Here is a 144,179-nt window from a genome sequence, read left to right on the forward strand (position 1 = left end):
TCATCTGTGCTGTTGTGCATAACAATATTCTGTTCATTTTCATTGCTAGATGATATTCAACCATTTGAATATATACTATGAATTTTTTTTTCTTTTTGTTTTATTATTTTTATTCATACAAATGGTGATGGAAACTTGTGGTAAAGAGTGCTGCTCGATTTGCCAATATTTTATTTAAGATTTTTACATTTTTGTTTGTGAGAAAGATTGGGCCTTATATTTCCTTTCTTGAGATGTTTTTGCCAGCTTTTGGTATCAAGGTTGTAGTAACCTCATAAAATTGTTAGAAATGTTGTGTGGAAGAGTTTGTGGAATATTGGTGTCTTTCCTGTTAGAAAGTGTTCGAAAGAACTCACCATAGAAGCCATCTGTGCCTGCCATTTTCTTTGAGAGTGGACTGTGGGTTCAATGTTTGTTTATAGCTATAGAAGTATTCAGCTTTCTATTTCCCTTTTTCCCACTCTGGTAAAGAGTTCATCCATTTCATTGGCATGTGGTTGTTTATAATTTCCTCTTACTAAATCTATACCAATGTATCCTCATTTCCTTTTTGATAGTGGGTATTTACATTTTCTTTGTTTTTTTTCTTGATAAGTAGTGACAGAAATTTATCAATTTTATTAGTTCTTTAAAAGTATCAATGTTTGCTTGTTGATGTTGTCTATTGTCTATTTTTTGTTCCACTAATTTCTAGCCTTCATTTCCTTATTTCTGCTTTGTATGGGCTTAATTTTGTTTTTTCTGCTTTAGACATAACTTTTCAGATGGATATGTGGATCACTGGTTTTCAGAATTTCTTCTTATAGACTTTTAATATATGAATTAAGTATTATATAATTTCCTTTAAGTTGGGCTTTTACTCCACACATTTTATTTATTTATTTATTTATTTTCTTTTATTATTCATATGTGCATACAAGGCTTGGGTCATTTCTCCCCCCTGCCCCCACCACCTCCCTTACCACCCACTCCGCCCCCTCCCTCTCCCCCCCACCCCCTCAATACCCAGCAGAAACTATTTTGCCCTTATTTCTAATTTTGTTGCAGAGAGAGTATAAGCAATAATAGGAAGGAACAAGGGTTTTTGCTGGTTGAGATAAAGATAGCTATACAGGGCATTGACTCACATTGATTTCCTGTGCGTGGGTGTTACCTTCTAGGTTAATTCTTTTTGATCTAACCTTTTCTCTAGTTCCTGGTCCCCTTTTCCTATTGGCCTCAGTTGCTTTTAAGGTATCTGCTTTAGTTTCTCTGCGTTAAGGGCAACAAATGCTAGCTAGTTTTTTAGGTGTCTTACCTATCCTCACCCCTCCCTTGTGTGCTCTCGTTTTTATCATGTGCTCAAGTCCAATCCCCTTGTTGTGTTTGCCCTTGATCTAATGTCCACATATGAGGGAGAACATACAATTTTTGTTCTTTTGGGCCAGGCTAACCTCACTCAGAATGATGTTCTCCAATTCCATCCATTTACCAGCGAATGATAACATTTCATTCTTCTTCATGGCTGCACAAAATTCCATTGTGTATAGATACCACATTTTCTTTTTTTTTTTTAAGTGACAATTTATTTATTTTTTTTTTTTCATTTTTCTTTTATTATTCATATGTGCATACAAGGCTTGGTTCATTTCTCCCCCCCTGCCCCCACCCCCTCCCAGATACCACATTTTCTTAATCCATTCATCAGTGGTGGGGCATCTTGGCTGTTTCCATAATTTGGCTATTGTATGCCACACATTTTAATATGTAGCATTTTCATTATCATTTTGTTAATAATATGCTTTAATTTCTATTGAGGTATCTTCCTTGAATGGGTTATTTAGAAGTATGTTTTTCATTCCAAACACTATAGAATTTCTATTTATCTTTTTGTAAGTTATTTCTACCTTACTTCTATTATGGCTATAGAGCATATTCTGAAGTACTTCACTACTTTGATATTTGTTGAAACTTGCTAATTGCCCAGGAAATGCTCAATTTTGATAAATGTTTACTTGAAAAGTAAGTGTTTTCTTCAGTTGCTAGCTGTTATTTCTATGTATTATTAATAATGTTATTCAAAACTTCTATATTCTGATTGTCTGCTTGTTCTACCAGTCACAGGGATATGTTAGAATTTTCCATTCTAATTGTGAATTTGTCCCTTCCTATTTTTAGTTCTGCCAGTTTTCTTCATATTTCAAAGCTATCTTCTTAAAAACTTTAGAAACTTGGAATTGTTATACCTCCCTGGTAAGTTGACATTTTTATTATTATGAAATGTCTTGCTTTTATTTCTAGATTAATGCTCTAAAGTAAGTTGTTTTAGCTCTCTTATTGTAAATATTTAATAATAGTATATGTTTTTCCATCTTTTTTACTTTCAAGCTCTTCACATTCTTATTACATGTTTTGTATAAAGCATGTAGTAATTTTTCAATTATTCTAACCTTTGTCTTTTAATTGGCTGTTGTAGTCCATTCACATTTTTAATACTTACTGAAATATTTAGGTTTAAATCTATCATCTTACTAGTAATTTCCTATTTGTCCCATTTTTTTCTGTCTCTACCGGTCTCCTTGTTTTCTTTTAAATTTATTTTTAGATATTTTATTGTTGTTAACTATATATTATTATTTTTGCAGTTTCTCTAGAGATAAAATGTGTCTTTTAATCAAACACAAATTATTGTTTTACTACTGTTAGGGCTGTAGAATGCACCATTTGACCGTGTTCTGTCTTTAGTGTTAATGTTGTCACATATCTCAATTCTGTGAATTAAAATCGAAATACTACACCATGTTGTTATTATCATTTTAGGTAATGGATATTATATAGCTAATATCCATTAACATGTATTTATTGTTCTTTAATCCTTCCTTCATTTCTATGCCTCTCTCTGGAATCACATTCCTTTTCCTTTTAGTCTGAATTCATTAGCAACAGACCCACTCAGTTTTATTTCTTTATTTTGCTTAATTTTTTAAGGATATTTCACTGGGTCTGAAATTCTAGGTTGGCAGGTATTTCACTTATTTAAAGATAATACCTTATTGCCTCAGCTTCATTACTTCTGATAACAAAGTTTACTCTGTCTTATTCTTATTGTACTGAAGGTAATATGTCTTTCTCTGCCTACTTTGAAGATTTTACTTCAAGTTTGGTTTTCAGTGTCTGATTATGACATATATACATGTAAGTTTTAAGTTTTTTAAATGCAAATCTCTTGAAGTACCTAGCACTTCTTGTGTTTTGATGAATTTGGATTTTGGAGAAAATCTTGGCTATTATCTATCCAAAGACTGTTCTCTCTATTTCTGGAACTCCAGTTACATTTAAAATTGAACATTTTTGCTGTATTGCATATGTCTCAAGCTTTAAGAATATATTTTCTGTTTGTTCTTCTCTCCATGCTTTGGTCTATGAATGTATTTAGAAGTACAATTGGTGCTTATTTGGCAGAGTATGTTTGTTAAGAACAAATCATGTCACTCTAACCTCACTTTTCTGCTTCATCAGAATTAGCATTTTGATGGGTCCAGGCACATCAGTCACAGAGCCTGTCGTACCCAGCATTTCTTTCCAGATGAAAATGCCTCACTCACAGCCCTCTACTCAAGAAACTAGAGTTGAGCTATTCTTTGCACAGGGATGGCCAGGCAGACTAGCTCTCTGTGTGATTTAGAGTAGGGCAATGTAGGAGAGAGGTCAGTCAGTAAAAGGAGAGCGAGCAAATCCCAAAGCAGAAGCAGGTACCAAGTAGACTTCTCCAGAAGTGCTCCTAGGAGCTAGGCTAGGTACAGGGTATATATATAAAATCTTACAAGAAACTGCATTTCTTAAGGTGACTTCAATGGGGCTCTATTTCATTAAAATATGTAATACTTTGTGGGCATGATTGAGAAACTTGCACTCAATGTGTCTATAAATTGTGAGTTAGACATTTATTAAGTGAAGATACCCAAAGAATACTAATTCATGAATTACTTCAAGCTTGGAGGGACTTTTTGGTTATTGTTGTTGTTTTCTAAATAAAATTTGTCCCTCTGACCTTGTTCTAGTCAACATTTTTATCATCACTTTTGTTGAGGCATACTTATCAAATTTACTGAGGAAAAACATTTTGTTTAACCAGATTCTACAAGCTGTAAAAATGGCTAAATCCAGAGAGATAACATTTAAAAGATAACTTTGATTACAAAAATATCTCATTTTAAGATATTTAGAAAATTATTGTGAAAGTTAGTGTCTTAGTAGTATATTGTTTGTGAAAATATAATTATGATCATAATTTAATACTATTTTCTAAATTATAAATACCATTTTATAATACTGATTTTGTTTTTTTGTTTTTTTTTTAACTTTTATAAGATTGATATTTATTTGGGAACAAAAACCATAAACATTTTTTTGCAAAATACTGTTACTTTAATATACTGTAATTTATTTGACTAATATCCTCTCAGGATCATATTGCAATCACTTTCTAAATTTTTTGCTGAAAAATCAAAAACATTTTTTCAAATCATTAAACATTATTCTTGCAATTGTATGATTATATAATATTATTTATGAAATAATACATTCTACATAGGCAATTAGAATGTATTGCCTTTAAGATTACTGTAGGGGGGCTGGTAGAGTGGCTCAAGTGGTGCAGTACCTGACTAGCAAATGTGAGGCCCTGAGTTCAAACTCCAGTACCACCAAAAAAAAAAAATTACTGTAAACATTTTTATGGTAAAATTTCATTCTTTTTAAAAGATAAACTCTTGGAATTCCAAGATGGCAGCTAGAGGGAGGAAGCAGAAAGTGTGCCTCCTATAGTGAAATCTTGGAGAGATGCTGGAGACACACCTTGCAGGCAAAAACACCAAGAAGAAGCAAAACTTTGACCCTTCCATACCTCCAGCCTGCGCAGAGCTTCTCACTTCAGGTTAAACGGAGAAACCAGGAGGGACCCCAGACCTCCAGTCGCCGGCACCCAGACAGCTTGGGAAGACGCGGACAAGGTGAGCTAAGCGGTATGCGGTACTCCCACAGACAACCCTGGGCCAGATCAGCATAGCCCCCTGGACAGACCGACCTCCACCTGGGGAAAAAAGAGAAACTGAGTAATAAGCAATAAGAACAATAAAGACACATAGCAAAGAGGGCGGGGTGCCCTGAGCACCAAAGTTGGGGGAAGGGAATGCTTCCTAGAACTGTAAATAAACAAGCCGGGCCTGGCCAAAGAAGCTCCAGTGGGAGTAGGGGCATGCGCCCAGCAACCAGGAGCAGGAAAGCTTGAGTGGTGGAGGGAGGAAAACTCCACAGGAGATGGGGGAAGACCCACTTCCCACATGAGCTGTAAACAAACATGCAGGCCAGAGAAAGTGGGTGCAGTGTCACCTCCCCCAGTGTGCTTGGAAAGGGGAAAGCTTATAGCAGTGGCTTGCACACATGAGAACTCTGAGTAAACAAAGCCTGCAGGTCCAGGTGAGTGCTGAGATCACCCCAGAGATCTGCATAAATAACACCTCCAGCAACAGCAGGCTGACAGCAGCGGGCAGGTGAACCACAGCAACAGATAGTCATTCACAGACCTGTCTCCAGACTTTTTTTTTCTCTCTCTCTCTACCTTTGATGAGAAAACAACTGAACTACACCTGCATGCTGAAAAACTTACTGAAACTGTATTGCATTTGAACTTGGGACTCTTTGTTGGTTTTTTTGTTTGTTTGTTTGTTTTTGGGTTTTTTTTGTGTGCAGTTTTGTTCCACTTTATGTGTCCCCTTTGATGAGACAACTACAGAACAACATCTGAGGCACCATCTCCAGGATTGGAGGCTGAGATGGACACCAAAATTATTAAGACTGAAACTTCATTGCATTTGAACTTGGAGGTTTTTTTTTTCTTCTATTTTTCATTTTGTTTTATTTTATTTTATATATATATTTTCTTTCATTTACTTATTTTTTAATTTTTATTCTTATCGTTATTCTTTTTATTTTTTATTTTCAATCCTCTCTCTGTCTCTCTAATGCCTTTTCAGCTTACGGTTGATTAGTACACTGTCTCTCCCTGTTTATATCTTTGAAACTTCTTTTGTTTGTTTCTTTGTTTTTTTTTTTTTTCTTTCTACCTGATTATTTGTTTTTCCCTTTTCCTTTAACCTCTTTGCTTTCCATCCCCTCTCACCCTTCCATTCTAAATATCACTAGTGCTATTATTATAAGACAGAAAGTACTTAATTGCACACAGTACAGGGACAAAAGATAAACTCTTAGCAAAGTATAGCATCTTGGTGCATTTCCCTGTTGCTTTACCACTGAATATTATGATTTTCAAAATTTCTGTCAGTTTCATAGAGACAAGTTAGGATCTTGCTTTATCTTGATTCTTCTCTCTCTCCCTCCCTCCCTCCCTTCCCTCTTTTTATCCTTTTCCTTCTTCCTTCCTTTCTTTCTTTCTGACAGGGTGTAGCTCTAATAGCTGGGATGGCCTCAAACTTGCAGTCCTCCTGCTTTAGCCTCCCAAATGCTGGGATTACAGACATGTGCCATTACTTCTAGATGGACCATTTTGATTTCTTGTTTTGGATAATCTATATTCATATCTTTTGTGCATTTTTTATCTAGGGTGTTTGTGTCTTCATGTTTCTTAAAAACTTTTGTATATCAAACACCTTAATCATTTCCTGAAATATACCTTGCAATTATTTCTTTCAAGTTTGTCATCTGCCTTTTGTTTACAGACTTTATTGTTTCAATATAAAGAAGATTTTCATTTTTTAAGATGTTAAATCTATGGATCACTTTATTGTTTTTGCCTTTCATGTCATACCTAAAGATTTCCTCAAATTATATAAGTATTTACTTATGCCTTTTACTATAGCTAATTAATGCTTAGTATAAATAGACCAAAGACCAGCTCATATGTTTAGAATACTAATTAGATAGCCTCTGGAAGAAGGAGTTTTGATGTCAGCATTAGTGGAGCTTGGCTGCTGAAAAACTAGTGGGATCCTGGTTGCATTAATGAAGTTTAGGGGCCAGAACCAGGGAGGCTACAGTCCTACACTGCTGACAGAAGGATCGAGCTTCACAGTGTGTTTGGTTTAGATATGCTTGACATTGTTTATTTTATTTGCTAATATTTGAACAACTGCTAAATTTTCTTGGAGTTTGTATAATAAAGACAGTCCCTCATCCTCAAGATAAAGCAGACACATTTTCAGTGAAACAAGATACATAAATAGCACAGCTTCAACAGTGTGTTTTTATGTAGATTCCCAAGGTAGCTTGAGATTGTCTGGAACAAATGTCACAGGCATTAAAGTTGGACATTTCTCCAAAAATTGCTGTGCTTCTCATAACCACTCCTCTATTTCCAATAAGAGTGGTGAAAGTTTAGCTAAGTTGGAATGGAGCAGGGATGGCAAATGCAAAATTGAGCACTGGAGCGTTACTTTATAAAATGAAGACAAGGATATTTGCACTGGGCCTCCCTTTTATTCAGCACTAAACCAAGCAAGAAAAGAAAAAATAAATAAATAAATAAAAGGCATAAAGATAGAAAAGAAGAAATAAAGGCATCATTATTCAAAGTCATAATTTCATATGCTTTTAACTTCTTAATATTCACCTGGGCCATTTCATTAGCTGTGTATATGGCATTTTAAGAATATTGTGTGGAAACACACTGAAAGAGTTTTATGGGGAAATAACCATGATAATGGTGAGGAGACTTTTAAAACATGACACATGAGGAAAAGACTTGAGAATATTTGGCCAGAGAAAAGAAGATTCACAGAAGAAAAAAAAACAAAAAAACAAAATGAGCTTGTCTGAAATTATTCCAGGGGAACAGGGATTATCTCCACCCACCTCATCCCCAAGGGCCAGAAAAGTATAATCAAGGTCAACAGAAGCAGGTAAGACAAAGAGAGAGATAAACTTTGGCAGAACTTTTAAGAGTGTGATTTAAAATTGTGATAGAGACTCTTAAGAAGTAGAAAGTTCATTGTCCCTTGAAGTTTTCAACCAAAGGCTGAGTGACCATATGGTGGAAATGCTGTGGAAGTTAAGAACTATTTCTTGAGCACCTGCTACATGTACATGTACTGAGCCACCATCTCTTTTAATCATGGCAACTCAGTGAGGAGTATTCTATTTCATCTCTATTTAGCAAACCAAGCAGATTCGAGATACAAAGAGGTTTTTCTGTTATCACATATTTGGTAAGGATGAAAATCTGAGTTTAGGCCCATGCTGTCCCTGTCCAGAGCGCTGCTTCTTAACCGGTAGACTAAATTGTCTGGAAAGGGTAGCTGGCTTTAGTAACCTTTAAGATTTCTTCAAAGCCTGAGATTGTATGATCATATGGAAGAAAAAACATCCCTCAAGGGGTTTATATTAAAGGTAAATTTTGTCAATAATGTTAGGTGGCTCTTAATTCAGCATTTAATCTTTAAGTTATGAATAAAAGTTATTGAAGATCTACCCATTGTTTCTAAATTAGAAAACTTTTGGATATTCACACATATACTAAGGTACAAATAAGTTGATAGGCAATGGCTGAGATTCCAGACAGATGCTCTTGGGGCTTCAGCAATAAGACTAAGCCTATAAATACCAGATGCAGGATGTCTTACAAAACCAAATATCAGCAGCTTCAGTGCATCATGGATTGGTTTTTTTTTTCCTCTAAGCAGAACCAGCAGTTGATCTTGGGCTACTTTTATATCATATCTTAGTGAAATTGTTTTATTTAGCACTTTTGAATGCTATATCATTGAATTATAAATTATTTCATAGTAGTCACAGAATGTGCTTAAAAATTGCAACTAGATGTATTTCCTTCAAATATAAAAACAAGATTAAATACACATAGAAGTAATGTGTGTGCAAGAGATAAGTATAGAGATTGGCTATCTGCCATTTTTATTAAGAAAGGCACGCACACTGAGAATTTTAACAAATTACAAATGCCAGGAAGAAAATAATATGGCTGTGTTTGAAAAGATCATGCTATTTACTTGACAGGCTCTGCCAGGGCAAAGTTACAGCTGTGGCCCTGCTTTCAGATCATTTAAGCAAGCTTTTCTTTATGTCACTGGCACTTTGGTCACATCCACAGAGCTTTGCCATCAGTAAATAATAATTATCATGTGCGAGAAGATAGCCGACAAGCTTCTCCAGTGTTAGCACAACTACAAATGAGTCAACACAAACACATACTAGTTTAGATGTTTCTTATTTTGTTTTTTCAATCTAGCAACACCATCAAACTTGTTAGAAGAAAAACTAAAGCTTATAACTTAAAAATTTAAACAATGCTATATGCATACACATCTTTATATTTTTGTGAGTGTGTTGTATATATATCTTAAATCAGGACTGTCTTTTTAATGTGTTGTTTTAATCTTTTTAATTTTTTTCTTTTCTTTTTTGGGGGCAGTACTGGGGTTTGAACTCAGGGCCTCACTTTTGGTAGGCAGGCTCTCTACCACTTGAATCATGGTCTCAAGAACTGTTTGCCTGGGCTGGCTTCCAATAATGCTCCTCCTGATCTCTGCTTTCTCAGTAGCTAGGATTACAGGCATGAGCCATGGTGCCCAGGTTTATATTTGAACTTTTCTCTTTTTCTTTGTTTTTTTTTTTTTGTGTGTTAGTGGGATTTGAACTCGGGACCTTATGCTTGCTAGGCAGGTGCTTTACCACTTGAGCTACTTCACTAGCCTTGAACATTTCTTATAATAACATTCTTTAGAGTCTATTTTGTCTGCAGTCATCTACTTCAGGAAAAATGGAATGGCAAAAAGTCAGATCCTGGTTATAATCATCCTTACGTCCTAGCTATGTTGCTTGACTGAGACTCAGTTTCTTCAATAGTACCTCCTCAACGGTTGCTATTACAGATGGAAGGCAGTCACAAACATAAAGATGTTGATATGAAGAACCACACCAAAATCAGGTCCAAAGGCCTATTCTAGTTTGTTCTTTGATGGAAACTCAAAAGATAGATAAGCTATCATTCCAACTGTTAGCCCTCCTATCTATGGGTTCCATATCCATGGATTCACTCAACTGTGGATTGAAAATATCTAGAAAAATTTGCATTTGAACCAAATATATGCAAACTTTTTTTTTCCTTTTTATTATTTCCTAAATAGAGTACAACTATTTACATAGCATTTCCATTGTATTAGGTGTAACCACCTAGATGATTTAAAGCATGCAGGAGGATTTGTGTAGGTCTTACACATCTATTATGCCATTTTATATAAGGCACTTGTACTCCTTTGGAGTTTGGTATCCACTGCAAAGGGAGGATGTCCTTGCACCAATCTGTGGATATCGACAGACTCTAATTACACTGGAAATAAGTATGGAAATGAATTGTGCTGGGGATCAAGGACAACATTTCATTTAACTCTTCTATTTTTTTCTTTATTTTAGTTTTCCTGGTGAATTATAAGGGTCATTAGTTAATCAGTTGATCATTAAGTTAATCAACTATTCATTGCTGTGACCAAAATACCTGAAAGAACAACTTAAAGGAAGGAATTACCTATTTTGTCTTATGGTTTCAGAAGTCTCCATCCATCATTGCAGGGGGAGCATGGTAGAACAGAGCAGCTCACATAATGTCAGTCTGGAAGCAGAGAGAAAATTCCTGTGCTCCCTGATTTCTCCCTTTTCCATTTTTATTCCATCTGGACCCCAGCCTATGGAATGGTACTGTCCATATTCAGGACAGGTCTTTTTCCATTTAGTTAAACCTCACTGGAAACACTCCCACAGACACACCTAGAGGTGTGCCTTCCTAATGTCCTAGGTGTTTCTTGGTCCAATCAAGTTAAAAATCAAGATTAACCATCACAATTATGTTTATTTTAGTGAACCATCCCTGTGGTTGTTACTGTAGTTGTTCTAGCAATATAAGAAACACTAAAAGCAATTGTTGGCAGTGTAGAAGAAAGGGGGTAGTGATCACTTTCCTGCCCATGATAAAGGGTCATGCTGATACCTCTATAACAAAAGACAAAGAAGAAAAGCATAACAAATTTACTTGATCATAATTTTACAAAACACAGGAGTGTTCTGATTAAAGACCCAGTGACACAGAGAAATCTGTTTTTGTGCTTAGATTTGATGAAATGTGGACATCTGTGTAGAAATATGGTCAGCTGTGTAGAAACATGGTTGGACAAAGAGTATGACCTATTGCTAATAGACTGAGGGGAGAAATCCAGCAATGCCTGTCTGTGCAGCATTCCTTCCTCCTGGGTATGGGGCAAGGTCCCTTCAGAAATGACAGTCTTATGATTTGCTATGAGACAAGAAGATCAGAGAATTTTTTTTGGCCATCTCCAAGACAGAAAGGTGGGGAAGATTAGAGTCACATTTTTAGGCATTATGGCTTGCTTTGGGAAAAAAGAGGTTCTAGTTTATATGACCTGTTTTGGAGAAGAGAAATTCTAGTTTCTATGGTTTGCCCTGGGAGGGAGAAAGGGGAATAGGAGTCAGAAGGACAGGAGTCAGACAGACTTTGCTTTCTGAAGGTTATTTCTAAGGCCTTCACTTTGGGACATTCATTTTTGAGCTCCAACAACAGCTAAGAGAAGGGGACTGCATGTTATTGTGATTGTGATTTAATGCTTAGTTAACATTTAATTAAATCATTAAGCCTAATGAACATGCAAATGTGTCCCCATCTTATGTAAATCTTTGTAAATTTAAGTGAGTAAGTGGCAATTATTTTGGGGCTCCCTTTCTCAGAGCCTATTTAACACTTTGGTCCTATAGGAGCAGGTGGGGCAGCGGAAACCCAGATGGAATTTCTGAAGCATTTTATTGCCTGGAGCTTTTCTGAAAGTCACTCAAGGCATTGGTAGGTAGGTCCTGTGAAAAAGTGATCTCTTGACTTTTTTCAGATTGTGTCTAGAATTTCATATTGCTTTGTTTATAAAAAGTTATGTGGGTTTCCTTTTTTTCTTTGATTCTTAAATAAAAGGAACACTACCCTTTAAAAGCTTTAAGGAGGAACAGACTTTTTATTTAACAGTCTGTCACTGAGGTGGAAGATTGGTTCAGATCTGAATGGTACAGTGCAGTTCTATGCTTTCATAGATGTCCGTCAGAATTTTTAAAGCCTGAAAAGTTGAAATATGTCATTCCTCAAGTGACAGACAGTGATCTCTGAAAAATGCCAGAGAGGCAGACAGTGGGCAATGCATAGGGATGGAGGGGGGCCAAGGAGGAAGCAGGGGAAGAAGGGCTGCTTTCTTAGTCACTGGGTGGACTGTTCACATTGTGTTACTCTTCTATAATGAACAAAATGCCTCTTAACTCAGCCTGGGATATTTAGGGAAAAGAAAAGCTTTAAATTCTAATCAGACAGACCTGTATGAGTAAAGCACTAGCACTATTGGGTTTATATGTCTTTGTATATACTTTACAGGTTTGGATTATAATAATTCCTCCCATTTGTATAAGGTTTTACCATTTTTAAAGCACCTCACGCTTTAATCCTCTCAGTAAACACTGATAGGAGGGTACAGATGGTTCCTCACTCAAAGTCCCTTCCCTTGACATTCCAGCTTTTATGACCTTTATTATTACAAATATGACTCTCCCAGTATTGGCCAAATCTCACCCTGCTGACTAACCCTAATCATAGATGCTAGAAAAAAGAGAACTGCTTTATGTGGGTGCTAGGAGTAAAGAGGGAAGACTTGAGGTTCCACACATGCAGGTGTAGATGAAACAAATCCATACATACTTGAACTAGGCAACACTCTTGGAAAGTCATTGCAGAAGAACTGCCCCTAGACTTCAAAGGAAGTCTTCATTTCAAGCAAAGGCTGGTTACTATATCACTTTAAAAAGATAGTTAGCAAAACATTAGCTGTTCAGGGAAGAAGCCAGAAGAACCAATAGAATTGCACCAAGTAATTTGATCTCCAAGTCTGCTAAAAAGGAAGAGTACTGTGTGCTCTGAGTATTTAATCACAATAAAATCAGGAGTAGAGATGAGAAAAGGATGAGGAGGAGCTGGAGATGGAGAAAAGGAAGCAAACACTGAACATGGAAAACTTTTAACATTTAAGGAAATTTCTAGCCACTGAATCTGCAATGGTAGTTTTTAGACAGCTGGCCCTAATTTTGGTTTGAAAGTCCTTAGAGCACGGAAGCACTTACATGCTTCAAGGAGATTTACCAGAAAAATAAAATATCTTTGAACTGGGGCATGGCTCAAGTGGTAGAGTGCCTGCACAGCAAGTACAAGGCCCTGAGTTCAAACCGCAGTACTGTCAAAAAAAAAAAAACAAAAAACAACTTTAATTAGAGCTTGTTTGGATTGGTATTTTTAAAAGCCTCAGCTAGTTGATAAAGAATCCTCCAAAAGAACCATTTAGAGTATTGCTTTTTCTTTACAAACAGAAAATCTCTGTGAAAGTATGTGTTTGTTTTTTTTATGATCGATTTTTATATATGGAAGTATAAAATGGGTCTCCAGAAACACTATCTTCATTCATAACTTTGTAGATAATAAAGGCTTAACTTACTGAAGCTCAACTTGTAACCAATATCTAGGAATAAATTAAACCATAAATACCTATCATGTTAGTCCCAGCTTGCAAACGAGGAATAGATCACAAAGCAGTAAAATGATTTGCTATCTTCCTAAAAAAAGACAGACAAGGTCACATGATGCTAGATCGTTGGCTAAAATCAAGCAAATACTCTGGTAATGTCTGAAGGACTCTAATTATAGTTTCATGGCAGCATCATGTACAGTTGTTGATGAACATATTATATATATTATCAAGTTTTATCAATGTTTAAATACAATTACAATCTATCAGATAAAGACAGTTTCATGCAAGAGAAATATACAGTTATGCTTTGGAATTCTCCACCTATACATTCTTTGAAAATAAGGCAAGTAGTCATTTTACCATTTCCGTGGAAGACAAATCCTGACATCAGATTGGATCTAATCCACCTGCCTAGAATCCAAGCTTTCCTTCTTCTCCAGGGACTGACTCATTATCTTCATTGTTCCTCAAGCTCAAGTGTCTCCCTTTCTCTCTCTCTCTCTCTCTCTCTCTCTCTCTCTCTCTCTCTCTCTCTTTCTCTCTCTCTCTCTCTGAAAAAACAATTTCTAAGACTCTTCAATTTTTTTTTTTTTCGTGGTACTGGGTTTTAACTCAGGGCCTCACACTTGCTAGGCCCCTACTACACTCTACCACTTGAGTCATTCCACCAGTCCAGAATCGTTCATCTTTTACTGAGTGAAAAATAATTTCTTTCTCTCTTTTCAAGAAGAAAAACCTAGACAGAAATATTCACAGGGGATGCTGTAAGGGTCAGCAATATGAAAGCCATTCTGCTTTCCATCTTTGGATGCTTCTGCAGAACTCTTCCTGTGGAAGTCACCCACCCCCATCTGAGTTCCTTAGTATTCCAACAAATTTCCTGCCACTCCCTGATCTTTGGAAAAGGACACAGGTCATCCAGATTACAGGGAGAGCTTGCCCTCGAGTCTGACTAGAAAGAATGCACTGCCATTGACTTTTAAATCTGCTTTGTAAAAGGCCTGTGACAGCAAACCACACTTTTCCTTTTCATTGAAGTTTCTGACTGGGCTGTAGGTGACATTGGAAAAACTCACTAGAAGTCTAAGAAGGCATTAGAAGCTCAGGAGAGCAACCTGGGAGAAAGGGGAGTCCACTTCCCCCCAGGGGATCTTAATGGGGGACTCTGTGGTCAAACCTGGGGGCCAAACTGGGAGCAGGGAGGGGATTTGAATGGGGGACTTTGTGGCCAAACCTGGGACTGGGCTCTGATGGAGCCAGGGATGGCTGGAGAGGCTTTCAGAGTGATGCATGAGTGACTCACTCTCTCTCTAGATTACTAATGATACCTAATACAGTGTAAACACTGTGTAAATAGTTACTGTACTGTGCAAGAAATAGTGACAAGAAAGGAGAAGTTCATACATGATCAGCATCAATGCATTGAAAAAAATGTTTTCCATCGGTGGTCAGTTGAATCTGTGGATGTGGAACCCACTAGATAACGTGACTACGTTTGCTTATCGTCCAATGAACACAAATGAAGATTCTTCGTGTTCTTTATTGAAGGGACTGTTCCTGGTTCATTTCATATCTCCCACAGAAGAAAAAAGTAGCAACGCTGTTATGATTCACGATGCCATAGCTCTTTGAACCTGTTTCTCTTTAAACACTGTAGTGTTTAAACCTCTATAGCTCCCCAGTGCCAATTTCTGTACAAGACACTGGCTGTACCCGTACTCATGCCGCTGCGTTGTCCACCAGGCCTCCTGTGAACTCTCTCTCACAGGTTGTTCTGGGCTTCACTGATCAGACCACAGATGGGATCCTTGCCCAGAGCATGCAGGAGTGTACAAACTGGAATTTATTTTCTGGTCACATTAAATTTACTGATAGAGGTTTTATAGACAAAAAAAAAGCATAGGAAAATAGTTTTTGACTTTTGTATTTTGCTTAATCTCATAATTGCTGCATTCCTGAATATGATCTCTTTCAATGTCCACTGTACCTCTCTGACTTCCACCACTGCTATCAACAGGGAGGGGAACTTTTCTTGTGCATATACTTCTGAGATTTTGCATGTAAATGATAGTATGTCACCTGTGAATAATGAGTGTTTCAGAAAAACCTAGTCCCCCTGTATGACCAGCTGCAAAGTGCCATGAGATTTAAAAAAAAAAAAAAAAAAGATTGGTACAGATCCAGAATTGCACAGAGTGCAAAGGACAGAAGTGAATCGCAGGCAGTGGCAAGACAAGTGGACCCCTGCACCCCAAGTGAGGAGGAAAGGCTTTACAAGCTAAGCTAGATAAAGATGGGCCACAGCCTATCGGAATGTACCTGGCCTTTCTCAAAAACTGCTAACATGTTCAAATATCAGTTAAGAATCAGTCAGGTGTCTGGCTGGCACATCGTGATGCTTAGCTGACTATCTCAACAACTTTGTCCTTTAGGACTTGGGATGCGTGCCAAGGTCACCCAGTAGGCAAAATGATGATTACAGTGAAGGTGGCTGTAGTCATGTCAAGCTGGAGCCCTACAGTTTTGTGCCTTTCCATATATGCATAAATGTTCACTTCTTTTATTCTTGTTTACTTGAGCTGGAACCAAGACTTCCAGTACAATGCTGAACAGAAGCAGTAATCACAGACCCTCTTGTCTTTTTTCTCATTCAAAAGTAAATGTTTCCAGTGCTTCACCACTAAGTATGATGTTTGCTCTATGTTGTGGTAGATACCCTTTAGAAGGTTAAGAAAATGTCTTTCTATTCTTAGTTTCAAAGTTGTTACCAAGAATGGATGCTGAATCAAATAAAAATGCTTCTGCACTTCAAAGGAAATAATTAGCAGAATGAAGAGGCAACCCACAGAATGGGAGAAACTCTTTGCCAGCTTTCATCAGATAAAGGATTAATATCCAAAAAATACAAGGAACTCAAAAAATTAAACATCAAAGGAATAATCCAATTAATAAATAGGCAAATGAATTAAACAGTTCTCAAAAGAAGTACAAATAGCTAATAAACACATGAAGAAATGTTCAACAGCCTTAGCCATAAAAGAAATGTAAATCAAAACTACACTGAGATTCTATCTCATCCTAGACGGACTGCCCATCATCAAGAAATGCTGGTGAGGATGTGGGGAAAAAGAACCCTCATATACTGCTTGTAGGAATGTAAACCTGTACCACCACTATGGAAATCAGAATGGAGGCCCCCCAAAAGCTAAAACCAGATCTACCTTATAATCCTGCCATATCACTCTTAGGTCTAAATCTAAAGAAGTGTGAATCAATATACAAGAGGGATACCTGAGCACTCATGTTTACCACAGCGCTACTGCCAAATGGTGGAATCAGCCTAGGTATCTAACAACTGATAAAGGAATAAAGCAAATGTGGTATAGATACACAAGGGAGTATTATTCAGCCATGAAGAAGAATGAAATTATTCTGCTGTCAGGAAAATGGATGGAACTGGACATCATCATACTGAGTGAAATAAGCAAACCTCAAAAAGTCAAGGTCACATATTTTCACTCATGTGGAATGTAGGTCTAAAACAATAAACAACAATAATAATGGTACTTGAGTGCAAAAAGGTCACTGTGGGAGGGGTGTTCGACAGGATGGGGAGGAGAAATGGAGAGGTGGAATGTAGGTGTTGAAGAGGATTGTAGCATGCTATGTGTATGTGTGGAGATAGCATAAAGCCACCAAAGATTGTTTTGCAAAAGAAAGGAAGAAAGAAGGGGGTTAAGGGAATATAACAGCAGGGGGTGAACTTGCTCAGAATATACTGTAGGCATATATGGAATTTTCACATGAAACTCCCTTGTATAATTAATGAATTCTAATTTAAAATATTTATATATAAAGAATGCATGCTGAATCTTTTGTTTGCATCTATTGAGATGATTTTATGATTTTCCTCCTTTAATATATTAGTTTATTTCACTAGTAAGGTTTCAAATATTAATCCAACTTTGCATTCCTGGAATAAACCCACTGTGGTCATGACTTAACTTTCCCATACACTGGAGCTTTTGGCTTGCTAATATTTTCTTAAATTTTTTTTTCATTCATGTTCTTCAGTGAGAGCGTAAATGAAACTTGTGTTTCATTCACACAAGTATCGAACTTGTGCTAACTTCATAATATGACTGTTCCCTCTGTTAGAAATATTGTTTCAACTCACCAGTAATACTATCTTGTCTTGAGGAACTGTCACAGATTGAAAGAGACTAAAGAGAACTAAGACTCCTGATTAGATCCTGGACAAGAAAAACGACATTGGCAGGTATGTTTGTTTTTGTCACTGTGACAAGAATCTGAGAAAACAAGAGGAAAGACTAATGTTGCCTCACTGTTTCAGAGGCTTTGTCCGTGGTCACTTGGCTCCATTACTTCTGAGTCGTGTGTGGTGAGGCAGAATGCTCTGGAGGGGATTACATGGTAGAGCAAAGTGGTTCACCTCATGGCAGAGAGAGCAAGAGAAGAAGGGGCCAGACAAGCTATAGTCCCAAGGACACCCCCAAGTGACCTCCTTCCTCCAACCAGGCCTCACCTCCTAGTTTCTACCTTTCCCCATAATGCCATCATTATGAATCCATCAGTGGATTAATCTATTGATGAAGTCAGAGCCCTCATGATTCAATCACTTCCCAAAAGCCTATCAGCTGACAGCCAAGCCTTTAACACTTGAGCTTTTGGAAGATGTTTCATATCCAAACCACAATGGGGAAAACCCAGGTCATTCGAATACAGCCTGACAGGTAGAGCTAGTCCTATTGTACTAGAGTTGATTTCTTAGTTTTGATAAGTTGTGCTATAGTTATGTAACATGTTAACAATAAGGGAAGTTGCAAGAAAGGTCTATGAGAGCTCTTGCTACTATTTCTGGAACTTTTCTCTGCATCTAAAATACTTTCAATATAAAAAGTTTTTTAAAACTTAAGGGAGAAGGTTGAATGAAAAAGAAAGGCAAAATGCTGACAATCACTGAAGCTGAGTGGTGGGGTTATAGGAGTTCATTTTACAATTTTTCACTATGTTTGTACATGCTTAGACTTTTTTTAATACTTTTTTCTGGTGGGGGAATGGTACTGGAGCTTGAACTCAAGGCCTTGGCTTATGAGGCAGGCACTCTTCCACTTGAGCCCCAGCCCATATTAATCATTTTTACAATTAAAAAAAATTTTAGAGGAAAAAACCACAACCAAAAACTATCTGGTGTTGGTATTTACTTTGTGGAACAATTTAAAACTGATTTGTTTTCTTTGATGTATTTTGGACCTTACTTTCTATTTCCTCCTGCGGAATTTTTTTTTTTTTTTCCGGAACTGGGATTTAAACTCACGGCCTACACCTTGAGCCACTCCACCAGCCCCTTTTGTGATGGGTTTTTTGAGATAGGGTGTCGCCAACTATTTGCCCACGCTGGCTTTACCACGATCCTCCTGATCTCTGCCTCCTGAGTAGCGAGGAATACAGATGTGAGCACTAGTACTTTAGTACTTCGCACCTCTTAAAGAAATTTTTGTAAATTTTTTTTTCTAGGAATTCATCCATTTTTCCAAGTTGTTCATAATCCTCTTTACTAACCATTTAATATCTGCATCGTGGTAGTTATGACTTCTTTTTTGTTCTAATACTTACCTATAAAAGAATTTTCAAAGAAAGAAATGCTGGCTTTTTTTCTCTTTTTTCTGTAACTGGGGTTTGAACTCAGGGCCTTGCTGGGCAGGTGCTCTACTACTTGACTCTGCCTCAGTTCTCCCGATCTCTACCTCCCGAATAGCTGGGATAAAAGGCTTGAGCCACCCTGCCTGGCCAAAATGTAGTCCTTGTTAATTCTCTCTACTATGTTTTTGTTTTCTATTTCATTAATTTCTGTCTTTATTGTTTTCACTCTTGTATTTATTTCTATTTCATTACTGTTTTAATTTAGCTCATTAATTGTTATCCTTTTATCTTTTATAACAAAAGCATTTAGGTTATATCCTAATAAGTCTTACTTTATCTGCATGAAAAACATTTTTACTTATAGTATTTTTGTTGTTACACATTGTATTTTCTAATTTCCATCATAATTGCTTCGTTGGTCCACGGGTTATTTAGAAGAGGATATCTCTATTTCTCACATATGGCCTTTTAAAGTTATCCTTTTGCTATTGATTTCTAACTTAATTGCCTTGTGATCAGAACTGTGGTCTGATGATATCTACCTTTTTAAAATTGCTGAGATTAGCTTTATAACCCAGCATGTGGTCAATTTTCAAAAATATTCCATATTGGTTGAAAAGAATGTGTGTTCTCTAGTCAGTAGTTGCAATGCTCTGTGCTTTATTCAATTACAGCCAGCTTGTTAATTGTGTTTTTTAAATCTCTTTCCTTACTGATTTTGTCAACTTGATGTCTATACTTGCAAGTTTAGGGAGCTCTTACATGTTTCTGCAGACTTGAACCTTTTATCTTTATGAGATGATTCTCTTTATCTCTCAGGAAGCAGTTTGCCTAAAACACTATTTTGTCTGATACTTACATAATGACACTAATTGCTTTTGGTAGTGTCTTCAGAGTATAGTTTTTTTCAAGTTCTTATTATCATTTCTTCTGAATTCTTTAAGTGCAACATAAGTAAAGAGAATAAACCTGAATTCTTTAAGACAGATATCCTGCCTTTAATATTTGTCTTATAAGTTAAGCATTTAGTCTACTATTTCTGTTTACTTTAATTCCAGATATATTTAAATTTATTTCCACCATCTTATTTTGTGCTGTTTATGGGTCTTGCACCTTCAATATTTCATTTTTCTCCATTCTCTTCTACTTTTATGTTGATTCTTTTTCTCTTTTTACTTTTCAGTTAAGAATCTATACACTCTTTTAGTGGTTATGCTAGAAATTTTAATTTGCACACTTAATACCTCTAACATTTTCCACATGATAAACATTTTAAGTCTGACAGCCCCTCCTAATTTATATGCTATTAACATGTGTGTATTTGTGTATTCAAGTATTTGTGTATTTGATTTAATTTTTTTTAACCTCTGATGAGATCACTATTGCTCTTTATAGCCAATATTTATTTATACCTAGCCAGACATGGAGCACTCTCCTTACCCCTCATTCCTTTGTTCGTCTCTGACCTTCCCTGTCCTTTTCTTACTGACTAAAGAGCAGCATTTAGAATTTCCTTTAGAGGGGCTATTAGTGGCAATAGGTTTTGTTTCTCAGTTGTTGTTTGAAAATGTCTGATTTTGCCATAGTTCTTGAAAGATAATATACAATTTAGGTTGAGATTATTTTTCTTTCAACACATTAAAGGTTTTTAACATTTTCTGGCTTGAGTGGTTAGAGGTCTTAACTGTCCTGTTGAATCTGGTGTTTTTACTTCCCTGTCTGCTTTCCCACATTTTCCCCTTCATATGGCATCTTGTAGTTCTGCAGTAATGTGATGAGGTATGAATTTCCTGGTATTTATTCTTATTGGGATTGTTATGTAACTGAATGCAACAGATTCACATCTTGGTGAGTGCAAAATAAAAACAATCTGAGAAATAAAGAGTGGAGAAAGGTTTATTACTTGCAGTGGGTAAGGAAAGCACAGGAGTTATTTCCCAAACAATGTCCTCCCGAACAATGAAAGCATGGAGATTTTATTTGGAAGGTCATTTAGTCATATAGGAAGGCACTTTAGGGGTGGGCACATTCCTGAACATGCTGTTTAAGGACACAGCTCAAGAAGGAAACGTGGTGGATACATTTTTTGTGCATGCTCTGCTCAAGGTCAGGGAACACGTTTGAAAGGTTTAAATGGCGGACAGGAAGACTTTGGGGCATGCTCAGTTTGCATGCAAAGATGGCAGACAGGAACACCACTGGGCACGCTCATCTTTCATCATAAAATTTCAGCAGAAAAGGAAAGGATGCTATGAAAGTGTGTTGATATAGGTGGGTTGATATAGTGTGTTGTTATGGGCACCTTTAAAAGGTGCCCACCTTGTTTAGTGGCTAACAGTTGGGCTTTTGAAATCTGTGTTTTGCCATTTCTGGAAAATTCTCAGTAGTTATCACTTCAGTTACTGCTTTTTCCCTTCCTTCTCTTCCTGCCTGTGTGGAACTCCAATTAAATGATTCTTACAATATCTGTATGTTTTATAACCTCTCTTTCATGTTTTCCATCTCTTTGGACTACATTCTGAAAAATCTCTTGGACTTATCCTTCCTGATCTATTCTCCAGTTGTGGTTATTCTGCTGTTAAACACTCCTTTGTGGTTTAATTTCAAATGTTATATCTTCAACTTCTGGTAGTTCTTTGGAGTCTTTTTCAAATCTTCTGGTCATGTTTTCTGTATATTTTTAGTGATTTACCTCATTTCTTTCAATATATTTAACATACTTATTTATATTGTTTACCAGTCAATTCCAATAGATAAAGTTTCACAGTCTGATTCTGTTCGTTTTTGTTGGTCCTTTCACATGGTACATTATTTTCTTTTGGATTTTGTGATTTTGACCATGTGCTCTTGTTTTTTTAGAATTTATCAATGGTAAGTCATCAGTCCTGTGTTGAAGTTGGGTATCTGCAGAATAGATTCACATTTGTTCCTGCCAGTTGCTTGGAAATTACAAATTAAGGTTTATTTTTCATAGGTTTTTTTTTTTTTTGTGGACCTGGGCTTTGAACTCAGGACCTCATACTTGCAAAGCAGGTACTCTACTGCTTGATCCACACCTCCAGCTGCAGCTCATTTTGCTCTGGTTATTTCAGAGATGGGGTCTCACAAACTATTTGTCTGGGCTAGACTTGAATCATGATCCTCTCAATCTCAGCCTTCCAAGTAGCAAGGATTACAGGCATGAGCCACTGGTACATGGTGACTTTTTGTAGTTCCTGAGTATTTTGGACTCCCAAATATAGAGCAAATTTGGGTTGCAAAACTGTGAGAGCTGACTATTGAAGATTGTTTTTCTTCTTCCCTTTAGAATCAAGTCTCAATTTTCCTTACAATTTAAATTCTCTAGGAGAGAGAAAATGGTTTATTTGTAGCTCATCCTTACATAAAGATTGCAGTGTTTTGTGGACCCAGCTTTAGGCAGATGTGGAGGGTCTACAATTGTTCCTCAGTGTTCAATCTGACTAACACATTCACTCATAAGGCAGATGCTCTCCAGTCAAAAGCTTCCAAAGGTTTCTGCCCACTCCTGAGTTCCCACTTGAATTTAACGTTTGATTCTAAAGATTCCTTACTTCATTCTGCATAGAACACATTTCAAAAGATTAAACAAAATTTTGTTGATCACTTGTAGCTATATTCAGAGAGCAGGATCTTTCAAGATACTTAGTTTGTCGTATTCTAGAAATGGAAGTCCCTCCGCCTCTGCCTGAGTTAATCTCCAGGGTTCCTTCCTGGGTCCTCTTCTTCCTTATTCTACATGTCCTCTCTTCCTAGACAATTTTATTCATCCCCACCGTATGCCTCTGAGTTAGTTTCCTGTGGTTACTAAAACAACTTTACCATGCATCTGGTCATTTAAAACAATACACATCACATCTGAAGGATGGAAGTCTGCAATCAGTTCCCTAGGGCTAAAGGTGAGACAGCAGGGTTGAAACAAAGCCCTGGAACCTGTAGGAAAGAGTCCCTTCTTTACCTCTTCCAGCTCCTGGAGGCTTCCTGGATCCCTTGGATTGAGGTCCCTTCCTCATGGCACTCCCACCTCCTGCTCCCATTGTTACATCCACTACCCCTCTTCTATAGTTAAAGCCATGGCCCCTTCATAAAGACGCTGTGATTACAGTTGGAGCCCACCCAGGTACTCCAGGACAATCACTCTATTTCCAGATCCCTCACTTAATCATGTCTGCAAAGTTCCTTTTGCCATATAAGGTAACATTCACAAATTCAGAGATTAGAATCTGGTTATCTTTGGGGAGGTCATTATTCAGCTACCATAACCTCTCATCTTCGTCCCCAGACTCAAAATTCCTGTTTCTTTCTCAACATTGTCCATTAGCGATCATCTAGGCACTTCCAACTCATCTGTTCTACAAGTGAACTGCAGTTGTCCCTTCACATTTGTGGGTCCCATGTGGAATCTGCATCTATGGTGTGCTAGTCAGCTTTCTGTCACTGTAATAGAATACATAAGGAAATCAACTTAAAGGAGGAAAGATTCATTTTTGCTTATGGTTTCCGAAGTTTCAATCTGTAGTTACTTGACTGCATTGTTCTTGGGCCTGTGGTGAGGCAGAGCATCAGTGGTGGGGGCATGTGGCAGAGCAAAGCTGCTCACCTCATTGCAGCCAGGAAGCAGAAAGGAAAAGGAATGCACCAGGGACAAAATATACCCTTTGAGGGCACATGCTCAGTGACCTACTTCTTCCAAATAGGCCCCACCTCCTAAAATTTCCACCACATCCCATAAGCTATGAATTTATCAGAGTATTAACCCACTGATGGGGTTGGAGCCCTTAATCCAATCACCTTGAACACTGCTGCATTGGCATCCAAGCCTTCAACACGTGAGCTTTGGAAGGACATTTTAGATCTAAACCATTACATGCAGATTCAACAAATAACAGATGGGAAATTGTTTTTTTTTTTTAAATAAAAAGTTATGTCTATACTGAATGTGTACTTATTTCCTTGCCATTATTCCCTAAACAGTACAATGTAATAAATATTTATATAGCATTTACATTGTACTAGTTATTCTGAATAATCTAGAGATTATTTAAAATATACATGAAATAACTTTAATTTATATGCCAATACTACAATATTTCACAAAAGGGACTTCATCTGCAGATTTTGAAATCTGAAGGGGTCTTAAACCCAAGCCCCAGCAGATCCCAAGGGACAGTTATATGTCTTTTCTATCAGTTATTTTAATTCTTCACTGGCAAGCCATAATTTTTCACATTGGCTCATAAATTTTGTATTGCAATTTCTCAGTGAAATTTTTCACATGGACAGAGACCTCACAAAGAACATCTGCTGTGGCTCCACACATCCTAGGGCTGCCACCCTGGATACTTGGGTGTTTTGAATTACTCTTCAATTATTACCTTTTAGAAATTGTGTTTAATATGTGCTCCATATTTGATTTTAAAAACTTGATAAACAACAAATACACAAGTACAAAAAGTGGAACTAGAATAGAACATGCAAGTGAGCAGAGAGGTTAGAAGGGCACATAACATACATTTCTAAGTTAAATATGGATGAACAGCCAGAGAAAGTTGGAAAAGATTTGGGCAGGAGTTTTTCAAATCATGTCATGTTGGTTACATGCAAAAGGAAATCTGAATTAATTTAGAAAACACTGCTCCCTTGAACCCAGAGCATTTAACACCATCTACAATACCTACCTAAGGTGTTAGATTCCAAACTATAGCAATTCCATAATTCCTTTGAAAGCAAATTTTCTATGAAAAATAGCTTATTACACTTAGGTTAATGCGGTCCATGGGTATTTTGTTCTATAACATCTCCATCATTTAGGAATTCATTTTCATTTACTTTAATGGTTTTCCTTTGAAAATTTTGTCTTACTTGAAGTGAGGTCAAAAAGACCAAAAAAAATTGATGTGTGTATAATCTTGTATACTTTACTTAGCTAATTCACTTTTATGTTTGGTTATTAGTCTACATATAGACATACTCAATGAATAATTAGAATAACTTTCCTATACTAGTTTGTCTTTTCAGTAGGTTACCAAACCCACTTTTTTTAAAATGCTAAGTAAAAATGGACTCTTTCCATTGTTCTTCCTTATTAATAGCTAAGATTTGTTTTTGAGCTTTGCCAAGGGTTGTTTTCACTACAGAGTAATGGTCTTGCCTATATCAGGGAAACTCAATACCAGTATAATCTTTTTGAGCGTTTGTTAATCCCCCCAATCATCTTCAGTGGCTATTCCAGAATTCAAGCTCTTTTCCCATCCTTAGCCATTCCTTTCCCCCTTTACTTGCAGTAAATGAGTTTTCTTTCTTCTATTCCTCTTCCTTTTGTGCGTACACACAAGCACACACACACACACACACACACACACACACACACACATCTCAACTTCCTGATAAATACCAGTCTTTACCATCATTAAATTTATCTTTCCTCTTTCCTCTGATTTCACTGTAAGTAGAATTCTTCATTCTATTCATGATAGATTATAAAACACACTCCAGTGCATTCTGATTTAATCTCCTCTTATTCAGAAACCTCATGTTACCTACCATCCTTTCCTTTTTTCCTCTCCATTTCTGTGTCCCTTACACATACACACACACACACACCCCTTAAAACTTCCTTCTCTCTGATGTCTTTCCCATCAACATGTAAGTAATTGCATATTAAGTCTATATATTAATTATATATAAAATCTATACATATTAATTATATATAGACAATTGAGTCTTTCTAAGGGGTACAAAAATGGATAAACAACTCTTCTTTAATCCAGTGTCCCTTTCAAAACCAGGCTACCACTTCCTGCAGTGAATTGCTTGTCCCTGGCAGACACCATTTCCAGAATCATTATGGAAAATAAAGTCTCCTAAGGTTGACTATTATGCAACCTGAACAGCTCCATGTAGTGGCCTCCTCAAATTACTCACTTTGTCTCCTTCCCTTTATAGTCACTGAGGAAAAAGAAAAAGCTACACTTTTTTCTTCTTCATTATCTTCTACTTACTTCTTATCTGACTACAATCTGGCTTCTGCACCCACCACCTCACTGGTGGTGTCCATCAGTTTCTTATGGCCAAATTTAATGGATATCTTTCTACCGTTATTTTACCCAACTGTTATTTGAAGTTACAGACCATTACTTCCAAGACATTCTTCCTGTAACTTCCATCCTCTGATGTTCCTTTATCTTACTTCATTGGCTAGGTCTCAGGTTCCTTCAAGGACTTAGGTCCTGTGGCCCTCCTTGGACATGAGAGTTCTCTGAGTCATCCTAGAATCTCTATCCTCTCCACTTTTTCCAGTTTACTTGGTAACACTGTTGACATACTTGGCATTACCTATAGTGAAGTCACATTTTGAGACAGGGAGTTTTGTGCATAGGAGTAGAGAGAGAGGTTCAAAACTCAGAGGTAAGGTATAATATAATTTACCCTTCGAAACCTTTTAGCCCGTAAACACAGTCAGCACAATTTTCCTAGCATGTTTTTACAGTTAGTTTTTCTTCCAATATTAAGAGATTATTGGGTTTCTGCTGAACACCAGATAATAAATACGTGACTATGAAATGTTAAAAAAAAAGACACAGTATTTTTTTTAAACATGAGACCAACACTGAGCCTGGGGAGATCCTCAGCCCAAGGAACATGAAGCCTGTGACAGGACTAGAAGAGTGCTGCCTCTCTTTTCATACTCATTTGGGGGACAGATGCTGCTTGAGAAGAATGGTAGGGAAATCAGCATATCATTTTGATCATTGATTTTTCTCTCTCCCTATTGTTTTTCCTTATTTGTTAAAGACAAAGGTGTGTCATTGGATTTGCTTAAATGAAATGTCCGTGTGCATGGTACTATCTCTGTGCAATTAACCATATGTCCAGTCTGGTCTCACTAGAGAGTCTTTAAAAAAATAACTGATTATATCTTCAAATTAACATGTTGTAGTCCTAAGGTGCTATATCTCCCCTACCTTTATTCCAGAAACCACTCCACTTCTCTTCTTGCCTGAAAAAAAATACTGTTTTTCAGAAATGCAAGCCAAATGCCTGAGTATTATCCCTGTGTCTTCTTTTCACCAGTGTTCACAGTTCAGCAATAACTAAGTCATTGTCATCCCACGATCCTAAAACTGTTCAAATCCATCCCCTTTCTATTTCTCCATTCTTCTGCTATTGCTTTACTTAGCACTCTTACCATCTGCCATCCTTGCTAGAATTAGTACAATGGCTTTAAACTGATCTTCCTGCTCTTTTATCCACACTTCATTCCACTTTCAAGAAAATGCATATAGTGTTTGGAAATAAGACCAAGATGGTACAGTAGTTTCTTCCAATGTGATGATGAAGCATTGTTCAACAGGTCTGCCAAATAATTATTTAATCGGGGAATGTACCACCATTGGACTTCATCATTATTATTAGAACTTAGAAAGTAAGGGCTCACACTCTGTGCAGTTACATGTGAGCTTGTCGATTTTAGCCCTGTACAGATGCAAATGGTTTTGTCTGGTAGAATACGTAATCCTAATGTTTTAATATTTTAATGTTAAGCAGATTTGTCACTGACTTTAAAAAAAAGTAGTAAGCTCATTTTGCTTTCTCTCCTGATATCCTATATAAAACCCCATTTCTCAAGTCTCTTGGAACCAGCTTATCCAACTTACAAGTTCCTGCATTGGACCAGTGTCCATTTTTAAAAAGATATTTTAGTACTTTAATGTTCTTCACATATTCAATATACAATACTGGCAACAGAAAAACAATAGGGAAAGACTCTTTCGCAAAGATCTTCCAGAACTTACAGACTCTCTGGTCAAACACTATAAAGAGAAGAGTCAAGGGAATAAAGGACAAAGATGTGATTTTTAATTTAACAGTGTAATTAAATAACAAACCAACTAGCTTCTCTTTTACAAATTGAAAGGAAAGGAAAAATGAATAATGGAACTTGAGAATCTTTCTTGTGAAGCAGCTGAAAAAGTAGGAGGATGGGAAAAGGGGTGTAATGTTGTGAATGTAATGCTATTAACATTATAATGCACAAAGTCAATGATTCCTACAGATTCTAAAAGTCTCTATATACACGTGTATCATTGAAAACCATACAGTTAGAAATACAAACACATTGAGATGGGAAGTGTATGGTATTAAAAGTCTACTTTCTAAATAAACATACAGTTTGTCACTTTCACTTCTTTTTGAGAGAGTAACAGTACAAAGAAAGAACTCCTAAACATTGACCAAATGGTCAATGTTGACCTTAGTCACCTGCCCACTAGATGCAGAGGCTCCACTGCTATCTGAAATCTAGGATCTAGATTCAGCACCTACCGGACCTCCTCTACCCTCTATGCTGTGTGTTCTCCAAGAATAATTAATTCTAAAATGCATAATTAACTTGACAAGCAAGTTTGAATACAGAACTAAGATCTAGTAGGAAAAAAATAGAAACTATAAAATATGTGGAAACGCACTGGAAAAGCAACAGGAGGATTTGAAAAATGCTTTTACTTTAACCCAGACTTAAGGTAGCTGTCAATTACCACTAGTTTAGCAGAGCTGTAGATGTTTAGCTGTTTTTTTTTTTTTTAAAAAGGAGAATCTATAATAAGCATGTTCATTTGAGAAAAATACTGTATTTGTTACATTTTTGCAGCCATTCCCAAATTATTTTACATTTTGTACTTTGTTCAGGGGCAAAGTATACATTGGTTAGGATGAGTTCATAGCTGATGCATCTTCCTAAAGGTTTTCACGAGGGCTCCCAGCTTCGCCCTTTGTGATGGCAGGATACAGGGGATGTTTCCTACAAACCTGTGCCCTCCCAAGCAGATAATACTGAGTTCAAAAACCTTATCAAGAAGTCTTTTCCCCTGAAATAGTGCCTCTTTTGGCACTGCCAATGTGGAAAGGAATATTCATCTTGCTTTGATTTAGAATCCTTGAGGATTATCAATAATATCATAAATCATGTTTTGAGATTAACAGAGCTAACCTTCTTCATGTTTGCTGCTATTGTTTTTAATCCGTTCCAGGACCCAGCCCACAGCACTGAAGCTAAAACACAGGGTGTGAGCTATGAAGAGCTGTTTCTGGCTTGCACTTTCTATTCCAGGAACAAGGGCCACTCTGAGCAAACTAAGGTGATGATCACCACTGTGACTCTACTAGGACCAACCTGTGTACTAGAAAATCACACCAAGTTTGGAAACATTCACTGGCGTGGAAAAAAAGTTTGAGGACATGTGGCAAACCAACACTTCTTGACATCAGCTATAAAGTCAAACTCTCCAGTTTGTGCCTGGTTTCTTTAGCACAGCATTACACACAGGAGGCATCCAGTTGCGTTTCAGATGCATGGATCTGGAATTTTCACATTACTCCCAAATTTGGAGCTGATAATATTCACAGTTCCAAACTTCTTGGCTTGTTCTGAGGCTTTAGCTGACCAAGCTGCTGTCACCACATAGCTGGCACACCTTCTTGCTTTGAGGTTAGTCAGGTTTAATGGGACAGCCCTAAACTGGCTGTATCTACCTCCTTATACAAAATCACCTTGTAGTTGTCTGGAAAGACAAACAATTCCCACATAGATTCTTTGTGTTACTAATAATCTTAGTGAATTTTTTTTTGAGGCAGAAGAGGGGCTATCTGGAAAGAGGAAGGGGACCAGTGGGAGGGAGGAAAGGGGAAGAGGGACACGGGGTGAATATGCCCAAAGTATGTTTTATATATACATCAAAATGTCATAATGAAGCCCTTTATTTTGTATAATTAATACATACTATTAAAAAATGAATGGAAAATAATATTAGATCTGATAACTTGTAGCTCATTTCAAGAATACTAATGCCAACTGCTGTCTAGTCTTATAATTAGTCTAACAAAACTGAGCTTGGCTGCTTGGCCAGCCCAGGCCTGAAGCTTACCACCTCCATGGAGTCCACTGAGCAGTGGAGGTTGGCACGTTAGCCAGGGAAGGCCCCTCGGGTGGGCAGGGAATATCTCACAGCCACAGCCATGTAAGTCTGCCAACCAGCATCCATTCTATATTAATATGAGATGCATGATTTAACTCTTTGAAAATTATACTTTGACACCATACTGCTATTAATAAATTATTTTAAACTTGCTTATCTGACCGTGTTCTTTCTCTGCTTAAATCCCGTAATGGCTCTGTAACATTAATGACTGACGTTCACACTCCTTAACTTGACACTCCTGTCCTTTGTGGCCTTGGACTTGCCTACTTTTCTAGCAAGTCTCCTGATGCCCCCCCCCAAGCACTTTATATTCCAACCACATGGCTCTATAAATAAGCAATGCTTTATTCTCCTTGAAGCTGCTTCTTTCTTCATCCAGAACTCCTCCTCATTCCCTGTTCCTTTCTTCCCTCCTTTCTATCTTATTTATCCTAAAGCCTCAGGTGTCACCTCCTCCAGAAGCCTCCCCTGAGAGCCTGTCTGGGTTAAGGAGTCCCTCTCCTGTGCTGACTGCTACAATAACATGCATTGTACTCTCTGCAGGTCTCCATTTTCTTGCTGTTTTTTTTGAGACTAATAGCTAGATTATAAGCTTTTGGGTTAGGAACTGAATTGACAATATCTTGATTACTTATATCCTGACTGTACTAACTATTAAGAAAATGGTAAGGTATTTGCTTCATCTGTCTCCACAAAGAATCAATTTTTATAGTAAAATTATTTTGCTTATTGTCTATCAATGATGAGCTAGGTATAAGGCAAAGTTAGACCTACCTCCAATATTTAACCATTATTACATTGGTTCTTTTCTTCAGTTCCCTTTTATTTTTTTTTCCCAAGTGGTACTGGGGTTTGAACACAGGGACTTACACTTGCTAACTGGGTACTCTACCACTTGAGCCATGCCTCCAGCTGTTTTTGCTTTAGATTACTTTTTCAAATAGGGTCTCATGCCTTTTGCCTGGGCCAGCCTCCTACCTATCCCTCCTGACTACCTGGGATTACAGATGTGTACCACTGTGCCTGGCTCATTTGTTGAGATTTCCATCTCACTAACTTTTTGCCTGGACTGGCCTCAAACTTCAATCCTCTTGATCTCTGCCTCCCAAGTAGTCTTGGTTCCTTCTTAATGTTACATAGTCAGTGAAAGGAAATAAAACTTTAATCATACTAGTGTCTAATAGAGGTTGTTCCATGCTTCCCCATCCCATTAACATACTCAGATTGTATTTACACTTTGTTTATGGTCAAAACAAACTATTTATAAGCATGAAAGTGTTCCCACTTTCCCCAAGAAATCTAGAGGAAATGATCATTTGCTAGATGTAAGGCTGGCTCTTCCACTTGTATTCATGGCCTTCTGACAATAGTGCCTGTGGCAGCCTTGCCCAGTGTATTGTGTGAGGCCTCAATTTTACTTCCCTCCCAACCACTTCAAAGTTTTGCTTGTCTGTCCAAAAGAGATTTTGTTGTATGATTTCCCATTGACAATTGTCTTTCTTGTGCTTTTCTAAATGCTGTTCTGTCTGGAGCAAGTCATTTCCTCTTTGGCAGAAAACACTATTCATGAGAAAAACTTCCCAATGAGAAGAGTCCTAGAGCTCAGTGCTGAAGCATAAGGAAAAGCACAACTGCATGCAGATGAGAACTTTGCATGCTTCGCTGGAAATGTAGCTCAGTGGTAGAGGGCTTGCCTAGTATGCTCTGAGGTCCTGGGTTTAATTTCCAGCACCACAAAAAAAACCCTTTTGTAAGTGTGATTAACTTCGAACATACAAAACATCGTAGCTCCAAACAAAGCTACAATGACACCAGAGTATATCCCCTTATGCTTTCACCTGTTCTGAAACATCCTTCAGGTGTCAAGGTTCCTGGTAAAAATGTATTCAATCTATGCCCCAACACACTACGAGTCTCTAAATCTTTGAGAAAGTGTTTTATTCTCTCCTTCAACATTAGCAGAACATTATCAGGGCTGGGTGTGAAGGCACATGTTTATAATCCCAGCTACATGGGAAGCAGAGGTAGGAGGATTGCCATCTGAAGACAGACCTAGGCAAAATCACAAGACCCTAGCTGAAAAGTAAACTAAACCAAAAAGGACTAGGGGCATGGCTCAAGTGGTAGAGTGCTTGCCTCCTAAGTGCAAGATCCTGAGTTCAAACCCCAGTAACACTAAGAGGAAAGCTAAACTAGAGTTCCTTGATGATCTCATTTAGACTCCTTATTTCTTTAGCTAAGCAAATCCTACTATTAGTGGCCTCTGGTCAATAGATTTCAAAACCAGAAGTCTCAGGTGGTATGACTGTCTGCGGAGTTGTGGTAGGATTGGCTGGATCAGTGGTTTTGAAACAAACTTCTAAGTGTTCTAATGGTTCCTTAGAAATTCCTCAGAATCAAGAGGGGTGAGTAGAAGGGGCTCCTCAGCCCGGTTTCTACATGAGCAGCTTGATTTTGGGCCACTTTATGTAAATTGGTCCCTAACACAGATTTCAATTGGGAAAAAGGGTTCCATTGCTTAAAGATAAGTTTAAAAAGAGAAAACTGAAATAGAATACTTTTTTTTTTGCTTCAACAGTGAGCTTACATTGCATACAAATAAAGGAGGCTTAGGATATCCATATTGCTGTTGTTCAAAGCAGCAATATATTTAAAAAATATTCATTTAGTCTGCAAATATATATCGAATTTCTCCTATGAGCTAGACACTGTGCTAGGTGCAAGGTGCTGTTTTACACTGTAAAACAGGCCTGGTACAGTGTCAGGGACTCTGGAGTCTAGTGGAAAGACAAGTAGTTAAGTAAGTAATTACCATGTACTGTGATAACCAAATGCTAGTCCTGGAGAAGGGAGTTAAGATTACTTCTGGGTCTTAGTGAAGTCAAAGTGGAGAAGTAGGAGTGTTCGGGAAACAGTAACTGTAAGCAACCTCAAGGAACATGGATTTTATCTTAAAATGATCACATTTCTGTTTTAAAACACTCACTTGAGCAATAGGGTAAAGAAGAGAAAGAAGTGGAGCTGGGTGAGGAAGCAGAATGGGGAAGCTGACTTCTCTGGTGTTCTGATTGACAGGATACCCTGAGCTGAGGGACCAGAATTGCACATGAAGAGATATAGCCAGACTCCATAGACAGTGTAGGGTCAACCATATCCTGAAGGTATGGGTGCTGGGTTTGGAAGAGGGGGCACCAAAGATGCTAATCAGCTTTTTGTCTTAGGCAACTGATGAGTATATAGTGGTGTCATCCATGGGGACGGGGAGCAAGGATTTGCAGGGAAGGTAATAAGATCTATTTGGGACACACTTAGTGGGAGCTCCCCTCCACTCCAGGGTGCATCCACATGTAGGTGCTGAATAGGCAGGCAAATAGGTGAGTTAGAAGGCGTTCTATACTAAAGATACAGATGTGAGATTTCTGGGGTAGAGATGGTGATCACTTTTTTTTTTTTTTTTTTTTGAGGGTTTATTACATGTGTTTTTTTTTAAATTTTTTTATTATTCATATGTGCATACAATGCTTGGGTCATTTCTCCCCCCTGCCCCCACCCCCTCCATTACCAACCACCCTGCCCCCTCCCTCTCCCCCTACCTCCTCTATACCTGGCAGAAACTATTTTGCCCTTATCTCTAATTTTGTTGAAGAGAGAGTATAAGCCATAATAGGAAGGAACAAGGGTTTTTCTAGTTGAGATAAAGATAGCTATACAGGGAATTGACTCACATTAATTTTCTGTGCATGTGTGTTACCTTCTAGGTTAATTCTTCTTGATTTAACCTTTTCTCTAGTTCCTAGTCCCGTTTTCCTATTGGTCTCAGTTGCTTTTAATGCATCTGCTTTAGTTTCTCTGCACTGAGGGCAACAAATGCTAACTAATTTTTTAGGTGTCTTACCTATCCTCACCCCTCCCTTGTGTGCTCATGCTTTTATCATGTGCTCAAAGTCCAGTCCCCTTGTTGTGCTTGCCCTTGATCTAATGTCCACATATGAGGGAGAACATATGATTTTGGTCTTTTGGGTCTGGCTAGCCTCACTCAGAATGATGTTCTCCAATTCCATCCATTTACCAGCGAATGATAGCATTTCGTTCTTCTTCATGGCTGCATAAAATTTCATTGTGTATAGATACCACATTTTCTTAATCCATTCATCGGTGGTGGGGCACCTTGGCTGTTTCCATAACTTGGCTATTGTGAATAGTGCCACAATAACATGGGTGTGCAGGTGCCTCTGGAGTAACCTGTGTCACAGTCTTTTCGGTATGTCCCCAAGAGTGGTATTGCTGGATCAAATGGTAGATCAATGTTTAGCTTTTTAAGTAGCCTCCAAATTTTTTTCCAGAGTGGTTGTACTAGTTTACATTCCCACCAACAGTGTAAGAGGGTTCCTTTTTCCCCGAATCCTCACCAACACCTGTTGTTGGTGGTGTTGCTAATGATGGCTATTGTAACAGGGATGAGGTAGAATCTTAGTGTGCTTTTAATTTGCATTTCCTTTATTGCTAGAGATGGTGAGCATTTTTTCATGTGTTTTTTGGCCATTTGAATTTCTTCTTTTGAGAAAGTTCTGTTTAGTTCACATGCCCATTTCTTTATTGGTTCATTAGTTTTGGAGAATTTAGTTTTTTAAGTTCCCTATATATTCTGGATATCAGTCCTTTGTCTGATGTGTAGCTGGCAAATATTTTCTCCCACTCTGTGGGTATTCTCTTCAGTTTAGAGACCATTTCTTTTGATGAACAGAAGCATTTTAGCTTTATGAGGTCCCATTTACCTATGCTATCTCTTAGTTGCTGTGCTGCTGGGGTTTTGTTGAGAAAGTTCTTACCTATACCTACTAAATCCAGAGTATTTCCTACTCTTTCTTCTATCAACTTAAGATGTTGGGGTCTGATATTAAGATCCTTGATCCATTTTGAGTTAATCTTGGTATAGGGTGATATACATGGATCTAGTTTCAGTTTTTTGCAGACTGCTAACCAGTTTTCCCAGCAGTTTTTGTTGAAGAGGCTGCTATTTCTCCATCATATATTTTTAGCTCCTTTGTCAAAGATAAGTTGCTTATAGTTGTGTGGCTTCATATCTGGGTCCTCTATTCTGTTCCACTGGTCTTCATGTCTGTTTTTGTGCCAGTACCATGCTGTTTTTATTGTTATTGCTTTGTAATATAGTTTGAAGTCAGGTATTGTGATACCTCCAGCATTGTTCTTTTGACTGAGTATTGCCTTGGCTATTCGTGGCCTCTTGTGTTTCCATATAAATTTCACAGTAGATTTTTCAATCTCTTTAATGAATGTCATTGGAATTTTGATGGGAATTGCAGTAAACATGTAGATTACTTTTGGGAGTATAGACATTTTTACTATGTTGATTCTACCAATCCATGAGCATGGGAGATCTCTCCACTTTCTATAGTCTTCCTCAATCTCTTTCTTCAGAAGTGTATAGTTTTCCTTGTAGAGGTCTTTCACATCTTTTGTTAGGTTTACACCTAGGTATTTGATTTTTTTTGAGGCTATTGTAAATGGAATTGTTTTCATACATTCTTTTTCCGTTTGTTCATTGTTAGTGTATAGAAATGCTAATGATTTTTCTATGTTGATTTTATATCCTGCTACTTTGCTATAGCTATTGATGATGTCTAGAAGCTTCTGAGTAGAGTTTTTTGGGTCTTTAAGGTATAGGATCATGTCGTCTGCAAATAGGGATATTTTGACAGTTTCTTTACCTATTTGTATTCCTTTTATTCCTTCTTCTTGCCTAATTGCTCTGGCTAGGAATTCCAGTACTATGTTGAATAGGAGTGAGGATAGTGGGCATCCTTGTCTGGTTCCTGATTTTAGAGGGAATGGTTTTATTTTTTTTTTCTTTTTTTTTTCATTTTTCTTTTATTATTCATATGTGCATACAAGGCTTGGTTTATTTCTCCCCCCTGCCCCCACCCCCTCCCTTACCACCCACTCCACCCCCTGCCGCTCCCCCCCTCAATACCCAGCAGAAACTATTTTGCCCTTATCTCTAATTTTGTTGTAGAGAGAGTATAAGCAATAATAGGAAGGAACAAGGGGTTTTGCTGGTTGAGATAAAGATAGCTATACAGGGCATTGACTCACATTGATTTCCTGTGCGTGGGTGTTACCTTCTAGGTTAATTCTTTTTGATCTAACCTTTTCTCTAGTACCTGGTCCCCTTTTCCTATTGGCCTCAGTTGCTTTAAGGTATCTGCTTTAGTTTCTCTGCGTTAAGGGCAACAAATGCTAGCTAGTTTTTTAGGTGTCTTACCTATCCTCACCCCTCCCTTGTGTGCTCTCGCTTTTATCATGTGCTCATAGTCCAATCCCATTGTTGTGTTTGCCCTTGATCTAATGTCCACATATGAGGGAGAACATACGATTTTTGGTCTTTTGAGCCAGGCTAACCTCACTCAGAATGATGTTCTCCAATTCCATCCATTTACCAGCGAATGATAACATTTCGTTCTTCTTCATGGCTGCATAAAATTCCATTGTGTATAGATACCACATTTTCTTAATCCATTCGTCAGTGGTGGGGCATCTTGGCTGTTTCCATAACTTGGCTATTGTGAATAGTGCCGCAATAAACATGGATGTGCAGGTGCCTCTGGAGTAACAGTCTTTTGGGTATATCCCCAAGAGTGGTATTGCTGGATCAAATGGTAAATCGATGTCCAGCTTTTTAAGTAGCCTCCAAATTTTTTTCCAGAGTGGTTGTACTAGTCTACATTCCCACCAACAGTGTAAGAGGGTTCCTTTTTCCCCGCATCCTCGCCAACACCTGTTGTTGGTGGTGTTGCTGATGATGGCTGTTCTAACAGGGGTGAGGTGGAATCTTAGTGTGGTTTTAATTTGCATTTCCTTTATTGCTAGAGATGGTGAGCATTTTTTCATGTGTTTTTTGGCCATTTGAATTTCTTCTTTTGAGAAAGTTCTGTTTAGTTCACATGCCCATTTCTTTATTGGTTCATTAGTTTTGGGAGAATTTAGTTTTTTAAGTTCCCTGTATATTCTGGTTATCAGTCCTTTGTCTGATATATAATTGGCAAATATTTTCTCCCACTCTGTGGGTGTTCTCTTCAGTTTAGAGACCATTTCTTTTGATGAACAGAAGCTTTTTAGTTTTATGAGGTCCCATTTATCTATGCTATCTCTTAGTTGCTGTGCTGCTGGGGTTTCATTGAGAAAGTTCTTACCTATACCTACTAACTCCAGAGTATTTCCTACTCTTTCTTGTATCAACTTAAGAGTTTGGGGTCTGATATTAAGATCCTTGATCCATTTTGAGTTAATCTTGGTATAGGGTGATATACATGGATCTAGTTTCAGTTTTTTGCAGACTGCTAACCAGTTTTCCCAGCAGTTTTTGTTGAAGAGGCTGCTATTTCTCCATCGTATATTTTTAGCTCCTTTGTCAAAGATAAGTTGCTCATAGTTGTGTGGCTTCATATCTGGATCCTCTATTCTGTTCCACTGGTCTTCATGTCTGTTTTTGTGCCAGTACCATGCTGTTTTTATTGTTATTGCTTTGTAATATAGTTTGAAGTCAGGTATTGTAATACCTCCTGCATTGTTCTTTTGACTGAGTATTGCCTTGGCTATTCGTGGCCTCTTGTGTTTCCATATAAATTTCACAGTAGATTTTTCAATCTCTTTGATGAATGTCATTGGAATTTTGATGGGAATTGCATTAAACATGTAGATTACTTTTGGGAGTATAGACATTTTTACTATGTTGATTCTACCAATCCATGAGCATGGGAGATCTCTCCACTTTCTATAGTCTTCCTCAATCTCTTTCTTCAGAAGTGTATAGTTTTCCTTGTAGAGGTCTTTCACATCTTTTGTTAGGTTTACACCTAGGTATTTGATTTTTTTTGAGGCTATTGTAAATGGAATTGTTTTCATACATTCTTTTTCCGTTTGCTCATTGTTAGTGTATAGAAATGCTAATGATTTTTCTATGTTGATTTTATATCCTGCTACTTTGCTATAGCTATTGATGATGTCTAGAAGCTTCTGAGTAGAGTTTTTTGGGTCTTTAAGGTATAGGATCATGTCGTCTGCAAATAGGGATATTTTGACAGTTTCTTTACCTATTTGTATTCCTTTTATTCCTTCTTCTTGCCTAATTGCTCTGGCTAGGAATTCCAGTACTATGTTGAATAGGAGTGGAGATAGTGGGCATCCTTGTCTGGTTCCTGATTTTAGAGGGAATGGTTTTAATTTTTCTCCGTTAAGTATAATGCTGGCTGTAGGTTTGTCATATATAGCTTTTATAATGTTGAGGAACTTTCCTTCTATTCCTAGTTTTCTTAGAGCTTTTATCATGAAATGATGTTGGATCTTATCAAAGGCTTTTTCTGCATCTATTGAGATGATCAAGTGGTTTTTGTCTTTGCTTCTGTTAATGTGGTTTATTACGTTTATTGATTTTCGTATGTTGAACCACCCCTGCATCCCTGGGATGAAGCCTACTTGGTCGTGGTGAGTAATCTTTTTGATGTGTTGCTGAATTCGGTTTGCCATTATTTTGTTGAGGATTTTTGCATCAATGTTCATTAAGGAGATTGGCCTATAGTTCTCCTTTTTGGAGGTGTCTTTGCCTGGTTTTGGGATAAGTGTAATACTGGCTTCATAAAATGTGTTTGGCAGTTTTCCTTCCCTTTCTATTTCTTGGAACAGTTTAAGGAGGGTTGGTGTCAGTTCTTCTTTAAAGGTCTGATAGAATTCAGCAGAGAATCTATCAGGTCCTGGACTTTTCTTTTTGGGGAGACTCTTGATTGCTGCTTCAATTTCATTTTGTGTTATAGGTCTATTCAGGTGATTAATTTCCTCTTGGTTCAGTTTTGGATGATCATATGTATCTAGAAATCTGTCCATTTCTTTTAGATTTTCAAATTTATTTGAATATAGGTTCTCAAAGTAGTCTCTGATGATTTCCTGGACTTCCATGGTGTTTGTTGTTATCTCCCCTTTTGCATTCCTAATTCTACTAATTTGGGTTTTTTCTGTCCTCATTTTAGTCAGGTTTGCCAGGGGTCTGTGGATCTTGTTTATTTTCTCAAAGAACCAACTTTTTGTTTCATTAATTCTTTGTATGGTTTTTTGGTTTCTATTTTGTTGACTTCAGCTCTTATTTTTATTATTTCTCTCCTTCTATTTGTTTTGGGATTTGCTTGTTCTTGTTTTTCTAGGAGTTTGAGATTATCATTAGGTCATTGATTTAGGATCTTTCAGTCTTTTTAATGTATGCACTCATGGCTATAGACTTTCCTCTCAGGACTGCCTTTGCTGTGTCCCATAGGTTCTGGTAGGTTGTGGTTCCATTTTCATTGACTCCCACGAACTTTTTAATTTCCTCTTTTATTTCATCAGTGTCACATTGTTCATTAAATAATGAGTTATTCAGTTTCCAGCTGTTTGCATGTTTTTTGTCTTTACTTTTGTTTTTGAGTTCTAGTTTTATTGCATTGTGATCAGATAGTATGCACGATATAATTTCTATTTTCTTATATTTGCTGAGGCTTGCTTTGTGCCCTAGGATACGATCTATTTTGAAGAAGGTTCCATGGGCTGCTGAGACGAATGTATATTGTGTAGAAGTTGGATGAAATGTTCTGTAGACATCAAGTAGGTACATTTGATCTATTGTATATTTTAGATCTTGACTTTCTTTATTGATTTTTTGTTTGGATGACCTATCTATTGATGATAATGGGGTGTTAAACTCTCCCACAACCACTGTGTTGGTGTTAATATTTGCTTTTAGGTCTTTCAGGGTATGTTTGATGAAATTGGGTGTGTTGACATTGGGTGCATATAGGTTGATAATTATTATTTCCTTTTGGTCTATTTCCCCTTTTATTAGTATGGAATGTCCTTCTTTATCTCATTTGATCAATGTAGGTTTAAAGTCTACTTTGTCAGAGGTAAGTATTACTACTCTTGCCTGTTTTCGGGGGCCATTGGCTTGGTAAATCTTCTTCCAGCCTTTCATCCTAAGCCTATGCTTATTTCTGTCGGTGAGATGGGTCTCTTGTAAGCAACAAATTGTTGGATCTTCCTTTTTAATCCATTTCATTAAGTGGTGCCTTTTGATGGGTGAATTAAGTCCGTTAACATTAAGCGTTAGTACTGATAGGTATGTGGTGATTCCTGTCATTTAGTTGTCTTAGTTGTTTGAAGGTTTGATTGTGTGTACCTAGGTTGAGGTTACTCTCTACTTTCTTGCTTTTTCTTTTCCTGTAGTTTAGTGCTGCCTGTCCTTTCATGGTTAAGTTGGGTTTCACTTTCTGTGTGCAGAATCCCTAGAAGAATCCTTTGTAGTGGTGGCTTTGTGGTCACATATTGTTTTAGTTTCTGCTTATCATGGAAGACTTTCATTGCTCCATCTATTTTGAATGATAGTTTTGCTGGGTAAAGTATCCTGGGGTTGAAGTTATTTTCATTTAGTGCCTGGAAGATCTCACCCCATGCTCTTCTTGCTTTTAATGTTTCTGTTGGGAAGTCTGCTGTGATTTTGATGGGTTTGCCTTTGTATGTTATTTGTGATTTGTGTTTTCTCTCTTACAGCCTTCAATATTCTTTCCCTGGTTTCTGAACTTGTTGTTTTAATGATGATATGTCGTGGGGTAGTTCTATTTTGATCTGGTCTGTTTGGTGTTCTGGAGGCCTCTTGCATCTGTATGGGAATATCTTTCTCTAGATTTGGGAAATTCTCTATTATTATTTTGTTGAATATATTACACATTCCCTTCGCTTGCACCTCTTCTCCTTCTTTGATGCCCATGATTCTCAAGTTTGGTCTTTTGATGGAGTCGGTGAGTTCTTGCACTTTCTTTTCACAGGTCTTGTGTTGTTTAATTAATAGTTCTTCAGTTTTTCCTTTAATTACCATTTCATCTTTGAGTTTTGAGATTCTGTCTTCTGTTTGTTCTATTCTGCTGGATTGGCCTTCCGTTTTGTTTTGCAACTCTGTTTCATTCTTTTTTTCTGAGGTTTTCCATATCCTGGGTGGTTTCCTCTTTAATGTTGTCTATTTTTGTCCTGAGTTCACTTATCTCTTTATTAATCATGTTCTTTGTTTCACTTTGGTGTTTATACAATGCTTCTATGGATTCCTTTACTTCTTCTTTTGCTTTTTCAAATTCTCTATTTTTGTTGTCTTGGAATTTCTTGAGTGTCTCCTGTACATTTTGGTTGACCATATCCAGTATCATCTCTTTAAAATTCTCATTGAGTACCTGTAGTATTTCTTCTTTTAGATTATTCTTGTGGGCATCATTGGGTTCTTTGGCATAGTTTATCTTCATTTTCTTGAAGTCTGGATCTGAGCATCTATTTTCTTCATTTCCCTCTGGTTCCTATACTAATTTTTTGCCATGGGGAAGCTGGTTTCCCTGTTTTTTTCTGTCTTCCCAACATTGCCCTTGGTGTTGTTATTGTCCCTGTACTGTGTGCAATTAAGTATTTTCTGGCTTGTAATATTAGCACTAGTGATATTTCGAATGGAAGGGTGAGAGGAGATGGAAAGCAAAGAAGTTAAAGGAAAAGGGAAAAACAAATAAACAAGTAGAAAAAAAACTCAAGGAAACAAACAAAAAAAGTTTCAAAGATATAAACAGGGAGAGACAGTGTACTATTCAACCTTAAGCTGAAAAGGCATTAGAGAGACAGAGAGAGAATTGAAAATAAAAAATAAAAAAAAGGAAAATAAAAATAAAAATAAATAAATGAAGAAAATATATAAAAATAATAAAGTTAGAAATAAAAAAAATCTCCAAGTTCAAATGCAATTTTGGTGTTCATCCCTCAACCTCCAATCCTGGAGATGGTGCCTCAGATGTTGTTCTGTAGTTGTCTCATCAAAGGGGAAAAATAAAATAAACCAAAACCACACAAAACAACAACAACAACAAAAAACCCACAAAGTGTCCCAAGTTCAAATGCAATACAGTTTCAGTAAGTTTTTCAGCATGCAGTCATAGTTTGGTTGTTGTCTCATGAAAGGTGGGGAGAGAGAAAAGGAAAAAAAAAAAAAGAGTGTGGAGACGGTTCTGTGAATGGCTATTTGAGGCTGTGGCTTGCCTGCCCACTGCTGTCAACCTGCTGTTGTTGGAGGCTTTATTTATGCAGATCTCTGGGGTGAGCTTAACACTCACCTGGCCCCGCAGGCTTTGTTTACTAGAGTTCTCCTTGTGCAAGCTGCTGCTACAAGCTCACTGGGGGAGGTGACACTGCACCAGCTTTCTCAGGCTGGCGTGTTTATTTACAGCTCACATGGGAAGTGGGTCTTCCCCCATCTCCTGTAGAGTTTTCCTCCTACTGCCACTTTTACAAGCTTTCCAGCTCCTGATTGCTGGGTGTGTGCTGCTGCTCCTTGTGGTCAGCCCTGGGGCCTTCCTGGTTTCTCCATTTAACATGAAGTGGAGATGCTGTGCACAGGCTAGAGGTGTGGAGGGGTCAAAGTTTTGCCTCTTCTCGGTGGTTTTGTCTGTAAGGTGTATATCTAGCATCTCTCCAAGATTTTACTTCAGGAGGCATGCTTTCTGCTTCCTCCCTCTTGCCGCCATCTTGGAATTGGTGATCACTTCTTGAGATGGAGTGAATGGCTGCTCCTGAAGAGAGTCAGGTGGTTATGAAAAGAAGGATGGCTTAGGAAGGAGGCCAAGAAGTTGATGACAAAGAGGGAAAATAAAAGAACATGGTGTCATAGAAACCAAGAGAAGGGTGTTGGTCAAGGATAGATGAGTGAGAAATAAGCTAACTGTTGTAGGAGTCATAATCTGAAAAGGATCTTTAAGGGCTGGGGTATGACTGAAGTGGTAGAGTGATTGCTTAGCAAGCATAAGTCCCTGAGTTCAGATCCCAGTTCTACCAAAAAAAGAAAGAAAGAAAAAAAACTATTCAGCTAATTTGAAGAGTATCTTCAAAAGGAAGGCATACATTCTGTCAGAGGCAATATTCACAAGCTCTTTGAATATCTTTGGTGTAGTCAAAAAGTTTTCTACACTAGTTCAAGATCAAACCTCATGTATAACTGTACAAAACAAAAAACAAACCTAGTAGGCAGGACACCTTTTATTCTCAGGGGACTGCTCCATCAATATGTCATTGCTGTAAATATCAGAAAAAGTTTAAAAGTCAAATAGCTAATGATTGACATATCCTTACTCACTCCTAAAAACCCCAAGTCCAAAAATCAACTTTTTAATTGAGTATAATGTTTGTATTCCACAGGATAAAATAAACAAAACTTGAAAATAAACAGTCAGAATCACTGGAATGCACACATCCTAAAAAAGTTTGCAAACTTTTTTGAATCATGTTAACTCATAATTACATTTCCCCCAGACTTTCTTTCACCTTTAACCTACCTCCCCTTACCTGCTGTTCTTTATTCTCCTTCCCACCTGCATTTTTTGGACTCATCTTAAGACAGCTATGGTTGTTGGTAGATATGCTGAGTTTGGGATTCTTCCCAAAATGATGAGGTAGTGTTTCTCACAAGATAAGTGGCTCTCACAGATGTTTACCAATCTATAAACCACAAGGCTGGAAGGAAACCTAAGGAATATGTAGCCCACTGATTTCTTTCTATAGTTGAAGAAATTTAGGGTAGAAAGAAATTAAGTAACTCAAGTAATGATATGGTAGGCACTGAGTGGGCAGGTGAAGTAGGTTCATATGCAGCTTGCCCTGTATGTATACAAATGATGTATCTTGGAGATGACAGAGAAAATTAAACTATGTTCTGTCCTAGTTTATACTACAAGACTAAATTTGTTCATGCCAAGTTGGTAAACCATTCAGATATAAAATAAAGAAAAATTAGTTTTATATGTTTGGGAGATATTGTGAGAACCAGCCCACAATTAGAATTCCTTTTTATTTCCTATTTCACTACATTTTGTGCAAAATTTTATGTCCAAAAAGATCAAAGATGGAGAAATTTATTTTGTGAGGCTTATTGAAGTCTGCACTGACTGAGGTACTGGATCCTTTCCACTTTAGCACTCAAGATCATCTACAAGCTAGTGCTAATGATTTGAACTTCCTATGAGATGTCAAGAATTCATGTGTCTGCTTGGATAGAACTGGCAATGGAACAGGGGAAGGCTGAGCCAGGCAAGGCTGTTAAATCCAGCTGTCCCTGGCTAGGTTAGTGTAAGAGAGGAATTGGCTTTCTGTGGACAGATGCAACTCTGAACTGCTGAGAAGTTTGATGGGATGGCATAGGAGGCTGGAAATCCCAAACCCATGGAGGATAATAGAGTGTAAGGAAAGACATAGAACTCTGGAGTCAATGGGCTTGACTTAGAATCCTAGCTGTGTCTCCTACTAGCAATAAGACATCATAGATTAGTTTTTAACTTCTCTAAAATGTCCTCAGTTTTCTCATCTGTAAAATGCACTTGGTAAAGATGCAGTGGAATAATGTATATAAAGAAGCCGGAAGAATGCTTGATAAATTTTACTTTCTCTTTTCTTCACCTTAAATTCTTCAGTTTCTTTTCATCTCAAGCTTTTTCCCCACATCCCTATGAAACAGCCTTACTAAAGAAAGACTCAAGCTTTGCTGAACTGTCCTTGAAGAAAACCTCCTTGGAATTTGAACTTAGAGTTTCAGAAGGAGTTGGTGTGCTAAGCCAACAGTACTGTGACAAGTGAAAAAATTATTTGTGACAGAAAAATTCCTTGGAATTTACAATACCCAGCTGACTTGAAAGGAAGTTCTTTGCTGAACAGAGCGATGGGTGTGAGAATGCAAAGTTAAGAGGGTTCGTTAAATTGTTCTGCATTAGAAAAAAATCTGATTAATTGATTGATTGATTTTAGAGGATTTGGGGGAGGACAAGGTCAAAGGGGAATGAGTGAGATCCAGAAGAAGCACAGAAAACTTGAGACCATGGTGGGCAGGATTGAAGGCTGAGAAATTGGCTGAGGGCAACTTTGTGGTGAGGCTATAGATGCTTAGTAAGAATGTCTACTAAACTTTTCCATGTGGTGCTTGATACAAGCCTTGAATGCATCTCTCCACAAGACCCTCAGTAAAAATCTATGTTTCTTGGTAATATATTGGGGAAGACAAATTTGCTGGGTTCTACTTCAAGGTGTCTATAAACCCAGGTCAGGGCTGCCGGAGGCCCAGGTACATCTGGTTCACATTACTTAGATATCAGTTGCCTCTCCTTTGGCTGAAGATATTCATTATTTTTAAAAAGCAGAAAGGAAACTATTATCACTGTACTCAGGACACCACAGCTCAGATCTGAAGGTTGAAGGTAGAATTTTATCTGTTAATTGTACACAAAGTCCAAAATATTAGGCTTAATCCAGAACTTTTCTGTGTACCTTGAAAAAAATGACCGTAGACCTGGGGATGTGGCTCAGTGGTAGAGCACATGCATAGAGTGCAAGGCCCTGGGGTTGATCCCTAGCACTGCAAAAGAAAAAAGAAAAAGCCATAAAGCCTCTACTCCAAATCTTCTATCCTGCAGAATGTTGCTTATTCTGAATATTCACCTGATGCTGCAAAATTATTTGAAAAGTCAAAGAACAAAAGTGTTGAGTAAATCCCAAGGCAGAAACTGTCAATAGACTGAGAACTCGTTCCATGCCCAGAAAATCAACAGCAGTCATTTTGCATTCTAAGCTCAACAGTGACGAGATGGGGTGATGGCTTGACTTTTCAGAGCTTCCAGCAAAGCTTGTGCTCCAATTTAGCTCCACAGCTCCATTTCCCCACAAGTCTCTTTGCTTTTTCATGGTGGAACAAGGCCTTTTAGCCAGCAAAAAGGAGCTTTTAAGAAAAAGGTCAGAGAAAAACACACACCTCAAAAAACTGATAGGAGTAAAAATTGGATACGGAGAAAGATGACAGCATCCAGGAGAGAATCCAAGAGGCTTTTAAGTTTGAGAGCAGTGTGTGTGGTATACTGCTTGGAAATAATGGCTACTCAGATGAATAGAGCTGCAGGAATTTGTTGCTAGAGCTTAATCACTTCAAGCCTTTGGTGCCATGTCCAGAATAGCTACCATTATAATCAGAAAGCAGGTTTTTACAGAATGACTTAACAGGTACAAATGAGTGGACAACAATCTACCACAGGGTAATATAAACACAGTGCTACGATGAGCTGTCACATAGCCAGTTCTAAGAACTAAGCATCATAATGCAGAAGAGAGAGCATGAGGGTCACAGTCAGGTGGCCTCAAAGAAAACCCAAGTTCAACTACTTGCTGCCTGCCAAGCCATAGGTCACTCAGTTCTTCTGAACATCAATAGCATCTTCTAGAAAGTGAGGGGTTGTAGCTCAAATGGTTGTTATGAGGTTCACTGGAAAAAATGCAGATGAAAGCAGTTTTAATTTTTTTCTAATTACAAGGGCAATAGATGTTTAATGCAAGAAACATGGGAAGCAAAAAGTCAAAAGAAGACAATAATACAGAAGGATCCATAATTTTACCAACCAATGAGAATGGATAGTATTTCAATGTCTTTTCAACCTCTTTTACATGTATGCACACACACACCACACACCACACACACACCACACCACACCACACACACACACACACACACACACACACACTTCCTTTTAAGCAAAAATAGCACTTCTATAGACTGCATTTCCACTAAGCGATATACTGTAAAATATTTCCCGTGTTAGTAATCGTTTACTATCAGTTCGGGAAAGCACTTTTAAAACTGTGAGGGGCCGTTCAATATCAGTAGTTACCAAAACATGAATGAATAAATACACTCATCTCTCCGAGGTTAATGCATACAAATTTCTAAGCCTAAGCACCCAAGAAGTCATCCTGCATTATTCTCTTAGCAATTCTATAAATAAAATGTATGGTGAACAGGATCATTTTTGTCTACTTTTTATTTCTTTTCTAATCTTTTCTTTCTGATGACTGGGAGACCAAAATGAAATTTTGTGCCAGCATCTTTTGCTTTATATCCCTTTGATTTGTCTTCTTCAAAATTTGCTTTGGCAGTGATGCAGGGATTCTGTTGGGAGATTGTACGTGGGCACCATAGTGCTTCCCAATAATATAATTTAAAAATAATTACTCCAAAGTCTGGACCCACTGCCTGTCTGTTTTCCATGTTCAAGGTCTTTTGCTCTCATGAAGTATATATTTAAAACCAGAAAATAAATTGCAACTCTGGTTGGAAAATGGTATGAAAATGACAAGTGGATAAGTTAATTTGGTATTAGGATGTTTTGCACATTTTCCCTATCTCATCTCACCATAAATCATGACAGCGTTAGAATCTTGAGCATTTTATAATCTTGACCAAGTTACTCTCTTTTCCTTAACCTTGATTTTCTCATCTATAAAATTTCAGGAGTAGAACAGATAATATCTAAACTTCTAAGGGTTTTTTTTTAACCAGTGGAAAAGAATGCTTTATTTTTTTATTCATTTATTCCTATGTGCATACATTGTTTGAGCCATTTCTCCCCCCTTACCCCCAACCTCCTCCTTCTCTCCCTGCCCCACCCCCCTCACTTCCAGGCAGAATCTGTTCTGCCTTTATTCTAATTTTGTTGAAGAGAGAGTATAAACAATAATAAGAAAGACAAAGCATTTTTGCTAATTGAGATAAAGATAGCTATACAGAGAGATTCCTAGCATTACTTCCATGTACAAATGTGTTACATTCAAAGTTGATTCATTTCTAACTGTCCTTTTGTCTAGTTCCTGATCCCCTTCTCATATTGACTTCTGTCACTATAAAGTTTCTATATTAGTTCCTCTGCAGTGAGGACATCAAATACTATCATGTTTTGTGTTTCTTACCTATCCCCGTACCTCCCGTGTGTGCTCTCCCCTTATCACGTGCCCCAAGTCCAACCACATTGCTGCATTTGCCCTAGATCTAAAGTCCGCATATGAAGGAGAACATACAATTTTTGGTCTTCTGAGCCTGGCTAACCTCGCTCAGAATGATGTTCTCCAGTTCCGTGCATTTACTTGCGAATGAAAAGATTTCATTCTTCTTCATGGCTAAGTAGAATTCCATTGTGTATAAATACCACATTTTCTTAATCCATTCGTCAGTAGTGGGGCATCTTGGAACTTCTAAGGGTTTAAGGTCACACTGGAAAGTCAAATTTCTAAGGGTTTAGGGTCACACTGGAAAGTCAAATTTCTAAGGGTTTAGGACCACACTGGAAAGCCAGGTATGGGGGATGAAGTGGCCAGATATGTCCGGGAATAACTTTAACCACTTGCTAACATTGAAATCTTCTATGCCACTTACTAACCCCTGTGGAGCTTCCCCAGTGCCCCCATTCCCTAATCCTTCCTCTTTCAACTCCCTTCCCCCTCACCCATCTCTTCCAAGTTCCAGCAATTAAGGCTCCTCTTGCTGGTATCCATTCTGATTGGTTAGTATTCAACTATGCATCAGTTTTAAACATCACTCTTTATACAAGGAGCCCTTCTGCATCCCTGATGCACAACAAGTATCTGATCACCACAAAAGCTAAATCATTACCCCTTGATACTCAATCCTCTGGGGTTTATGAAATTGGAAATTATGTTTGAAATTGGCCACTTTTACATGCAATGTGAAAATAAAGTAAAAAATCTTAATTGAACTTTGTGAGTTTTGTCAACTTAAGTATAAAGTAAGTTAAGTACTCTTATTTCTCTGTGTACAATTGTCTTATTGCTTTTAAAAACAAACTAAACATTAAAAGTTTAGTTCTAGACTTTAAAACAACAGGACATATGAATGTATCTTTTTTTAAAGCATTTTATTGAGGTATAAGTCACATGTGATAAAATTTTCTCAATTAAATTTACATTTCAGTGGTTTTTAGTGTATTCCCAGAGCCTTGCAACCAATCTAATTTTATTTGTTTACTTATTTGGCTGTACTGCAGTTTGAATTCATGGCCTCCTAGGCAGGCACTCTACCAGTTGAGCCACTCTGCCAGCCCTTTTTTGTGTTGGGTATTTTCAAGATAGGAGCTCATGAACTATTTCCCCGGGCTGGCTTTGAACCATGATCCTCCTAATCTCTGCCTCCTGAGTAGCTAGGATGATAGGCATAAGCCACGGGTGCCTAGCTCCAATCTAATTTTAAAACATTTCTATCACTCCAAAAAGCCAATACTCCTTAGCAGCCTCTCCCCCTTCATTGCCTCAGCCTTGGGAAATTTCTACTCTACTTTGTGTCTCCATGGATTCGTCTGTTCTGTACCCTGACTTCCTAGAAATAGAATCACACAATATGTGGCCTTTTAAGACTGACTTCTTTCATTTCACATACTGTTACAAGTATATTTCTGATGTTTGAATCAAGTTGAAAACAAGCAATCCTGGGCAAATGTTCAAATCTTGCAAGTCTGATGTCCTCTGACCTCTTCTAGATCCAGATCTTCCCACCCTAGTCTTTCACTCCCCAGGGAGTTTCCCAGCTCTGGTCTTATCTCCTCTTCCAACTCCCAAAGGAATTTCTTGTAAAATAACTTAATTTATGGAGATTTGTTTTACTTAAAGTCTCACAAACTTCATGGAAGTAAAGAATCATGAGCAACAGGGATGTAATACATTAATGCACCCCCAATGATAATTGCTTTTGGAGGATAATTCCTTAATAACAGAATAATTTCCATTTTGGAACCCTAACTAGTGGCTGGGCTGTATAGTAAGTACTTTTAAATACATCATTTCAGGTCATTCTTGCTAACCAGGAAGGTGCATATTAATATTTTCATTCACAAAGGAGAAGTCAGGGGTTCAGAGAAGACAGGTAATGTCCCCAAGGCAACCCATCTACCAGATGGCAGCAATGCCGACTTTGATTTCAAAGTCCGTGCTCTTAATTATTTTATAGAGTATAAGACACACATTTTTCATATTTTATTTCTCTATAATTGGGATGCCCCTTACAATTGCTGTTTTCTTATAATTGGTATTTTTTTCTTTCTTTGTGCATCTTACAATTGATTATATCTTTGTTTATGATAAAAGCTATACTGAACAGTATTGCCATTCTAAAGGAATTAACCTTAAGTAAGGGACTTTAGGGTATTAGTGACAAAAGTAGAAGGAAGGAAGGAGAAATGTTTTGAGGGGAAATTCCTTGCTTCACATAGCACTTGTAACACATATCCAGATGCTTGCATATTTCTTCTGTGGATAAAAGCGACCTGGTAAATGGTAATCTCATAATGCATAAATTACAAACACGGCTATCTTGAAGCCTCTGTTTTTGCATTTCAGTGTGCAGCAGTGGTGGTCTTACAATGTCAGTTAATGAGGTGTCAAACAAATTGATTTTAATTGAATTCGATTTAAAAATGAAATTCTTAAGTAATAATGCTTCTGCTCTGAAACACTTAAGAAATCACTGACCTATGGCAAAATGACATTAGAATATTGGATGCATATTTGCAATGCTTCATGTATTTCTGTGTTTTCTTCTCACACTTTCTGCACACAACATTTTAAGAAAATGATTATAAATGCTTGCACTGCAGTAATCCCTCTCACAGCACTTTGCTTTGTTTTATAGTGGAAGCATTCTCCCTGGAGGGCTTTGTCCTTGTCAGAGCAGAAGGAAAATTAACGGAAGAAAAGAGGCAAGAGGAAGCTGTATAAGGATTTATGGTAGGGTAGTCAGGTTGCCACTCACCTGTTCCCTCTTTTCCTTCTGGTCTGAACCAAGGACACAGGACTGTAGATTTTCCTATCCTACATGAACCTTCACACAGTTGAACCAGAGTCAGGACTTTCTTTTTCTGGATCAAGCTCAAATAGAAACTTTAAAAAAGAGACAGATGGGTAGGAGGAATGGAGGGAGAGAAGGGGAGGAGCAGGAGAGTAAGAAAAAAGAACCATCATCCACTTGTAATTATTTTTCTCATCCTCTTTCACTGTCTCTAGCAGCACCCACCAGTCATTCAGCAGGTGTATTTTTAGTGTCTACCAAGTGTTAGGAATTATACTAACAGCAGACAATAGGAGACAGATAGACTCTCTTGGTACTTTCAGTTTAGTAGAGAGGTCAGACTGCACTACTATTTAAACTAATAATGCACATATGAATAATAAAATAATAAAATAAAAAAAAATAATAAAACGATTACATAGATATATTACTATAAAATGTGCCAAGTGCTGTGAATAAAAGACCAGGATACATGAGCATAAGACAGGGACCCAAACTAGACTGGAATTTGGGCAAGTCTTCCCTGAGAAAGTGATGTGTAGAGTTGAAACTGAAGGGTGCAAAAAGACCATGGAAGAGAGGAATTGATGTGGATCCTAGAGAAGGAGGGGTGGTCATGCTGAATGACCCAGAACATAGCAGTGTCTTGGAAGAGTGAGGATCCTCTGAGAAGAGTTGGAGAACTAGGTCTGTCCTACAGGCTTACATTAAGGATTTCTCTCTTTATCCTGGAGTGGTGGAAAGCTAAGGAGTGTTACTGTAAATGGAGATATGGAGATGGGGAGATGGGGAGGAGGGTAACAAGCAGACGGTAACTTTCATAGCTTTCTCTGGTTGCTGGAGGATTGCTCATGAAAGGAAGGACCAAACATGGATTCTTGCCCCACTTTCCCAGATGCTGGATGACTAAGGCAATGCACTGATGTATCTAGTTCTTGGCTTCCTAATGAGGTTAATTAATCTGTCATATGCAGCTTACATAGTTGTGAGATTCAAACAACATGATGAATACAAAAGTGTTTTGAAGAACTTCAAAGGGAGATACAAACACAAAATTTGATTTTGGATGGCAAAGCACTACATAGCAAAGCTTCTGTGATACCAGTTTCAACAGAACAACCATCACTTGTTAACACATACTTGGCAGTTAGTCTCACAGAAACAATGTAAGAAAGATGTTCATGACACCCGTGTACATCTGAGCAAATTTAAGAGGTTAGGTAATTTTCCCAAAGTCACCAGGTATGGCTGACTCCTAAATCATCTTCTTACATGTTTTATCTTTTTTTTCCATTTGTCACATTTATTATGAGAACTGCAGAAAACTAAGTGCTTAAAATAAAACACTACGTCATTTCACACTGTTTATGAACATTCCTTCATTGGAAAGATAGCAGACAACCAACAAGTAAGCAGGCCAAGCCTTCTAACTACACTTGGGAGATACTGGATCATAGTTTGACAGTGAAACAACAGGTTATGATTGCTCTCTGTGTTATTTTCATGGCACCAAATAAGTTTCATTAATTAGAAATTTTTTCACTCAAATATTTCAGCAAAAATGCAGGCCAGCTGACTAGTTCAGATATATACATATATATTTTTTCTCAATGGAACTGGGCCTGATATATTTGTGGGTGTGTATATATATGTGTGTGTATATATATATGTATATATGGTAGATGGATATACATATCCACAATTAGACCCAGTTTCTGAGCTTTGAGCTTCATGAGCTTAAATTTATAGGAAAGGGTCAAATATCAGACAATCTAAGTTATCATATTTTCCTACTTCCTCACAATCAAACTAAGCCATTTTTGATGAAAAAAAATTGTTATAATGTAGAGTGTAGATAGAACAAACAGACTTCTTTTAATAATATGAGATTTAGGAATTAAACATAGTAGGCAGAAGATCCTGTAGGAATTTCAAGTGATATTTTACAATGGTTCACTAAAGGATGTTTTAAGTCTTGGTTTACATAGTATGCTACTTTATATAGTATTCTTTATTCTTGGGATCTCTACAAGAGAAGATATGGGATTGATATAGATAATCATCTCTACTTCCTTCCTAGTCTGCTAAAGTGGGAAGGGAATAAACAAAAATAATATCTAGCTCAGAAGAAGTGGGAAAGAAGTTTGAAAAGAATAAAGGCCAACATTAAAAAAAGAGAGAGAAGTAGTGAATATTTGGGCTATCCTAAAAGACAAACACAATCAAAATGTATCTGAATGTTTTAATTTTCTAAGAATTAATAATTTTATGGTCTCTTAAAGGAGAATCTACCACATTTTATAAAGTATTCAAGGATCTTAAGTTTATTTCTCATTTACTCTCCTTTTAGTCATATAGCTAGTGCTTGCTTTATTCATTACACATTTTTAATTTGCCAGAGACTTTGGGCATTTAAAAACTATGAAAGACAAGAGTTCTTGCCCTTGGATTACTTAACATTTGGTCGGAGAAATCACACTTATCTAAAATGCCTAGAGGACAAAAGCAATACAGTAACTATGTCTTATTGAGGAAGAAATGCCAGAAATACAGAAGAAAAAGTAACATTTCTGCTGCTATTTTAAAGAAAATTTCCTTCTAAAGAGGTAGAGCACTGTGAAGAGATTGGTCATGTAACTTTAGGGCCAAAAGCAGGGAATTGCTGAATTGCAAGTCTAACGGAGGAAAGTGATTTGAGATTCTTGGTTCAGCTCATGAAAAAGTACGTAAAGACAGAGACCAGAGGAGCTAGTGAGATGAGGCAAGGCTGGTTTTAGACCATGAAAGGCCATAATGATGCTCACCAGACCATTTTGAAATTTCTTGCATCCTTTGAACCCAAATCCTCTTCCTCCAACCCTTCCCAACACATTAAGACAATTTCTACTATTTTCAAGATGCTTTGGGATGCATAATTGTTGTTGTTGTTGTGTGACAGGCAAAAAAAGGAAGTGAGCTTCACATGATAGCTCTTGAAAGCACCTGGGGAAGCAGGAGGCAAAGGAGACCATGAGAACTTAAGGCTTAGAGGAGCTCCCAGAAATCTCAAAGGATCGTGAGCCATGGGATTTTATCCAGGTCTCAGGGGAAAAGAGGCCTGACTAACATCCAGTTTATACAAATAAAAGAATATGACCTACATGAGATAGGGGAGATGTTTTATGAGGAAGAGAGCTAGTTAGAGAAGGGGCAATTAATCTAAATCTTAGAAGAAATCATGTTTTAAGATTGGTTGCAAGATAGCAACAGGAAGAGGACTGGCATGAACATCAGTGTGCATGCACACACACACACACACACACACACACACACCCTCAAAGATAAATGAGAATATTTTGGTTACAGCTAAGGAGGCACTGTTTTAAGATCTTTTTTCTTTGCCTTGAAGGAATACATTTTCATTTCTTCTTCAAGTTGCTAATAGTTGAATAAGAAACAAGGCCCCAACACCAATGATTTCCAACTTGTTTTTTAAAATAGAGTTTATCTGATTAAAGATAAAACAGAAAAAAATAAATAAAAACCAAAACTCAGTTGTCCTGGTTACAAGGGTGAAGGTCTTGTCCTTTTGTGCTCCCTCACATCCATTCTCAGTATGCCTGGGGCCCCACAGAAGCAAAACCTGAAAAACAACATCCTAAAAACTAAGCTGAATCATTGGTCTCTTTTCTTCATTAAAATACATTGACCTTGCTAGGAGAAATTCCATTTAAAAAATTGTGCCATAAAGCAAGAAAGGTTGATAATATCTAGTGTTGACAAGGGAATGAGGAAATGGGAGACAATAAATTAAGGTAGCCTGTTTGAAGGTAATCCATCACAATTTCAAATGTGCGAACCATGAGATCTTGTCCTTTGACTGCTAGAAATCTGTTTTATAGAAATATCACATACCTGCTCAAAAGTATATATACAAGCAAGCTCATTATTTATGACTATAAAATTAGAAACAACTTAAATGTTGTTTGGCTAAAGAAATTATACTACCTCCATATAATGAAACATTATGGAGGCATTAAAATGAAAATATAGAAGGATGTCCTTATACAGCAAACATTATGGAGGCATTAAAATGAAAATATAGAAGGATGTCCTTATACAGCATAAAGTGAAAAATGCAAGTTACAAAAGAACACAGTTTGATATTTTTAAGTAAGCAAAGAAATAAATCCAAATTCTACAGAAGCTGTGTAAGTACTTAAAATTGCACAGAAAAATAAAATGAAATAAAACCCTGGCAGGGAGAAATGAACAAAGCCTTGTATGCACATATGAATAATAAAAGAAAAATGGAAAAAAAAAAAAACCTGGCATAATGGCACACACTTAGAGGTGTGTGCACTTAGGAGAATCACAACTTTGAGGCCAGCCTGGGCTACATAGCGATAGCCTGTCTCAAAACAACAAAACCCTAGAAATAAATAGTATTAGGGATTCTGTCTTCTGGAGAAGAGGAATGCATAGATAAAGGGGACATACATAATTTACTCATAGATATTTACTAATTAAATTTTTAAATAAAAGATGTAGTAACTTTATGGTTAGAAAAACAATGAAGAGAAAGGCAAAATAGCACCATAAAATATTTAGAGTGTTTTTCAAGACATGGTAAGTTTTCTCTTTTCTATTAACAAAATCTAGTTAATATACCCTATTTTGCTTTCTGCCCTGGTTACCAGGAAATTGAGTCAACTTTGACACATGAAATCTAACAGTGACAGTGACCTTTAGATCTAGAATATTTACATTTCCCTTTTCTTTTGGTCCTGTTTTTTTTTCTATTCCCAACTAACTTTTTTAAAAAAGCTTCCCAGGCTTATTTTTAAATAGAGATAGGTTATAAAGAAACAAACATGGAACACTTTGAGAAGTCTACATTTCTGTGTTGGTACCAATTTCTTTTACTATCTTTCTTTTTAATCTTTTCTTTTTTTGGTGCTAGGGATCTAACCGAGGACCTTGGCATGCTAGGCAAATGCTCTACCACTGAGTTATATCCCAGCCCTCCAAATTCTTTAGGGTCACTTGTGAGGTGAGGAGCGAAGCATTTACTACTAATACTTTTATTCTGGTTATGCTCATATATAATTTGAGGTGCCTGAGGGCGGAATCTGTACTCTTGCAACAGTATCAAATCACAGGACTGTCCTCTGGGGTTTCACTTGGCCTCTTCTCCAAGTTTAAGAGCTACATGGACAGGCAGAGGCCTTGTGTGACAAGTCTTGTCTTCTCCTGTAGATGGTGGGAAAACACTGAGGGCTTTCAAATAAGGGAGCTGAGTCATGTTTGAAAAAAAAAAATTGGCAGAAGAGAAAATAGATTGGTGCTTGGAAAGGCAGAGATACTTATTAAATACCTGTAGAGTGGTTGGATAATTGATGGTTAAATATCAAGACAATTTAAAAGACTGTGTTTACTGAAAGGGCCTGCACACCATTTGTCAATGTGTGGTTGGGTCACTTGGTCTGACGTTTAGCTAGTTAGATCCGTACCATTGGTCTAGTTAGAGTCAATAAATAAAATAATTGAGCTCCACAGATAACAATTATAAGTCTAGCAAACTGTTTTAAAAGGCAGAGAGTGTAAACAGCTCAGAGCAAAGACATCATGGTGTTCGGAAACTCTTTACAAGTGAAAGCAAGTTTCGTCAAGTACCTCCACAAATGGTACTCCTTTTTTATATTTATTTAAAAGTACCTCTTTATTTATAGAGAGGGGCCCTGGTTGTCTTTGTTAAGGGGTGGAGAAGCAAACCAGCCTTAGCTCTGAGAAGGGAATACAGCACCAACAAAGAACACCAGCTTAAGGTCAGACCTGGTTCAGGCCTTGATCTTGTCACTTAGTAACTGTGAAACCCGAACAACCCCTCAGAGCCCATGTCCTCATTAGTAAATAGCGAGGTAAAAACACCCACTTCCATGGGTAGGAGGGTAAAATGAGGGAAGGCATGTTAATCCAAAGGACCAAGTGTGACTTTTATATTTTATTTTATTTTTAATACTCCCCCCCAAAAAAAAGAACAAGATTTAAGAAAGTGGATGTTATTTATTAACCCAAGCAGCATAGCCAGTGGTGTCTGCTTTAGGTCTTTTGTACCCTAAACAACTTGCAGAATTCATAGCTTGTCTATGTTCTTCCTTTAAGTCGGGATGGGGGTTTGCATGGAGGGATGATAAACCACCTGCTCCCACTTCTACCCTTCCTCTCTCCTTGCAAAGCAAGGGGAGGGGGAGAGGCTTCACGGCCCAGCCTGGCGACACTAGAGAGACCCCAGAATCTACCTTCTAAGACTTCAAAGTTGTAGGCTTGACCCCTCCCCCAACTCTGAGGTGCATGACTCCTGGGAGATCTTTATGGTAATAATTCCTATACCCTTGGCAGCTCCAAGCCCAGTGACACAGGGGAGCAGGTGTTGCAGGAAAAAATGCTGCCAAATTAATATTGGTAGTATGTGTGGCTTATATTTCAAATGCATTGATATCGGGAACTTCCTGGTTAAAACAGAGTCTATATTAAACCTCCTTCATCATGCTTGACAAACCTGAGGATTCTCAGCTACTTTCTGTCCTTCCCCAGCCCTAGAGGCCCCTTGGGGGGTTGTGTTGGAATGTTTCTCACACAGGAGGGAGAAAAAATTTTCTAGAGAAAATCTTGTGCCATGTCCTGGACATAAAATTGTTATCAACAGCAATTTTCCTTAAAGGTGTGTGTGTGGCAACTATAACCAACTCGTCTTTGACAAAGGAGCTAAAAATATACAATGGAGAAATAGCAGCCTCTTCAACAAAAACTGCTGGGAAAACTGGTTAGCAGTCTGCAAAAAACTGAAACTAGATCCAGGTATATCACCCTATACCAATATTAACTCAAAATGGATCAAGGATCTTAATATCAGACCACAAACTCTAAAGTTGGTACAGGAAAGAGTAGGAAATACTCTGGAGTTAGTAGGTATAGGTAAGAACTTTCTCAACGAAACCCCAGCAGCACAGCAACTAAGAGATAGCATAGATAAATGGGACCTCATAAAACTAAAAAGCTTCTGTTCATCAAAAGAAATGGTCTCTAAACTGAAGAGAACACCCACAGAGTGGGAGAAAATATTTGCCAACTATACATCAGACAAAGGACTGATAACCAGAATATAGGGAACTTAAAAAACTAAATTCTCCCAAAACTAATGAACCAATAAAGAAATGGGCAAGTGAACTAAACAGAACTTTCTCAAAAGAAGAAATTCAAATGGCCAAAAAACACATGAAAAAATGCTCACCATCTCTAGCAATAAAGGAAATGCAAATTAAAACCACACTAAGATTCCACCTCATCCCTGTTACAATAGCCATCATTAGCAACACCACCAACAACAGGTGTTGGTGAGGATGTGGGGGAAAAAGGAACCCTCTTACACTGTTGGTGGGAATGTAAACTAGTACAACCACTCTGGAAAAAAATTTGGAGGCTACTTAAAAAGCTAAACATTGATCTACCATTTGATCCAGCAATACCACTCTTGGGGACATACCGAAAAGACTGTGACACAGGTTACTCCAGAGGCACCTGCACATCCATGTTTATTGCGGCACTATTCACAATAGCCAAGTTATGGAAACAGCCAAGATGCCCCACCACTGACAAATGGATTAAGAAAATGTGGTATCTATACACAATGGAATTTTATGCAGCCATGAAGAAGAACGAAATGTTATCATTCGCTGGTAAATGGATGGAATTGGAGAACATCATTCTGAGTGAGGTTAGCCTGGCTCAAAAGACCAAAAATCGTATGTTCTCCCTCATATGTGGACATTAGATCAAGGGCAAACACAACAATGGGATTGGACTATGAGCACATGATAAAAGCGAGAGCACACAAGGGAGGGGTGAGGATAGGTAAGACACCTAAAAAATTAGCTAGCATTTGTTGCCCTTAACGCAGAGAAACTAAAGCAGATACCTTAAAAGCAACTGAGGCCAATAGGAGAAGGGGACCAGGAATTAGAGAAAAGGTTAGATCAAAAAGAATTAACCTAGAAGGTAACACCCACGCACAGGAAATCAATGTGAGTCAATGCCCTGTATAGCTATCCTTATCTCAACCAGCAAAAACCCTTGTTCCTTCCTATTATTGCTTATACTCTCTCTACAACAAAATTAGAGATAAGGGCAAAATAGTTTCTGCTGGGTATTGAGGGGGTGGGGGGAGAGGGAGGGGGCGGAGTGGGTGGTAAGGGAGGGGGTGGGGGCAGGGGGGAGAAATGACCCAAGCCTTGTGTGCACATATGAATAATAAAAGAAAAAAGAAAAAAAAAAGAAACACTTTTATGAAAATAGAATCTTACTATAACACATTTTTTAAATTGAAAGCAATATGTTTAGATTGATTTGAATTTAATGGATGAAAAAATTAAGATGAAACTTCCAAAAAAATTTATAAAAGGGATAAAATAATACCTCATGGTGTGCTTATCTGGTATAGCACAATGATTTTGACACAGTAAAAAGTAATGTTCAAATCACAAAAAAAAAAAAATGGTGTGTGTGGGGGGTGGTGTTCTCCTTTGGGCTCATCTTGCTGCTTCAGTCCTTTCCACCACATCCTCTAGGAAGGCAAAAGGTGAAAGCCACCATGCTCCAGGACTGTTTCCTATTCCAGGTCACACTGTCCCCAAGCACACATGTCATGTAGTGAGCTAGTGACTCACTGTCACTATACTAGGAGAACACCTTGCCCTGACACTTAGTCCCTATCCTTACTTCCAACATCATCCAGACACCCAGCCCAAGCCCCTCCCCAGGGTCCTAAAGCCTTCCTGGAGCCCAGTGGCACTTGCTGGCCGGTGGGATAGGGTGCAGAGGGAAGGTAAAGGCAGGGGGAGTGCAGTGAAGTCAAAGTACTCTCACAGGTCAGAGTTTATTAATGGGGTGTCCTTGGTTTCCTAGGCTGGACAAGGTCCTGCGAAGTGTACAAATACACACATGCATTTTTTTTGGAGAGGGTGTCAAAGGGATCAGCAACTCAAAAAATGTTACCATGCTAATATCAATACTATCTGTGGATTGTACTTCAAATGCATTGAGATCAGGAACTTGATGGTTAGAAGAAACATGTTTTTAAAAAAAAAGAAAAGTCTATGTTAAACCTCACTTTACCATGTTGACAACATGGGAAGGACCCAGCTACTTTTCCCTTTTCAAAAAGAAATCTGTAAGGATCAGCCTTCTCAGAGATCACCCAGGCCTCTGGTCATTTTTGCCTTTGCCTGTGTACCCCCTTTGCTCTATAGAATAAGCTCTGTTATCTTAATGATTTTGCTAGCAGACGAGAAAAATGAGGAAGAATGTACATTTAGGGTTCAACCACATCCAGGCACCTTTTAAAATGTAACTTTTTCTCATCTATGTATCTTCAATATTTATTTCACATATGAAGAAACTGAGGTAAGAAAGGTCAAATAACTTGCCTAAAGTCACAGCATTTGAACCTGGACCTCAAAACTCTTTGGATTCACAATTAATACTCTTCCTACTCTGCCAAGAGTTCCCTGAGGGAAAAATGTTAGCTACTGGTGAAATGTGCATTTTAATACTACCACACTTTTAAGCCCCTCCCTTTTAAAAGGGTTATGTACTATCTCCTAAATCTTGGGTATTTTAAAGGTTTTTGTTTTGGAGGGGTAGTACTCGGTGTGAGCTTAAGGCTTCATGCTTGCTAGGTAGGCACTAGATCACTTGAGCCACTCTGCCAGCTCGGTCTTGGGTATTTTATTTTATTTATTTTTTTATTTTATTTTTTTCAGGGGAGAGCACGAACGCAATCCCCCACTACCACAAATTATGCAGTCGAGTTTCCCACATTTGGGGAAATTGCAGGAGTCAGCACATCTGGAGTGCAATGGATAAGCCTCGCCCTGGGAAAACCACCTTCATGATCATGGTATCTCCCCTGCCAGGTGAGTATGGTCTTGGGTATTTTAGATGAGAGCTCTTTATCCTCACTCCATACTGTCACACAGGATCCTGCACATAGGAAGATCCCATACACGGTGTAATGCTCTGCTATCGCCATCTTAAAATACTTAATTTTTAAACAAGGAACCCTGTCCTTTCAGTTTTCACTGAGCCCCACAAATTAAAGAATGTGGTCCTGGATACTGGACCAACACTGGAGAGAGGCAAAGGGAACCCTCACGAGGGAGATTCCAGGAAAGCTACCAACAAAGAGGGGCATGATCCCAGAAAGGAGCATGAGACTACAGAGACAGACGTATTGGTGGCTGTCACAGTCAAGTTTCTTTTTTTCTCTTTTACCCTCTTTTCTGATCTGAGGACAGAATGCTTGAATGAGCCCATCCAGATTCTAATCCGTGTCATGATCATTTGCTGATAAAGTTCCTGTTCTCTAGTCCATGCCCTGCTGCTTAGGTCAGTGTGCACACTCATGTCATCTCATCAAACTTTCTGTTTAAATCTGTGTCTAAGAGCTGGGAGAAAATTTGAAAATAAGGAACAGTCCCTGCCCTCTGCCCCTGTTTTTATCTGACTCCAACATCTGGCAACCTTGCTAGGTGTTCTGACTGCAGAGCCCTGTGTTTCCCAGGGCTGGTTATGACCTGACCCACTGAATTCCCCTGTCCCCCACCAAAAAAAGCTCTTATAAACTCTAGAGAAACCAATGCCAAGAGATTCTGTCATGTTCATCCCCGTGGTTTCAAATAATGTGTACCTTTCATCTTTCTTTAGGCAGCTACTAAATTTTTCAAAACTAAAAAACATATATCATTTAGGTATTTAAACATAGGTGATAAATCCATAAAGAAGGCAGAGAATGGTTAATACAAAAGTGTGAATTACTGTTAACCTCGGGTGGTCATTAGGGGAGAGTAGGCAGAGGAGAATGCAGCTGGGCAGGAGCATGGGCCTTACAAGGTACTGGTAATATTTTAAAACTAGGTTAGATGGTGAGTACATGGACATTGGGGTTTTATTCATCTTTAAACTGTGCTTATATTTTAACAAACTCTTCTGGATGCAACAAAAAGTAAAATAGCAAATGTCAATGTCATCATCACAGGATAAATTTAGTCAATGACCATATTTGGTTCATGAGTGATATGGGTCCATATAGTCATTTCATCATGGAAAGCTGTCAGGTCGTCCAGGCCAGCCTCCTTTTTATTTGTAACCAGCTTTTGGTATACCCTCTTGTAAATTGTAATATGTTTAAACTCACATTATTTTAGATGCTTGGTGAATTTTTGGACTTACTTTTTTTCTACTTTTTCATTCATATGGGTCCTTTATCTTTTGGAAGGGTGTGCTCAAATTTTTCTTTACTGGCTTTGATCATTTCATTCTTTTTAGATACATGGGTGGGGTAGTAGATGGAGAAACAGAAGGAGAAAACTTTATCTTTCACTATCAAACTCCTCCTGCCTTTGCTTCTCCCCCTGAGACTGGGGATCTTTTTTCCAACTTTAATATAAGCTGACTCACTGACATATTTCTCAAGTGATCCATTGGTTCAATGAGTAATATTCTGGATGAAACATGAGTTATGTTAATCATAATTATTCCTTCACCTTTCCTGGAATGCCTTTGAAGGCACCAGGCATCAGCAATATCTGTCATCAAAAGCTCTTTTGTCTGCAGTTTTTGTGATTGCATTCTGCTTATTCACAGCAGAAAGTTTTTCTGCCCAAGATGATGGCTTCCCTTCTATAAAAGGTATCCACTATTTAGCCCACCTGCAGAAAGGAAGTTGGCATAGGTTCTGAAGAGCCAATCAATTTCTTAGCCATTCTTCTTGAACAGGGACCCTTTCTTGATAGCTCTAAAATTTTACTACAATTGCAAAAGTTGAGTAACTTGTCAGCTGCTCATTTGTAACCAATAAACTTAAAAAAGATTATCCACCTGTACTCAAATTTTGAATACATATACAAGATCTGTAATTCTGGAATTGTGTCTTAAGAGTTGGCTATATTATGTAATCACATCTGGATGAGATTTTGCTATAGTTCTTAGCATTTCTGAACATAATAAAAGCATGAAGGAACTAGAAATCTAAGGCAGAACAAGACCTATTGACTTGTTAGTTGTCTTCATGGTATACGTACAGCATTAGCTGAAGCTCTAAGGTATAAGGGGTATTTGCTGTAACTATCCTGGGTTGCAAAGGACAGAAAATTTTGCAATTAGCTAAATAAAAACAAGAAATTTACTACAAGAGTATAAAGAAGCCATAGAAGCCAATAATAACAACAACAACAAAACATGGTTTTCTCTCAAAAAGGGGTTGGAATCAGAATTTAGAAGGGCCCAGGGACTCTATTTCTCAACTGTGTTCCTCTCTGTGCATATACATCATTTTTCTCCTCTAGAAACTGGATTTTCTTGCTTCTTGGTAAATCAAAGCTACTTCTGTTTTTGTTTTGTATTAGTCAGGGTAGTCTAGGCTATGCTGAAGTAAGAAAGGAACCCAAGCCCTTAAGATTTTTTTCCCCCACTCATGTTACAATATTCTATGGGCTCAACAGCCCTCTCCTCTGTCCTATAATTATGCTGGCTAAAATATGTGAGTTCCAACGTCACTGTGGTGGAGAAACAGATGGGGGAATGATATGAGGAATATTTCCAGCAGCCAAGCCTAGAAGTGGCTTGCATCACATTTATATATTTCCCACTGGCCAGAACTAGTCATACATCTCCAAGCTAAAAGAGCATGCAGAAGTTAATGAGCACTAACAAGCTCAGTTACATCCCAATCAACAGAAACCTGAGACCAGTTAGTCCAAACTCCTCATTCCTTGGTGTTTCTCTTAGTCTAAACTCTAATTCCTAGAAAACAGACCCTGCCCCAGCTCTGGTCAGAAGTCAACTCTGATCCAGTCTGTTCTGTCTTGCAAAGACGGTCGTGTTGAGCAGAATGGCTGCCAGCTTTCCATCACTTTTAATATACGACTTAAATGTGGAAATGAATGGCAGTACTCCAAAATAGAAGGCTCTTAGACAATTTGTGTCCACTACCTAGAGGCAAGTTTTAACTTCTGAGATTCAACCTCTGCCTTATGCTATTTCTCAGGAATGGTTTCTGTGTTTTAGGGAATACCCACTTTTGAAGATGAATATCCAGTGAACCTGCTTGGAAGAGTTAGGACCTACTGCTTTTCTCTCTAGGTAATGGTCCACAAGACCTACCTCTGGAAATGAGGTACCTAAGTTGTGAGGATGGCTACCAAGCATATTAAATGTGAAAGTTGTTTCTCATAATTTCAGTTGAGAGCTATTAGTCTACACAGAAGTGATGCTGGAGTGAACCCCGAGTGGTGATCATTAGGGTTGTTCCAAATATTCCCATTCTCTCCTCCTTCTGAACATGTGGTGAGATTTCACTTCTTTGCCTCCTTGGTATTAGGTGTGGGCATATGACTTGCTTTGGCCAGTGAAATGGAAATGCAGGTGATACGTGTCATTTGTAAGCAGAGACTTTAAGAGCTAGATTGTGATTGATCATATTTACTCCACCTTGCTGAGGTAATTCTAGAAGTACCTATTGAGATAGAATAGTTCAACCTGGATCCCACTGCCTAACTCATGCTGGATATTTGGTATGAGAAAACAATGAACTTTTGCTGTGTTGAGCCACTGAGACTGGATCCATTTGGAGATAACCTAATCCATTCTGACTACTCTACCCTTATGTGCAGTCATCCATACCACCAGAGACCCCAAAAATACGCACAATCACATGTGGCAAATCCTGCTCAAAGCAGGGTGCCCCTCCTTTTCCATGCCATCCTTTGAAGGACCCATGATATGGTTTATACCAGCTTGGCAGTAGTTGTGACATTTATATTCATTTGTTGTCCACTTATTGCAAAAGCCATGGGAATAATAGGATCACTGATACTTTACTGGAAAATCTTTGGATGTGAGGACTCCAGGATAGATTGTATGTGATATCAATATTTAGATACTCTTCATTGCTGTCACCTTCCAGAATGATACTCTGATTCACTATGCTTGCCTGCCACAGACTCCGCCTTGTTAGACATTAGATAAAGATGAAGTGCTAAATAGAGAGCAAGAAGAACATGAGACACTGCTGTGGTTCAGTGCAAACAAAGCCTGCTTGTCCAGCTGCAGCAGCTGTAACATCCTTCACAGGCTCCCGACTAATGGACCACACTCAAGTCACTTTCTTACAAGCTTTGCTCAACGATGTTCTCAAGTCAAATGAAGAATCAGGGAAATCTGATTACTTGCTAATGGAGAAAATTTTATACAGTGGAATATATTATATATTCGTGTATGAAAATGGAAAAAAATGAGACCTGTTGAAACTATTCCAGGACTAGGGGAAGGAGGGATAAAAGAGAATGATGGAGGGGGTGAATTCAACTGTGATATATTGCTCTATATATTGCTCCAGGGAGCAAAAGACATAGGCTCAAAAATGCAGTGGAAGGAGGAGAGGGAAGAGGAAGAGAAGGCAGGATGTCAACAGCTTCGTGTTGAAATTAGTGATGCTTGCTTTGAACATTTTCTTACCTCCTTTGTATACTCCTTTTAGAGTACCCTGTGTCCTCATTTACTTTTGTAAATGTCACAATATACCCCTAGTACAACAATAAGAAGGTTTTACAAAAAGGGAGAAAATTTTTTCCTTAGTCACTAAAGATTAAAAAAAAAAATAAAAGAGAAGGAGATAAAGAGGAAAATATAGGTAGGAGCCCGCATATGATTAAACTGAACTTCTAAAAAATCTTAGGTAAAGTGTTAATAGCACAAGCTAAGTAAGATTCCTGAGGTGAGGATTTGCAGTAAAAACTTCCAGAAGGCAATCAGAAAGGAGCCCCTCAACCAATCCTAAGCCTAAACTCTTGATTGTGAGTCTCCTTAACACTCCACCAAACGTTTGTTCCCTAACGTAGCTTTAACACTCCCAAATTATGGGTTTGGAACTCCTCCAAAACAGCTTAGCATCTCCTTGTACACATTATTTCTGACTCTGGGATCAACAATGGGCCTGTTTTAGGCACAGGGCCATCGACTATGTGAAAATGAGAAAAGATGTCCCATCTTCTTTGACAATGCAGCCATGAGCCAAGACGTTTAACCGGGAGAGTGGAGCATGGATCAGAGTTCAGATTCTACTCACTTGCTTAGCCTGATCTTGAGAAATGGGAACCAGCCTGCAACCCTGCACCCCAAAGCCCTGACTACCTGCCTGCTACCCTTCGACTTGTGCAGTGTCTAGCCTAGCAGCCACAGCAGACCACAGTTTGGAAGTTGACACATAATTCCCCAAGGAAGTTTTGATGATGAGGAAGGTAGATGAGTAATGATAATAATTCTTATAACTATTAATTGTTAACCATTAGTAATATTATTGTGATTATTAATTACTATGGCAATTAGGTTTCTAGCATACTCCCAGAAAAGCCTATTTAATGACTAATGTTGCTGAATCCTCATACTAATAATACAGGTTTAAATTCTTGCTCTAGGGAGCAAAAGTGGAAGGAAGAGGGGGAAGAGGAAGAGAAGGCAGGATGTCAACAGCTTCGTATTGAAATTAGTGATGCTTGCTTTGAACATTTTCTTACCTCCTTTGTATACTTCTTTTAGAGTACCCTGTGTCCTCATTCTGTACACACACACACACACACACACACACACACACATGCTCACACACACCACGTGCACACACCAGGCTCTAGGATTTATTTACTTTTCTTTCCTTAGCAAGCAAGATTCCATCTTCTTGGTGCAGCTGGTTTGCAAGAAGGAAAGCAATTTGGCTGAACCTAACCAGATTAAGATGCAAATGGCTGACAATTATAGTGCTTTGGAATATCCTAGAGGATCCTCTTTCCCATTTGCCTGTTTCCTTTCAAGAAGGTCCTTCCCAGGAACTAGAGAAAAGGTTAGATCAAGAAGAATTAACCTAGAAGGTAACACACATGCACAGGAAATCAATGCAAGTCAACTCCCTGTATAGCTATCCTTATCTCAACCAGCAAAAACCCTTGTTCCTTTCTATTATGGCTTATACTCTCTCTACAACAAAATTAGAAATAAGGGCAAAATAGTTTCTGCTGGGTATCGAGGGGGTTGGGGGGAGAGGGAGGGGGTGGAGTGGGTGGTAAGGGAGGGGGTGGGGGCAGGGGGGAGAAATGACCCAAGCCTTGTATGCACATATGAATAATAAAAAAAAAAAGGTCCTTCTCTGGCTGGATGTTTGCCCCTGAATACAGCTCACCAGAGCTGTTCCTACTTTCTGTAATTTCTTCCCTGTCTTCCCTATGAACCTCTACTTTTCTAGAGGCTCTCATTTTTGTCTATAGTGATTTCCTTGTAGAAGAAATAGGAACCCTGGTGTAGAGGTCATTTTATGGGAGGAGAAATGGAATAGAGGTTGTGGCCATTTTTTAGTTGGGAACTACATGACTGGTTCTGAGGACCGCTAGGGGATCATATGTGGATCTCAGTCATCCACACCTGACAGAAGTACACACTTCAGCTACTAAAAATCTTTGCAAGAGAAGAGTGTTTTCTGTAGTGAGATATGACTGATTAGATCCAAGTCAAACATGAATCAATGCAGAATATAACAGTAATACGGAGTGCATATTACTGTCAGTGTATTGCTCAATTGATGTTGAATTTCCTGAAATTTACATTATGGGAGATTAGCTTTTTAATTAAATGACTGTGGTGGACAGCATTGTTCTAAAGTGCACACCAAGTGAGCTAATAATAATAATGCCCCACTTTAAAACAAAGGATGATGTGGGAAGAGGAAGTTGTCTTTTAATGGATCCTCAAGTACGCCTGAGTCACTATTCCTGGAGGGTGGTAAAGGCACACTCATTCTTAGAATATTGATCCCACGTCTGTAGGAGGTACCAAAAATATGATCTTGCAATCTGAGACAAAAGTAACTATAGTCGACTCTCTGTGCCTGTGGTTTCCACATCTTTGGTTTCAACCAATCATGGATCAAAAATATTCAGAAAAAAGTTGCTTCTATACTAAACACGTACAGATATTTTTCTTGATAATCTTCCCTAAACAATACAGCATTACTGTTGGTTATATAACACTGTATTAAGTATTGTAAGTAATCCAGAGATGATTTAAAGTATGCAGGAGGATGTGCATAGGTTATTTGTAAATGCTACGCCACCTTACATGAGGACTTGAGTATCTTTTGATTTTGGTATCCATAGGGGGGTCGGAGGTGTCCTGGAACCAACCCCTCACCCCTGGATACTTAGGGAAACTATATATTATTTTCGTTCACATTTCAAGACTTCAGTAGGAAATCAGTTGAGTTACATATCAAAAGGCTTTTTGCTAGAGTTTCCCCCACCTTCTGGTTTTCATTTCATTTGCACAAACATAAAAGGAATGTGCTGGCTTTTTTATTTTAAAAACAGAAATTGGAAGCACTTGTTGAGAATATTTGATATGACAGAACTTAAGAACAGTCAAAGGAATTGTCCCCTTGGAAGCAAATTTGGGCTGGGGAAGGGCTTACTCAGCAGCCTCCTGCCACTCTGTGCACTCAGCACTCTCCAGAGAGACCAATGTGTGGCTGTTCAGTGGGAGGGGTGAGCAACCTCATTGGTCCCCAGTCTAAACAAAGGGGACATACAATGGTTATTTTGTTTTCTTCTTTGCCAAAGAACAAGGCTAAAGAATATGCTATTCATGATTAATTCTGGAGAAAAAAATTCCACGCAACGCAAATTTTTCCCAAGATTTAAAACAAAACAAACTATGTTCAACCCATATGCAAAAACTTTTCAGGACAACTATTACTGTGCAGTGTGGAGGGTGCTATTTGTTCTCATCCTTTTCCAGGCCTACTGATCATGGCAAATTTCAAGGCCAACAAAGGACAAAGGCAGAGGCAAGGCTGCCTGTGAACCAAAGGTGAGTGGGCAAGCTGGCCTAGAATAAGAGAGAGACAAGAAGTAAAGGGAAGGACTGCTTGTAAGCTGCGGAACTCTGCACAGTAGCTTTTATCTCATGGATCTAGTTTCTTCCTCTGGATTAGATGAAGCTACCCAACCTTCCCAGAAAGCCTTCCCTGATTAGCCAGGTCTTAGTTCTACTTCCTCTTTTTTTTTTTTTCTCTTTCTCCTTTTATTTTATTGTTTTTACATTAACTTACATGTGTATACACTTTTTGTGCCACCTCCTCTCCCACACCACCCCACTTCCTTTTCAACATACCACTTTAAACTTCTAACTATGATGTTCTCTTCGGCATAACTCCTAGTCAATACATATAGGTTTACATTTATCAGCAATTATAGACTTTCGGTCTTGTTATATATAAATTGACTGTCACTCCTTCTGTGGATAGTTGTGAAAAGAAATAGAAGTAGAAAATAGAAAAGAAACTGAAACAGACAAAGCAGAGATTTTTGAAAAGAGGACTTGGGCAGAACCAAGAGAGAAGAACAGTAACAGTCCTGGAGTTTCAGTGCATCAGTGGGCAGGAAAGTGGAGAAAAGCATGTGCCTGGCAGTTCCAAAATGTAAAACATAGGTGTCAGGGAGGTCAATTCTTAAAGGTTTTTCCTCCTCCAAGTCCCTAATATTTCTCTGGGATCCAGATATTGAGGTAACAGAGTTCAAGAGATTGGAGTTCAACTTTATCTTAGGTTGGGTTTCCCCCATAAGAAAAGAAGGACTTTTAGCACAAGTAGTTTATTTGGATTTGATCCAAAGAAGTCAATGCACAGTATTGGTGAAAACACATTACTGCTGTAGTCAACTAGAGTTCAGAAACTTCTAGAACACCTGCCAGCCAAGTTGTCCTATCTTAGGAATAAAAGCTGATGCATGTATTTACCAACTCTCTTTTGGTCCTGGGGATGACAGGTCCCCATCTCTCCCAGCCTGTCTTTAACTAAGTCTGCCCTTTAGGCAGAGTCACTGATATTTGCAGCAAGAAGCCTTTGGCATATGAGGGATATGAGCAGTAAAAAAGTGGGTCTGATAGAGGCCACTGCATCATAAAATAAAAAAGACTTTGACAGTTCAGAGCAGGACAATGCTAGAAAAAATTCTTATCACTGTGGATATTCTTAGCAATGCTGCAAAATCATCTGTAAACATCTTACTGAAACCATGGACTATCTGTGTAATAAATGATGAAGTGTTGAATATCCAGGTGGTAGTCATAATTAACTAACTAAAGGTATATAAAAGTATTTATTTTAGCATAAGAAAACATAATTCTAATGGCTTTAGGAAATTTACTCCAAACATCATTTCCCTTAACCTGATTTTCATCATACAGATTTAAGTTCTTGAACCACAGTCGGTCTGCCTCAGAGTCCTTAAGAATGTGGTCTCCACAGTGGAACAGAATAGAGGACCCAGATATGAAGCCACACAACTATAACCAACTTGTCTTTGACAAAGGTGCTAAAAATATACGATGGAGAAAAGACAGACTCTTCAACAAAAACTGCTGGGAAAACTGGTTAGCAGTCTGCAAAAAACTGAAACTAGATCCAGGTATATCACCCTATACCAACATTAACTCAAAATGGATCAAGGATCTTAATATCAGACCCCAAACTCTAAAGTTGGTACAGAAAAGAGTAGGAAATACTCTGGAATTAATAGGTATAGGTAAGAACTTTCTCAACAAAACCCCAGCAGCACAGCAACTAAGAGACAGCATAGATAAATGGAACTTCATAAAACTAAAAAGCTTCGCTCAACAAAGGAAATGGTCTCTAAACTGAAGAGAACACCCACAGAGTGGGAGAAAATATTTGCCAGCTACACATCAGACAAAGGATTGATAACCAGAATATATAGGGAACTTAAAAAACTAAATTCTCCCAAAATTAACGAACCAATAAAGAAATGGGCAAGTGAACTAAACAGAACTTTCTCAAAAGAAGAAATTCAAATGGCCAAAAATACACATGAAAAAATGCTCACCATCTCTAGCAATAAAGGAAATGCAAATTAAAAGCACACTAAGATTCTACCTCACCCCTGTTAGAATAGCCATCATTAGCAACACCACCAACAACAGGTGTTGGCAAGGATGCGGGGGAAAAAGGAACCCTCTTACACTATTGGTGGGAATGTAAACTAGTACAACCACTCTGGAAAAAAATTTGGAGGCTACTTAAAAATCTAAACATATGATCCAGCAATACCACTCTTGGGGATATACCCAAAAGACTGTGACACAGGTTACTCCGGAGGCACCTGCACACCCATGTTTATTGCAGCACTATTCACAACAACCAAGTTAAGGAAACAGCCAAGATGCCCCACCACCAACGAATGGATTAAGAAAATGTGATATTTATACACAAAGGCTTTTATGTAGCTATGAAGAAGAACGAAATGTTATCATTCGCTGGTAAATGGATGGAATTGGAGAACATCATTCTGAGTGAGGTTAGCCTGGCCCAAAAGACCAAAAAATCATATGTTCTCCCTCATATGCAGACATTAGATCAAGGGCAAACACAACAAAGGGACTGAACTTTGATCACATGATAAAGCGAGAGCACACAAGGGAGGTATGAAGATAGGTAAGACACCTAAAAAACTAAGTAGCATTTGTTGCCCTCGACGCAGAGAAACTAAAGCAGATACTTTAAAGCAACTGAGGCCAATAGGAGAAGGGGACCAGGAACTAGAGAAAAGGTTAGTTCAAGACGAATTAACCTAGAAGGTAACACACATGCACAGGAAATCAATGTGAGTCAACTCCCTGTATAGCTATCCTTATCTCAACTAGCAAAAACCCTTGGTCCTTCCTATTATTGCTTATATTCTCTCTTCAACAAAATTAGAGATAAGGGCAAAATAGTTTCTGCCTGATATTGAGGGGGTTGGGGGAGAGGGAGGGGGCTGGGGGGACAAAGGAGGGGATGGGGGGACAAAGGAGGGGATGGGGAGAGGGAGGAGAAATGACCCAAACATTGTATGCACATGAATAAAAAATAAATAAATAAATAAAAAGAAGAAGAAGAATTAACTTAGAAGGTAACACACATGCACAGGAAATCAATGTGAGTCAACTCCCTGTATAGCTATCCTTATCTCAACTAGCAAAAACCCTTGATCCTTCCTATTATTGCTTACACTCTCTCTTCAACAAAATTGGAGATAAGAGCAAAATAGTTTCTGCTGGGTATTGAGGGGTAAGGGGTGGTAAGGGAGGATAAGGGAGGAGGTGGGGTAAGGGGGGAGAAATGACCCAAACATTGTATGCACATATGAATAAAATAAAAAATTAAAAAAAAAAAAAGAATGTGGTCTCCATAGCTGAGAAGTGACTATCATAGTCTTTAGTTATTTTGTTTGTTTTTTTTTTTTTTACATTGACTCCATTAGGGAATGAATTCTCTACAATACTGAAGCTCTCTACTCTCTCTCTTAGAACCAAGAACAATGCCTTCTACAGAGTAGTTCTTTGATATTCTTGTTGATGTCATACAAATTTTTTCAATAGTTGCACAGTTATATTTCCAAACTATTAAGGGAATAATAAACATTTACAAAGGGAAATATATCTTCATTATAAATGATCAAGTTCACACATGAGGAGGAGAGTGTCACATTAAATAGGAAACAGATATGAAACATGTTAAGTTTCTCTAATAAATTGATTTGGTGGAATCTGTTGTTTGATCAGGGCCACAACCCTTCCTTTAGCACCTTCTCTCTGGGGTAATCCCTTTCTTTCTACTCCAAACAAGTGCCCTAACTCCCTGTTTACAGTTGATTGAACAACTTACCTAAGCCAGACCAATAGAACTCCTTCCCTGGGAAAGGGGAGTTGGTAAAGACCTGCAATTATCATCAACACAAGCTTCCTACTATGTGCAGAAATCCACGCTGAGAAAACGAAACCAATGCATGAAAAATAGCAAAGTGTCAAAGACAGAGGGAAGAAACAAGCCGTACCTCATGCCTTAGGTCCAGCTGGCCTGGGGTCCAGGAGAATCCATACTCTTCCTTCATGTAAAATGTTGAGGTTCACACTTGAAACCAAGGGCTCAGGCTATTACAATGGAAAAATACAAATCTTGGACATACGTGGCATGAAGCTGAGAATTGACTCAAAATTCTTCACAACCTGAGCTTCCACCTCCACAATTAACAGAAATAATCAAATGCTTTGTGCAAGTTATAGTAATTAGAATGATGAAAAGTAAGAAATTAGCATTTCTTGAGTTTTAGAATGCAGTAAGTGGTATGCTAAGAACTTTAATAATAGTTAACATGGACGAATGCTTACTATGTGTTGAATACAGGGTTTATACATAGATATTATTTCATTAATTTTCATACTGATCGCCTGAGGTAGGTACAATTATTATTCCTATTTTTACATGAGGAGACCCTGCCTCAGATGGTAAGTAACTCACTTAAGCTCCCACAGGTGTAAGTGATAGAGACAGGATTCAAACATAGCCAGTGTACCAGCGCTCACACCCACACTTAGGCCATATGTTTATGTTACCTCATTTAACTTTAGAAAATGTAACATAAACCACAGAGATAATTGAGAGGGGAAACAAAAGGCACATGGATGTATGGAGAAGCACTCATTAACATATCTTAAAATTAGAAAAAACCCACATGCACACCTCTAGGGAAATAAATAGATAGTAAAAATGATGCATTGATACAATAAAACATTATATTGCTGGTAGGAATGATAAATAAGGGAAACATGAATAAAAGACTGCAGAAAACAACAGCAAATGAGAAAAAGGTATAATTAGAATGATCAAATACTGGTTCCTAAAATCTATTTACAATTGTTTGTATGCAAGAGATAGAATGGATTTATAAAAACAGAGAAATGTGAGAGAGTATTTTTTTTAGTAAGTTCATGTTGCTATTGCTACTTAGACATTCCTATTAAATGCTCATTGTAAAGTTGATTAAAATCAAATTAATTAAAATCAAATTTATTCAAGATTGAAATTACTATTCATAATTAAAGATTGAAATTAACATTTATTGAAAAAAAATTAAGAAGAGAGTTTTATGAGGTTAAAAAGTATTTTTTTATTAGAAAAACCTCATTAGGAGAATACAAATAAACATGGGAAAGACTATAAAAGGTATTGTGATGGCTAATTTTAGATGTCAGCTTTTCTGGACTAAGTGATACCCAGAGAGCAGGAAAAACATTTCTGAGAAATTTCTGTTTCCAGAAGAGATTAGCATTTGACTCAATAGACTGAATAATGAAGATCTACCTGAACCAATGTAGATGAACACTTTCCAAGCTTTGAGGCCCCAGACAGAACAAAGACGAGAAAATGTAAATTAACTCTTTCTTCTTGAGTTAGAACATCTACCTTTCCTGGTCTCAGATGCTGGAGTCCCTGGCTCTCAGGCTTTGGAGTCAGGGGTCTTACACCAGTGCACTGACCCCAGCCCCAGTGAGTTCTTAGGCTTTTGATCTTGTGGTGAGAGTTACATCGTTAACTTCTCTAGTTCTCAGCCCTTTGAACTTGGATTGAATTACGCTGACGTCTCCAATTTGAAGACAACAGAATACATGGGGCTTCTCGAGCTCTATAATCATGTATGCCAATTTCTGTAATAAATCCCCTCATATATATCTATATAATCCTATTTTTCCCTATTTCTCTGAAGAACCCTAATGGAGGTACTAATAAAGAAAAACTATCTGCACACCTGTTCCTGATCTGCTGCAGGCCTAACTGTCCCTTAAAGTCTTGCTCTAGTGCTGCCATTCTGAGGTCCCCAAACAGAGAATTGACCTCTGAGGAACAGTGGTACTTTTCTCTCTTGAAGAACTGGTCCCTTCACTTGTTTTATAACTATCTCTGCACTTTGTCCCTACTCAATTATAAGCTTCAAAAAAGGCAACAACTATGTAACCTCACCATCTTTGGAGGCCCCAGGTACAGCATAATACCTTATACTACCTGGTAATGCCCAACATGTGTTCATTAGATGAAGGAAGTTTTGTTTTGTTTTGTTTTGTTTTTCGAGATAAAGTCTCACTATGTAGCCCAGACTGGCCTTGAACTCATCATGATCCTCCTGCTCAGTCTCCCAAATGCTGGCATTACAGGCATATGTCACTATGCCTGGCTGAATTAAGTCTTTTTAGGAGTCAAGAGACCAAAAACTTAGAAAGTATCATTTTTGAACAAGAAGTAACTGTGTAGATATTGCAAGGGTTGTCCAGAGAGTTATTTCTTCTACCTATTGGAAGGGGGAGTATATAGTTCTAATAGACTCCAGAAGGGTAGCAGAAGCATGAGAGGATTCTGATTTCATGAACTCTAAGGCTTACATATCAAGAGATGGTGAAAACAACCATATGTATTGATTTCATGATTGTAGCCAGAAGAAAAAAAAAATCATTGAGAAGAGGAAAACTGAAGGAAGAATGAGTGGGAATGGAAATTAGAGGAGGAATTTCAGAGATGTTACTCCAAAGAAGTCTTCAGTTTTGCCCTCATAAGGGCCAGAGTCCTTTGTTGTGGGGGAGGGAGACTGGATATTGAACCCAGCGCCTCATTCATGCAAAGCTCATACTCAACTACTGAGCTATATCGAGCCCATGAAGGTCTTTTCTTTTACGGCTGTTTTAAAAAATTTAAATCTAAATTTAAAGCTGGTTTTCCTATTTCCACCATACTGAGTTTATTGAAATGAGCAAAGTGAATTGGACATTCTAACTAAAAAAAAAAAAAAAAAATGCCAATGACTACATTGGTTCTTTGCCAAATAGGAAAGGACATGCAGGTGTCAAAGAATTGAGCCTTCTCACTCTAATTGCCTTGAAGGCAATATAGCTCTGAGGTAAATGGTTCTGATGGTTCTTCTTCCCTCTCTGCCTTCGTGATGCACAAGAATACCTTGAAAGTTTGAATTGTAAGCTCTTTGAGTTCAAGGGGCTAGGTTGTAAATTATATACAATATCTGCACAATGCCAAACTTATTCTTTACTAGTGTGATTTTTCTGCTACCAGCTACAAAGTCATGAGTGTACAGTACTTTCCTGTAAGCAGATCTAACTCCTTTGCCTTGCACATTAAATACATCAAATCTTCTTTAAAGAAATTTTTCTTTGGGCATTTTTGATTTATTGTCTTTCTTCCTTCTCTCATTAATATCTAAGTTCCATGAGAGCAATGGTATTGTCTGTTTTGTTCAACTATTATATCCCTACATCCTTATACAACAGTGCCTGGTGCTCAATAAATACTATATGTTGAATATACGAATTGACGAGTGAAAGAATGGACAAGCATTGTTCTAGTTGTGGCTTTGAAGTCTTTTGTAAGTATTAACCTAAATATCTTTCATGCAAACACAGATATGACTCGTCAGTAACCTTCACTCCCTTCCACTCTTCCTCACCAACTCATCATATAAACTAAGTATTTGCTGGCTACGCATAAGAATCCATCTGTCTTTCACTGAATAAAAAATGCAAATGCTTTGCTTTTACAAAAACTTATGTGGGGAACACATATCTGAAAAAAAAAAGATGTTTGTAATACCAAAGTGTATTTTGTTTTATTAAATCCAGATTGTTGGGTGGAGTCCCTTAGCTAAAAGTCGATCTTAAGCAAAATGAATTGCTTATTATTCTCACAAAGAATTTACAGGAAGCAATTTGTAAAGGTTGCTATCAAGCTGATGTCATTGTTGGCACTAGGAATCAGCGTGTCATCTACCTCAGAGTAATCATTTAGCCTGAGTCTGCTCAGAGGAATCTCCATAATGCAAGGAAAATTGAATTCTACCACCTCCGATTGCAATCACTTTTGATATGATTCCAATTTGACCATAGAACTTGAAATGTTTGACATGTCAGTTTCTCTCATCTTGCCACTATATAGAAATATCTATTATACACGGGCTTAGCATTGGTCAGCCATGTCCCTACTAACTATTTCATAAATAGCTTTTAAAAACCTGCCTTTCTGTCTTCTTCATGCTCAGAAAGTTACTGTAGGCATAGCTAGGAAATGAATGGTTTATCATCCTATTCTGGCCAATTCCATCCAGTAGCCTACCTGCTCATCAAGTGACAATAGTAACAACAAAGTAATTCTACTTACCTCGAATGAACTATCCCTCAATCTAGCTGACAGACTGGAGCATTGGACCAGGTAGAGCTATGGGGGCCTCATTATAGCATTATTTTCATCCCCTTAGGAAAACAGAGCTTAAAAAATAAAATCACTTACATTAGTATCATTAACAAACATCAGACCACTTTTCTGTTTCCAAAACCAGTTTCCAATACCAAATAGGAAAACAAGGTCTTGACAAAATCAAAGTGATCATTTTTTAACCTTATCCATACTGAACTGAAGTTCAGTTTATTTACTAATTCTTCAAAAATGTGTAAGATGCTGTGAGCTGTCAGCACAAAGTCAACTCTGAAAACAAGGCAGAGACAGCTTACGAAAACAAGGCAGAGACAGCTTACCTCAAGACTCTCCGACTATTAAATGATTTTAAATGCATGTTCCCTTGCTATGTACAATGGTAGCAATCATATATTCACTTTAAAATCCTTCTGCTTGCCTTAGATGGAAGATGCAGCTACCATCAAGTATAGGTGCTTGTGGATGCTCCTACAAAAATGCTGACAAGAAGTATGTGGTTCTCTCTGTCTCCACTTCAAGCACAATCATGTCCTTTGTTTAGCTGCTGAGAATGCTACTTAAAAGTCTTGTCCAGCATTCTAGTCTTTGGGCCTCCCAAGTTGATCAAGATACCTTGATTGAGTCAATCCATCTATTTGCTGACTGCCCCAAACCAGTATGGCCTATTAGTTGCTTTCCAACAACTATGCTTGTGGGGAACTTTATGTGGCCTGATAATACTTCCATAGTTCACTTGTTATTCCTACTCATTGTCCACTCCATAGCTGATTAGACAGCTTCCTGTCCATGGTATTTGGGCCAAAGATACTAATTTGTACTGGTTATTTTTAGTTGTCACTGACTAGACTGTAGATCTCCCTTTTTTTTTTGTCTTCCCATATAATTAATCAAATTCTACTTAGTTAATTATTGCAATATATTTGGCCAAAAATATCTACTGGACACTATCTGTCCAGCACTGGATAAGATGCACAGAAAACAACAGTTCATGCAAATTCCAATAGCCTAAAAAATTTATGTATTTCTCTAAGTTCTTCCTAGTTTCTCAGCTTTTAATAAATGTTTTTAAATTTATGAAAACATAGCTCTTTTTTTATAATTTCTTCTAATTCTTGAAACTTCAATGAATATCTCTTCTAGAAATCTGTTTACTTTATGCTTTCTTGTTTATGAGTTTACGAATATTAACTGCCTAAGATATCTGGGCATATTTAGAGGTGAGATATGAAGTATTCAACCCTAAATAATGTAATTCAAATTTCTAGTGAATGATTCCCACAAATACATACGTTAAAATCATCTCTATTATTTTATATTGCATTCTGTCATTTATATTACATTAGGTCTATTTCTGTGGTTTCTCTTCTGTTTTATTGACATAGTTTTCTTTAGTTAGATCATTATCTTTTCTCTTTTTTAGGCTATTTTTGTTATCCTTGCCTGTTTATTTTTGTAGTTAATACTATAACATTCTATCTAAAGGCTAAAGAAAATATAATTGTGATTTTGTTTGGAATTGAATTAAAAAATTTTAGATGGCATTAAGAGATGATATCTTTATAATATTTTATTTTTCCTGGATATTATTGCTCAATAAATTTTATTATTTTATTCATGTAGCCAAACACTTATTAAGTCTACTCCTCTTTATATGTTTTATGGCTATTGTAAATTGGATATTTACTTATTTATTTGCTTATTTATTTATGGTGCTGGGGACTGAACCAAAGACCTTGTGCATTCTAGACAAGTACTATGCTACTGTGCTATATCTCAGCCCAGGATCTTTATTTTAAATTAGGTTTTCCTAATTTGTTATTGCTGGTACTCAAGAATCTTAATGACTTATCTATATTTTATATTTTATTTGACTGTTTACTATTCTATTAAGTCTAAAAATTTTAGCTGTTTCTGTGTACATTTTGTTAAATACATCATGAATCATCTAATAGTGATGTTTTTATTTCTTCCATTATTTATTTCTCTTGGGTTTGTTTCTTCTCTCTTCTGACATTGACCCAAACTTCCAAAACCATATTAAATCAAAATGATCATAATGGGAATGCTTCTAGTAACATTATCTTAAATACTTCCCCTTCTGTCTTAAGCTAATAAGCAACACAGTGAGGAAAGAAAAATAGCAGAAAGTTTGAGATCTAACATTGCTATATAGAAAACTTGATCTTTTATAAATTTAATAATTATGACTAACTTATGCTTCTTTTGGACAAAATCTGACAATTATGATATTATATGCTATTATACAATTTAAATGACATACAAACTGGAAATACGATGTTTGTCATAAACTAAACCCTTGTTCTAATACCTCAGGTTGACATTGTTATAAGTATCACTAAATTATAGTATGAATGTCGGATTTTTCTCCAAAAATAGCATTTCATGCTGAATTAAAAGGCTATGCAGCTACTAAAGAATAAATAATGATTTTTGAATAACAATATCAAGAAGGTACATTCTTCCAGTACGCTAATTCTTAGGAAAACTACTACAAGTCAAAACTATTTAAGAGAATCTGAGTTTTTCTATATAAATAATGGTATAAATTCAGAATTGAATTCATAATTAAGGGTCAAATATCCAAATTTTCCTAGCAATGACTATAGACATTATATTAAGTAAAATAACAATAGTATGTAATACAAAGTCTTCTTAAGCTTATTTATAACTAGCAAAACTATTAATTTATTGGCTAAGACAACATGATAACCCATCATTTGACTTTATCATTTCTATGTCATACTTGTATTTTGTAAGTATTTCTCATTTTTGCTGTCATTTTCTCCTAGTTTAAGTGAAGTAAATTAAAAGGCAAAGGAACACATTTATACACTAGAGAAGGGCTTCTTTGGATCATCAGTTTAGAGCAAAAGATTGCAGAGAGGTTTTAACTAAGGCATACTTGGGTACAAAATGTGGATTCACCCATTGTTCCTTTAAAAATAGTTAGTGAGTTCTAGATACTAAGGATATATCTGTGCACAAAATAGACAGCACCCCTGCTCTCGTGGAGTTTAAGTTTCAGTCATCAGGTGCAGAAAACTTTTCAAACATCTTTGGACTTTAACTTTCTCATTCATAAAGTGAGAATAATAGTACTTACCTTGTGTGTTCTAAAGTTAAATGAGTTAATGCCTGGAAAGCATCTAGCACATGTAAGAACTCAATAACTGGTAGCTATTTTTGGTAGTTGTTTTTCAGACAGGGTCTCACTATGTAGTCCAGGCTGGCCTGTAACTTGAAATCTTCCTGCCTCAGCCTCCTAAGTGCTAGAATTACAGAACTGTACCACCACAAATGGCTGGTTTTCATATGTTAAACATCTGCTCTTGAGAAAAATTATAAGAAATTATCATTAAAAATCATTGATAATCTTACCATCTAGAGATAACTATTATTATTATTTTAATATATACTTCCAGATTTTTTTTCTATGTGTATATTTTTAAAAAGAGAATCCTATTGCATATATGTTTTGGGTTTTAGATTTTGGGTTTTTTTGTTGTTTGTTTGTTTTGTTTTTGAGAGAGGGTCTTGTTACATAGCCCAAACTAGCTTGGAGCTCACTCTGTAACCCTAACTCATGATCCTCTTACCTTGGCCTCTGCAGTACTGGGATTATAGGCCTGTGCCACCACACCTGGCACTTTTTAGGCTGTTTGATATTTATTTCACTCTATTGCCTTTGAGAAGTGTTGAGCCAGTATATGATTCTACCAGACATACATGAGAGTGTGTGTCTCTCTTTGGGGAGAGTTAATGTCAATTGAAACCTTTTTTTGGAAGAATGCTATCTTTATTAGGTCATGCAAAATTTTGCTATTGCTGTTGACTATGACTTCCAAATGAAAAAGAAATAAGACCATCAGGTTCATGTCATAATTAGAGGTCCTTTGGCTGCAAAGAACCGGCTCAAGTTACTTCAAAAACAGTGTCTTCCAGAGCCAGAAAGCCATTATGGCCCCAAGCAGTCGCTCCCTCTGCCTTCCTCTCAGGAACTACATCCACAAATTCATGGCATCTCTGCTTCTCTCCTGCACTGCTGACCCTGCCCTTCAGGGACTGGCTTACAGCTTGCTCAAGACCTACAATGGCCACCTAATGACTTTTCAGTCCAGCTGTGATGGTTATTTAACCTTGCCTAAGTTTTCCAATTTCCAAAGAGGAATCTAATTGACTCAGCCCATCTTCTTTTGAACTGACTCATCTAAGTCAGGGATTGAGGAATAGCTTATGGATGGGTGCTTTATGTCAAGTGTCCATCCTAAGTCCAATCAGCTGTGGCCAGGGAACAGAGTGTATGAGGAGCAGATTACATAAGCACAACTATGCCCAATAATCTGCAGGCTGAGTTGGTATGGCCCCAGCTGCAGAAGGGGAGAGGGCAAAATGCAGCATGGCTGCTTTTTCTAGGATGTAGAAAGATTCAGAGAGTAGCCATCGCCCCCTCCCCCCTCTGAACTGTTGCTCCACCTCCTTGTTTGCCACTGTATATAAAAGACTCACTGAAGGAGGACGTGGTTGGCTGCTTGTGAGGCTGCTGCTGCTACTGCTGCTGCTGCTTCTGCCTGTTGTGTGTCTGCAAGTCTAAGGACCAAGACTTTAGGAGTTATGCTAGAGATTAGAGGAAACATGGGACAGTGCAAGCGTGAGAACCGAGACTTTAAAGAATAGAAAAGAAGAAAGACTTTAAAGAATAGAAAAGAAGTAAGGTTTTAAAGAATAGAGAAAAGAAGCAAAGTAAAAGAAGAGAAGTAAAAAAGAAGCAATGAGGCTATTGTGTGTCTCTATCCAAGCACCCAGCACACCTGACCCCAGCTTTTTGCATGTTTGTCTTCTATCCTTTGTTAGGTCAGTAGGACAAGAGCTCATGTGGATTGCAAGAGGTGGTGCCCAAATAGGGACCTAGCTAAGGGGGAACTCAAAGCCTGAGATGAGGAGACACACTCCGAGAAGTGCGCATGTAATAGAGAAATGAATAAGGCATAGAAAAATTAGTAATAAGTAAGGTGAGGGGGAGAGTAAGTTAAATACTGTCAGATGTAAAAACATGGGAACTCTGTATTATAGGCTTTAAAAAAGCTGTAATAGAGAAAAGAAGTAAGGTAATAGAAGAAATAAGATAATAGAGAAAAAAGTAGAAGAAATAAGATAATGTAGAGTGAGGTAATAGAAAGAAGAAATAAGATAATAGAGAAATAGAGATGATATAAGATAATGTAGAAGAAATAATATAATAGAGAAAAAAGGAAGTAGAAGAAATAATTACATTTACAGTAAGGTAATAGAAAGTAGAAATAAGATAATAGAGAAAATAAATATGATAACAGAGAAGAAATAAGAGAATATTTTCCTCCTTGGTAGCTCTGAGCTGGGATGTGGGACTCACCCCTTACAACCCATCATACAGGAGTGTGAGAGGCAGTAACAAGATGCTGAGGGCAGTGGAGCCACTGAACCATCAGCCCCACCTTAAAAGTAAAGTTTAGTCTGGAGATGATTCTGATTCAGTGTCAGATGAGGAGGGTCAGGAGGACGCTGTGGTCTATCAAGTACTGGACCCTAACAACCCTGGCATATGACAGAGGTTTCAAGACAGCTCCTTGGATTGGGGAATGGGCTTCATCGGAAACATTTAAGAAATAAAAAAGGGGGAGATGTGGGGAGTGGATTATGAAAAGCCAATGAGAACTTGACATAAGCACAGCTATGCTCAATAATTTGCAGACTGAGTTGGCACAGCCCCAGCTGCAGAAGGGAGCAAGAAGGGAAAATGCAGCACAGCTGCTTTTCCTAAGTTGTTTACGTTCAGAGAATAGTTATCACAGTTTTCTTCTGTTACAAATGTCCCTGAGAACTGTTGCTCTACCTCCTTGTTCACCACTGTATAGAAAAGACTTCCTGGAGGTGGACATTGTTGGCTGCTCATGAAGGGGGCTGTTGCAAGGGGTGGCTGCAGTGGGCTGCTTGTGAGGCTGCTGCTGCAGATGATGATGATAATGATGGCTATTGTGTGTCTGCAAGTCTCAGGACCAAGACTTTATGAGTTATGCTAGAGATTAGAGGAAACATGGGACAATGCAAGTCTGAGGACTGAGACTTTAAGAGAGATTAAAGAAAACATGGGACCATGTGAGTCTAAGGATTGAGACTTTAAAGAATAGAAAAGAAGTAAAGTTTTTAAAGAATAGAGAAAAGAAACAAAGTAAAAGAAAAGAAGTAAAAAAGAAGTAATGAGGCTGCTGTGCATCTCCATCCAAGCACCCAGCACACCTGACCCCAGCTTTTTGCATGTTTGTCTTCTATCTTTTGTCCTTTCTGCATCTCCATTCTTCCCCCTCCCCGCCCCCACCCCTGTTAGGCTTCTAGGACAGACAAGCTCTCACAAGTCAAAAGAAGAGTGATTGCAGCTATGGGCAAAGAAGAATATAGAGGTAACCATGTCTGGCTGGGGACATGGGTGAGTGATAGAATTCTTGCCTGGCATGCATAAGGCCCTCAGTTTGATCCCTAACACCAAAAAAAGTGGCCATATTTGTAACATTCTGAGAATCTTTTCTAGGTGTAAGGAACAGTCTAATAGATATAATTTTGATAGTGAAGCATATGGAAGAAATTTTAGTGGTTTATGCAAGGAAGCATTTTTGAACATTTGAAATTTGAACTGTTCCCACACCAGTTCAGCAGTAACTATGTATTGTAGTTATTCATAGTACAGTGCTGGGCTCATATCAGTTGCTTAAAGTCTATTCTCTCTTTAGGAATTTCATGTCTAAGTTAGGGAGATTTTCATGGACCAATATATGATATAGGGTGAAGAGAACTGTGTGTTTCATCCTTCAGTAGGTTACAGGAAAGCTGTGGTAGCTGAGATGGTTGGAATATAGGAACACATGGGAGGCAAGAGGAAAAATAAATACCAGAAGTCATTCCTGGAATAGATCACAAGAAGGGAAAACAGGAACATCAGTTCAGAAGACATGAATGACAGAAACCAAGACACATGGAACTGAGGGTGATGGAGGAACCATGTAAGCTGAGAGTGAACAGTACCTTTCCTGAAGTGAAGAGGCATGTGAACTCCAGAGTCATGGCACCCAGGTCTGTGGTGGTACCCACTGTGTGGGTGAGATCAAATCTAAGGGTAGAAAATACACAGGATTGGCTCTGGTGCCAATTAAATTCATAAACTCTGTGGTTGCTTTTGCAATTCACCCACATACATAAAACATGGAGTTAGAGTTCAAATTTTCTTCTTGTTTAGGATTTCGGAGAGTTAATTTCAGTACTCAGATTTAGATCACAGATTTCTATGTTTTGTGCAATTGACCTTGTCTGCTATGTCCATTTGAATGTGTTCTCTTTATTATTTTTAATGCAAAAGTACATAATTAGTATTAAATTATTTATAGAATATATACAAAATTTGTAAGTAGAAAATTAAAATCTGCAACCCCATCCATAGTGATTTCTATCTCATCCTCAAGAAATGGACACTGTCAAATTTTTGGAATCTTTTTAGACTTTTTCAAAGAACATCCATGCACACACATTATTTGTTTCCACAAAAATGAAACCATACTCTACATATTGTCTCATTACTTTTCACTTAATAATTAATCAGACTTACCTCAAATCTTTAAATGGCTTACAGAGACCATTCCCCCGTTAGATAATCTTGTATTTTTGGTTTTTACAAATAATGTTCTTTGTACATATATCCTTGCCCACTCTTGTAAGTATTTCTAGAAGATGTAAATCTAAAAGAATGATCTAAAATATTTAAAATTTTAATAGCTTTGTTTGTCACTCATAATTATTGCCCCAATTCACTTAGCACTAGAAATAAAGAAGTTTATTTCCTGCATACCCTTGGCAACTGTGAATGTTATCAATATTTAATTTTTGGTAATTCAATGGATAAAGATGAAATCTTGACTTTAATTTTAATTTTCCTAATTACCAGTGAAGCTGAGCATTTTTTCACATGGTCATTTGGTATTAGAATTTTGTCCTTTTGTGAACTACATATTTTTCATCTCTTTCCCTATTGTTTGTCATTTATTTACTTATTTATGCTTATATTTATGTATAAATCTGTATACATTATGTATACAGATTGTATACATGTATGGTATATATTTTTATACCAGAGGTACAAAAACTGTTATAAATGTCTTTTAGAGAACTTTTATATTTTTATGTAATAAAAATATAAAATATAAAATATGTAATAAAAGAATCCATTATTTTTCCCCTTTGTTGCTTGAGTTTTGTGTCTTAGGAAGAGCTTTCTACCCCAGGATTATAAAAATATTGTCTCTCTCTCTCTTTTATTATTTTTTTTTGAAAGAACACATGATTTATTAAAGACAACTCATCTTCAACAGCACTGATTCAAAGAACAAAATGATGAAAAGACAAAAGCAGACCAAAAGTCACTCTGACCCTCTGAAGTGAGGCCTGCCAAATTCACACAGCTCCAACTGGAGGTGTCCATAATCCTGGGACAGCTTTCCCTGTGCAAACACAGGCACCCTGACTGTGGCCGTTTCTTGAGAATTGTTTTATTTTTATTGCAAAACTAATTTAAAACTAAATTATTATGGATAAAATGATTCAGTTCCTTTTTACCACTTTTATTCATGGAACTTGCTTGTAATTATTGCCAATTTGCTCAATCAAGCAAACTTTAAAATGAATTTGCCACTTCCATGAAAAAGTCCCATTGGAGATTTTGAACTTGAGATGATTCATCTTCAACTTTATGCCTTCCCATCTTGATTCATGACGTGTTTTTCTCTTTATCTGGGTCTTTTTTTCTTTTTTTAGTAGTTTCTTTATCTTGTGCCTATTTTTGGGTAAATTTGTTGCATTATGGTTGATAGTTTTGTAAGTTATATAAATTGGGTCTTTTTCTTTATTTCTAATTTATCACTATTGGTATTTATAATGATTATTAGTAATTTGTGTATTAATCTTATACCTGTCTTTCTTACTAAACTCTCTCTTGGTGGGACTGGAGTTGGAATTCAGGACTTCCCTAAAATCTTTTATTAGTTCTAATGCTTGTCGATCAATTCTTTTGTACATAGCATGGAATTTTTATGGCATTTTTAAGTGCATAAGCATGGCATTTTGTTTCATCTGTTTCAATATTTCTCTTTTATGTGTTAGAAAGATACAGAGGGAGAGGGAGTGTTTTCTTTCCTACATTGATTAGAAATTCTACAATATCTTTGAACATTACTAATGATGATGGATTTTTGTATTATTTCTGACTCTAATGGTAGTATCTCTGGGGAATGGCTCAAGTAGGAATATTTCTCTGGTACATTAAGATTTCATGGAAAGTTTGCTTTGACATCTGATAAATACCCTTTATCAAATTAAGCAAGTTTTGTTCTATTCCTGGAGTATGAAAATTTTTCTCAAGAATTGGTATTCCTTTTCTGAATCTATCAAAATGAGTAAATGGCCTTTAATATATTAATATCATAAATTAAAGTAATATATTTTCTAATATTGAACCATACTCCCATTTCTAAATTCTATTTAATCATGATGTATTGTTTTTTAATATATTGTTATGTACTGCTATATTGAGATTGCTAATATTTAATTTAGTTTTTTGCTTTGTAGATACATTTATGAATGAAACTGCACTATAATTTTGTTTTGTTTCTTTTGTGTTATTTTGTCTGGTACTGATTTAAATATTATGTTAACCTTGTAAGAGAAATTTGATAGACTTCTATCTCTTTCCATTCTCTGAACCAGTGTAAATGATATGGAAGTTATCTGTACTTAAAAGATAAATTTGAGAAAATTTGCTCACAAAGTCACATGAGCTGAGAGCTTTGAATAAATTTGACTAACTTAAAAAAGTTAAGGCTATTGACCTTTTTAAAATCTTTTCTGTATATGATTTAGTAAAATTATGGTTTCCTAGAAATTCTTCCATTTTATCTAGTTTTTCAGTATGCCTTTCTAAAGTTGCATATGCTATTCTACTGTTTTAACATCTTCTGTCTCTATGGTTATGACCCTATTTTATTATCAATGTTGTCATTGTGCTTTTTTCTTTATCAGAATTGGTAGAGGGAGAAGGGGGAATAAAGGAGCATGGTGGAGGGGATGAACTCAAATAAGATATATGACATACTATAAGAACTTTTGTAAATGACCCCACCCAGGAAAACAATAAAAATACATAAAAAAGAAAAAAAAGCAATAAACTTCAACATATGTATTTATATTGTTCTATGATAGGTGTTCAGATTGTTTCAGTGAACATGGGACAATTCTTAACCACTCAGAAAAAAAAAAGAATTAGTAGAGATTTGTTCATTAAAATGTTCTTTTTCAAAAACCAGTTCCTGGCTCACTAGTTTTCTTCCCATCAAGTTTCTGTTTTTATTTCTGTATTTCCTTCCTTCTCTTTTTGTTCATTTTGGTTTTTTTCTAAATTTTTTGTGCTCCTACTTGCTTATCAATATTTTCCTTTCTAATATGAACATTTTCAAGATAATACACTTCTGAGTAACATTTTGGCCCTATCCCATAGCTTTCTTTTCTTTATCTACTTTATAGATAAGAGGTATAATTTTCATACCATAAAATTCTCTTGTTTTATGTGCAGACTCTAGTGATTCCTCGTAAATATAGAAAGTTGGGCAACCGTCATCACAATCTACTTTTAGAATATTTCCATCACACCATAAAGAAACCATATATAAAGTCATATGTATACACCATATATAAAGCCACTCCCCATCCCCCAGAGACTTGATCATTTTTAAAAACACATATGTCCAAATTCTACTGCAGACTGTGTAAGTCAGAAACTCTAGGGTGTAGTCCTTGCCTGTATATGTTCTAGGAAGGCCTCAGGTGATTCAACTTTAACCCAAGTTTAAGAACTGCCTTGATAAGGACAGGAAGGATTTCAACTGTTTGGTGAAAAAAGAATTAAGGAGAGTTACAAACTTAAAGAATTCATTGGAACACAGTTTAAGGAATCAAATTCTTCAAATTACCTTGGTAACAACCCAGGATCTCTGAGTCCAGAGATTGAAGTAACTCATTTTTTTATTTCTCATGATGCCAAACGCAGTGATTTACATAAAGATGATGCTTCAAATATGTTTCCAACACAGACTTAATTTTATAAAGACATAAAATCTACAAAGATTATTCCCTGAAAGATTTTTAACTCAACATTAAAAGTTATTTAGAAAACTCTGCTTTTCTGTTGAAGTTCCAAAGTTTATTAATTTAAGTCTAACTTACAATAAAACATTATAAGTACTGTACTTCCCAAACCTACATGTTCCTTTTCTTATAAAAAGCCAAATGAGTTTGTCCTAATTAATACTACATTGCAAGCCTTGCATAATAGTAATTAATCACATATTGTTAATTGCTGTAAAACTGTGCTGGGTTTAATTAATTTGAGAAAGACTTTCCTGTGTATTACAAAATGAGTTGATATTATTCTTTGGATGTTCATTCTCCAGCAGAAACTAGTTTTTTAAAAAAACTGCTCTGAAATGTATTTATTAGTACTTCAATAATATTAAATGTTTCAATGAAACATTTGATCTTTTTGAACTTTCTGGAGTTCTCAAATTAGGAATTGGTTTGTGATTATTCCATTTGTGAGTGCAACAGAATGTAAAAGTGGAAGTTTTATTGTGGTCAAAAATACAAAATTGACTATCTTAATCATTTTTAAGTGTCTAGTACATTCTTGTTAACTTTGTGCACATTGTTATATATCAGCTCTCCAGAACTTTTTCATCTTGCAAAACTGAAAATCTACATCCATTGAATAATAATTCTCATTTTCCCCCCATCCCAAGCTTCTGGCTACCACCATTCTACTTTTTGCTTCTGAAAGTTCAACTATTATAGATTCCTCATGTAAGTGGAAACATTCAGTATTTGTCTTTTTGTGACTGGCTTACTTCACTTAGTAATGATGCCCACAAGGTTCTTCCATATTACATGTGACAGATTTCCTTCTTTTTTAGAGCTGAATAATACTCTATTATATGTACATACCACATTTTCTTTATCCATTCATCTGTTGACGGGCATTTAGGTTGCTTTCACCTCTTGGCTACTGTGAATAATGCTGCATAACACATGAAAGTGCAAATATCTCTTTTAGATCCTGGTTTCAATTATTTTGGATAGATATACCCAGAAGGAGGGTTGCTGGTTCATATGGCAAACCTAATTTTCCATAGGAAAACTGTCTGTACCATTTTACAATCCTACCAATAGTGCACAGGGTTCCAATTTCTCTACATCCTTGCCAACACTTGTTATTTTCTATTTTTTAAGTGGTCCTTCTAATGAATGTATTCCATTGTGGTTTTGAATTGTATTGCCCTAGTGGTTAGTACTGTTAACATCTTTTTTGTAGACTTGTAACCTTTGTATATCTTCTTTAAAGGAATGACTACTGTAGTCAATTTTTTAATTGAATTGTTCATTTATTGCTATTGAGTTATTTGGGTTCCTTATACATTCTGGACATTAATCCTTTTTCTGATGAATAGTTTATGAATATTTTCTCCTATTCTGTAGGTTATCTCTTTATTCTGTTGCTTCCTTGGCTGCACAGAAAATTCTAACTTTGACATAGCCCCCACTTGTAGATTTTTGCTTTTGTTGCCTGTGCTTTGGTGTCACATCTAAGAAGTCATTGCTAAATCCAATGTCATAAAGCTTATCATATTGTTTTCTTCTAGAAGTTTGGTAGTTTTGGGTCTTATGTTTTAACACTTTAGTTAATTTTTGTGTATGGTATCAGGTGAATGTTCAAGTTCATTCTTTTGCATGTGGATGTAGAATTTTCCCCACCACCATCTTTTGGTAAGTCTAGCCTTTCCCACATTGGTACCTTTATCAAAGACCATTTGACCATAAGAATGATGGTTTATTTCTATTTCTCGTTCTCTTTCATGGGTCTCTATATCCACCTTTCTGCAAGTATCATGCTCTTTTGATTACTGTAGCATTGAAATATGTTTCAAAATCAAGAAGTATGAGGCCTCCAGTTATTTTTCTCTGTCAAGATTATTTTAGCTATTTGTGGTCCCTTGAGATTTTATATGACTATTAAGGCCTTTTCCTATTTCTGCAAAAAAATGCCATTGGGATTTTCATGGAGACTGCATTGAATCTATAAATCACTTTGGGTAGCATGGGCATTCTAACTGTATTAAGTCTTCTGATCCTTGAACACACATTGTCTTTCCATTTATTTGTGCCTTCTTACTTTCAGCAATGTTTTGTAATTTTCAGTATATAAGTCTTTCATCTCCTTGGTTAAGTTTATTCCTAAGTGTTTTATTGCTTCTGGTGCTATTGTAAGTGGGATTATTTTCTTCATTTTCTTTTCATATTGTTCACTATTTGTATGTACAAATGCAACTGATTTTTGCTTATTGGTTTTGTTTCCTGCAGCTTTGCTGAATTTATTTGTTAGTCCTAACAGGTTTTTTTATGTGTATACATGTGTGTGCATGTGTATGTAGCATCTTTGAGATTTCTATATATAAGATTGTTTCATGTACGACACACATAATTTTGATCCTTCCGTTCTTTGTTGAGTGCTCCTTTTTTCTTTTTCTTGCTTGGTTGCTCTGCTTAGGACTTCCAATATTGTACTGAATGTAAGTGGTCAAGGTAGGATGCTTACCTTGTTCCTGATTTTATAGGGAAAGCTTTCAATTTTTTATCATTTAACACTAAAATGTTATCGTTTCAGTATTCAGTGGCATTTCCTGTATAACAAGAGATTTCTAATGTATTAGTACCAGGTCCCTGAAGGTTACAACCCATCTGGCTTCACACTTGTTTGGCAGGCACTCTACTGCTTGATCCATGCTTCCAGCCCTTTTTGTTCTGGTTGTTTTGGAAATAAGATCTTGCATTTTGCCCAGTCTGGCCTGACTATGATCTTCCTATTTTAAGCTTCACACCATTTCTGGGATTATAGACATGCCCCACAATGTCTATTATGCCTTTTTTTATCTGTTGAAATGGGGTCTTACAACTTTTTTTTTTTTTGCCTTGGGCTGGCCTGGAATCATGATTCTCCCAATCTCAGTCTCCCATGTAGCTTGGAATAACATGCATGTTCCACTGAGCCCAGCTATTATTGGTTGATATGGGGTTTTGAGAACTTTTTGCCTGTGCTGGTCTCGAACCATAATCCTCCAGATCTCAGTCTGCAAAGTAGCTAGGATTGTAAGGCATGAGCCACCAGCACCTGGCACCAGTCAGAATTTTAATAAATATGAAAGAAAAATATGACCGTAGCTGATATTCTAGGCAGGAGCTCAATTTCAATCAACTTGTGTTCTACTCCAGGTCACTTACTAATTTGCAATGTTCTTACAGACAGCCTTTCTTTCTTTCTTCCAAGTATTTATTTCCTCATCTATGAAATGGGATATTGGTAGGTTCATTTTACCTCCTAAAAGTCCTATAAGACTATTAGACTACAGTTTATATGTAAATTGCTTTATGCTAATAAGTGATAAGGATAACTTTGAAAAATGTGGGATTATACCAAATCTTTTTACAGAAAAAGATTATTGAGATCCTCATTTCTATTCTGAAAAGAAAATGAAACTTTATAAAGATGTTAATTTTGGGATTTGCATTTATACTAATCTTTAAAAGTCATAACAGCAATTTTATCTGTATATAAATAAAATTACTATATATTTCAGTACTTTGTACTTTGAACAAGCATGCAAGAAAATCTGTTAAGGCCAGGTGTGGTGGCTCATGCCTGCAATCCCAGTTACTGAAGTGAGCAGAGATTGGCAGGATAGTGGTTTGAGGCCAACCCAGGCAAAAAGATGATATCTTAATCTTAACCAATAAGGCACTACTGTGGTGGGCCATGCCCATGATCCCAGCTATGAGGGAGGCCATGAGGAGATGGAATTTGGGTCAGAAGCAAGCCCTGGACAAAAATGTGAGACCCTCCCTAAAAAAATAAGTAAAGCAACAAAGGGCTTGTGGTGTGGGTCAAGTGGTACAGTGCCTGCCTAGCAAACACAAAGCCCTGAGTTCAAACCCCAGTACTACCAGAAACAATACCAAGACACAAAAAACAAAGAAATAAAGAAAAAAAATCTGCTAGATAAAAAGTTCATTTTAGCCAGGCACCAGTGGCTCACACCTGTAATCTAAGCTACTTAGGAGGCAGAGATTAGGAGGATCTCAGTTCAAAGCCAGCTAAGGTAAATAGTTTGAGAGACCTTATCTAGAAAATAGAAAGAAAAAAAATCACAAAAAAGGACTGGTGGAGTGGCTCAAGGTGTAGACCTTGAGTTCAAATCCCAGTACTGCAAAAAAAGGGAAGGGGTCATTTTAACTGTAGATTTTATTATACTTTCCTCACACATTATATTAGTCATCATCTAGCTCAGGTGTGGGTGAGGCTCTGGGTATAATCCACATTGGGATGCATTTCCTCTCTACCTATGGACCTGTAAAACTAGAAAACAAGCTATCTGCTCCCAAAATACAACAGTGGGATAAGCATAGGATGACAATTATAGATATTCCAGTTCAAAAATGAAAAAAAAATGAGGGAAGGGAAAAAAGGAGCCATTAGTCCCAAGCAAATTTGAAATCCAACAGTAGAAACTCCATTAGGTGTCAATGTCTATTATCCTCAGCAGTGGATAACATTTTAAAAAATCTTTCCTTATCTGTTTGATTGAAGAATATGTTTGCAACTTCATAGTCTTACCAGGCTGTTTCCTGCCTATATAATTCGGAGGTCTGACTGCCTTCTTTCTCTTCCTACTGCTTCTTTTGGTCCATGCTGACCATGTTTCTGCTAGTACAAAATTCTTAAGAACCTTGTGTATCTTCTATATATGTCACACACAAGAGGCTCATCCTCAGCTTTCTCCTAAATAATTTAATCTCTATTGTTGGCTTGCGCTGAGATGCAAGCTCTCTGGCTTGATTGAAAGGATCCAAGAGTCACATCTTTAATCTCTTCAAAGATTTTTGTATAACTGAATCACAAGATTTTCCATCCAATCATTCAGCTTTTACCCTGACAGTGAATCTCCTCTTTTTCATGTTTTCTGTGATGTAAGAAGGCTGAGAATTTTTCAAATCATCAAATCCTAGATTCTATTTCTTTCCTCAATTTGTTTCTTTCCTCTTGCATTTCACTATGAGCAGCAAGAAGAAACCAAATTGTATCTTCCCTACTTTACTTGAAAATCTCCTTAGCTAAATGTCCAATTTCTTTGTTTACAAGTTCTGTTTTCCGCCCACTGTGGGATCCAATTCCTTAAAGTCTGCATTTCTACTAACAGGCAGTTTGTTTAATGCAGTTTAGGCTCTTCTATCTTGTTCCTGAACATTCTTCCAGTTCCCACCAACTGTGCATTAGAAATCGTCATCCTTATATCTAGTTATTTGTTACAATAGCACACCAATTCCAGGAACCAAAATCTATATTGGTTTTCTATTGTTGCCATAACAAGGACCACGAATTTATTGTCTTAAAACAACACAAATTTATAATTTTATAGTTCTGTAGGTTAGAATTCCAGCATGGATCTCACTGAATTAACACCAAACTACACACAGGGATGTATTCATCCTTTTCGGAAGTTCCTAAGGGAGAATCCATTTCCTGCTCACCTAGGTTATTGGCAGAACTCAATTCTTTGTTTTTGTTGGATTGGGGTCCCCATTTTCTTGTTGGTAGTGAGCTGAAGTTTCTTCCAACTTTCTAGAGGCTACTGCCTTTCTTGGTCATGGCTCCCTTGCTGTTGCTTCGGAGTTAACAATGGAAGATTCTCAAGTATGTGAAGTTGCCTTAGTTATTCATTTCTAAATGTTCTCTGAGCTTATCATTTTTCTTTGTTTTTAATATAAGGGTCACTTACAAGCCTGCTTTAAATTTTTCACATGGCTGGACTTGGGGATGTGTGTGTGTGTGTGTGTGTGTGTGTGTGTTTGTGTGTGTGTGTTTAAGAGAGAGCAAGACAAAGAGATGGAGAATTTTAATTGTTAATTGAAATATGATCAGAGAATGTAACTTCTGTGTTTCAACTTCAATAATTTTATTGAGATTATCTTTGTAGCTTAATATATGATGTTTTTGTAAATTTTATAGGCATTTAAAAAATGTATACATTTTCCGTTTATAAAATTCTATGTATTTGAGATTTAGTTTTTCAACTATCTGAATCAAATTCCTTGTGTCCTCATTTATTTTCCCTGATTTGTCCATTTTTGAGTGTGCATTATTTCAGATTGTAAATTATTCTACAATTTTCTGGAGACCAAAAAAAATTATGTGGCCTAAATTGTATTTTATATGTAACACAGTCCTTGGCTCTAGTCCCACCAACACCCGACTACTCAATTGGTTCCTCATTTCTCATCTGTTGTTTCCTGGAGTCTAACGTGTAGAGACTGGGAAAGAATAAGAACAATTCAGGGAATTGGTGCAGTGTTCTGAGAGCAATGTGGGGTTTTACAGCCAGTTGAGCCCCCAAAACCTAAGAGAGGAATGATGAGAGACAAAGAAACGTCCAGAGAGTCTATGGAATAGACTCTCTATTGACTCCTTTTGAGTTTGGACAATAGTCCAGTACTGACCTGGTAAATTAATTTTGTGGTTTTGTTGATTGACTTTTGTTTTAATTTTTAATATTTCAGTTTAGTTTAGTGAGTGCCACCATAAAGAACTAAATCATATAATTTTTTTTTATTGTAAGTTAATATCCCAAGTGCCACCTTTAAAGAAACTGAAAAAAAATTTTAATCTCATAATCTCTGTCTTAAATGTGGCACACTTTACGTTTCTCCATAAGGGTACATCCAGAAAGAACTCCCTTTTCTTTTTTAAGAAAAAGAGTCCTTCAAGACTTATAAGTTTCCATTCTTAACTTAATCTTAAGGACCTTAAGTGTCCCATAGTTAAATATGCTTAGTTTGGAGAGCTAAGAAAATGTAAAACCTATTTTAAGAAACACACTTTTTCTAACTTACTTTTTAGGGAAGCAAATTCAACAGGGTTCTATGTGATAACAGTCCAGTGAGGATTGACTGTCTTAGTCATTTCAAGGGCTGAACCTCCAGGTTTTCTGTGCCTTACAAAACTAGTTACTCTGTTGAACTTTGAATTAACAAAATAAAAACCATCAGCAGCACAAAAGAAAAGTGACTGCAATATCCTCTTATCAGAAGAAAGAGACAAGGCATAACATCTTGGGCTTCAGGAAAAAAAAATAATGAATCACTTATTCAAGAGAGATTTAAGAGAGGAAATGTGGCATGAGGACAAATAAATAAAATACTGACAGTGCAAAATTAAAATGAATTTAGCTAGCATTTTACCAACTGGTGAAAAGAGCTTAGTTTAGCTGCAGGCTGGCTGAAGAGCACAAAGTTCCTAGGCTGCTTAGGCAGACCAGCAGACAGAACTTTCCTGTCAATTCACAGCCCACAGGCTTTCCTAAGAAAAGCAATGTCAAGTTTTACATGCACCAAGACCATGGTTCAAGATCCTGGGGATACCAATCTCCTCACAGGATGCAGTTCAATGTGAAGGGTGTGATTTAGATGAATCTGTGTCCTTTCTTGTCAGCAGCTCATCAGCACCCAAGCTGCAAAATACTCTGTCATTTTTCCTTTGTCTGAACCAAAACCTCCAAGACCCCACAAGAGCTCAAGTCAAAAATCTTCAACTTTCCCTGACAAGTAAGCCTGACAGGGTCCCCTGACCTTGCTGACTTAAAATGGTCATTTTTTTCCTGCTTTTAGATTTTTGTACCAATTAGTACCCATTTTTCCCTTAAGTAATCATATGTTGATTTGCAATTTTTTTAGAACTATGATTAATTTTTTCCTGCTATTGAATGTTCTGTCTTTATATTCAGTCACTCATATTAGTTTGTAAATTTCTTGAAGTCAGAGTCCAAGTATTATTCTTACTTGAATCTGAAGTAAGGAAGGGGATCAAAAAGGTGGTTACCTCTACCTGCATTAGGGTTCTCAGTTATTTCAAACCCATGAAGCAAAGTAATACTTTCTCTTTATTTGCTTGTTTTTCACAGGGTCTTGATATGCAGCGCAATTTTTTGTTTGTTTGTTTTTTGTCGGAGCTGGGATTTGAACTCAGGGTCTACATACTTGCTAAGCAGGTGCAGTTACTGCTTGAGCCACTCCACCAGCCCTTTTCTGTGATGGGTTTTTTCAAGATAGGATCTCACAAACTATTTGCCCAGGGCTGATTTTGAACCTTGATCCTCCTGATCTCTGCCTCCTGAGTAGCTAGGATTACAGAGGTGAACCACCAGTGCCAGGCTCCAAGCTGGCCTTGAACTACTAATCCTCCTGAGTGCTAGAAGTGCAAGTGTGTATCACCCATGTCGAGTCTCTCTCTCTCTCTCTCTCTCTCTCTCTCTTTCTCTCTCGGCAGTACTGGGATTTGAACTCAGGGCTTCATGTGTACTAGTTAAGTGCTCTACCACTTAAGCCACATCCAACCCTTTTCCTTTAGTTTATTTTTTAGGTGGGAGTAGCTGGGTTAGCCTCAGACCATAATCCTTTTACCTATGCCTCTCAAGTAGCTGGGAGTACAGGTATGTATCACTTGCTCCCAGTTTGTTTTTGAGATACAGTATCACTAACTTTTTTCCCCAGGCTGGCTTTGAACCATGACTCTCTTATCTCTGCCTCCTGAGATGCTGGGATTACAGGCTTGCATCACCACGCCCAGCTGCATATCATTTTTTATGACAATGTACAGAGCTCAGCCAGGCTGTCTGGATAGTATGGTCATTATAATGATTACTACTACCTCAGAGGTAACCACTACTACAGTGACAGTCTGTCAAATACATCCTGCTGGAGAAGCTCAGAGAAGGTGAATTGAAAAGGATAAGGGAGGACTGGGGTTGTGGCTCAGTGGTAGAGTACTTGCCTAGCATGTGCAAGGCCCTGGGTTGAGTCCCCAGCAGTACGAATTTTTTTTTTTTTTAAAGGAAAACATCAGTAAGGTAGAGGGGCCAATGAGATCATAGCCTAAAGCAGATCCTGAGGATGGGATGAAGGGCCAGGAAACAGCTGGCCAAGTGAGCAAATGGGAAGATGGCCTGGGGATATGAAGGATAAACAGGGGGACAAGGTCTGCTCTTTGCACAGTGATGCATGTCTGGATCTACAGATTAAAGAACTAGAGACAGAGCAGACTTTTTTTTTTTTTTTTTGAGACCCACAAAAGCAAGTTCAGGGCTTCCAACAAGCTGTTTCTCCCTATCTACAGAGTTTGTATGTGCTAGGTGGGGAAGAAATCTCTGCATTACTCCTCTACTGAGCAAAATCCCTTTTCCTCTTTCTATTCTATGTGCACTTCCTGGCATCTTGCACTTCCTTAGAACCCTGGGATAGCCCTGTCCTGTTCCTATCAACTCTCCCTTCCCCATCGTTTATTCATATGCTCGGTCTTATCTGAGTGCCTCTTCCTGTGTCCTCTGCATTCAGGCTGCCAACACAAATTCCCTAATGCAGAGACCTGTGTTCTCAGGCAAGAGCTGCACTGTGCAGCTCCCAGCTTCTGGTTGTCTTAGTGTGTGTTTGCAATATCAGTGCCTAGAGTGGCAATAAAACTCTATTCACAGAAGATGCTATGTCAGAATCCCACACGGACTTATATTATTCCAATCCTTTGGGCTGTTCTAAAGAGCTTTATCTGTTCCTCCCACTTTCCTAGCATTAGCCATGTGCCCATTTCTCCTGGCTATTTATTTAAGTAGAGTGTACCTGTTTGGTCTGTTTGAACAGGAATTAAAAAGTCCCGTTGATGGTAGCTTACAGGGTTACTTGGGGTCTGTACAGATTTGCCATTTCTCAGATTATTTATACAATTTATTTGTCTACATTCTCTTACCTCTGTATCTCTAAAATTCATCTTAATGCAATGCAGCCCTTAGTGCCAAACCAATTTTTTCTAATACATGTTTTCCCTAAAGCCCCAATACCTTCATTCCTTTGTTCTGATTTATTGCTGCTGCCTAACCACAGCTACGAGGCAGAAAAAATAATAATAATAAAAATTTTAAAACCCTAGTAACAAGCACATCAGGATTAGCATACTAGGTCTATGTTAAACCACCCAACAATGAGCTAACTCATCTTTAATTTATTAGCTTGATTCTGATATAAATTCTGAATGAAAAGTAAAAGGTTGTATAGATTAATAATATTAAAGTTCCAAAACAAACCCCTGAAAAGTAGAAAATGTTAAGCAAAGGGAGCTGTGCTATCTTTAATTCATTGCTCTGTTCCCAGGCAATTCTTTGCATGCAGGATGCAAACTTACAGCTGTGTTTTTTTAAGACTCTGTAGAACCCAAACCATCAGTGCAAGGTATAATCAGCATAGCATATTACTCCAAACTTTAGGGCCTATCTTGTTCTATTCTGTGTGACATTGGCATGAAAAACCTCCATTATGACCTTTAAGTATCACCTGCTTCTGTATTCCTACAGAGATAGGTCTATCATTCTAGAGGCAAAAATTGCAGGTCAAGTACTACAAGTGGCCCAAAGAAGGTATTAGCTGGCATCCATAGTGCAGTATTCAACTTGCAGCTAGAGATCAAGCCCTGTGGAGTTGAAGAATCTAAATCAACAATCTCAGAACAAAACAACAAACAGCATTTCTGTCAATTGACTAGGGATTTCTCAAAACTTTTAATATTCAGTAAAACTTTATTTATTTAATGTGATTGGAGAGGTCAGTCCAAATCTGCTAAATAGACACAAGACAAACAACTTCCCAATAACAGAAGTGATTTATGGGTTTCCAGTATTGATGGTTACTCCAGTTTGAACTCTCAGCACTACCAAATTGCAATTTTGTCCCTCTTGCTGGAACTGACAAGAAAGAGTCAAAATGGTTGGATTAATTCTAAAAACACTAGAAAATTCTTATAAACATAGTTAATAATTAGCACAAACATTCTTCTTTCAATACTTACACCAGCAAGTCTCAACAGGTCACAATGATATGTTGCATGCAGCCTAATACCAATCATACTAGAAGTATCAAAATTTGCAAGTGACTGACTTTTTAAAATAAATCAGAGGGACTGGAGCTGTGGCTCAAGTGGTAGAGTGCCTGCTTTGCAAGCACAAAGTCCTAGGTTCAAATCCTAGTACCAACAACAACAAAAAAAATCAGAGAAGTTGTAGGGTGTTCACAGTAATATCTCAGTCACATATTTGCATTTCAATGTGCTTTCTTAAGAGAAAAAAGGAACTGGGTGCCAGTGGTTCACCTTGTAATCCTCGCTGCTTAAGAGACTGAGGTAAGAAGGAGAATGGATCCAGGCCAGCTTGGGCAAAAATGTTTGTGAGACCCCCAACTCCACTGAAAAAGCTGGGCATGGTGGTACACCCCTGTCATTCCAGATGCAGCAGGAAGCATAAGATAAGAGGACTGCAGTCCAGGCTGACCTAAGCAAAAAGTGAGACCCTGTCTCCAAAATAACCAGAGAACTCAATTTTGCTCCTACAACTTTATAATTATAGGTGATGGTTGGAATTAATTAGGCTTTATTTCATGCCTAAATCTTCATAATAGCAAAAATGTGGACCTTGGAGATCTACCCACCACAAGCATGTTATGGTGAAATAAGGTACGGCAGGGAAGAGCAGAACACTCAGGAGGAACAGTGGAATTCCTGGTAAGCCTCAAAGAGTGGCCCCACCTTGTTGAGGTCACCTCAGACCAGTCTTAATCTGGCAGGTTGAGAATCTTGACTGCGAGGCTCTAATACTCATCAGACTGGAATAGCCAACTAGGGCTGTTCAAACAGCTGAGAAATTGCTGTACAATACTATTCACCTACAATTTGGGATATTCCTTTCCAATTACCAAAGCTAATTCCTTCCTGATCTCATAATACCTGGAGAGTGAACTTGTGATCATTAGGTTGGCTGGTAAACATGGAATCAGAGAAAGAAGTGAGGAATGGTCTAAGGAATCTCCTCCATACAGGTAATAATGTACTGTACATTTCAAAAAAGGCTAGCAGAAAGGATTTTGAAAGTTTTTACCATAAAGAAATGATAAATGTTTGAGGACTTGGATATTTTTAACCTGACTTAAACATTAGAAAATGTATACAGGTACATGTAACTAAATGTAAAAATGATAAAATTTTAAAAAACCAAAATGTATACATGTATTGAAACATTAGATGGTACCACATTTAATATGTATAATTTTTAATGTTTTTGTGTATCAATTTACCTTCCAGGCCATGATGAGGTTTGAAAAGTTATCCTTAACGCACAGTAGAGGACGTCTCCTCAGTTACCCAAGCTGAGTGAGTTCCCAAAGGCGGTGGCCCCCCTCCCCCAAACAGTGCTAGACATACTGCCAATTTTTGATTCTTTGGGTTTCCTTTCTGTCCTCTGAGCTTCCCAAGTCTCCTTCATTGATTCAATTTCAGTTGACAGTTTGTCCAATTTCAATATATTGCTACAACAGTTAGGATTCTGTAGTTATGTATAATAGAAATTGACTTTACTTGAGTACAAAAGCAGAATTTATTAGAAAGAGCTGAAAACCTACTACAAAATTGAATGAAAATCTGAAGTCCCAGGTCTTTAAAAGAATACATGCAGTTGCCATGAGGATACTTGCCACTTGGTAGGTAGGGAATAGACATTTAAATAAAAAGCAACAGTGAGCTATGGTAGTGTGCTATAGAAAAGTGCTCAAAAAATAATAATTACAAAGAAGGGAATGGTCATTTGTCCCTGGTAAGGGATGGAGATAAGGAAAGACTTTGCAGGGTAGGTGATATTTGATATTTCAAAATTAGGTTACTTTTAAGTGTCTTGTGAGTAGAGTACATGTTTGGTTGCCAAAGAAAGAAAAGGTGCTTGAGACACTCACACACATAGATGTGAAAGAGAGTGGCCTATTCAAGGACGTGAGGGTCATTCCACAGCATTCAGCATGGGGTGGTAAAAAGTAGGGAGAAATGAAGTTGAAGAGGGGAAAGAAGGCTGACCGTGAAGAACCACGTTTCAATAAACTGTGACCATAGGAGTGTACATTTGATACAAATGCAAAACAATTTACATGTAAAACTTTTATAAGACAGACACTTAAAGAAGTACTCATACTAATTTTTCAAAGGTCAACAGTTTTCTTTCTTCTCCTTTCTGACCAATGACCCCCTTCCCTCCAACACCTCACCACCAACCCTCCTCCCTGCACTGTGATATTCCATGCCCATAGTTACTTTTAAAAGCGTTTTAAAGACTAAAATGTAATCACATGAAAACTGACTAGACTTCATCTCTTTGAGAACCATTCTCTGAAAATCCTGCCCTGGTAGATGGAGACTTTGCTAATAATAATTTCCAGGAGATAATTTCCCTAGGGAAGAAAAGTTCTGAATCTGCTTTTCTAATCCATACTTGGTTTTTAGTATGCTCCAACTAGCTCTTCCACCTCAGAGAGTAATTCAGAGAGCCAAAAGCAAGTGTCATGCTTGGTGTAGTTTGGATCTTAAATGTTCCCCAGTGGCTCATTGTGCTGGAGGCTTGGTCCCCAAAGAGGTGTATTGGGTAGTGGTAAAAATTTTAAGAGGTGGGACCTAGTGGAAGGCCTTTAGGTTATTAAGGGCTTGTCCCAAAATGAAATTGTGGAAATCTGGACCCTTTCTCATTCTCTTTTGATTCCTGGTCATGAAGTGAGTGGTTGTGCATCATCCCAATCCCCAACTGTTAATATCTGGCCCTGTTACTAGAGACCTAAAAGAAATAAATCCACCCAATCATGTGCTAGAACCTCTAAAACCATGAGCCAAAATAAACCTTTTTTCTTTATAAGTTGATTATCTCAGATATTTCATTATAATGACAGAAAGCAGATGTAGACTATTCAGTACTACCTTCCCATGATTCTCATGGATATGCTAACATAACCTGTGGCATATCCAGACATAAATAAAACCTAGAAAGGAAGAATTATGACAGATTTTGTTCATTCTGGGGATAAAAATCTTGACAAGTATGCTCAACTAGTATGAATTATTCTCAAATACTTACAAAGTTAGCTTGAAAGAATCCTTTATTTGTGGAATAGATGAAGACAAACAATGAATTTGCTAAGAATAACTGACTCCTCTTTCTGAAATGAGAATTTTAATACTTGAATATTTTATCATATGTAGTTGAATATACCAAATGGTATTTTGTTTTTAATATACCATTTACTGTGGATCCTACTATTTTTCTTCCTTACTAAGGAACCAGGGGATACCCCTAATTGGTGTGGCCCAAGAACTGTTCTGGTTTCTCTAGAACACTAGCCACTCTGGGCTAGAATTCCACTTCTCTTTGCAGGGCCCTTAGTTCTATGGCAGGTTTATAGGATTTGCTTCTGCATTACTCAAAGTGCAGTCTTTAAGATTTTATTGGCTGTTTTCTACAGAAGGCTTTTTTCCTGAAATGTTCTGCTGCAGAATGCCAGCTGCTTGCTTTACTGTTAGCAGGAATGGCTCCATGTAGATGCAGCTTTTTCTATCTGTCTCTCCCCCCCAAATGTTCTGGGGCCACATGTGTCTGTGCCAGTCATGTTCTATGAAAACAAGGAGAGAGAAGATTAACTGTGTTTGGACACCGTTGATAGCCATACCTTCCCTTTTTCAAACTACCTCCCTTCCCCCAACAAGTAGCAGCTCATAGCATTTTGCCCAATAGGATATAATATTAATATCTCTGCCAGTAAAGAATATCCAGAAGTAAAATCAAGCTTACTACCTTTGATTTTGCACAAGATCACAATTATGATCTCCAATAAGGAAGGATTTTGAAGTGGACCCTGAGATTATTTGTAAATTTTGATTCTCCAAACTATCTCAGATTCTTAATTACTATAATGCTCTTCAACTGTGGCAAATGACATTTTCCAAAGATGGCTACAACAATATCTTCTGCCCCACATACTCTTCTGCAAAGTGACATTGCTCCCTTCCCATCAAGAGGTAGCCATTTCTCTACCGCATTGAATCTAGGAGGGCCTCACAGTTTCATTGGCAAAAGAACACAGTGGAAGTGATCTTGTGCTGGGGTTAGGCATAGTCATTAACTGCCTTGGCAGTTTCAATCCCTGCCTCTTAGAAGTTAGCTGCTATATAAGAAATGTGACTACCCACAAATCACCATGCTATGAGAATCCCGAAACACTGACAGGCCATGGATGATGAATGCTACTTGGAGACAGAGAACCCTAGGAGCACTGAAGTGCTGGACATGGGAGTGAAGAGCCATTTGGACATCCGGCCTGAGAGCTTCTTCAGGTGCTTTGATGATTGTAAGTACATCAAAGGCTCCAAGCAAGAATGTCTCTGCTGATCCCTGTCAAGCCACAAGACTAAGAGATAATAAAATTTCGGTTTTAGTCACTAAGTTCTGGGGTATTGTATTAAGCAGCAATTGATAAAACACAATCTCTGTTAACTATAGTCTAAGGGAACCTCTTCTTCCCAAACTTTAAGTTAGCTCTGTTTTTACCTATTTTACATTTTGAGGTTCTTCATAAGAAATTATTTAGAAAAAAAAAAAAAAAGACCTCACCTATTTAAATAGTTGTACTATTTCTACCATAGGTAACTGAGAGGTGGCTTAGTAAATACAGACCACCCCTTGAAGGACTGTAAGAAGTGTATTGTGACATCAAATCTCCCCTGACTAGCTTCCCTCAGACATAAATATACTTAGGCCATTCCGGATAGCTATGCACTTATGTCCCAGTTCTAAAGCCCTCAGTTAAGTTTCTAACTGTAGTTCTAACTGTCCTCACCATTGGGAAATTCTTTTCACTTAGCGACTATACATATTCCTTATTCCTGCCTCTACTCTTGTTTGAATTTAGAAAAAATGTTCATGACATTTCTATTGAAGACCTGGACTGTAGCTCTTGCAAGAGAGAAAAGCCCACTTTGCTTGGTGCCACTGTCTTGTATGGGCACAATATGATGAGAGAATGCATGTTAATAAGGGCATTCATTTTAATGGCTTCTTCATAAAACTTGCACATCCTATACCCCTAAGCTTTGCCAAAAGCACTGAAGTGCCTTGCCAATCAAAACTGTTTTTCCTTCAACACTCAGCAAAGCTGATGTAGAAAGATTTCCTTAAAGGCTTCCAGCATGCTCAGCTAAGAACAGTGTTTTCAGTCTTGCTACACTAGTGTGCTGGTCCCTTTTATCATTCAGGCCATCTGTGATGAAGTCTATTTTGTTAACTCAGAAAAACCTCAATTTCTGTAAGACTTTAAAATGAGGCATTAACATATTTTTATGGATTGTGCTACCATTATGGGTTTGGAGACTTCTCATTTCTGTTATTAAAAAGGAAAAACCCTGCCATCTAAGCTTCTCATAAGAAACTATTTTTACATACATAATCTTTAAAGATGCTTATGTAAAGAAGTGCTTTGAACTCTTTCAGTAAGATTTTAGCTCAGCCTAAAGCTTAACAATAATGTAATTTGCGTGAGGGTAGCTGATCCCCACCTGTCAGAGATGCTTCAGGAAGATACATAAATCACAGCCAGAATCTCATCTGAAACCAGTTTAAAAATTCATGGGGTTAATAGTCATTCCTGTGCAATCTCGTTTCTTAATACCATAACAGCACTGGGATTTTAGAGCTGGAGTGTACTTACAAATAATTTTATCAATCCCCTTTGTGCTACAGATGAATAAACTGAGGCCATACACTCTTTTTTTTTTTTTTTTTTTTTGGCATCACGGGGGTTTGAACTCAGGACCTCACACTTATTAGGCAGGGAGGTCACACATTCTGATGCGAAGCACACTTTCTTTCCACTGTGCCTTTACTAGTCCTGGTGTGCTTCTGGGACAAGCAGCACTGTGAGGAATGCAGGATCTTGAGCAGCACAACAGACCCACTCTATCCAAATCTCCATGTTTACAAGTTCTGCAAATGATTCATAAGCACACTCTTGCTTGAATCACCCTGCTCTATTCCACACTATTTCCCAAGAGAAATGCAAGGCTTTGGAATCGTATGGATCCACACTCAAAGTTCAGGTTTTTCATTTAACAAAATGGTCTCAAACAAATTATTTAGCCTTTCTGGTGTCAGTTTCCACGATGCTTAAATGGGGGAAGTAATATCTACTCTGAAATATCAATATGGGTTTTAAATGAAGTAAGGTCTTTGTAGATCCTAGTCAAGATCTTCAGTCAATGGACATGCTACCTGCTTCTTCCTCCCGCTGCTGCTAGTTATTACTGCTGCTGTTACTACTGCCCTTGCTGCTGATGCTACAGCTACTGCTACTGCTCCTTCTACTTGCTACATTGTTACTGCCACTATTGCTGCTATTCTACTGCCCACTGATGCTACTGCTACTGTTGCTGCTGCTGCTACTACTGTCACTTTTACAGTCCCCCCTCTTGCTGTCACTGATGCTATTGCCATTGCTGCTTCTGCTTCTATCACTAATTCTGCTGCCATAGCTCCTAGTTGCTGCTACTACCACTGCCATGGTATTTAGTATCTCAGACAGGGACAGTAACCTTTCAAATATTGACAAGTGACCAAAGTGAAATTGGAGCCCAGGTCTCTCAAATGTTATTCCACATGGAAGCAATGCTACGAATCTCTCTGTATGGCTATCCTTATTTCAAACTAGCAAAAATGCTGTCTTTCTTATTATAGTTTATGTCTTCTTTTCAACAAAATTGGAGAAGAGGGCAAAACAGGTTCTGCCTGGAAGCGAGAAGATGGGGGGAGAGAAGGGAAGGAGGGGGGTTGGGGGGAGAAATGGTCCAAATAATGTATGCACATATGAATAAATAAACCAAAACAATTTTATTATCATATTTTTTTAATGTTCTTCCAGTGTAGCTCTCTCTGTATCCCATAATTTCCCTTCTGTTTCAAGTAACACCAAATGCAAGAGACAATATTCTTGGAATGAGATGTAGAAAATGGAGACTGCTTTAAAAAAAGAAAAACAAAAAGCATCCATTTAACCTCTTGGAACAGTAAAGCCAGTTTGCTTGATTCTGTATTTTCCCAAATGACTCAGTGGGTCTGAGTTTCTTCTAGTGGCAGCTTCTGTTTTCTTTAACTCTGGAATACTGCCTTTCTTTAATTTTGCTTCTGGCTTCCAAAAATTTTTCCACAGAAAATTTCACTGGATGTAATAGTACATTTGTTTTCTTAGCAAACAGGATAAGCGTTATACTCTGGGGTGACCTTGAATTTTTAAAAATGAACCTTGTTTATGTATTTCTGTCCTGGTTCTTTCATCACTTGTCCCTATGCTTAAGTATTGTCACCTCTCTCCACTTACATAGCTCCATTTGTAATTGTTGTAAAGGGGGAGGGGGAATCTCCTCATTTTACAAAAAAAAGGATTTTTGTCATTTTGCAAACTGAAATAAATGTTTATTTCATTCTTTGAGGTCCCAGAATGACTTCTAGTTCCTACTCTTAGAAATGAACATGTGTCTTAATTTTAGAATATTGGCTAAAATGCTAACCTCTTAGCCTCAGATAAACTGAATCCCAGAAAGCAATAGAGCTTCTGTGTGGCAGACTAGCACATTCATGTGGAAAGCATCTAACTATTCCAACAAGGTGCATGAAGGTATTTTTCAACCATTGATACCTAACAGCAAAACTTCACACACTTAATGAGGGAAGTGTAAATAGAAGAAAATGATTGTATAGTCGGGTCAGTTTCAGTCTGGTCCCAATTCCATGCTTTATTTAAAAAAAAAAAAAAAGCCTAGGTTTTATGGCTTAATATGAATGGACACCATGAGAGCTGTACATTGGAGCCCAGAAGTGGGCTCTTCAGTACCAATGGTGGAATTCTGGAATGAAATGCAAAGCCTTTGAACAAGCCCTGGTAGAAATGGTGTGCCTCACCATTTCTTCCGTGTCCGAAGGCGGGGACTCCTTGGTTTCTGCTAAAGTATGTGGGCACAGTGAGGGGCTGCTTAGCTTAAGGCTGTGTCTTGTGCTTCTCACAAGCATTTAAACATTTGTAGGAATCCAAAAGCATCAGAAAAGCTAGTATCTATTTTTGAAAGCACTCCCCCATACACATATGCAAATTGGCTAAATTCACAAACAAGCTGTTTGTCAAGCTAAAGGGCCTTAAGCATGACTCCAAGTGAATCACAAGCCTTAGATATAAGTAAGAACTCTAACAGTTCCTGAGTGTGGCATAGATGCACAAATACACTGTGCTGTCCTAAATCCCACAAGTGCTATTTCTATAGTCAAGAGATCGTTTTAATTTTTTATTTATTTACTTATTTATTCATTTTATTTTCTAAGCACTTACATAACACTAACCAAACACTATTCTAAGCACTTTAAAAATATTAACTCACTTGAAACTTATTAGCAGTCTGTGGTAGCTGCTACGCTTATTCCCATTTTACACGTGAGAAAATAGAGTCACAGAGAGTTGAAGTAACTTGTTCAAGTTTACGTAACTAATGAGTGGCAGGACTGGAACTCAGGCAGTTTGGCTGTATAGATACATTTTTAGATTAGTACTAATGAAACCAAGATGGTGAATGAGTTCAATATTGGAATGTGCCAATTATTGGTATACTGTATATGTAACAAGCTATAACCTGTGTTTTTAACATCTTTAATTAACTATCACCTAATTTTTTCAATTCATGAGACTATGAGAGGTTTTTTGGGTTTTTTTTGTTTGTTTGTTTTTTGGGTATTTTTGGTGGTACTGGGGTTTGAACTCAGGGCCTTGCATTTGCCAGGCAGGTGCTCTACCACCTGAGCCATACCTCTAGCCCCAAAGCGTTTTCTTTCTTTTCTTTCTTTCTTTCTTTTTTTTCCTTAATTGTTGTGATGGGTAGGGGATACATTGTGGCATTTACACAGGTTCTTACAATGTGTCAAATATATCATACACGAATTTGCCTCCTCTACCATCTGAAAGCTTTTTCTTTTAGGGTCATGTGTCACAAATATTAAAAAGAAACTAATCAATATTTCAAAAACATCTTAAAATTGCAATATTCAAGAGGCCAGGTACAAATGCCCAGAGCCTATGAAAGACTCAAAATTATTTTAAAGAAATTGGAAATCAGTTATTCGCCTGGTGACCACATCAATGCTCCCCTTTTATGTTGTTATTTGCATGAAAATCTGCCCCTTTGGTCAGGGTTTATTGCAGGTTAGAAAAGTTTCCAATAGCCACTCACAAGCCCAGGAATCAAAAGGGGAGGGGGAAAAAAAAAAGCAAAAAACCATACAACCATCCTCATTTGTAGCCAGAGCGCTTCTGGCCATGGACCCCTCCCATTGTGCCATGGCCACTCCAGCACTGACAGTCTCTTGTTGCCATGGCGGCAGGGACCCACTGTGTGGGCTGGTTTCAATAACCAGCAGCTGCTCATTTCAGAGAAAGCAGGATGGCAGCCCAGTTCTGAATGAGCGTTTTTCTCTGGGCTTCAACCTGACCTGAATATTTTTTTCTCATTGAATTTCCTTTTATTTATTTATTTTTAGATATCAACTTTCCTTGAACTTTCCTTCTCATTTGTGTTGTACTTGGCAGGACTACAGAACTTCCCTTGCCTTCTGCAGATGTGTTTTCTTCTTTAATAATTCCTGAGGTATTCCCTATGCCTTCCTTACCTGCCTCTCCCCCAATTTTACATACACACACACACAGAGGCACACACACATGCATGCAACCCCACCCCATGCTTTGTTATATGAAGACCTTGATCAAATCGACTGAGTTTTTTTATTCCTAGAAGTGTAAAACCCCAGGTAGCCACCCCCCACCCCCAAACCTGTCTTAACTTACCCAACAGAAGGCAAATTTGATTTGCTTTATAAAAATTTGGGGCTGAATAGAAAACATGACCTTTCATTCACTTTATTCTGATCATGACTATAGAATCTGTGCTTAATACTAAACATATTCTCAGTTCACAGCTGACTCATAATCTGCTTCCCTCATCCTCTTTGTTGATATGCTGGCCAAATGTGAGAAATGTAAAAATCTAAAAACTCTTGTGAATTTTGACTCCTTTGCACAGGGATTGCAGATGGGAATCACACATGTTCTTGAGGTATGAGAGGAGTTGTAGTATATTTGAGGTAAATCTTGGCTCCTCTATCTCTAAAGAAGTTTGGAAAAGTTTGGAAATAAGGTTTTTACTGTTGTTGAATTTTTTTAAAAAATGAATCAATTTGTTTACCAGTTGTTACTAAAGATTGTCAGAGAAAAAATGTTTGTGGGCATGGTGTCCAGAAGGCTGACAGAATCCAGAACTTGCTTGGTATTCAAAGAAGAGCTCATCAAACATTATTCTGCACAGTGTATAATTACTTGCATATTGGGAGCCAAAAAAGGGAATCCAGTTCTGTGAGTGTGTGTTTACACTAAAGACTTTGAGAAGCAAAACAATGCAGCAACATTCTTCATCTCCAGCATCTGGGAACAATTAATTTGCTTGCTGTAATGTATAACATGTAGTTGATAACATTGTCAGAAATTCTGCATTTGGGCCATTTGCCTTACTTCAAAGCTTTCTACTTTCAAGGCTTAACCTTGTCACTAATTTTAGTAAATCTTTTTCTTTAATCCTAAAATGCTGTGACAAGAAACAACCTTCTGCTTATAGTTTCTTGATCATTTTCTTTTTAGTTTTAATCTCAATGTGTTTGGGAAACTGCATTCATATACCTTGCTCCCTTCTTCTCTACAGTGTAATGTTGCAGGAAACAGCTCAAAAGTGAGGCCCTACAGAATCTGGTAGGGTTTTTACATTTTTTTCCAGTGAGCACATATTTGCATTCTGAAAAGTTCTAATAAAGAAAATGGATTTATTCCATTTTTACAGATTTTAGGCCAGAACACTAGAGATTGTCATGAGAGACTGCAATCTATGGAAAGTTTGTGACAAGTTTTGATTGCTTATCTTCGGTGCCACATTCCCTTGTGACTTTTAGAAAGAAAGCGCTATTTATCTATGGCTATAAGTATAGATATATCTAGATGTATATTTGTCTATATCTCAACATAGATTTATATATATATATATATATATAATATAGTATATATATATATATATATATAGCTAGTGATAGAAATGTGATATGCACTATGAATTTTAACAAGTGGTAAGGCACAATGATAAATCCAACAGCAAAGGTCCCTGCACATCAGAGAAAATTAATGACCAATCAATCATTCACAGGCTCACACCTTTATTGAATCTATAATTCAGCATGTTGCAGGGGTTCATCAGTTCCTGGAGAGTCTCCTCCAATTTCTCATTGAGGTAGTCGAGAGAATGAAACTCAACTGTTACTCTAACTTCAGTTTAATTTGGGTTTTCAAATAAGAGCAAGTGTCTTATTTTTGTTGGCTGAGTGCTCCAAGCATTTAACAGTGCTAGAAGTTTTCTATACCACTTTTGAAAGCTCATATCTTACAACATTCAGCTATTTTCTTTTGAATCCTGGTGAAAAACAAACTGATGTATTTCCCTAATATAGCCAGGCTTAGGATCTAGCTCATCCCCCCTCCCTGCCCACTCTCTTCTTCTAGGCTTATCTCCACACCTTGGTAACTGTTTCAAATCACTTGCGCCCTATGTTTCAGTCTTCTTTGATCTAAATACATGTCATTGGTCTTCATGGTAAAACATGGTATTGTCTAGAAAGAATTGTTTATGCAAGTGTTCTACTCACAAACAGCAACATGAGTGGGGTCCAGACTGAGAACTCAACCTCATTACCTTGAAGTTCAGACTCAGACTGTCTCATCTGCCTCTTTACTCCCAGTTTCTACACATTGTGACAGCTCTGTTTCCTCTTTCAGACCTTAGAAGTACCTTTATGCCATAGCTCCAAATGCCTATGTGTGTGTGTATACTAGTGGGTTAGTAATAATTGGTCATGAATTTCCCCTGGTGTACAGGGACCTTTTCTGCTGAGTTTACCATTGTAACTCACCACTTAAGACAAATTCATAGTGCCTGTCACTTAATAAATGAATAAAAAATGGATAAGTGCATGGTGAAGTGAGTTTTTCCTAAAACTGAATATATTCATTTTCAGAAAAAACTCCAAATATTATGTCCTTTCTACATTTACGCCTTTACAATGTCTTTATTTTGTTTTTACAAAGATGATATAAGCTAAGCATGGTGGGGTGTACCTGTGTTGGCTACATGGGAGGCTGAGATTGGGAAGATGGAGGTTCTAGGTAAACCCAGGGGAAAATCTGGGTGTGGTGGCATGTACCTTTCATCCCAGCTATGACAGGATGCATAAAATAGGAGGTTCCTGGCCCAGGCTTGCCTGGGCAAAAAAGTGAGACCCTATCTTCAAAGTTACCAGAGCAAAAAGTGCTGGAGGTATTGCTCAAGCAGTAGAGTGCCTGTCCCGCAAGCACAAAGCCCTAATTCAAACCCCAGTAACACAAACACACACACACACACATGAAAGAATAAAGAGTTTTTAGGGAGGCTTTTGGCAAAAAGGAAATACTAAGCAACCTATTGTCAGTTCCCCAAATTCTTTCACTGGTCTATAAAATTCAAAATCTGGAAATCACTGTCTTAGTGCATGGTTTTGCTTACTGTTGCTTGTCTCTCACAAATTCTTTTCTTTTTCTTCATAAAAATTGACTTCTGGGGAAGGAGTAATAAAAAGGTGAATGCCTACAAACCAAATTCAATAACATGATTCAGAATCACCAACATTACTGAACATCCTCTATGTGCCAGGCCAGGATATTCACATACTATACTGCAAACATTCTGAGAGGTATGTGTTATTATTTGCCTTTGACAGATGAGGCGATAAGTGAGTTAGACTTAGGGTATCCTCCAACAGATAAGGAAATTACAGGTGTCTGAGGAGATCCTGAGGTGATCTGCGGGTGGTGGAAGATGTGGGACTGAACTGAGCCTTGCCAAGCAAGGCTAATTTGGCTAGAGAAGAGAACGATATGCTGGCAAAAGTAAAGATGAGGAGAAGGAATTAGCACTGCATGGTGGTGATTGGAAAATAAGCTGTAATAGAAAGACTGAGAACACAGATAGATGAATGGACAGGATTGTCATTTTGTAGGTACTTGTGTCTTAGTTGGGCTGTTATAACTGGGTACCTTATAAACAACAGAAATTTCATTTCTCACAGTTCTGGAGGCTGGGAGGTCTGAGATCAAGGTGCCAATAGATTCATTGTCTGGTAAGGGCCCACTTCCTGGTTTATACACAACTCCTTCTTGCTGTGAACTCACATGGCAGGAGGGAGTGTCCTTCTTGGTCATTTGTGAACATGTCAGAGCAGGAAAATTTTGAGTCATCTGATATACATATTCCCAACTAAGGTCAGACAGGATGATGTTCAGCCTTCTTGCAGCTCTCATCCTGCAAACGAGTATTCTTTATGTGGTCTGTGGAGTGCCATGTGTTTCACATTTCTGTGGTTTTTATTGCGTGATCTGTCTAAAACGGCCCTTTAGTGTAGTGCTAAAGTGCTATTTAGTGTTCCTAAGAGCAAGAAGTACCTTAGAAAGAACATACATGTATTAGATAAGTTTTGTTCAGGCATGAGTTATGGTGCTATTGGTCGTAGGTTTAATGTTACTGAATCAACAATACATATGAAACAAGGTATCCATAAGTAGAAACCTACATAAAACATGCTTATGTATTGGTTGGTTAAAGAAAATATGACCATAGGAATATCACCCTGTATATTCTCTAAGAGCAACAGCTCACTATTTACTTGCTAGTCAGTATTTTCAGTTACTTTTTAAAATATAATTATCATAAATAGTAAGGATATATTGCATTCATTATGGTAGTGTTTCAAGAAAGCCATGGTTGCTGCCTAACCTCAACCTATTTAGAATGTCAATGATTTTATAAGATTCTATCAGGTTGCACCTTTTTTTCTTTGCTTCTGCCTTACTTGATGTCTCTTCTTAGTCCCCATTCAAGGTAATGTCTCTTCAGTTTTTGAGACTTTTTTTTGGCAGTACTGAGATTAGAACTCTGTACTCAGCACTTGTGAGGCAGGCTCTAACTTGAGCATGCCTCCAGTCTCTATCTATCTATCTATCTATTTATCATCTATCATCTATCTATTTATTTTTGGTGGTACTGGGGTTTGAACTCAGGACTTTGTGCTTACTAGGCAGGTGCTCTACTGTTGAGCCACTCCTTCAGTCCAAGACAATCTTGATTAGGGCAGAAACTTAACATAATTCCTGCCTTGAGCCTACCATTTACTAACATGACATGGAATCAGATTCCCCCAGGCCCAGCCCTGTTGGACCTGGGGACCTACCAGAATGAAGTTCTTAGGTTGAACTCTGAAGTCTATATCACAGTCCATCATCCTGGGATTTTGTGTCCAAGTGAGCCCTAAATGTCCACATGAGCTCTGAACCTCATTACCTCAGCATTTCCTGAAGCTGAGCACCTACAATGTGACTAACAGGTTTCAACCTGGTCAAATTTGTACTCTCACAGTTGGAGAGAGACTCATAAACAAATGTAATATAATATGGCAAGTAATGTGCAGAGGATACTGGGGGAGTATATAGAAGGAATGATAAGCAGCACAAGAAGCCTTCTCAGAAAAGTTGACATTATAATCTAGTCTTGAAGAAGAAAGAGTTGTCCTGGTAAAGAAGAGGGTGACATACAGATGTTTCAGAAACAGTAACAGCTACTTGGAAGGTGAAGTTAGAAGGATTACAGTCCAAGGCCTGGCCTGGACAAAAGTGTGAGACCCTATCTGAAAAACAAGCTAAAAGCCAAAGGACTCAGGGTATAAGCTCAAGTGATAGAGTGCTTGAGTAGCAACCATGAGGCCCTGAGTTAAATCCCCAATACTGCCAAAAATAAATAAATAAATAAAAAGATTTTTTCAGATAAATTGTAACAACATGAGCAAAGGCATAAAAGCATGAAACAGGCAGGATTGTTCTGGAAATCACAAACATTTGAGCTCTGCCAGGCATAAAATATAAGGAAAACAGAGATGGGACATGAGGAAGAGACCTGTCATGTCAGTGGTAAGAAGCCAGTGAAGCAAAGTATTCCAAGATATGTGATTGAATTTGAATTATACGAAGATCATTCTGGTGTCTGGCTGGAGGACAGGTCTGGGGAAAGCCAAACTGGAGACAAAGGTACTGTTAAAAAGCTTTTCCAACAGTCCTGAAAGATGGGAGATGTTGAGATACTAAGCTAGAGCAGCAGAGGGACTAAACAAGAGAGGTCAATTCAAGGAATGTGAAGTGGTAAAATCAACAGGCCTTAGATTACACTAAAGTAACAAATTAGTCCCATGTGAATGGCTTAACACAAACATTTATTCTCAATCATGTTAAAGATCCCAGCATCTCTCCAAGGCAGTCACCCTCCATGAGGTGACTTACCTAGGCTGCTCTGACTTTATAACTCTGCCACCTCAACATAAGACATCTGCATGTCTTGGAAAAAGATAAATGTTTCAGGTAAAAGAATTAAGAGCTTTTTACTATCTTAACCCAGAAATAACGCAGTGGTTTTTATTTATATTTCATTAGTCCAAACTAGTCACGTGGCTCCACTTAACTGGAAGTAAAGCAGGAGGAATGACCAGGAGGGAAAGGGCTGGGTGTCTATCAGCACTGCCAATGTCTATCCCAGTCCAGGATCACGGTGGAGTTGTGATAGGATAACAACCACGGTAATATATGCACATGGCAGATGGAGAGGTGAAAGGAGATTGTGTTAAACCTCAGGTTTCTGTCTAGGGTGCTGGTCAGTAAGACAAGGAAGGCTGCAGGAGCAGAAGATTTGAGGGGAGACATCATGGGCTTGGGGCAGATGTAATATTCTTGGGTAAGCATTATATCTAAAGATAAGAAGCAAGAAGTAGAGTGGGGTAGAAGATGGTTGGACAAAGCTGAAGGAAATAACTGTGTTCAAATAGTTTGGAAGGGATGATAGCCAAATCATGGTTAAGAGTAGAAGGCATAGCAGAGAAATCACCAGAAGAAGGTATTTTTGGAAGATAAATAGGCACTTTCAGTATCAGGTACGCATTGCCTGATGCTATATTTTCAGTGTGTCATTGAATACCTGACACTGCTCAGGACCTTAGCTAGTACCTTCCCTTAGCCTGAACCCTGCTCCCATAAAACAGCTACCTGGAGCCTGGCTGAATACAGGCAAACTTCACTCACCCTTTACCCACATGTGATTATACCTTGAGACATTTCTGCCAGCACTAGCAAAGCCCTTTGTCTCAGGTCCAAACTCTCATTCAGAAAGGTTCCTCCTTAACTCCATCCCCCAACACTGGTGTTTTCCTGGTACTTACTCGCATCCCTGCCAACCCAGACAGCTGTGCTTCAGGTAATGCTTTTAGGAATTCCAGGTCCATAAAACAATGGTTTTGCATGTTTGTTCGTTTATTTAAATAGTTTATTCTTAATAGCAATGAAGGATAAGATTTCTCTGAAATTCATGAAGTATGACATAGTTGGTATGTAGGAATCTGCCTGGGATTATTAAGGCAATTAGTGGAGAGATAAATTCATGCCTAGTTGGACATGGGGTTCCATGTCCAGAATTCACTGCTGATATTATAGAGAAGAAAGTTGTCAAGGAAGCTTATGGAGACTTTAGGAAATAGGTCAGAGAGGCATTGTCATCCCCAATGTGCCAAGAGGAAGTTGAAAATCCAACATTAAGTCTTTAGAAGGACTCAATAGATTCTATGTAATTGTAGAAATAAAGATTTGAGGTCTAGGGAAGTGGAGAAGTACCATGGCTTCAGACTGAATGCCAAATGTCAGGACCAAGCTGCAGAACAATGTGCCAAGAATTCTGATCTGAACAAGGGAAGGGCTAAGATGGATGGAGACCTGTCTTTCCCCCAGCAAGACTGGCAGAAGCAAAGCATCAAGTAAGCACAACCCTGTTAGGGGCCTGGGGCATGGTAGACCTTCTCCAAGTCAGGTAAAACTGAGACCTAGACATAGGAGATCAGGTAAGCAGCCTGACTGTTCCAGAGAGCCCTCTAGGGCAGCTCTACCTGACAGAATCCTGAAGTCTTTGAGTCTCTCTGTCTTTGACTTTTGACTACAGCTTCTTTCAAGCTCCCATGGGTGAGCTCCTATCGGTGAGAACAGTTACCCTGTTCAATAGAGTCAGTACCCATGGGAAAGGCAATCTACTCATGATTTCAACTGCAAAACTGTAATAGGGGCAAAAGGTAAGTTAAGACCTTGTTATATCTGCCAAAGCTGACAATTTTTTATCTGTTCTAAAAGATGAACATTTTGTTATCATTCGCTGGTAAATGGATGGAATTGGAGAACATCATTCTGAGTGAGGTTAGCCTGGCCCAAAAGACCAAAAATCATATGTTCTCTCTCATATGTGGACATCAGATCAAGGGCAAACACAACAATGGGATTGGACTACGAGCACATGATAAAAGCGAGAGCACACAAGGGAGGGGTGAGGATAGGTAAGACACCTAAAAAATTAGCTAGCATTTGTTGCCCTTAACGCAGAGAAACTAAAGCAGATACCTTAAAAGCAACTGAGGCCAATAAGAAAAGGGGAACAGGTACTAGAGAAAAGGTTAGATCAAAAAGAATTAACCTAGAAGGTAACACCCACGCACAGGAAGTCAATGTGAGTCAATGCCCTGTATAGCTATCCTTATCTCAACCAGCAAAAACCCTTGTTCCTTCCTATTATTGCTTATATTCTCTCTACAACAAAATTAGAAATAAGGGCAAAATAGTTTCTGCTGGGTATTGAGGGGAGGGGAGAGGGAGGGGGTAGAGTGGGTGGTAAGGGAGGTGGTGGGGGCAGGGGGGAGAAATGAACCAAGCCTTGTATGCTCATATGAATAATAAAAGAAAAAAAAAGATGAATATTTTAAGAAACCACTCCTACAGTGTTCAAGTTCACATTATTGCTAAATGCAATTAAGATTAGGTAACAAATATGAAAAACCATTGAATACTGTAATACTTTGAATAAATGTAGGCTTTGAAGCTATTTAAAAGCTAGTCGTGTAAAAATAGGCCTTGCAGTCCAAATTTATGGAGAGGCACTATGCTGTTTTATACACATTATTTTATTCAATTGACCCACAACCATAAGAGGTAAGTACTATCATAAGTTCCATTTTATAGATGGGAAAACCCAAACTTCCAGAGTATCTAACCCAGGCCATGCAGCTAACTGATAAGTAGCAGAGCCTATCTTCAAACTCAAGTCTGTGTTGATTTCAAAGAATGCTCTTCGTGTTAGTCAGCTTTCTGTTTCTGTAACAAAACACCTGATATAATCAACTTAAAAAGAAGAAGGGCTTATTTTGGAGGTTTCAGTCCATGGTCAATTGGTTCTGTTGCTTTTGGGTCTGTAGTGAAGTAGCACATCATGGTGGGAGTGTGTGGAGAAGGAAGCTGCTTGCCTTTTGGGAGATGGGAAGTGGAAAAGAGAGAGAAGAAGAGAGCTCCTATAAAGGGCAGCACCTCCAATGGCCTGAGACCTCTCATAGGCCCCACCTTTTAAATGTTCCACCATCTTTCAGTAGTACCAAGCTAAGGACCAAGCCTTTGGGGAACACTTACGATCTAACCTAGCACAACTGGAAAGTCAGCCATGTGTCATGACCATGACCATGTGCTTTCCCCCAAAGAGTAAAAATACCTCTGAGTCTTTGCTTCAAATGTTCCAGCTGAGCTGTCTGTTCACTCACTGGCTGCAGAAGTTAGTCCTGTATCTCCAGTTCTGGTTCTGCATCCTCTACGAGCAGCCTCTGGCGGTTGTTAAGGAGGGTCTGATGCTAGAGGAGGACTCCCTCCCACACGTCAGCCCACATCCCCAAGCACTGGCTGCTTCAAGGGCTAAGCCTTATTTGGCAGCCCTCACATTCTTGCCAAGATCCCCAAGCAGGACACATTCCTGACTGGGCGGAAGGAAGAATTCCTAGCATTCTTCAGCCACCATCCTCGGGATGGAAGAGAGAAAAACAAAAAGAAAACAAAAACCCTTCCTTTCTAGTATTTTGAATTAGTATGAATTAAGTCCTACTCTCCAAGCCATGAGAAGGAAAAACAAACAACAAAGAGTTTAAAGGCCTTAGAGTCATGTACTTGCAGAATCAGCCCTAGTAGTCTCTAGGGCTTGTGGAGTCTTTGCATTTGACCTTCTTTGTTGATAGTCTAGATTGTTATTTTTGTTCATCATAGCAATCCTACTATCACTTATAGATATTAGTAAATAGAATAGTCCAGCTGTTTGCATGAGCATTACCTCTCTATAATAATAGGAGGTATGTATTATTTTTATAAGTGAATTTATTCTTCATTCTAGTTTGTCACTTACGTGATGTCATTTGATCTTTACAAGAAACCTAGGTATTATTATTTCCATTTTATTGAGCATAAATCTGAGCTGAGAAGTGAGGTAACTTGCTTACTGTCAAACAGCTGGCAAGGTAGAGGTGGTCTCTGACCAGGTCTTCAGATTTCCTTCTGTCATGTCTTACTCAAGTCCTCCCATTATGGCATCACAGATGCCGCAGGGTGGCCACCTGGAGTCTGCCCAGTAAGAGGATAACATCTGACTCTCCCTCCCAGAGAGGGGCTCCAGTGAGAGACTGGGGATTTGGAAGGTCAGGCCAGGGCAACCCTGGATTGCTGATGAGGGCAGAGGATCAGGATGCCCCCAGAGTGACAAAGGGTGAATCCAGGAAAGGTAATCCAGTTACTTAAGAATCAAATCACCCCACCAAGCCAATCATTTAACTAGTAATTTTCAAGGTATGGACCACAACCAACAAGTAGGCCATGTATCCTCCTGATATTTCACAAACTAATCCCCAAATATGACTTTTCCTTGCCTCTTACCAGCAAATGGCTCATGATATCTTAGAGTTTTGTGTGTGTTATGTCACTAAAGGCTACTTATTAATAACTGTTGAGTTAAGAGTTAGTAGTATTTGGTATTCATAAGTAAAATTTTAACAAATAACTAGAGTTTAGTGAGGATTTAGCTGAGAATTTGCCTGACTAGGCAACATTTGGTGATACTGATTAAGTTCCCAATATAAACATACATGGACAGAATGTTGAAATATCCTCAGCTTTGGGGAAGACTGCTTTATCATCAGCGTGTATTGGGTTGGTTATACTTTTTCAGTGGTTCTTAGTCCTGTTTTTTTTTTCTATTCTTAATTTTTAATTATAAATTATACTTTAGTTACCTCCATCATCTATTTTGTTTGAAGTGTATTGTTTGGTTAACCCTATGGTAGGACAGCATAACTTGACGTCAAGTGTTTTACAGCAATGCTTTAAACTTAATTCCGATTGTCATATACATGGGGACCATCCATACCAATATTACTAAAGCTGATATTCACATGTTGCACCCAGAATGTTTTGTACAATAACAGTTTATTGCTACTAGGGAATTTTTCAAAAAGCAGAAAGGCTGGAGGAGATGAGTTTTAGAGCTTTTCTTAGATCTAGATGGGCCTCTTTGCCTCACTGGGTAAAGAGGGAGAAGTTGGTTCACTTCAATGATCTGGAAAGAACTAGAGAGACCAGAGGCAGGAACTGGAGAGATTTCTGGTGCTGAAGAAATGCTCCCTGTGGCATCATTTCAGATGCTTGTGGCCTCTGGTATGGATAGGGAAGGAAATGTGAACATGTCCCCAGAGTGTCCTCCATGGTAGCCTGATTTGTGTACCGTTAAAAAATGTTCATCCAAGAGCCGAGGAGGACTGCAATTCAACTGTCCTTCACTGACCATGAACCCTAATGCCAGAGAAGTGAAGTTCTGTTATTTGTCTGTCTCTTTAGAATGCATTTTAAATAAGTGACTTTTAAAGTACCTATCTGAGCATCTCAAGGCTCTTGAGGTACTTCAGAAAGTCCTGGGATATTGCTTTCTTTTGTGGATATACTGAAGGTGACTATACTGAAGGTGACCACCTCCTGCTCTCAATAAAAGAAAATGACTGTGTCCTGAAGATATTGAAAAGGTATTGAGACAGCCTTGCAATTTAGAAGAGTCTAACAACATGTTTAAATTTCTGGCAAAATTATAACATGGGAGTAAAAAAGAGTATAGGTATAAAATAAAGTCTTTTTTTTCCATTTCTTGAAATTCCACCAGGAAACACCTTACAATGCTTGGGGGCTGCAGGGGTGGGGAGAGAGCTTCAAAGGCAGAATCCATGGAAAGCAATCTTTTTATCCTGAAAATCTTTGAGCTTGAATTTGGACAAGAGGAAATCATTTGGTTATTACAAGAATTGAGGGGTCAGGCACAGTGACTCAGACCTGTAATCCTAGCTATTGGGGAAGCAGAGACTGGAGAAGTTTGAGGGTGGCCCAAGCAAGAAGTTCACATGACCCCATCTCAATGAATGGTTGGGTATGGTGGCTCACACTTGTCATCCTAGATATGTAAGAAAACATAAATAGGAGAATCTGCAGTCCAGCAGGTCTGAGCATCAGAGAGACCCTACCTTAAAAATAACCAATGCAAAAAGGGCTGGTGGACTGGTACAGATGGTAAAGTGCCTACCTTAGCAAGCATGAGGCTCTAAGTTCAATCCCCAGTACCACCAAAAATAAAATTTAAAAAATTAATTAAAAGTTCCTTAAATTAAGCAGTCCAAAATACAGCTATCCTCTTCAAAAAGCAGGTTTAATCTTTCCTAGAATATAACTTCACTTTGACTTTACACATAGTTAACCATTGTATGGGTTCCATTTCCTGAAATAAACCTTAGTGAATATTAAGATATTACTGAAGATACAGATATAGTATTTAATTTGGTTGCTAAAATTTATTTGTCTTAGTTTCTTGTCTAGTAGCTATAAGGAGAGATGAACTGATTTTGTGCTACTCTTCATAGACATTATGCTGTTTGTGTTGATGTATATCTTTCAGAATTCACATTTCAAAGTGGCCAATGGTTGTTGCCTTATTTGATTTACTCTGGGTGACTGTTTATTTGGTATAAATGAATCTGAGGGTTAGCCCATGTCTCTGACATGCCAGCCATGATCTTACAGACTATGTGGTTGAGAAATTCCCATGAGAAGCTTGTCCAATTGTAGAGATCCATGATTTTTGTTTTCTAGTTGTTAATAAATCTATAAAAGCCCAAACACTGTTTTATTTAAAAAGCAGGCAGAAACCATATTTCTTAAAAAAGAAAAGAAAACATCCCCCTGACACACATACACACCTATAGGGAGTAGAAATTAAATTCCCAGGGAATGTGGTCAAGTTCTTTAATTATGTATGTGCAAGCCTACAATAGCATTGTTTTCCCCAGTTTTTGACATGGTTATAAAGGCCCAAATATATGAAACCCAGAAGGCTTTGAAGGATAAAGCCAAAACAGCAAATGAATAGAGCTTTTCAAAGATCCAGATAAAATAAGGAAGAAATATAGTAAAAATAATATTCATTCTCGTCTTTTTTTTCCAAGACAGAGTGTAGGGTGTATTAGTTTCTTTTTTTGATATAACATAGGGCTCACAGTAGAGAATACTAAAAATAATAACTAGCTCTTTATAACTTATAACCTATATTCATATACATTAGCTTATTTGAGTTCTAAAATAAACCATTACTATTTGACTCATTTTTTAGGACCTAGACTTTATTTTTGAAATTAAAATTGTCCAACATCAGTAATACCCAATCAAATGATAAATTCTGGAAAAACAAAAAATTTAATGATTTATGTAGCAACTTCATTTCCAGTTTAAATCCCAATCCATCCCTTACCTTTGTTACCCTTCATATATTAGCTCTCTACATTTTTATTACATGTATGTTTTTTATCTTATTTGTCCTTTTTGTATCCTATTTTTTCTCACTTAGAAGAAAAATTTCCACAGCCTTAATGATTCCTTATTTCAACTTGTAGATTTTTATGAAAACCATATTAGACCCACTTCAGTACAGAAATCCCTGAGCCTTAGAGAGCCAGGCAGGTCAGCTACTAAGACACAGTCTGGACTCCAGGCCCTGTCTTCTGACCTCAAAGCCTCTGCTTTGCATTTTATTAGAATACTATAAAAAAATGGTGTCCCCTTTTGTTTTCTTCTTTTAGTGATTATTTCAATTTTAAGGAACTTCATTTCCAAGTTATTTCAGGGGTTATGTGAAGACTATAAACTGACAACAATGGTCAAGCTTAGCCTTTTTTTTTTTTTTCCCCATAAGAAAAAAGGTTCAAATAGATATTTAGGAGGCTCAAAATTATAACAAAAAAATGAAAACATCATACAGTAAGTTTTAGGTCTACTTGATAGAGAAATCAAGATTTTAGGTAACCCCCTTACAACAATTCAGACTAGTTTAATTGATCCCCAAATAAGGAGAAATTGACTTAATTATAACATCATCTGCTTGGTTGGTTCTGCTTTTTTAGAACTTATAAATGTAAAAAGGTTGATAATTCTATAACTTCTTCAGAAAGCCAATGTGACATTAGTGACATTAACCTGAAACCAAGCCAGAAGTTTTTTTTTTTTTTTTTTTTTTTTGACCCTCTGTAAATTTTACATCACTGACCTGTACCTAATAAGATTCAGGCCTTCGTTGTTCCTTTAGTAATCAGTTTACTTTAGTATTCACCTTTTCCTTTGAATTATTTTTGTATTCTATTTTTTAATCCCCTCTAACCTAATTGACACTCCTTATACTCCAGTTTCTTATCCTAAGATCTTAGTAGGTGCATAGTACCCGCAGCAAGGATCTTAGAAAACGTCACGCCTCTTTACTATTAGTCTTTGTTTTTGTTAGATTTTTTTCTAGGGTTTGAACTCAACACCTTGAACTTGCTAGGCAAGCTTGAGCCATGCCCCCACCTCTGTACTACTGAAAAAAAAAAAGTCTTATAAATTTCTTAACAGTAATAAAAGACTGAGGCAGAGACTGAGTATAAAGTCTAAAAGTTGTGCTCACAAAACATTTTTTAAAACATAAAATGGTATTAGCCACAGTGCACACAAAGATTTGGATAAATAAATTACATAACAACTTGATTTCAAGGTTAAAGCTAGTCCATCACCAACAAAGTGTGTTCTGCCAAGTGTCTAGAGGCCAGGAGCAAAACCACGGTTAAGCTGAGTCAACAGCTGTATTTCAGGCTTGGCAGACCCAAAGAGAGGGGCCGAGGCATTCTTCATCTGAGCATTTGGGCAGAGCACACTGCACATATTAATTCTCATCATTAAAACAAAAAGTTTCCCTCTTCTATTGTCCCCTTTCAAATTCAAGAAAAAGAACTGAGGAAACTTCTCCCAGAATCTTGAAGGATTTGTCCTCCTTGATGATGATTTAAAAAATCAACCCAAGAAGAAGAAGAAAAGGAAAATAGCCTACTAGCCTTGTGTCTTCTTTACGAACTCCTTCACTGGGTTAAGAAGAGAGCAGATGGGAAAGGAGAGTTCTAATCCTTCCTGGAGATGTCCAGAAAAGTACACTGCCCAGCTGGAGTGTTCTTCCCCTCTGGTTTCACCTACATCACTGATCTATACCCTCTCTTTCCTTCAGTTATTGAATGTGAAGATAGGTGGATTATACTACAGGCAAAGAAAAAAAGGGACTGAGTCTCCTATAGATCACAAGTTTCATTTTCTTTCTCCATCATTACGCCCTATTAGCTTATGGCTTAAAGCTAATCTTGCTCTTTCTTGTAATGTTTGGTAAACTGAACTTGATTCCCAACTAGTAGATTTGGGGTAGCAGGAGAAAGGGAAATGGACACTTAAAATTATTATTCTTTCCAACTTTGCTAGTGTATTTGCTGATTTCAGGACTGGTTTTGCACAAATCAGGAGGGAGGTGAATGAAGACTTGGGGTCTAGTGAGAGGTTACTAGATCCAGTAGTCAGATACCTGGTTGCCATCAGTTAGCAGCCAACAAGTGGCAAATCCTAAACCTGCAACTCTTCAGAGAACTGCTCACAAAGTAGTGCTTTCGAGGGGGACTATGAGACTAGTTGGTGACAAAGGGCAGTGTCTATAGGGAAAGCAAAATAGTAACCTGAAAGACAAGAGTCATAGGAGTGAGTTCTACCTCTACCACTAGCTAGTTATAATCTAACCTTGGGTAGTCATTGTGCTTCATCTGCAAAGTGGGGAAAATAACACATGGCTCTGCTTTCTTCCCAGGGTGGCAGTGAATATCAAATAAGATAATATGTATGAAAATACTTTATACAGTATTAAAAAATTGAATACACCCAGTGCTTTGGATGAGGCCTTGAAGGGCAGATTCTGGCAGTTCCCATGGCAGGCTAGTGTAGAAGTAGGATTCAGAATGTTAGACAAGAGCAAGCCCATATCCTTGTTCACAGAACTTGAAAGGCTCTTTCCTCTGTCTCTGGACTGTCTGGTACCAGCTGACACAGGTTCCCAACCTGTCTTTTCAAGGATTAAAAGGCTATTGAGACAAGAGAAAAAAATAAAAATAAAAAATTGAATACATGTAAGATAGCATGATTGAAATGATAAAGCAGTAGTGTTAAGGGACTACTGAGATACCTTTTAACAGCACCACTCTATGCTATTGACAAGTTTGATGATTTGAAGCCTGCCAAATTTATCTTTAGAAAATCTGGCTTTTCCAGAAATGTTGACAGGTCTTTTATAGCCAACCCTGCTGAATGCGGGAGGCTAGAATTGTTATGAACATAAACCACTGAAAAATGAGCTTCTTTTCATTAGGTTTACAACTGGAAGGAAATACCTAGCTTCTGCATGAATAGCAGTGGGATAAAAAGAAAAAAAAATGTATCATATAAGGGGGCTTAGAGAGCTGAAAATTAAGAAGTCATTTTGGAGAACTTTGACTAGGATGAGGAAGTAGTGGGATATCTGAGAGTATTTATTCTGGAGAAGTAAATGTGATAGAAAGAACACAAATGCTGTCATAAAATATTGAAAGGACCATTGCGTAGGAGATGATCAGGGACTCTTTTCCAGAAGGCAGATCACAGGAACAAAATGGAGTTGTTGGACTGAATGATCTCTAAGTTCCCTTAAATAAATTTCTGTTGCCCTAAAGCCACAGGGAGGTAGACTCTGGCTCAACATATGGGAATACTTTCTATAAGTAAGAGTTCTTCAATGGGCAGAGACCCTAGTTCCTGGAGATATTTAGACATTTAGAAGGAGGCTGGATTACGATTTAGGAAAGATATGGATGACATTCCTACATTCTGAATGAAATCAAACTCCATAACAGTGGAGGCACCTATAATTCTAAGATAGGTTGACTCTTTTTCAGTGGGATTTGTCAATAAAAAGCGCTAAATAAGGGGGTTTGTGTGTTCTCCACTGTCAGGGGTAGATACGAACTAGGTCGTCATTGTTGTCATTCTCTTCCTTTCCCTGGCCTGGAAATTGTTAAGAAGCAGCTTTTGTAGTGCCTTTGGATTCATACCCTTATTTTCCACTATATTATTTTTTGGTTTTTGTTCATTGCAACCATCTGTGAGCAACTGTTTTTATAGCAGTTACAAAGCCAAAGTTGCATGCTAGCTTGTACCAAGCAAATCCTATCCTCAACCCAGAATGAGGATGTTGCTGGATTCTATTTTGCAGATAGTATATGATAAACTGACAGACAGAATCTAGAAATAAATCAAGATCATTTTGACATTTAGGAATCAGACAGATGGATAGGACCAACAATATAAAAACTCTTAACTAGGTCATGAGCTTATAACAAGTTACGTTTTCTGACCCTCTGAGAAGTCATATTGCCTGTTTGTAGAACAAAACATTGTTGGGATTTTTAGAATAACCAACTATAACTTCATAAGTGGAAGAATAAGATGAGCAACAGCAAATTCACTGAACACCCTATTCACTGATGTTGAAATAAAATTCATTGTAACAATGTTAAGAGGAAGCTAACATATAAACTGAATGCATGAGAATAAAAATAACTGTTGTACACTAAGCAAGCATTAGAGGACAGAAGAATGTCAAAAGCAGCAATAGATGATTTCAGAAGTAAACAGCAAAATCTTCATAACAAAATGGCCCAAGCAAAAGGAATTTATTAACTTGTACAACTGAAAGATTCAGTCATAGCTGATTCCAAGAAGGCATATGGTGTCACAACAACATTCCTACTGCCCTCTCTCCCTTTAATTTTTGTATGTCTCATTTTAGCTTAATTCTTAGGCGATTCCCTCTGCCTGGTGGCCCCCAGAAGCTCCAGGCTTACATTTCCCAACTGTTAGTCACATAGAGGCAGAATCTCTGTCCCAGAAGTTTCAGCATGAGACCAGGGTCATGTGTATTTCTTTTCTCTAATGATAGAGGCCTGGGTAAAGTTGGCATCTAAACCACATGGATAGAAAGTGGGAATACTAGGGAAAGAGGAGGATTGACTGAATGTCAGGCAGGTGAAACAAAAATGATAGATGCTTACTTGCCTAAAACAGATCTAAGAAATTGGTGACATCGTGGATAGTTGAGATATAACTGTATCTATATTCCTAGGCAGCTGGAGGTCTAGCATTTATTGTTTTATGAACCTCCATGGATGAGGGTGCAGCAGCTCTAAAAACACCCAAGCAGTTCTGGGCTCTGGATGGTTGTTAGTCCAAGAACAGGTGTCAGATACACTTGGTGCAAGAAAAACCCCTGTTCTCAAAGTGGCCTTATTAGGTGCAAGTGTACACAAATTATAACTTTGTATCATCTTAGGGGGGTAAAGGAAAACATTTTGAGAGTATATGGATTTGCATAGACATTCAGATGCAAATGTTGATGTTGTATCATTGATAAAGAAGCTCCTAGAAGAGCAAATACAATGTCCTGGAAGCACACCCTTCAAATGGAGGGGACTCCTCTCTGGGTAAAGGGATTGAGGAGGGGGGCAGGTAGGATTGCTCTTTGGCAAGGAGGTAAAACACTATTTTCTGCTGTGTTTTGGTGGTGTGTGGATAGGTCTGGACAAAATAAAGCTTTTGGTTCATCAGTGAAGGAAAGGAAAAGCGCAGAGAAACAAGGGGAAAGACTGGATTCCTCTAAGAGCCTGAAATGAGCTGAGTTTTCAGAACCATTGATTTGACTTTAAATATGTGGGGGGATTGCAGGTGTGGCTTAAGTGGTAGAGCACCTGCTTTGCAAATGTGAAGTCCTTAGTTCAAACCCCAGTCCTACCTCCCCCCGCAAAAAAAAAAAAAAGTGTAAATATGTGGAGAAGACATTGACATATTGTCCCCTTGGAAACCTCTTTTGGCCACTGTTATCAAACTTTAATCACAGTCAGGTGTGGATATGGTTTTTAACAAGTATTTGTGTTTTTTCATGCTGAAGAAATTATTAGGGCTGGAGATATAACTCAAGTGGCAGAGCACCTGCCTAGCAAGCACAGGGCTCTAAGTTCAAACCCCTGTACCACAAAACTAAACAAAACCCTGGTAATTAAATGGAAAGTTAAGTTTTAAAAAGAAAAGAGTAAATCCCACCAATAGCTTAAAAGGAAAATCATATTTATCACTTCTTGCCTCCTTTTCAATGAAGTGCACCAAAAAGGAGAAGGAAGAAAGGGAGAAAGGGAGGGAGGGAAGGAGAGAGAGGGAGGCAGAAAGAAAATCTAGTGTTCTAGGAGTGCCATAATAAAATATCACCAACTAGTGACTTAGACAACAACATTTAGTGTCTCTCACTTCTGGAGGTTAGAAGTCGCAGCTCCAGCCATTGTGTCAGCAGGGTTGTTTCCTTCTGAAGGTTGTGAGGAAGAATCTATTCTATGCCTCTCCCCCAGCTCCTGATGGTCTGACAGTAATCTTCAGGGCTGCAGAGCATCATTCTCCTTTCTGCCATCATCTTCACATGGTGTTCACCCTGTGCATACAGTTGTGTCCAAATTTCTTCTATTATAATTACTATTATTAGGAATAAGGTCTTGCTAACTTTGCCCAGGCTGACCTCAAACTAGTGATCCTCTCACCTCCACCTCCCTAGTAGCTGGTATTACAGGCATGTCCTGCCACTCCCATAAATTTCTCCATTTTATAAGGCTTCCACTTCTACAGGAATATGGCCCATTTAATGACCTCAACTAATTACATCTGCAACCACCCTATTTCTAAATAAGGTCACATTCTGAGATATTGGAGGTTAAGACTTTAACATAATTTCACAGGGACACAATTAAAACCATGCCAGTCCATAATCTTTCTTAATAGTACAGAGTTTGAAGTGGCTGTAGCTTTTACTCCAATGTTAGAATTTTGGAACTAAGTATATGTGCAATACTAGGATTGGAGATTGAGGAAGGAAGGGTGGCTTTCAGAATTCTCCTTCCCATCACTGAGATGATCATCATGACTGAAGGATGGAAAGCCAGCTTCCAACTTGAAGGACTTGAATAATCCTTTGAAGCAATAAATTGGAGGAAAATCTAAATCCTTTTTGCATAGAGGAATTGATTCTTTGACTTTTCAATGAGCGAGCAAAATCCTTTGTCACTTTACTCTCAATAGGGATAAGAGAATACAGTACTCTCTGTCTAAGGGAGGGGCATGGGAAGAGGATGGTTAATTCCTAATTTGATTTTTGAGAGCAACTTCTGTTACTCACACAAAACAAGTGATCACATGTCACTAGAAATGCCCACTTGCCCAGTTCGAGTGAGGCTTTGTGCTAAACAAAAGGAAGTCAGCTCTACATTTAACCACAGTCAAATCTTTTGTGTGACAGCCGAGAATAACATGCATGATTGCAACCCATAAATAATATACCTTGTGTCACCTGCATATTGCCTACTCTTTAGGACGGACACAGCTATTCCTTGGCAAGTCAGTGTTAGTCTTAACTCGAGAGCCATGTCTTGCTGGGAGTGACATTTTTCTTTACCTGTTCCTCTCCTTATATTTTCAGTCCCGCCAAACATAAGTAAGTGGCCAATTTCTACCCTGATCTTTGAAGCTCTAAAGATAGGGCACTGAACTCACTAAATGATGAATGCATGCTTTATGGAGCTAATGGCAAGTTCTGATGTAAGTTATCTCTATACTGCTCTCTGCATTGCAGATAAAAAGTCCCTTGTGTCATCTTTTTGTACTGAGCTCTGTGTATCTGAAAACAGCTAAAATCACTGAGAACAGTGAAGTATTTTATTTTCACTAAAAAGAACTGGATATTGCTTCCATGAATGATCAGTGAATGTTTCAGAAACATTGCTTGATTTTACACACAATTTATTTAGTTTAGAATCTCATATTTTAAATAAATTTTTGAATCCTTTTGGCCAATAGTATTAATAGTGCTGTACAATGTACAAGAGTTGGAGTCAAAATACTCTAACTGAAAGGATAATAATGCTTGTTAAATAATACTTGACAATAATATTTGCCAGCACTTATTATGTAGCAGGAACTGTTCTAGGCACTTTATAGAAGCTACATCATTTACCCCTCACAATAAATCAAAGACAGATCTTATTTTCCCCACTTTATATATGAGCAAACATTCAACTAGTAACCAGAAGAGTCGCGTTCAACCTCTAAGTCCATGCTTTGCCCAACACTCTATGCTACCTCTTGCCGTCTAGCTATTTGGGCCTGCAAATACATTCTTTTTGAGTCTCTTTTTCTTTATTCTTTTATGTTTTTATTTTTTTGAAACAAGGTCTTACTATGTAGCCCAGTCTTGCCTCAAACTCATGATCCTTCTAACTCCATCTCCTGAGTGCTGGGGTTTCCCTGCTCTTCTTTATTCTTAAATAAAGAGACTGAATGAAATAGTCTGTACAATCCCTTCCATCCTAAACAATATCTTTCTGTGATGATTCTTTCTTTACAAAATTTAAGTAAGGTTCTTATTTAAATACTACCTTAAAACCCAAGAACAATTCTCCTATTGGTGGGGGGAAAGAGGAAACTTTCCTTGTTTCAAAGATTGAGAATGCTAACGTTCAGAAACTAACTGCTTTGCCTTGTGTCCATCTCCCTGTTGGCCTATGTACAAGATAAGACAAAAGGGATGTGAGGGAAATCCCAGTTGAACTAGCGGAAGTCCTAAGATTCTAAGATAATGTGTCTTATCTTAGATAAGATATATATGTTCCCCTCTGTGTAGAAGGACATATATGTTTGTCCCCTGTGTAGAAGGATAAACTATTTAGGAATTTCAGGTAACCACTTAGTATTTGCCTAACTTTCTAGGTATTCCTACCTACATTCAATAAAAACACAGTAAACTCTCTCAGCTCTTTTTTCCTTTCTTTTATTCTTTACTTCTTAATAGATTTCTGTACCAACCTAAATACAAGAGGACAGCCATGTTTTGTAAGGGTTCCAGGACAAACACAAAAGATATTCCTTTAAGGAGACCCCCTAAAATCTCTAGAATCTGCACAGAGGAGCTATGGAAAGATCAGGTGATGAGAGTTAGTGTGTGCTTATACAGTATGGAGCTGAACAGGTTCAAGGCAGGATAGCAAGAGCAAGTCAGTCTCAAAAGTAGTTACTGCTGAAGTTTTCAAATGAAATGAATTGAGAGATGGTGTTTTGGCCATAATGAATAAGTCTACAGAATATTAGATGTGTTTACCTTGGAAAGAAGACAAGGACTTTCATAGGAAAGTAGAGTCTAGAAAAGATTCCTGTTTTCTTTCTTATTAGAACTTGACTCTGACAAAAGCAGTGAGATGATATAATCACTAACAGATTAAAAAAGGAATTTTTCTCTTTCAAGCACTGAGTTTTACCTTGAGAGATAATAACTGAAGAAAGCAATTTAATATTGGAAGTACAAATTAGATATTTCAGATAGCACAAGCAAATAGCACCTCTACACTTGGTTAATTTAATCAACAAAGTTGTGTACTGTATCCTGTCCTCAGAAGGTGCAGAAAGGAAGGAAATCATTTATTGACTACCTCTATGTGTCAGACACATTGTTTTATTTTTTCCATCACTTCACCTTTCCATGTACTCAACCTTAGTCACAAATTAAAATGAAACCATTTTATAAAAATCTTCTCTCCAAACTGGAAATTGTATTTATCCCCTTCTTTTGTATAAGAGTGACATAGGACTGGTGGCAAGTTTCAGAATGACTGTTCTGGCTCTGATTCATGAAGGGCACTGGTAAGAATGCTGAGAAGGCTATTTTGCCATAACTCCAAGTAAGGACGTGTGCATCCCATTACTCACTCAGGAGTTCCAGAATTGCATGTGTATGTCTGAATCATTGAAGCCCATTATTTTTAATACTCACTAAGCCAGTACAAATATTTAAACATTAAAAAAGAACTTTCAACATCCGTAGCCATTTTTATCAAAAAAGACCCTTAAATGCAAGTCTCAGAAATCTCAGAAACAGAAATCTCAATGCCTTCTCTGTGAGCTGTCAATTAAGAAATAATACTACAATGGAGAAAAAGTAAAGTGTGACAGAAATATAAAACCCAAAGGATATTTCAGAATTGATTTGAACAAAATCTCTACTGTTATTGATCAAACAAAATCTCTACTATTATTAAAATAATTTTTAAATATTTTGACTATTTTCATGAATATGCCCAATCCTTCCAGCTATATTATGAATACATTATTATCAAATCCTGACTTTTTTGTAACATACTTACTTATTTATCCTTATATTTAAGGTGAGATTTTAGTCCTCAACACATAAATGATAAAGTATACAAGAAAACATTTATGGTAATTACTGAATAGGCAGTACATTTTGTAACTTTAGGAAGTTAAAAAAAAAATAAGATTCTCTAGTCTTTTGGGTTTCTTTGCTTATCACTGTTTGTATGTTTTTAAAGTTTCTTGACTTACAACAGAATTGTGATAAGTCTGGTTTTGATTTATACTGTTAGTGTGGGAGACCTGCCCAGGAGCAGATGGACTGTGACATCCTCTAGGAATCTAGGAAATTGTGAGAGTAGTGCAGTTAAATAGTCACCTACAGCATAGACCTAGTTGAGGGAACCTCAGGTCTCTCTTTGGAATAGCACAAAAAGCCCAGCTGGGAATGGTAGGCTGCAAATGATTTTCGTTATTGTTATGTGGTTGGTTGGTTGTTGTGACACAGGGAATTGAACCCCCGTTCTCACACATGCTAGGTAAGTGTTCTACCACTGTGCTACACCTTCAGCCATTTTTATTTTTATTTTTATTTTTTTTTAATTTTGAGACAGGGTCTCACAAAGTTGGTTTCAAAGTCACTATGAGGTGCAGGCTGGACTCAAACTTGTGATCCTTCTGCCTCAGCCTCTTATATGCTGGGATTACAGCATACCTGGTTTATGTTTTTAAAAATAGGATTTTTAACACAATAATTCAAAAAGTTATTATATAGTATTACAAGAATCGATTCTGACCAATTATAAAGGCACATAGGCTCTAGTCACCAAGAATATTTACTTATTCATTTATTTTTGAAGCAGGCTGGCCTCAAATTTGCAAACCTCCTGTCTTGGCTCCTGAGTTCTAGGACTACAGATGAGTGCCATCACACCCTGCTATTTTTTTTTTTTTTTCAGTACTTGGGTTAGAATTTAAGGCCTCATGCTTGCTAGGTAGGTGCTCTACACTCAGGCTACACCCCCAGCCCTTTTGTGCTATAGTTATTTTTTTAGATAGTCTCTTGCTTTTTGCCTTGAGCCAGTTTCTGACCCCAAACCTCTTACCTATGCCTACCATGCACCACCATACCTGGCTTATTTGTTAGAACTTTTTTTTTTTTTTTTTTTTGGTACTGGGAATTGAACCCAGGGTCTCATGCTAGGCAAACCCTCAACCACTGAGCTATAACCTCAGCCCTGGCTTATTTGTTGAGATAGATTCTCACTAACTTTTTCCCCAGGCTGGCCTCAAACTTCAATTCTCCTGATCTCTGCCTCCTGGGTGGTTGGGATTACAGGTGTACACTACCATATTTGGCCCTAAAATGCATGAGTTTTAGACTTTGATGTTGTTTTAATGTCCCGTAAGCAAATGTTTAACTGGGATAGACTGAAAAAGAAATTGGAGTCCCACCGGAAACCTTTTTCAAAGGAAAGATCCTGCTGTCTCTCCACAAACCTAATCAAATTTGAAACCCACAGTGTTTGGAATTTCTGTCTGATCTCAGCTGATAGGAAAATGCCAAGGAGAAGAGGCAGGTGCACTGATGACAAGTGCATTTGTACAGTAAGTATTTGACAATATTTGCTATTGTCCACAAACTTCTGGAAGAGCAAATCAAGAGCCTTTGTGTGCTCTCCAGTTAGTTTAGAAAGTTATTCCTCTAGAAATGTTGACTTTAGGAGAGTAAACTTTCCTTCTCTGTCAGCCTACAGTGCCTGTTTTCTCTTTATTCTTCATAAGTCCAGTGTATTAGTTAGAATTGAGCACCTTTATATCTAACAGAAAAGAATAAAGTCAAAATAGCTGTGGCTTATGTGATCATTTCTGTTCTGTGTAAAAGGAGTCTATGGCAGGCATTCGGGGCAAATGAGTGGCTTCACAAATCTGTTAGAGCCCAGGCTTCTGCTGCTGCTTTGCTACTCCTTTTCCTTATTGTCCAAGATTATCACAGCTAGACAAGAAAGGCATACTCTCTCCCTTTGAGGAGACTTCCTAGATGTCACACACAAGGCTTAGCCAAAAGTTAGGCACAATATAAAACATCTAGCTGCAAAGAAGGCTGGCAGGTCTTTACCTGAGTGGAAATGACCCAGGTGGAAGTTAAGGTTCTGATTGCTAGAGAAGAAAAGGAGAATGGGTACTGAGAGGTATATTAGACTTTTCATGGTTGGAATAGAAAACAAAAGAGGAAAGATTATTTTGGGTCATGGTTTCAGAAGTTTTAGTCCATCATAGCAAGTTGGGTGTGGTAGAGCAGAGCAGCTCACATCATGGATCATGGTGACCAGGAAGGAGAGAGAGAGAGGGAGAGAGAGAGAGAAGAGAGGGGAGGAGGAGGAAGGGGGAGGGGAGGAAGGGGGAGGGGAGGAGAGGGAGAGAATACTTGCATTAATGGGCTTCTTTCTCCTTCCCCTTTAATTCCATCTGGGCTTTCAGCTTATTGGGAGTGCCACCCACATTCAGGGTGGGTCTCCCCACTTAGTCCTCTTACTACTTAGTTAGGGCCTCTGTGAAAATGCCCTCACAGACACACCTAGAAGTGTACTTTACTCATCAACAAGGCCCTTCTCAGTTCAGTTACAATCGAGATTCGCAATCGAGATTCAGCACTATGGGCTGGAGCTGGGGCTCAAGTGGGTGGAGTGCCTGCCTAGCAAGTGTGATGTCCTGAATTCAAACTCCAGCCCTGGGGGAGAGATTAACTATCCCAGGAGGCAACCAACAATCTTTGCCTCTGAACTCCTCCAGACCTCCTAAACTTCCCCTTTAATTGAAAATCCTCTAGCCTAGTGCCTTAATTTTATGGATGAATGAACAAAATGGTATTAAACCTAAGTGACTGCTTCTATTCTTCAGGTTGGGGTCTAGAAAACAAAATAGAACCTGCATCTCCAAACTCTAAATTTAGGGAATGTTTGCATCTTAAATTCTTGCAAAGCCTCCAGAATACTCAGTTGTCTTTCTATGTTGGTTAAATTTGGTTATAGGATATGATTGGTGAGAGCCTTTAGTCAGTGGTTTATTTCTATGTTCTTTTGTTTTTCTTAATAGCTTTACTGAGATATAAATCAAATATCACAAATGTCACCCATTTAAAGTATAAATTCAGTGTTTTAAAAATGTCACAGAGTTGTGTATCTGTCTTCACTATCTAACTGTAGAGCATTTTCATCACTTCAAAAAGAAACCCCTGTCCACTAGCAGTCACTCTCCTATCTCCCTCTTCCTCAAAACCCTGGCAACCACTGATCCATTTTCTTTCTCTATAGTTTTGTCAATTAGGGCTCATTCACATACAGAAAAGCATATAATAGGTCATCTTTGGTTACTGGTTTCTTTCAATTAACATGATGCATACAAGTTTCAAGCATGTTTTAGCAAGAATTAGTACTTCATTCTTTTTTATTGCAGAATAATATTCTATGATCTGGATATACCACATTTTGTTTACCTGTTTATTGGCTGATGGAATTTGTGTTGTTTCTACTTTTGGGCTCTTATGAACAATGCTGTTCATTTTTGAAATATGCACATTTTTGTATGGACTTATGCTCTTTTCCCTTGGGTATTTACCTAAGTGTGCAAGTGCTAAGCCATATAAGTCTATGTTTATCATCTGAGGCACTGGCAAATGGTTTTCCCAAGTGGTTGGTTCTTTTTACAATCCCACCAGCAATGTATGAGGGCTCCAATTTTATTGCCTTTTACCGTGGGTATGAAGTAGCTTTGATTTTCATTTTTCTGAAGTGATGTTGAGCATCTTTTTTGCTTGATATCTTTGGAGAAGTGTCTGTTTAATTCCTTTGTCAATTTTTAAATTGGATGATTTGTTCATTGTTGAACAGTGATGGTCTGTATTCTAGATATAAATTCCTTACCAGATATGTCCTTTGCAAATATTTTCTACCATCAGTTGATTTTTTTTTCTTTCTTTTCTTTCTTTCTTTCTTTTTTTTTTTTTGAAGGCAAAGAAAGGAGGTTTATTACACGGCTCGGGATAGTCCGTGGGAAGAGGCAGAGTTGAGCACACAGCCCATTTCCTCATTTTCTTGATAGTATCTTTAAAGTACAAAATTTTAAAGTTTGGTACAGTCCATTTATCAAAAAGCCATTCCTAACATTAAACACTCCAATTTTCTTGTAAGACTTTTACAGTTTAGCTGTTAACATTTAGGTTGGCAATACATTTTGTGGTAATTTTTGTAGATGGTTGTTTCTGTACTCTTAATCTTCAGAAAACATTAAAGAAATAATTGCAAATCATGGGTGTTTCTATCTTAAGAGGGTTCAAACAACTTGAGCAGGAAAAGATTGAACTCTTTGGGCTAGATTGCTAATAAAGTATACTTTATAAAAAGCGATATGCTTTATGAATGTTTTTAAAATTGACTTATTGTTACTGTCCCTTTTAGAGCTGGGTATAAACAGTTGAGTTAGGAATTCATACATGTAGTAACAATATCTTCCATATTTGCCTCAAGTTCATCATGGGAATTCTAACTATAAGCTTTAAATTTTTGGTCAGTCAGAAATTAAAGCCAGACAAGAGTCATCAAAACCAATCCCAACTGGGAAAAGAAAAAACTTTCTAAAGGAAGCAAAAATGAGCTTATCGTAATTGTAACAAATTTGGGGAAACTCTGAAGCCTCTTTTTTTTTTTTATTTCACACATGTATCCATGTAATAAGGGCAGACATTTTTTTAAAACACAGAATTAGAACCAGAAGAGGTTACCTCTTCCAGCTCTCACCTCCAAGTAGCCAACAATCATTTTCCTAATGCCCATTTTACAGATAAACCAAATGAAGCATCACTCTCTGCCTCATCTCTTAGCTTCCTCTGTTTTGGCGTCTTTCTCCAATGGCATCCTCAGCAGCAGAATATCCACCTTTATAGTTATTAGGAAAAAGCTCTCTTTCTTAATAATTCCATGTAGAGTCTTCCCCAAGTTGTGTTTGCTTAACTTAACACATGACATATGTATACATGTATACATACATAACATCTCTTATAAGGGTATGTGTACGTGTGTCATATCACATATGTTGTATATACGTCGTGTGTGTGTGTGTGTGTGTGTGTGTGTGTATGATATGTATGACTTTTTCCCCTCACTCAGAGAAGTCATATGCATTCCTGGGAAGACACAATTAGTAAGTGGTGGAACTGCCACAGTAACCCAATACTTTCATCTTCAGCCTTATCCTGTGTTCTGTGTGCTTGAATCTTCAGAATTATAAGACAATAATGGATTTCTTATACATCTTTTAATTTTGTCTTAGACTGTGTGCTAGTCACCTTTGCATTACTATAATACCTGAGACAATCAACTTATAAAGAGAAAAGGTTTATTTTGACTTATGGTTTTTCAGGTTTTGGTCTATGATCAGTTGGTCCTGTTGCTTTTGGACAAGGCATTACACTTGGTGGTTGAGCAAAACCTCTCACCTTATGGCCAGGAAGCAAAAGAGGGAGGAAAGAGGGGAGTTGCACACTTTCCTTAAAGGCATGTCCCCAGTGACCTCAAGACATTCCTCTGTGTGCCACTTCCAAAAAGCTCTACCACCTCCCAATATGGTACCAAGCCTTTAACACTTGGATCTTTGGGGGAAGCAAACAATAGCAAACTATTATTGAAATGATTTATAAGCTATCACATTTGATATTGTTTATAATTTTAAGACCTACACATTTTCCTCTGAAGTAAGATTAACTTTCTTGAGATCTCAACTTTGGTTTATGTATCTTTTAAATTCAACACTTTCTTGGGCAAGGTAGGCACTTGATAAATATTTGCTTATTTGAGCCACCACCGGCTTGACACTGAAAGAGAACAGACTCTTCCACACAGGACATGAACATCACAGGAGAGCAAAATATGAACCAAAACTAGAGGATGATGGGGGAAATGAATGCCAACTAGAACCAAGAAATTCATGGTCCTGCAGCAACTCAAGTTCATAAAACATACCAATGAAAACTCATCCTTCATCCTTCTTTTTATTATACAACATACAGGAAAAATTTCTAAGAATAGAATGTGTTTTTTGAAAGAAAATTCTTCATTCATTCCCCAAACTGGAGTGTGCCAATAGGCACAATGGATCCAGAATTAGAATACATCAAATGTACCAGGAATTAATTTATTTTGGGAAGAGTTTTCATTTTTATCAACTATATGTGACTTATAACCTGACACTATAGATGGGAAGCTTTAGAAAGTGGCAGAACATTTTTAAAGAGTACATAATAATGACTTACTCAGTATCTTCAAATCAAAACTATAATTATACAATTTTAATCATAATTTTCATTCTTAAAAAGGAGAATTTTAAAAAGAAAAGAGTATCACTTGTAATCTTTATAGTAACATAAAGTGTATCCTCTTTGAATTTTTATATATACATAGATTTTTGCATTTTTAAAGTTACAGAACACATATATGAAAAAAGCCAACTTTTAATGATTTTATCTCTAAGAACATTTGGGAATAGAGCCAAAATTTCTTAATAAAAAGCAGTGAAAATAGGCTTTTCTTTTTGTATTTTGTTTTGTTTTGGTTTTCAAGATAGTATCTCACCATTTTGCCCAGCTGGGCTTGAACTCACAGTCCTTCTGCCTCAGTTTCCCAAGTGCTGAGATTACACTCATGCACCACCTGGCTTGATGTTTAATTTTTTGGTTATTATTTCAAGGGGTCAAAAGGGAAATCAGGTGGAATTTGATTTTCTTAAAACTCCATTACAAGCTAGGTGCAGTGGCATCCACCTGTAATCCCAGCTATTCTGGAGGTGCAAGTAGGATTGTGGTCCAGGTGGCCAGGGCAAAGCATGAGAAGACCCTATCAGAAAAATAACTAAGGAAAAAAGGGCTAGAGGTGTGACTGAAGTGGGAGACCACTTGCCTAGCAAGCACAAGGCCTTCACTTCAACCTCAACATTACCCCAAATCCTCAACACACACACATGCACTCATGCCCGCACACATGCACACACCTTGTTATTAAGAATACTTAATATCATTACACTTTTTAAAGTTGCATGTGAGCTCTAGGGTATGTGTTGATCAGATTAGTCTGATCTGTCAAATATTTGACAGGTTGCAGATCATCTCTCAGACAATGTAATTTCAGTTTAGACAACTGTTAATTTTTATGTTTTTGTAGTTACAATAGCATTGCTTTATAGCAATTATTTAAAAAATGGATCAGTGTCTCTAAAGTGTTCAAGATAAAAATAATGACAAAACAGTAATATAAATACTATAACTCAAATAAAAACGTATAAATAGGACTGCAGAGCAAATATAGATTATAAATCTGCATGTGCTATGACAAGGCTATAGGTGACAAAAGAGAAAGAACCAGAAGTACAATAATACAAATATGCAAATTAGATTTTATTGAGTGGATGAACTATTAATGTTATGCATTTTAATTTATAAAACTGCTTAGTTAGGGTTTGTGTCATTGTTGAACAAAGCATAGCCACTTTTCATCAACTTAGATTTTCTAAAGCAAACACTAAATAATGGTTTCTAATTGAGGAATGTGAACTCTGGGAGGGCAGAGACTTTTGCCTCTTTAGTTAGGCTGCATTCTCAAAACCTAGCAAAATGCCTTGAACTTAATAATTACCCACTAACTATTTGTTAATAAATAAACAGAGGTTTCATGAAAAATATCAAGAAAATCAGAAAAACAAAGCTGTCATTCAGAGTTAAAAGGCCTTGTAGCAAAACCTGATACAAGTTTCCATGTTGCCTTAAACCTTGCAAAATCAGCAGAAAGTTGTCAGATATTATGAAGAGAAATTAACTAGAGAGAAAGCAGAATGAACTATTAGCAAAATTATTTCATCAAATAGCAATCTTCGGCACCACAAAAGGATATGATGTTAAAGAACAACCACTGTCATGCATGTAGTGCAACAATTTCATGTTGCAGGATATATACGAGTGAGGAACATACAAGTTAGTCTGTTTATACTGGCAACTACAGGATTTTGGTAATCATTATCTTGTAAGCTGTGATATAGGCTGGGGAATATGCATTATAAATGAACGCATATTCCTTCTGATAGGACAAGATTACTTTATGAATAGCTAGGAATTGTGTTATAAGAATAAAAGAAGTTGAAAAATCAACTATATGCCTCCTGTCCTTAACCTCATTGTTCAAGGAAAGAGTGAATGTTTTAAATATGATCAAGTTATGACCTCTAAATATACATATCTTTAGCAGGTGTCATGTAAAGAAAGAGGCTCAAGTAGAACACTCTCCTTTTCTACACTGAAGAAGGCTGGGTATTAGGAAAAAGATGTTCATTGGTTTTTGAAATAATAGGACACAGATAACTCCAGATAATTATTTCAAGGGTTTTTTTTCAGTAAATGTAGTACTCAGTAGTATAGTACTATATTCAGTACCTAAAAGAGACTAAACTTATTTCAGGGATAAAATGTAGTTGTTTTTTTTTTCTTGGTGATACTGGGGTTTCGAACTTAGGGCTTCACACTTGCTGGACAGGTGTTCTACTACTGGAGCCGTGCCTCCAGTCCTTTTTTTGCTCTGATTATGTTTGAGATATGGTCTTGCTTTTTGCTCTGGCCAACCTTGACCTCCATTCCTCCTATTTGATGCTTCCCACTGTCACTGAAATGACAGGTGTGTGTGTGTTACCATGTCCAATTTTTGTCTATTAAAATGTGGGTCCTGCAAACTTTTTTTGCCCAGGCTGACCTGGAACCATGGTCCTCTCGATCTCAGCCCCTCTCCCCACAATAAAATGTAATTTTTAATATTAAAGATATCAGGATTTCTTTTTTTTTTCATTTTTCTTTTATTATTCATATGTGCATACAAGGCTTGGTTCATTTCTCCCCCCTGCCCCCACCCCCTCCCTTACCACCCACTCCGCCCCCTCCCTCTCCCCTCCCCCTCAATACCCAGCAGAAACTATTTTGCCCTTATTTCTAATTTTGTTGTAGAGAGAGTATAAGCAATGACAGGAAGGGACAAGGGTTTTTGCTGGTTGAGATAAGGATAGCTATACAGGGCATTGACTCACATTGACTTCCTGTGCGTGGGTGTTACCTTCTAGGTTAATTCTTTTTGATCTAATCTTTTCTCTAGTACCTGTTCCCCTTTTCCTATTGGCCTCAGTTGCTTTAAGGTATCTGCTTTAGTTTCTCTGCATTAAGGGCAACAAATGCTAGCTAGTGTTTTAGGTGTCTTACCTATCCTCACCCCTCCCTTGTGTGCTCTCGCTTTTATCATGTGCTCAAAGTCCAATCCCCTTGTTGTGTTTGCCCTTGATCTAATGTCCACATATGAGGGAGAACATACGATTTTTGGTTTTTTGAGCCAGGCTAACCTCACTCAGAATGATGTTCTCCAATTCCATCCATTTACCAGCGAATGATAACATTTCGTTCTTCTTCATGGCTGCATAAAATTCCATTGTGTATAGATACCACATTTTCTTAATCCATTCGTCAGTGGTGGGACATCTTGGCTGTTTCCATAACTTGGCTATTGTGAATAGTGCCGCAATAAACATGGATGTGCAGGTGCCTCTGGAGTAACAGTCTTTTGGGTATATCCCCAAGAGTGGTATTGCTGGATCAAATGGTAGATCGATGTCCAGCTTTTTAAGTAGCCTCCAAATTTTTTTCCAGAGTGGTTGTACTAGTCTACATTCCCACCAACAGTGTAAGAGGATTCCTTTTTCCCCGCATCCTCGCCAACACCTGTTGGTGGTGGTGTTGCTGATCATGGCTATTCTAACAGGGGTGAGGTGGAATCTTAGTGTGGTTTTAATTTGCATTTCATTTATTGCTAGAGATGATGAGCATTTTTTCATGTGTTTTCTGGCCATTTGAATTTCTTCTTTTGAGAAAGTTCTGTTTAGTTCACGTGCCCATTTCTTTATTGGTTCATTAGTTTTGGGAGAATTTAGTTTTTTAAGTTCCCTGTATATTCTGGTTATCAGTCCTTTGTCTGATGTATAGTTGGCAAATATTTTCTCCCACTCTGTGGGTGTTCTCTTCAGTTTAGAGACCATTTCTTTTGATGAACAGAAGCTTTTTAGTTTTATGAGGTCCCATTTATCTATGCTATCTCTTAGTTGCTGTGCTGCTGGGGTTTCATTGAGAAAGTTCTTACCTATACCTACTAACTCCAGAGTATTTCCTACTCTTTCTTGTATCAACTTAAGAGTTTGGGGTCTGATATTAAGATCCTTGATCCATTTTGAGTTAATCTTGGTATAGGGTATGGATCTAGTTTCAGATTTTTGCAGACTGCTTACCAGTTTTCCCAGCAGTTTTTGTTGAAGAGGCTGCTATTTCTCCATCATATATTTTTAGCTCCTTTGTCAAAGATAAGTTGCTTATAGTTGTGTGGCTTCATATCTGGATCCTCTATTCTGTTCCACTGGTCTTCATGTCTGTTTTTGTGCCAGTACCATGCTGTTTTTATTGTTATTGCTTTGTAATATAGTTTGAAGTCAGGTATGGTGATACCTCCTGCATTGTTCTTTTGACTGAGTATTGCCTTGGCTATTCGTGGCCTCTTGTGTTTCCATATAAATTTCACGGTAGATTTTTCAATCTCTTTAATGAATGTCATTGGAATTTTGATGGGAATTGCATTAAACATGTAGATTACTTTTGGGAGTATCGACATTTTTACTATGTTGATTCTACCAATCCATGAGCATGGGAGATCTCTCCACTTTCTATAGTCTTCCTCAATCTCTTTCTTCAGAAGTGTATAGTTTTCCTTGTAGAGGTCTTTCACATCTTTTGTTAGGTTTACACCTAAGTATTTGATTTTGTTTGAGGCTATTGTAAATGGAATTGTTTTCATACATTCTTTTTCCATTTGCTCATTGTTAGTGTATAGAAATGCTAATGATTTTTCTATGTTGATTTTATATCCTGCTACCTTGCTATAGCTATTGATGATGTCTAGAAGCTTCTGAGTAGAGTTTTTTGGGTCTTTAAGGTATAGGATCATGTCGTCTGCAAATAAGGATATTTTGACAGTTTCTTTATCTACTTGTATTCCTTTTATTCCTTCTTCTTGCCTAATTGCTCTGGCTAGGAATTCCAGTACTATGTTGAATAGGAGTGGAGATAGTGGGCATCCTTGTCTAGTTCCTGATTTTAGAGGGAATGGTTTTAATTTTTCTCCATTAAGTGATATCAGGATCTCTTTAGCAGACCAAATCATGGCACAAAAACTTGACTCTTGCCCAACACTTGAATGTATATTGGAGATGTTTAAAAATAACACACAAAAGTTGCAATAGAATTTGAAGAAATATCCAGGAATTCTCATGAAGTCTTTGCTTAGCAGACTGTAATCTCCTCACTATAGTTCTAGTCACTACTTGGGTGACTTGTGGAAGGAGAGACTTGGAAGAGTATTACAGCCCTTTCTGGATCCCACGTTATTGTTAATTGCTCTTGCCCTGGAGTTGTTCCCTGCTCAGAAGATTGCCAAACTGTGCATGAGTTAGTACCGCCTTCTGAAAGCTGGGTTAATCTTCCAGCTCTGCTCATCTGAGACAAGTTTTGGGACAGGGCTTCTTTCCCTTGGCTCATGCCCAGTGCCCTGATAAGTGGAGCTCTGCCTGATTTCAGCTCATTGTTCTGTGCTCTGTTTGAGATGGAAGTGTTTTGATTTAACTCCACATGAGGGGTATTCAGTGCCGTCCAAGATTGTGAATTCCAACTGGGTTTTCTTTGCCTTTCCTGTCTTGCCTTATTATTTCAGAAGACATTAATTATATTATCTTGTTCATACTAAATATAGCCATCCCATAATTATTCAGAGCAAAACACTGGCTGAATATTATATCTGTTTACCTGAAACTTATTCCAATTATTTCTTCTGTAAACACAGAAGAAATGCAGCTCAGGTCAGTCTGACCCTTGTCCATCAAAGGCTCTCAACATTTCATAAGACCTGGTCAAAAGTCTCTACTGATGTTTATAGGAAACACATTTATTGAATTTAGCCAAGACTTTCTCAGAAAGGGCTCCTAATTTCAACTCAAACCTTTTCTGAAATAATCTCGGTAATTGTCCACTTATTTGCAATATGTACATTATCTCTGATAGTTGCATTTACCTTGTCATACAAAGCATTTGCACATTGAGACTTTATTACCATGAAATTATCTTGAATAATTTCAGGGGTCAGACTTGAAAGGATGGAACAGACCAGTAAGAGTACTGTGGAGCAGAGCTGATA

The 144,179-nt window shown here is 37.7% G+C and overlaps 1 long non-coding RNA gene, 1 other non-coding gene and 1 pseudogene across 4 annotated transcripts; all 3 read right to left on the reverse strand.

Annotated features, from left to right (window-relative positions):
* Positions 1 to 4,524: 4,524 nt before the first annotated feature.
* Positions 4,525 to 118,135, reverse strand: LOC141415039 (uncharacterized). Of its 3 annotated transcripts, none has more exons than XR_012440065.1 (4): positions 117,974 to 118,135; positions 84,202 to 84,286; positions 72,914 to 73,010; positions 4,525 to 5,071 (listed from the first exon to the last, which is right to left on the reverse strand). It is a non-coding gene; the product is annotated as an uncharacterized lncRNA (long non-coding RNA). The 3 variants fall into 3 exon arrangements; XR_012440064.1 differs by lacking the exon at positions 4,525 to 5,071 and adding an exon at positions 45,011 to 46,583; XR_012440063.1 differs by lacking the exon at positions 72,914 to 73,010.
* Positions 28,967 to 30,755, reverse strand: LOC141414978 (phosphoserine aminotransferase pseudogene; annotated as a pseudogene).
* On the reverse strand, positions 60,743 to 60,906 carry LOC141415106 (U1 spliceosomal RNA). Its single transcript, XR_012440133.1, has one exon. It is a non-coding gene; the product is annotated as a U1 spliceosomal RNA (small nuclear RNA).
* Positions 118,136 to 144,179: the final 26,044 nt, after the last annotated feature.

This window comes from Castor canadensis, chromosome 12 (assembly GCF_047511655.1).
Source record: "Castor canadensis chromosome 12, mCasCan1.hap1v2, whole genome shotgun sequence".
NCBI lineage: Eukaryota > Metazoa > Chordata > Mammalia > Rodentia > Castoridae > Castor > Castor canadensis.